The sequence below is a fragment of the Onychostruthus taczanowskii genome, unplaced genomic scaffold (assembly GCF_017590055.1).
Source record: "Onychostruthus taczanowskii isolate IOZ18803 unplaced genomic scaffold, ASM1759005v1 scaffold3, whole genome shotgun sequence".
Classification (NCBI taxonomy): domain Eukaryota; kingdom Metazoa; phylum Chordata; class Aves; order Passeriformes; family Passeridae; genus Onychostruthus; species Onychostruthus taczanowskii.
The window spans coordinates 24,718,407-24,840,302 of NW_024500349.1; the positions used below are offsets into that span (position 1 = coordinate 24,718,407).

General features: G+C 48.8%; 1 protein-coding gene across 1 annotated transcript; it reads left to right on the forward strand.

Annotated features, from left to right (window-relative positions):
• The first annotated feature begins 20,544 nt into the window (after positions 1 to 20,544).
• Positions 20,545 to 106,494, forward strand: PTH1R (parathyroid hormone 1 receptor). The gene is made up of 13 exons (XM_041408623.1): positions 20,545 to 21,013; positions 58,654 to 58,759; positions 70,143 to 70,253; positions 74,377 to 74,495; positions 84,334 to 84,428; positions 86,849 to 87,035; positions 90,269 to 90,422; positions 96,907 to 96,967; positions 98,915 to 98,981; positions 102,252 to 102,346; positions 104,169 to 104,310; positions 104,756 to 104,797; positions 105,923 to 106,494. Exons 1-13 carry the CDS (start codon positions 20,939 to 20,941, stop codon positions 106,283 to 106,285), a joined length of 1,617 nt encoding a protein of 538 aa, XP_041264557.1. The 5' UTR covers positions 20,545 to 20,938; the 3' UTR covers positions 106,286 to 106,494.
• Positions 106,495 to 121,896: the final 15,402 nt, after the last annotated feature.

The window sequence follows — 121,896 nt, forward strand, 5'->3', positions numbered from 1 at the left end:
AGCATGGAGCAGGAAGAGAAATCCGTGGAAGAATTCCCAGCGGGAAAGGAGTTACTCATTTATCCTGAAGGTCATTGTTGGCACTGGAAGAGGAGTTAAAGATTGACCCAGCCCAAGCTGAGGCTGGAAAACAGGAGGGGAATCCGGGATTGGAGTCTGATCCCAAACCACTGAAAAATGGTTAATCCCAAAAAGTGGGCACGAGCGGGAGCCAAGGACACGAGAGCAAAACAAAGGTTGTGCCAACAGATCCAGCAAAACGAGCATGGAGCAGGAAGAGAAATCCGTGGAAGAATTCCCAGCGGGAAAGGAGTTACTCATTTATCCTGAAGGTCATTGTTGGCACTGGAAGAGGAGTTAAAGATTGACCCAGCCCAAGCTGAGGCTGGAAAACAGGAGGGGAATCCGGGATTGGAGTCTGATCCCAGCCAGGTGATCCCAAACCACCAGAATAACTTCCTACATTTTCAACACGATCCTGGGAGCGCTTGGATAACACCTGGAGCAGGGACAGGCATTCCCAAAGAATCTGGAGAGCAGCAGCCTGCATGCAGCTCCCTGGTGATTCTGGAATCCTGGATTCCCAGAATCCCAGAATCCCAATATCCCAGAATCCTAGAATCCCAATATCCCAGAAGCTTGCAATCCTAGAATCACAGAATCCCAGGATCCCCATATACCAGAATCACAGAACCACAGACTCCCAGAAGCTTGCAGTCCTAGAATGACGGAATTCCAGAATCCAAATACCTCAGAATTCCAGAATCCCAGAATCCCAATATCCCAGAATGCCAATATCCCAGAATCCCAGAATCCCAATATCCCAGAATCACAGAATTCCAGAATCCCAGAATCCCAGAACCACAGAATCCACCATGGGTAGAGCTGGATAGAACCCAAACTCTGATCCAAGCTCCCTGATCCAGCAGGACGGGATTTTTCCAGTCCCTCCCAGCTTTTCCAGCTGTAATTCCTCATATCTCACTTCCAAGAGGATCAACTGGGATCAGCTCCAGATCCATGTCCCATATTCAGGGCTCTCTGTCCCATATTTCCTTGGCAGGAGTGGGAATTGTCCCAGAATTATTAAAAAAAAAAATTGTCCCAAAAATATCAAAATGTGATGGACCTGGGAGTGCTGGTTTATGGCTGGACTCAGTCCTAGAGGGCTTTTCCTTAATAATTTCTTTAATAATTTCCTTATTAATTTACTTAATAATTTCCTAACTCTACAATTTTTTTATCTAATTTATGGGATAAAGATACAGAAATGAAACCACTTCAAACCCTCACAGGACTCATGTGGGGATGGCAGTATTCCCAAAAAACGGCCAAGAAAAGGGGCAAACATTGGGAATGCTCTGCTTGGAAAATTCTCTCCTCAGTAATCCATTCTAAAATTATGGAATTTTGAATTGTGAGGATGAGGAATTGGAGGAAGGGAAGAACTTGAACCCCCCCACCCACAGGAATTTGGGCTGCATTTCATGTTCCTGCCAGGAATGGGCAGGATTGGGATCATGTGGCTGCTTCCATAGGAATTCCTGACTGGGATTTCCCTTTTCTGGATATCCCTTAAAAGCCCATTTATAGTTCAATTTGAAAAATTGAAATTCTGGCTGCTTCCCACTCCCCCAAATCCTTTCCAACAAGATTTTTATTTTGAAAGCTGTAAGGAGAGTTAAAGTTGAGCTGGGCAAGAGAACTGAGCCCAGCTCAGCTGTGAAAAGCCCGGCCTAAAATTAAACTCAGGCAATAAATTCCTTTTTTAAGCTGGAGTTTGAGCTGAGGTCAGGCAAATCCCAGGAAGGGCTTTTAATAGGAATTTTTTGAGTGGCTTAGAGGGTTTTGATCCATTTCTGTTATGCTTTATGCCGGAATTCCCTGATTTTGGAAAAGTGCTTTTTCCTGAGGTTTCTGAATATCCAGCAGCAGGGACTGGAATTCTGTCCCAAGGACTGAGGGCATGGATCACACCCAGAATCACCTGGATATGAACCCCAGCACCTCCACAGCCTCCCTGCCCTTTCCTGATGATGTAAACACTCCCATTCCAACAAATATTTCCAGGGATTCGAGTACAGGGATCCTAAAGCACTTCCCAGAATTCTGGGATGAGGACACGGCTGTAGGATTGCAAATTCCCTTTAAGCCAGGCCCAGGCACACCTGGTCTTGGGAAAGGCTGCAGCAGTAAAAGTAGCTGGTGTTGACCTGGAAAATCCTGATTTATCTCCTTATCCAGAGGGGATAAAGGTGGGATTTGTTGGACCTTCCTGTCCGAACAGAATGTTCCGCATCCCGTTATCCGCGAACTTTGTGCTCATCTCAGCCCCACCAAGTTTTTCCACTGAATTTTCCTCCTTGACTAAAAAAAATGGTAATCTCTGTTTCTGGGATTTTCCATGGTTTTTATTTTGTTTTGAAATGGGAATATCCAGGTCTGAGCTACTCCAGGGATGATATTCCCTGATACTCCCTCTGTTTCCCAGCCCTTGCTGAACTGTGAATTCCCAGATTTGTAGTTCCTGCGTGGAAATCTTCACCTGAGAAGGTTTTCCTGGAGCTTTTCCTATCCAAAATTGAGTTTCAGTCCTAGCCAGGATCATTTAAATAGAAATTCCCCCATTTCAGTTCCTTTCCATTCGATTTCCCCACTTCTGTAAAAGCTTGAATGCTTCCAATTTCTTGGACTGCTTCTTTATTCCCATTTTTGCAAATCAAAAGGCAAACCCAATGTTCCAGGATGTACTTAAATGTCTTCAATTCTTCTTTATTTCCATTTTTTGCAAATCAAAAGGCAAATCCAACACTGCGGGATGAACCTAAATGTTTATAATTCTTCTTTATTCCCATTTTTTGCAATCAGAAGGAAAATCCAATATTCCAGGATCTATTTAAGGCTCCCCACTGCTGCTGATGGAACTTTAAGAAGTTTTAACATTTTCAGTGACTTTCTCAGAGCACGACTTTCATCCAAGACCTGCCAGGGATTGTGCAGGACCCTGAATTCCACATGGATTTGCTCATCTCAGAAGGAAAACTCAGATATCACAGACAGCTGGAATTCCATCTTCAGCCTCAACAGATCTGGAGATTTTTCTTCTAAACATCAATTTTTAAACTCAGTTTTACTTCATTATCAATTTCTAAGCTGTTTTAACCAAAACTTATCCCTTAATTCCCAATTTAATCTCCTCCATGTGCTTTGGGCTGTCCCAGCACCTCTTGGAGCTTCCCCATCCCAAGCCCCCAGATCAAAAGCTGCTGTTCCCAGCCCTAGGGAATAATTCTTGGAGTTGGTTGGGAGAGCCAAATACTCAGGAAAAAAATGGAATTTTTCAAACTTCCAACATACTGAAGGAGGAGTTGCACTTTTATTGTCCTTGTGGCTCCCTTCCAAACCTGGATATTCTATGGGTCTATGATTCCACATATTTGGAATCTCAGTTTTCCCAAAATTTTTCACTTTTCCTGCTTCCCAACAGCTTCCATTGCCTTTCAGGGAAAGTTTGGAATCCATGGATGCAATGAGCTGCAGATGAACCCAGGAACTCCTTTCTCCCTTCTCCATCTCTCTCCATATTCTCTGAGTAATTCCTAAAAAAATCCCAACTTTACAATAGTTAAAATTAATTTAATTAATCCCATCCTTGCTTCCCAAGCCCAGAGCAATTCCATGAAGTTAAAGCAACGAAGATTGCCAGCAATTCCCTCAGATTCCAACTTAAACTTCCATGAAAACAGAGGAGCCACATCTGGTGGCAAGAAGAATAAAAGCTGTTGATGAAGCAAATCCTTGATTATCCTGGAAAAAGCAAGGTCTGGGACAAGGCTGGAGTAAATCAAATCAGCACATCCTGCCTGGAAAAAGCAAAAGCTGGGATACATAAGGTCTGATGCTGAGCTGGATTAGCATTCCCTGGAAAAATGGGAAAAGAGATGGAGCTTAAATCTTCTTCAAATGGGGCTTCAAACTGATAAATGCAAAAGCTAAAACCTGAGGCATCATCAGTGCTGACATCACATCACATCATTCCCTGGATCATCATCCCAACCTAGGCAGTGTTTGTGTTTTCCTGCTTTGATTCCTGATCCTAGGATCATTCTGCTGACTCCAGTTTTGTGTGTGGCCGAGAACAGACCCAGGCTAAAGCCTTTGGTAAAACTTCAGAGGGTTCTGCTCTGGTTCTGCTTCCAAAAAAACTGGGGAAATTCATCCCCAGGGAATAGGAAAGGTTCAATTCTAGGCAAGAGCAGCGGAGCACTTTAGCTTGGACTACTCAGGCCTGGTCTGAGCTTCTCAGGTCTGGATCGGGCTACTCAGGTCTGGTCTGGAATTCTCAGGTGTCGTTTGGGCTACTCAAGCCTCTTTCGGGCTACTCAGGTCTGGTTTGGGCTTCTCAGGGCTGGTCTGGGCTACTCAGGCCTGTTTTGGGCTACTCAAGTTTGATCTGGAATTCTCAGGTCTGCTTTGGGGTACTCCAGCCTATTTTGGGCTGCTCAGGGTTGGTCTGGGCTACTCAGGTGTGGTCTGGTCTACCCAGGCGTGTTTTGGGCTACTCAGGCTTGGTCTGGGCTACTCAGGCCTGGTCTGGACTACTCAGGCCTGTTTTGGGGCTACTCAGGCATGTTTTGGGTTACTCAAGTTTGATATGGGCTGCTCAGGCCTGGTCTGGTCTACTCAGGCGTGTTTTGGGCTACTCAGGGTTGGTCTGGGCTACTCAGGCCTGGTCTGGACTACTCAGGCCTGTTTTGGGGCTACTCAGGCATGTTTTGGGTTACTCAAGTTTGATATGGGCTGCTCAGGCCTGGTCTGGTCTACTCAGGCGTGTTTTGGGCTACTCAGGGTTGGTCTGGGCTGCTCAGGGTGCTCTGGCCGTCTCTGGAGCCCAGCAGAAGTTTCCCTCTCTCTCCCCGTGCCCCCAGACCGTTCCCGGCTATTTTGCTGAGCTCGCAGCTCCGCCGGGTCTGGCTGACCCTGGGCTGGCCCGTCCCCAAGGAAGTGGAAAATTCTCCTTCTCAGGTGTTCATTACCCACCCCGGGTGAGCGCTGGGTAAATCATCAATTTCCAGCTGGATTTTAGCCTCAAGTTTGCTGAGGTTTGTGTTGGTGGGGGTTGATTCTTAAAGAAACCGTTGAACAGGCAGGGAAGAGGAAATCATGGAATTATGGAATGGTTTGGGATGGATGGATGGAGCCTTAAATCCCATCCCAGGGTGCTCCAAGCCCCAGTGTCCAACCTGGCCTTGGACACTTCCAAGGATCTAGCGGAAGACACAGCTGCTCTGGGAATTCAGTGCCAGTGACCAATCTGGAAATACTTTTTAGGGTAATCCTCCAAAAAGTGTTATTCATAAAATTCTGGAAAGGAATGCATAAAAATATTAATATAAAAATAAAATATAGGAACATTAATACATAAAATAATAAATAGCCACAGCTGCTCTGGGAATTCAGTGCCAGTCTGGAAATATTTTTTAGGGTAATCCTCCAAAAAGTGTTATTCATAAATTTCTGGAAACAAATGCATAAAAATATGAATATAAAAATAAAATATAGAAACATTAATACATAAAATAATAAAGATATAAAGCAAGAAATACATAAACTATTACATGTATCAATTATTAATATAAAGATAATAAATATATTGAATAATAATATATATTGTAATAATATAATCAGTGATAAATATATAATTTAATGAATGTAAAAATAATTAACATATAAGAACAAACATGAAGATGAATAATCTATAACAGAATTAATAAGAATAGATAGATAAATAGATAAATATTTTTTTACAACATTGAAAAATAAATATAGAAAAGGAGCCCTTAGCAGAACCGTGACTTGGAGGGAAGGAACCCACACAATTAATTGTGGGAAAAGGAATAAACAGTAGGAGCTTTTTATATAATAATGGGATTTTATTTGCTCTATAAATGGGAATTAAGAGCAATCAGAATTTTGGCTGTGCCAGGATCATTGGAACAGCACAAAATCCTTGTTTGTGTTTTGATAAAGCTGGAAAAACTCGGAAGGGATCAACAATAACTTAATTTTTTGAGCCACCCTTGTTTTGGCAGCCAGTTCCCAAACTTTGCCCATGGCAAAGTGCAACAGGACACCAGGAGCAGCGGGATGGCTTCTAATGAAGCCTGGATTAATTAAACTCAGCCTTTGCAGAATGACCAAAGAGCAGCTGAGCTCAGACATTCTCAGAATCCAAACAGAGGCACAATCCTTGTTTTTCCACAGCGTCTTCCACTGCTTTGGTCCTTGACTTCATTCTGCAGCTGATTTTATTGATTAGGCTGTAATTACCATGATTAATTAATGCAATTAATGCAATTAATTCAAGCAGCGCAGGAGGAGCTGCTGAGGTTTGCAGGAACAAAACCCTGCAGGTTTGGCTGACAATACAAGATATTTCCCTTGGGTGCTGTGGGAACGAGGAGCTGAACCTTTCCTTCTTCACCTTCCTGGGTTTGGCACCTCCAGAACTGACAGGAAAATCCCCAAATTGTGCTATCCCAATTCCAATAGTTTTTTTGGGATGTTAATCACGAGGATAAAGATGGATAATCCCAAAGGTGATCAGAGGTTTTCTTGCCCTCTGTGTGTCCCAAACACTGAGATTATTTTTAGTCCAGCCGGAAATTTGCATTAAAAAAACCCGAAGCCCTCAAAAATGAGGAATGTTGGTGACTCTGGCTGGGAAAACACATCCCAGCCTGGCCCATCCTGCTGGATGAGAGGCTGGATGTGACCCAGCTGCATGTGGCAGCAGCCCACAGATCCAATCGTGTCCTGGGCTCATCCAAAGGAATGTGGGGAGAAGGCCCAGAGAGGGAATCCTGCCCCTGTGCTCAGGTGAGGCCCCACCTGCAGAGCTGCCCCAGCCCTGGATCCAGCACGGGAAGGAGCTGGAGCTGCTGGAGAGAGCCCAGAGGAGGCCCCAGGGTGATCCCAGGGATGGAGCACCTGTGCTGGGAGCCAGGCTGGGAGAGCTGGGAATGTTCAGCTGGAGAGGAGAAGCTTTGGGGTGAGCTCACTGTGACCTTCCAGGATCTGGAGGACCTGCAGGAAAGATGGAGAGAGACAATTTCCAAGGGCTGGAGGGACAGGACACAGGGAATGGCTTCCCACTGCCAGAGGGCAGGGATGGATAGGATATTGGGAAGAAATTCCTCCCTGGGAGGGTGGGGAGGGGCTGGGATGGAATTCCCAGAGCAGCTGTGGCTGCCCCTGGCTCCCTGGAAGTGTCCAAGGCGAAGCTGGACACTTGGAGCACCCTGGGATGGTGGGAGATCCTGCCATGGAATGGAGTGGGAATGGATGATCCGATCCACAGTGAGGTCACCCCAAAGCTTCTCTTCTCCAAGATGAGCATTCCCATCCTTCCCAGCCTTTTAACATCCCTGAATATTACACATAAATAAACTCTCCCCTTCATCTCATGCCAAGGAAATCTGGGATTCCATTTGAGATCCGGAATCTCTGGGCTCTGACCAGGGCTCCCGACCCACCTGAGATGTTTTGGGCCTCGATGTTGCTGAGGACTCAGCGTTTCCCAAATTATCCCAGGCTGACAAATCCTGGGACTTCTCCTGCTGGTGCTGCTATTCCCACAGCACTCTGGAATTGCAGGGCTCTGGGAACTGTTTTCAAATTACCTTCCCAGTAAAGATTCCTGGAAAGCCAGCTCCAGACAGGTTTGTCTGGGACCTCTGCCACCCTTGAACTCCGCGAACTGAGGTGGCGGAGGAGCAGGTTCTTCTTATCACCTTCCCGTGTTTGTCCTCCTTAACTCCTGGAATTCCATCGGAATTGCAGGGGAGGCAGGAATGGGGTGAGAAGGGCCAAGGATTACTGCCATAAAGTCATCTGGGAATTCTGCTCCTGCATTCCAGAAAAAGAACAAAACAAATCCAAAGGAAAATCACGCTGCAAGGTCTAAACCAGCCCTGTGTTGAGATATCCCAGGAATATTCCACATTTTTTCCCCCCAGGTTTTTCTTTCCTCTCTTTCCAGCAACCATGGATGAGGTTTTGGTGTTTTCCCGGGTTTCTTGGGATTTTTCCACCTGGAAAGTCACCAAACAATTCATCCCCACTGCCTCTAAGTCAGCAAAAATTCCTTACGTTAATAAAGTCTCCGTTAACAAAGAACAGTTGAAAATTCCAAAGGGAAATCCTTCCCCAGGGGAGATATTTGGGACAAAGTGGTGAAATCACCTTCCCTGGAATTTAAAAAAAAAAAAAAAAACAGTGGATGTGGCACATTGGGACATGGTTTAGTGGGAATTTGGTTGAAGGTTGGAATTGATGCTCCTGGAAGTCTTCCCCAACCTTCATGATTCCATGATTGGCCTAAGCCTAGAAAAATCCTACAGGAGAGAACTTCCCACAGGGAAAATAATCCAAATATTTCCCTCCAGTTAAGGAGTGTTGACTTTGGAATCATGATCTCAGGAATAATTGGATTTAGGGAATAATTATGGCGGTGAAGAAGTGGGACAGACTCCCTGCAGCTCCAGGAAAAGAATGGAAGCTCTTCCCTTCCCAATTCCTGGATTTTCACAGGGAGGAGGGTGGGATGAAGGAAGAAGAAGAAGATTCCTTTTACAGGTTTTTGTGTTTGTTCTTGGGTTAAACATTTCCACACGATCCAAATATTTGCACTTGGGTCCAACACAAGGCTGAAACTCCTCTCCCAGTTGGATCACGGGCACGGATATTTTATTGGCATTGCTCCCCAGCCTGTGGAAGTGGGAATTTCCTGCTCATTCCTGAATTCCTATAGAAATTTCCTCCACACTGGATGGATCAAGGAATTTCTGGAGCTAAAATTCCGAATCAATGGAATTAGTTTTATTCTGGATGAGTTTTCCTGCTGGTCCAGTAGGATTGTGGTGGTCCAAACATGGATTGGAGGGAGCAGGAATTCAGAATTAATAGGGAATATTCAACATATATTTATTAATTTTATATAATTTATGTATTTAAATTTATTTATTTATTTATTTTATTGATTTTACTCACATATGTATTTATATATTTAATATCTATTTATTATCTATATTTCCCACATGTATTTATTTAACATCTATTTCTTAATTTAAAATATATTTATTTAAATAATTTATATTTATTTAATTTATTTAATTAAGATTTGTTATATTAATTATGAGGGATCTCATCCTAGGATACCAAGTAGGAAATTAATAATTCAGCTGGATTTAAACTGGAAATTTGGCTTTCCATAAAATGTCCATCATGGAATTATTTATAAAAAGGCTCATGCTGGGGCTGGAAATCCCTTCAAGGCAAATTTCCATGTTCCTTTTCCCATTGTCCAAATCCTTATTTCCAGTCACTGGAGAGGGATCACTCCAAGTTGGGGATTCCCACCTGAGGATGGATGTGAAACAAAACCTCTGGAGCTCCAACTGCTCCTTGATTCGGGAGAAAGGAATCCAGGTCACGGATTTCACCTGGACACTCCCCTTCCATCAGGAGAAAAATCGTGCACAGCCTCATTTGAAGTCACCAGGCAAGGATTTATGGGATTTTGGATCAACTCCCAGCTCTGTAATTCCAGTTTTTATGATCCCATGCCATCACTCCATTCTTGGGTGACTCTGTTCACCATCTGGGAAAGAGACATTTTTCCTTGACTCATCCATAATATTCTTGGAGTAGGAGCCATAAATCTTCCAATAAATGCATCACTGAGCCAAACACATTGTCCTGGCTGAGGAGTGCTGGGATTCCTGCTCAGCTTTCCTGGGATTTTCTCTATTCTTTGGGAATTGTTCTTCTTCTTCTCCTTCTCCTTCTCCTTCTCCTTCTCCTTCTCCTTCTCCTTCTCCTCCTCACTCTCTCTCCTTCCTCTTCTCCTTTTCTTCTTCCTCTTTTCCTTTTCTTCCTCCTTTCCCTTTCCCATTCCTTTTCCCTTTTCCTTTCCCTTTTCCAGAACTTACAAACCTCTTTATCCCTGCATCTCCACCCAATAATTTTGGTGACTGATTTTCCATTGCAGCCTCTCGTTTAGGAGTTGGTGGTTTTTTTCTCCTGGAATTTTCCCTCCACTCTCACAATCGATTTTGACGGAATTTACACAAAATATTTACGTGACTTTCATCCTTCTGGGAAATTTATTTAAAATTGAGCAACGGGGTCGAAAGTTCCTGGGACAGGGACTGGGAGGCCTGGGTATCCCAGGGATAAAATATATGGAGTAAAATAATTCAATTTCATATTAAAAATAACTGGGATTAACTTGATGGTGTTGATGAGGGAGCTGGGAATGTTCATCCTGGAAAAAAGGAGCTCCAAGGGGACCTTCTGGGACAGGAGAGGGCAGCCAGAGGGAATTGGGATCTGCTCCCAGGGAACAGGGACAGGAGGAGAGGGAATGGCCTGAGGTTGTTCCAGGGAAGGGTTAAATTACATATTTGGGATCATTTCCCCATGGAAAGCGTGGTGAGGCATTGAAACTGCCCTGGGAGGTTTGGAGTTCCCACCCCTGGAGGTGTCCAAGGAATTCCTGGATGTGGTACTCAGGGCTCTGGTGGGATCAGGCACAGCTTGGACTCGATGATCCCGGAGATCTTTCCCAGCCTCAGTGGTTTTAGGATTCTCTGGATGCAAAAGCTGCTTTTCCCAGCTCCGTTCCTCCTCCACACCCTCCAGCCCCTCCCTCAGCCCTGCCAAAACTCTCCAGGTGAATTTAGGAACTCCAGGAGAGGATTTTCCTGGGGTTTAATCCCGAACTCCTCAGGATTTTTGGGAAGCAATTAACTCTCAGTTCCAGCATATCTGAGGGAGGCTCAGGGTGGACACCAGGAGGAATTTCCCCATGGAAAATGTGGTCAGGCTTTGGCAGGGGCTGCCCAGGGAGGCCTAGAGTCCCCATCCCTGGAAGTCTCCAAGGAATTCCTGGATGTGGCACTCAGAGCTTTGGTGGGGATTGGGCACAGCTCGGACTCGATGACCCCAGAGATCTTTCCAGCCTCAGTGATCCTGGAATTCTGTCATTCCAGCCCCACATGCATCTCTCCTAATCCTCAACATGAAGCTTGATCCATCCAATTTAATCCATGTATTTATTATTTTCCCAGAATTTTCCCAGAATACTCTTTTCCCATGGATTTATTCTTCTCCTACACATGGAGAGGGATCCCAAAGTCATCCAAAGTCATCCCTGCAAAAGGACATTTTGGATGCAAAGATCCAAATTTTTCCCTAGATAAGACCTTTCTGGCTACCTGGATGCTGAAATAAAAATTCCTGAGTTGGGAATTTTATTATCATCCCAAATTTTCTCTGTCACCCATTCCTGCTAAAGCAGCACCATTTAAAACTAAGGATTTTACTGGACAAGTTGGAAAACATTCCTGCAGTGAAAATTCCTGAAATCCTGGCAAGAAGCAAATCTTCCAAAGGTTGGAGTGGATTTTTTTTTTCTTCCTTTCTCCTTTTTTTTTATTCCCATTCTGCTCCTTTATCCTTATGCTTGGCTGAGTTGTTGGAACTTGCAGGAGCCAACTTCCAGCTTTTCCTTAGGCAGCAAAAAATTTTATGGAGTGAAACCATTGTGGATCCTGGCGTATTTTATGGATGGCGTTTCCACAGTTCATGGAAGGAAGTGTGGAAGCACAGGGTTCCCTTAAATTCCATTTGGAGTTTAAGGAAAATCCCAATTCTCAGCTACCTGGTGTGGAAAAAAAATAATATATACATATATATATATATATATACATATATTTATATATAAAATATATAAAAAGGAAATATCAGGACAATTTAAAATTATTTAAAAATATTTCCATCCCTGTAAAAAGAAGGAAAAATCCATGATTTTCTACTAAAGCCTGTTTTCATCCAAAAAAAAATTTAGGATTACTGGTTCTTTTTCATACAAATTCTTAAAAGAGTGGGAAATGTAAAAATGGGAATATAAGAGCAACAGGGAATGCTGAATAATTTAATTCCATTTTAGTAGAAATTTTAATAGGAATTTTCTCTCCCAACTCTTGACTTGGAAAAGTTGGAAAGTGACAGATTCTTGGAACCTCTGAGGCTCCTAAATTTCTACAAATCCATGAGAGGAGTTGGTTTGGAGCTTTCCTAAAAATTCTGTGGAATTTCTTAATTAAAAATAGAATTTCAAGTGATAAATGGGAGAATTCCGTTCAAATAAATCAGTTTGGAGGAGCTGGAAGTTGGATGGAGAAGACATTTAAACTGGAATCATGGATTTTATCCCTAATAAAATGAATTGTGGGATGCTCAGGTTCAAACCTCTGTTGAAGGAAAAATCATGGATTGAAGCCATGGCTCTCCCTGGGCTGGAATTTACTGTGGGAATGGAGTTTTCCTTGATTTTCCCCAGCTCATCCTTGGTTCTGTGTATGGACAATGAGATTCACGCCCATGGACACACAGCCGGATATTCCCACTGTGTTAGTTGGGTGTCTGAACTTCCATGGATCTAGGAAAAGGAGAGCAGAATGGCATGAAGGATCCAGGGAATGTCTTCCCACTGCCAGAGGGATGGATGGGATCTTGGGAAGGAATTCCTGGCTGGGATGGAATTCCCAGAGCAGCTGTGGCTGCCCTTGGATCCCTGGAAGTGTCAAAGGCCAAGTTGGACAGACTTGAAGAAATTTGGGATAGTGGGAGGTGTCCCTGCCCATTCCAGAGGGACTGGATGGGATGACCTTCAAATTGCTCTGTCCCACCCCAAGAGGGAAATCTGGGGAAATCAGGAGATCCTCCAGCAAAACTGGCTACGTGAATCCCAGAACACCTGGAAAAACCATCCCAAGGATTTTTGGGAGAATTTAATGCTGAGATTCCCAGAGCCAGGTTCAGACTGATCCCACCAAAACACTGGGAGAGAAAAGAGGGATGAGCCTGATATTTTAGTATTTCCAGGATATTCCACCTCTGGGAGGCCTGAATTCCCAGAAGAGCAGCCAGTGGGACCCAGAGGGACTCTGGGCTTGGAAAATCAGGAGCATTCCCTGCTCGCAGTTCTGGAATTTCAGAGAGGAGTGAACTTGGCCAGGGAGGAGTTTTCTACCTGGAAAATCCCTTTTTTCCTAATTTTTTTTTTTGTTTTACCCCAGAACTGCTGATCCGCCTCAGATGGAAATTCCACCCTCTGGAATCTCCTGTCTCCAGCAGCCTTGGTGATGGATAACGAGGGAACAACAGGCTGGTAACTCCTGGGAGTAAAATTCCTCATGACCATGAGAACAGTGGGAACATCCAATGGTTTTCCATGAAATTCCCCAGCCTCCAACACCTCTAAACTCAGGGACCTCTCAGGGCACAGACATTTCACCAGGTTTTAAAAGCCTGGAATGTTTTTTTCCTTATCTAATCCCCGCTGGAATCCACACAAACAGAATCCTGCGCAAGGATTTCCTCATCTCCAGCACCCACCTGGGAGGAGCCACTTCCTTTTTTTTGCTTCACACTCCAGGAATTTTCAGTTCTGTGTTCCAACCCTTTATTAGGAAAAGCCCCAAATCCCCATTTCCCTGTGGCATTTTCCATGATTTTCCCAGATCCTTTTCCAGCTTGAAAAGCTTTCCCCAAACCAGGATGGAACCCAACAACCTAAAAACGCCCAGGGCTGGACATCCCTTCTCCAGGGCTGATTTTTCCAGGATGGAGAAGCAGATCTGCTGGGACAAAGGCTGTGGATCCTCCCGGAATGTTTGGGAACGAGATGAAGGTGCCATTCCATGCTCCAGCTCCCACAGCAGCCCCACAAAAGGACCTTGTTGCCCCCAGCAGGTTTGGGGCCGGCACCTTTGAACGTTTATCGGAGCTCCGGCGGACTGTGAACTCCAGGGAAAACCGCCCCGGAGGCTGCTCGGGACAGGCCTCACGTGCTCCCACAGGCTCAGCCCAACGGATAAGCCCGGCTTTATGAGGGCCAGGCGGTAAATCCCAGTTTATGATCCCAGGGAACTGGTTCCAAGATCAAACGGTAAAAAATAATCCCATCCCTGGTCGTCCCCTTATCGGAGTCAGCAGCTGGGGTGGGGGTGATTCCAGCTGCTGTCATCCTGCTTTTTCCTCCTGGATCGGAGCATTCCCAGCCTCTGGGAGCTCATCCTTGTGTCTGGGATTTTAAAAAATCGGGATTGCTCATCAAAAAATTGGGATTCATCAGCAAAACAATGGGATTCATAATGAAAAAATTTGGATTCATCATCAAAAAATTGGGATTGCTCATCAAAAAATTGGGATCACTCATCAAAAAATTGGGATTGCTCACAAAGGAGCAACTGAACATAACTAAAGTTTACAAGGTCCCAGCAGCTCCCAAGGCTATGTTTGGTGCTGTTGGAGTGGGAAAAACCAGCCCATCCCAGAGAATCCCCATTCCCAGATTTCCAGAGAAGTCTGGAGTCAGATTCCCAGCTCTCTCCAGTCTTCTCCAGCTGTTTGAGATCCAGGATGATCCAGCAAAGCTGCTGAGGCTCTATCCCACTTTTTTCCATGCCTGATTCCCTGGCAGCCGGGAAAGAGCTCCTTGGCTGGGATCAACCTCACTCCAGAGATAATCCTCGAATCAGAGCTTCTCCCACTGGAAAAACACTCCCATTCCTTCATCCCGGGCTGGCACTTGGGTCCTGAGGAGTTTTCCTGAATTGTTTTGGTTCCTGACCATTCCCAAGATGTTTTCCAGCTCGCTTCTGGAGTTTTTCTGTGGATTCTGGCCAGAGTTTGGGAAAAGGGAAAGAAGAATTTAAGTGAGGACAGGGACATCGAGGCAGGGGAGGGGGAAAGGGAAAATAATTCTAAAAAGGTGGAATAAAAAACTTTTTCAATCTGGAGAAAAATGTGGAGGCTCCAGATGCTCCTTTTTGTATTAGGGTATGGAGAAATCCCTGGAATGGAGAAACTGGGATGAGCAGCAGGGACAGCAACAAAAAGAAAACCTCGCAGCTCACGGTGCTGCTTTGGGGCAGCAAATTCCCAAGAAATTGGATAAATTATTCCAATGAATGGATAAATTCCAACTGTTTTGGAAGATGGAGCCGGAAAATCAAAGAAGGAAGGAAGCAAGGAAGGAAGGAAAGATCCACTGGAAGAAAAATTGGAAGTGTCCAAGGCCAGGTTGGACAGGGCTGGGAGCAACCTGGGATAGTGGGAGGTGTCCCTGCCCATGGAATGGGATCATCCTTAGGGTCCTTTCCCACCCAAACCATTCCATGATTCCAGAAAGTGATCCATGACCTCAAACCCCCCTCAACCCTCGTTCCTCACGTTTCTCTTCTCCCAGTCCAGACAACAAAATTGCTGGAAAGCAAATACAACTCTGGGAAGAGTTTTAGGAGCTCAGATTCTCGCTCCAGCTCTCCAGTAGAATTCACTGGAAGTTCTTCCAGGCTGGATGAGAAACACGCAGGAATTTTACTCATCCTGCCCCACTTTTGCATGGAATTCCTGTTCCCAGAGCGCGGAATGCTGCTGGAGAAAGCCAGAGCAAGGACCAGCAAGGAAATTGCAACTGAACAAAAATAGGGGAAGTTTTTCCCATATTTCAGGTAATTTCCCAATGGTTGGAGCTCTGAGCCAAGGGAAGGAGAGCTGGGATGGAATTTTTTCATCCTTGGATCTCATCTCCACCAAGATGAGGTGGTTCTGTTTGCCATGGAATTCCAGAAAGTTTGGGATGGAAGGGAACTTAAGGATGATCCTGATCCACCCCTGCCATGAGCATCTTCCACTATCCCAGGGTGCTCCAAGCCCCATCCAATCTTTCCTTGGACCCTTCCAGGGATCCAGAGGCAGCCACAGCTTCTCTGGGAATTCCATCCCAGTCCTTTTCCAGGAATTCCTTCCCAATATTCTCTCCCAGCCAGGAATTCCTTCCCAATATTCCCAACCAACCCTGCCCTTTGTCACTTTAGTGACCAGGAGAGAGAGGACAGAAGAGATTTTTTTCCAGAATGGGAATTTCAACTCCCAGAGGAAGGAAATATTCCCCCAGCTGAAAATCAATTAAAAATCCAGGGAAAGGATAATTTGATCCTCAAACTGCATAGAAATTCCCTCCAATACAGAGTTGATCCCTAAAAGTGACCATTTCTGGCCCAAACTGCAGCAGTTTAAATGGACGATCCCTTTTTTCTTTTTTTTTTTTTTTTCAGGATGCTGATTTCCAACAGTGGAAGCATCCAAACATTTGTAAAGGTTCATTTGAAGCTGTTGGAGAAACATTCCAAGCCCTGCCATTCCCAAGGGGCTCCATAAAACAACAACGTTACAAACGCTCCTTTTATCCCACATTCCTTCCCGCTTCCTTAAATCCCTGCTTGTGGATACAATCGGAAAGGGAAGGAAAACAAAAGTGTCCGAATTCCCTCTGGGAGGGATGCAAGGCTGGGACAGAGAATGAAGTTCTCCAGTGGGAAGAATTCCGAGGAAAGACCTCCCACACTTGGCTGCATCATCCCGAACAAAACCAGGACGCACTGAAGAATTCCCCTTGTCCTCCAAAGGTTGCAGAGAGGGAAAAATTCCTCTTGGAAGCAGCTTTGGGATGATGGGATATTCCAGAATCCTTGGAGCATCCCAAATTCCAGCAGTGAGGCTGGGGCTGCTCCTGGAATAAATCTGAGTTTCCAAGGAAAAGCTTCCAGGCAGAGGGCCGGAATTCCTGCACCTCGTGATCCTTTGATGTGGGGAAAAGCTGGAGAGGCTCTTTGGGATCATGTGGATGTGGAGACGCTCACATGGCCCCTCCGTAACTGGGATGGGATTCCCTGGGATTATAGGGAAGCTCTCCTCCCCTCCCCAGGGTCTGCATTCCCGCTGTTCCCAAAGCACAGGGAACGGGATGAGCAGGGTGGATCCTTCCTCAGGATCTGAGCTCAGCCCCAGCAGTGGAATTCCCCAGAAATCCACAGGAATGATGCAGATCTGGGAATCAAACCCTAATTCCCAAGGATCCAAGAGAAGAGTGGGAATTGTCCACCCCACCTTGCTCTGGGTGTTTGGGGAAAGGATTCCCTGGAAAAATCCATTTGGCTGGATTGGCCACTTGGCCCACTTTGGTGGGATTTGAAGCCCATCCCACCAAAGAATCGCTCCAGGCCCTGCAATTCCCATTTTTCCAGGAGGAAATGGGGGAGTTAATCATTCCCTGGCTGTTGGATCTGGCAGGGGGGGATTTTGGATCTAAGGAGCCTGAGGATTGAGTTTGGATTTTTGTGGATAAAAGGGATCCAGAATTTCTCAGTCTTGGAGTCAGGGGCAGATATCCCAGGAGAGCTTCTGGTGCCAGAGTTAAACTGGGAAAAATTCCCTTTTTTGCCAGGGTTAAACTGGGAAAAATTCCCTTTTTTGCCAGGGTTAAACTGGGAAAAATTCCCTTCTTGTGCAAGGGTTAAACTGGGAAAATTCCCAGTTTTATCAAAGGGTTAAACTGGGAAAATGTCCAGTTTTATCAAAGAGTTAAACTGGGAAAATGTCCAGTTTTATGCCAGGGTTAAACTGGAAAAATTCCCAGTTTTATGTCAGGGTTAAACTGGGGGAAATTCCCTCCTCCTACCAGGGTTAAACTGGGAAAATCTCCCAGTTTTATGCCAGGGTTAAACTGAGAAAATTTCCCTCCTTGTGGAAGGGTTAAACTGGGAAAATTCCCAGTCTTGTGGAAGGGTTAAATTGGGAATAATTTCCTTGTGCATCTCCAGCAGTTCAGGGTTATCTCCCTTTAATCCCTTGAATTTGGGGTAGTAATAAAAAAAAAATGTAAATATGGAAATAATAAAGGAAGTTTAAATAAATAAATTCAAAAGAAATAACTTCTAAAGAAATAAATTCAAAACAGATAAATTACCAACAAAAAAATAAAAAAATAAATAAATTATAAGTAAGCAAACAAACAAATAATAAAATGTCTGTAAATAATGAACTGTCTTTAAATTATAAAATATGTAGAAAACCAAACAGGATCAGAGGCATCCCTGGATCAACTCCTGGACACAAGGGACTGGACACAGATAGAACAATAAAAACCTGGATGTGGCCATTCCCAAACCATCTCAGATCCCAGTTTATTCCCGTCCCTTCCTGGCACTGGGATCTCTGGACAAGGCCCCTATAAAATCCTCATTTTTAATACCTATAAACTTAGGAATTAGATTTTCCCAGCTTCCCCCTCTCTCCAAGGAAAAATCCACCACGGAGCCCATGGAATTCTGCAGGGAAGTTTTCCCCCCCTTTTCCCAAGGCCTGTGGATCCCTGAGCCCTGGGAATCCCTGGGAAGGATTTCCCCAATCCCAGGCCTCCCTCAGTGGGAAAAGCAGCCAAATCCCACAAAAACCCCAGCAGAGGTGGGAATAACTGCCCCAGAAATTCCCAAATTCCCCTCAACTTTCCCTGCTCTCCCTAATGAATAACTTTGGAATCGCTGCTGGAAAAGCAGATTTGGGATCCAGCTGGAATGGGGTGGGAGGAGAGTGGGGGCCCTGCTCTGGAATCCCTCAGCACCCTCCAGCCCAATCCCACTCCCTGGGATGGGATGGGATGGGATGGGATGGATGCAATGGGATGCAATGGGATGCAGTAGGATGAGATGGGATGCAATGGGATGCAGTAGGATGGGACCCATGGCATGGGATCCATGGGATGCAATGGGATCCATGGGATGGGATACATGGGATGGGATGCAATGGGATAGGACCCCCCCCCCCCCCCCTTCATTCCCAACCCTTCCTTCCCGGGTCCTCTGCAATCCCCATCGGGAGTGGGGGGCTCATCCCCGTGCGATCCCCCCGCAGCCGGGGCGATCCTTGGGGATTCCAGGCGAGGGGAAGGCGGAGAAGGAGGCGGAGGAAGAGGAGGAGGCAGGGATCGCACCGAGAGCGGCCCTTTTTTTATCCCTTCCCCTCTCTCCCTCTCACAGGAAGCCCAACTCTACCTTCGCTTGGAAAGAGCCTTTCATAAACCCAGCTCAAGGCTCCCATTCACGGCCATGGAGCTGGGAAAAAAAACGGGAATTTAAAAAAAAAAAAAAAAAAAAAAAAAAAAAAAAACCAACCCGAGCAAGCGAAGGGTTTGGGGTTTCTTTTTTTTTTTTTTTTTTTGACTTGGCTAACTTGGCTGTTTTTCACACAAGAGGTAACTGGAAGTTCAGCCTCTTTTTTTTTTTTTTTTTTTTTTTTTTTTTCTTTCGCTCTCCCTCTCGCTCTTCTTTTTTTTCTTTTTCTTTTTCTTTTTTTTTTTTTCGGCCCTCCAAAAAATAACCCAGAAATGCTCGCAGCGAAAATTTGATGTTTTTACCGTCTGCTCCCCGAGAGAGGAGAGACTGGAATTCTTCGCTGCTCAACTCCTAAATATCCGCAAGAAAACCGGGAAATAAAGGGGGGAAAAAGGGGGGAAAAAGACCCAAAAAATCCCTCAGAGTTTGATTTTTAAAGTCGAGTGAGTCAGCCCCGAGCCCGGCGCCTCTCTGTGTTTGCCCGCGTGGTGCATCCCTGGCAGGGTTTGTAACCCTTTCCCAGCCTCGCTTCTCTTCCCACCATGGAAAAACGAGCAGGGAATGCTGGATCCCGCCGCAATTCCCAAAAAATGTCCCCCACGGCTCGCTCTGGGGGAAGATGCAGCGGAGTTTTATGAATGAAAGCTCCCGGCTGAGCTAGGAGGGATATCCCAGCCCTGGAAGTTGGGAATGCTGGAGAAATCCAGGCTGGGAGAAGCGGGGAGCAGCGGGATGGGCTCGGGGGGGGCTCAGCTTGGGCTCCAAACCCTTCTCCCGGTTTTCAGAGATCCTGGGATCTCCCGGAGAACTCTGCGCCCATGTGGGTGGAAAATAAATTAATTCCCAAAATCAACATAACCCCAAATCCCGAGGATTTCAGGGAATTTCGGAGTGAGGGCAAAGCGCTTTTGCTACGGGGGGATAAATTTTTTAAAAAACCTCCAAAACCCCTAAAATAAAGGACGGGAAAGGGGTGGAAGGAGGGGAAGGGAATTTTTCAGCCCCACGTTTGCAATCGGCTTTTCCAAGCTGCAGCTCCGTGGAGGCAGAGAGGGAGAGAGAAGCCCAAAATTCCCGATTTTTTCCCTAAAACCAGAGAATTCCCTGGCTGGCAGAACCAACTCCTTGGCACAGCAAAACCCCCCCAGTGCCGCCGCTGCCCCAAAGGCAACCGCGGAGCGAAAGCATTCCCAACTTTTGGGGCTTTTGGGAAATTTGGGATTTGTTTGCGTGCGGCAGAGAGGAGGAGAGGCAAAAAAAAAAAAATAAAATAAAATAAAAATAAAAGCAAAACCCCAAAAATAAAAGGGACGGAGGGCGGGCGGCATGGAGGAGTTTGGGGTTTTTTGTCCCCTCGGCGAGCGAAAAGATAAAATTACTGCGGCTAAAAATAAAGCGGTGGTTAAAGGTTCCCCCTCCCTCTGGCATCTCCCACCCCTTCCAGCCCTCTCCCTGCTCCCTCCCTCCTTCCCTCCCTCCTTCCCTCCCTCCTTCCCTCCCTCTCCCGCTGCCTCTCCGTGTTTGCGTTTGACAAAGAAATGATTTGAACTTCCCGGAGCCGCAGAAAATCGGGATCCCGAGGCGCACCCGGGCCCATATGGATGTGATTTCCCAGCCCTCTCCCAGATGATCCAGCGGCACCGGGAGCCGCGGCGCTGAGCGCCTCCGCTGCCTCTCCCCATGGGCTCCGCGGCGGAATTTTGGGAGCTGCCCGCCACTCCAGCCATGAGAAAACGAGGAAAAGCCCCGGGATCTCTCGTCATGTGCCTCTCTGGCTGAAAACTGGGGAGGCGAAGGAAGAAAAATCCCGCGGATCCGGGGGGGACGAGGAGAAATCCGCGCCGCTGGAATTGCGAGCTCGCCTCGTCCCGCTTCCCTGCGCGAGGCTGGATGCTGGAAGCAGCCCCTTGGATATGGGATCATATCTGGTGTATCCCAGCCTGGGTTTGATCCTCTGCTGCTCCGTGCTCAGCTCCGTCTACGCGCTGGTGAGTCCCCGCTTTTTTATATATATTTTTTTTTAATATATATATTTTTTTTTTCCCCAGTGTTTTTTTTTTTCCCGGAGGATCCGCGTGGATCCTGCCGCCAGGAGGGATAAACGAGGGGATGAAGGATTAAAAAGCTGTTTGGGGTTGTTGGGATCCGCTGGCGCTGCAGTGAAAATGTCTGTGCTTCCCGGGAGTTGGGATCGCTTGGAAAGCTCTGGGCAGGACGTGTGAGGTTTGACAGGGATCTGGGGCAGCGTTTGGGGCACAATTTCGGGATCTGCCTTTGGAGAAAGGACGACTTTGCTTCCTTTTTCATATTTTTATTTCTTTTTCTTCTTGTTTTAATTTATTTATTCTGCTTTTATTTTTTTAACTTTCTCTTTCATTTTTTCTCTTTTTCTTCTCTTTTTTTCCTCTTTATTCCTTTTCCTTTCATTTTTTCCTTTTCACTTCTTCCTTTTCCTTTCCCTTCACTTTTTTCCTCCCTTTCCCTTCCTCTTTCTCTTCCCTTTTCCCCTCTCCTCCACCTTTCCCTTTTGTTTCCCTTCCTCTTTTCCTTCTTCCTTTCCCTTTCCCTTCCCCTTCTCCTTCTTCCTCCTCCCTTTCCCTTCCCTTCCTCTCCACCCCCTCCGAGCCAATTTCATTCCCAGTTCTCCTTTCCCTGCAAATCCCAATGAAACCGAGCCTCTCCTTTGGAATTAAATTCAGGGAAAACAGGGAAGTTGTAGGAACCCTTTGCTCCTTGTCATTTTCCACCCCTTCCTGCACACACCGGGATTTCCAAGGCTGGAAAACCGGGATAAATCCATCCAAACTGGGAAATGGTGTGAGACCTGCAGCTCCAAAACCTCCAGGAAGCAGGGATGGGACATTTTCCTCAGGAATCAGCCCCTGGATGTGGAGCCAGTGCTGGAATTCCCTGTGACAGGAGCTCTCCTGGCTTTCCCCATTCCTGGGATTCTCCCTCCTGCTCCCATTTCCCAGCGTTTTCCAGGATGCAGCCGGGACAGCCATGGGAAGTGGGATCTGCTCTCCAGGAGGGATGGGAATGGGATTTGGGATCGGGATCATTCCGGCTCCTGTCAGATCCTTCCTGACCCTCCAGGATCCACCAGCCTGGGCCTTATCCCTGGATTTGGTACTTTGGAATCTTGTGCAGAGCTGGGGGGGTTTTCCAGCTTTTCCAGCGGGAAATTTCTCCTCACTAAATAAGAAGGAACAGCCCCTTGGAAAAAATCCCTCTCTGAGCCCATCCCTGTTCAATGTGCAGAGAAACCTCCCAAAACCCAAAGAAAATTGAACAAATTTTGCTGGGATTTCAGGGATGGATGAGGCTTTTCCCAGATTCCAGGGCTAGATCGGCATCTCCTGACTTTGGGGCTGTGTCCAGATCCTGCAGCACCTGCTGCCCCCTGCTCCAGAATTCCTGCAATTCCTGCTGCCTTGGGACTGGGAAAACCAAGACTGGGAACCAGAGGCTGGAGCTGGGGAAATTTCAGGACACAAAAAACCGGGCAAGGCTGCATCTCCCATTCCCATTATTCCCATTATTCCCATTCCTATTATTCCCATTCCCATTCCCAGCTCGCTCCCCTCTCCCAGTATCTCCCAGTATCAGGAATTCACAGTGGGATTTCTTTGGGATCGCCCATCCCAAGAGATCCTTTCCATCCCAAGGGATGAGCTGGGAGGTGCCCCCATGTCCCCAGTGTCGGCTCAGGGCGAGCTGGACCTGGCAAAAACTGGGAATGAGCTCTTCCCGAATCCCAGAGGGCTGGGAAATCCATGGGATTTTCTGGGGAAGCACAGGAGTTTCCCTAAAACCCCTCCCAGACCTGGATTTGCTGATCCCACGGATCCTTCCCAGCTCGGAGCTTTCAGGTCCTGCTGCTCCAAACCCTGCTTGGTTTAGTTAGGCCAGGCTTAAATTCCTGCTTTAGATGCTTCCCTTGCTTTTCCAACTGCTCTTGACAGCCGAAGGAATTCCCGGAAGGTTCCTAAATCCATCCTGCCGATCCAGGAGCTGCAGGGATCCCAAGTGTCCCTCTCAGGCAGGATAATGTCACCCCTTGTCACCCCCCGTCCAGGAATTGCCTTGAGCCCAGCTTTTCCTGGAGTTGCTGCTTCTTTTTCCAGCTAATTGGATTTTTAAAGGGACTTTGGAAAGAGGGAATGGGATCCAGGGTGGTCAGCAGGGAGAGATTGTATGGATTTACTCTAAAATGTGTTATTATTATTATTCATTATGAAATGTGTTATTAATATTTATTGTAAATGTTGCTGCTGTTATGATTATTTATTCCAAAATGCGCTGTTGTTATTTATGGAAGGGTCATAAATATATCCGATATTTGGCTCTGAGGGAGTTGCTGCCATAAATTTTCCCTTTCCTAGGAGTAACAAGTGAAAATCCATGGATGGATGGGGATGCAGGGATTTAATTCAGGCTCTGGGCTGAGCTTAAAGTGCTCCCGAGCTTTTCCCCCGGGCTCAGCAGAGCCAGGCTCAGCTGTGGGCCGGGATCAGGAGATTCCCGCAGCCAGAGGCATCTCCAGGGCACAATTCCCGGCTGAGCCTTGGGAATGCGGGCCCAGACTGCAGGGATCTCTGCACTCCGTGATGCCGGGATGGGGCAGAGCCCGGAGTGTCCCAAAGCCGGTGCTGACATTCCCGGAATTCCCCTTGGAGCCACCAAGGATCGCGCCCAGGGCGCTTTTTGAGGGAATCGTGCTGGAGCAGGGCTGGGAAATCATTTCTGGGACATCCCAGGACTGGGATCTGGGTCTGGTCCCTGGGATATCCCAGGACTGGGAGCTAGATCCGTGGGATATCCCAGGATTGGGAGCTGGATCTCATCTCTGCGATATCCCAGGATTGGGAGCTGGATCTGATCCCAGGGATATCCCAGGATTGAGATCTGTATCTGTGGGATATCCCAGGACTGGTAGCTGGATCTGATCCCAGGGATATCCCAGGATTGAGATCTGTATCTGTGGGATATCCCAGGACTGGGAGCTGGATCTCATCCCTGGGATATCCCAGAACTGGGAGCTGGATCTGATCCCTGGGATATCCCAGGATTGGGATCTGTATCTGTGGGATATCCCAGGACTGGGAGCTGGATCTGGATCTGCAGCAGCCTTGGCTGTCCCTGCATTCCAAGCAGGGAGGGAAATCCAGCACTGGGAAAAATCTTGGAAGGAGAGAAAAGCCTGGAAATCAGGGCCCTCTTCCCTGAAGCTCAGATCCCTGCAGCATCAGCTTCCCAATCCTGGGATTTTAGAGACAGACTTGGGCAAGGCTCGGCTCTGTTCCAGCTCTCCCGACAATCCAGAGAAATCTTCCCAACATTTCCCTGGAACAGCCCAATAACACTTGCCTGGGCAATGGGGGGAATTCCACCTGGATGGAGTGCCTGAAATCCGGCAGGCTGAGGGTGGGAATCTGGGACAATTCTGCTCCTTAGCCCCAGGATTAAGGAATTAAGACTGGCCTAAGGAGGAGAGCTCGGTGAGGTCGGGCTTGAGGAGGATTTGTGGCAAAAGGAGCTTTGGAAGCTGGGTCTGACACCAGCGGAGCTCAGGAGAAGGGAAAATGTGGGAATGGTTTTTATTTGGGAGGTGCTGGTAGAGGGAAAATCTCCCCATGTCCTTAAACGTTGGATTTTAGGATCTGAAAGATCTTTCCAAGCTAATCCTGGGATCCACGGAGCCAAAATCTCCAAGGTTTTGCTCTTCCAACCCCTTTTATTTTCCCTTTATTTCCTCGTTTTGCTCAGCCTGGGAGATCCCAGCCCCGCTGTCGCTGGGGCAGGGATTCTGATTAATGAATCCATTAATTAATTATTAATAATTATAATCCTGCAGCCTCCTGCAGGGCTTGGGACCAGAATATCCCAGTTTTGGGAAGCAGCTGCCAGGCTGCAGTGAGCTAAGCTCAGGGAAGCAAATCCATGTGGGAAAGGGGTGGGAAAAGGGACCATTCCCACTTTTTCTTGGATGCAATCCCAGCCCCGGCCTGCTCAGGGTGTTCAGGTGATGTTGAACTTCCCTCTGCTTTTGGGATGATCCCAAAAATTCCAGTCCTGATCTTTGGGGGATTGGGAATCTTTTCTGGCACATCTGGAGAGAATTCCCCATTCCACGTCCATCCCTGATCCCTGGAAGTGTCCTGGGAAAGGCTGGATGGGGCTCGGAGCAGCCTGTGATGGGGGAAGGTGTCAGGGTTGGAATGGGATCATCCTCGGGGTCCTTTCCAAGGCAAAGCACTCTGGAATTCTGTGCTGATGAGGAAGGTTTGGATTAAGGAGGTGCTGGATGGGGTTTTCCTCTTGGACTCGTTCCTTGTTGTGCAGATCAATCCCACAGATCTCCAGAAATCAGGAAAAGGGAATGGTTTGATGTTGGATGGAAGGAAGGAATGATAATGCTCGTCCTCGGAATTCGACTCATAATAATTTTTTTTAATTTAATTTTTTTTTTCAATTTAAAAAACTTTTAAAATTTAAAAATAATAAAAATAACAATAAAAATTTAAAATAAAACTAACAATAAAAAGAAGAAAAATTAAAAAGATAAGAAAACGAATAAAAATAAGAAAATAAGAAAATAAAAAATAAAAATAAAATAATAAGAATAATAAAATAATAACAATAATAAAATTAAAATAATAAATAGTCCTGTATAAAATCACACTAATCCCAATTTTATCAAGCCAAGACAGGCCCCCAACAATGGGAAATGTCCTTTGCCAAGCACATTCTTGGGAAGGAGCCCATCCCTGCTCCCGGATTTCCGAGGGATTCTCCCGCTGTTTCTCAGGATCACCCAAAATCCCTGGATCTGAACATCTGATATCCCTGGATCTGAACCTCTCCAGCAGCAAAGGCAAAACTAACAAACCCCTGGGAAGGGCAAAGCCCGGCCTGGCAGCTCGGCCTTCACCAGCCAAGAAAATTCCGGCAAATCCGCGCTGGATTTGTGGGAGCTGCTGGCCCTGGGAAGAGGAGGAGCAGGAGCAGAGCTGAGCCCACGGCGGGGTCGCGGCTGCGGGAGATGAAAGCCAAGGGTGGCCCCGGCTCCCGGCAGTTGTTGTTTGGTTTGTGTTGTCCCAAAATAGCCCCGAGCGGTTTTTTGGGATCAGTGGGATTATCCTGGCTGGAGTGTGGCGGTGTCTGCAGGGATCCCCTGGGCAGGGACAGCTGGAGCCACCAGGGCCATCCTTGTCCCTTCCTGGGAGGAACATCCCAGAGCTCTTCCCAGGATAAGGGGTTGTCCTGCTGGAGGATTCCCATCCTTCCGAGAATTCCCTCCATCCAACCCAGCTGGAATCAGGCTCCGTTTGCAGAGGGATTTGGGACACAAAGGTCACTTTGGTCACCCTGAAATCCCGGCTTTTACGGCTGTGGGGTGAGGGGGAAAACTGTCCTGGCACTGACACCACATCTCATCCCATCCCATCCCATCCCATCCCATCCCATCCCATCCCATCCCATTCCCTCCCATCCCATTCCATCCCATCCTATTGATCCCATCCCATTGATCCCATCCCATTGATCCCATCCCATCCCATCCCATCCCATCCCATCCCATCCCATGGATCCCGTCCCACCTCCCTGACCCCTCTCCAAGTGCAAACCATCCCCCAAATTCCAAGGTTTGGAGCCTTTCCACCGCAACAATCCCGAGGGTTCAAACTTCTCCCAGAAAAACACATCCAAAGGAATCTTGGCCTCTGGAAAACGATCCCAGGATCCATGGCTGGGGCAGGGAAGGGGTCAGGAGCTGCTGACTCAGCAGCTCAGGCTCCTTATCTGGTTTTCCACACGGCTGCGCCAGTGCTGATCCGGGCTCCCGATGTTATCTCGGCTCCAGCCACCCTCCCCCTCTCTCCAAGAATTCCCAGGGGTTTCTCCAGCCCCAACTGGATCTGGAAGGGCAGGATTGGATGCTTGAATGTCCTTAGGAAACCTTCCCTGCATTTTGGTTGGGGATTGAAATAGGATTTGGGATTTCAGGGGTTTTGGGGGTTTTTTAAATTTAATTTTTTTCCATGTGTTAACAAAATACCCAAAACTCAGCTCCTGCTTTGCATGGATTTGGGGATGAGCGCTTTGTGGGGATTCCCACCTAGAGGAGGACAAATGAAAAATGAACTGCTATTTGTGGGATTTTGGGAATCTCTGCCACTTTTAGGTGATTTTCCTGCTCATTCCACAGGGGATGGATAAAGTGGCCTTTAAAAATCTTTTCCAACCCAGATTATTCCACAATTCCATGATTTAATCACTTTATTGCCTGGATTTATCCACCTGGCTGTGAGGATTGCAGCATTCCATGAGATCCCTGGGCCCATCCCCTGCAGGAAACATGGGAATGGGGCTGGGAGCAGAGCTGGAGTGGGATATACCTTAGCTCTGCGTGGAAAGGCTGGGATTGCTGGATCTGGGAACTCACTTTGAGCATGGATTTGTGCCATTCCCTTCACCATTCCCGTCGGGATCAGACCCTGCTCCAGCAGTTCTTTCCATGGATTTGGCCCTTTTGTCACAATTCTGGGGACAAAGAATCAACGTTTCTGCCCTGGAAGGGCCATGGAGCTGAATTCCATGTGGGCACATGGAGCTTCCCCAAAGGAAAAGCTGGCCCTGGCTCATCCTCAGCCTCACCCACACCCAGCCCCATTACTTCTTTTTTCCATAACCCCAAAACCTGGGAATGGTCTGGAACGCAGTTTAGGGTTACAGTGTGACCTGGAGCTCCCAGGAATGCTCATCTGCAGGAAACAATGGCGTCATTAATTGATTAATTAATTGATCTGCTGAATTAAAGCACCTTAAAAGAGCTGAGGACTAATTAGCTGTCACAGAATCCCAGAATTCCAGGAGGGAGTGGCTTGGAAGGGACCTTAAAGCTCATCCCACTATTCAGGTGTGTCTTATTTTTCAAAGACGTGGTACAAAACTGGGATGTGTCTGTGAATCCAAGAGAGTGCAAGGGTGTCCCTGCAGGGCTCGGGATGGGAAGGAGAGATCTGGGTCGGATGGGAAGGAAAGGAATTCTGCAAATGGAGAGATCACAGCTGGATGGGAAGGGAGAGAAATTTCCCAGTGGAGAGAGGGTGGTGGGAAGGGAGAGGATTCTCCCAAAGGAGAGATCCCAGTTGGATGGGAATTGAGAGGATTCTCCCAAAGGAGAAATCCCAACTGAATGGGAATCGAGAGGATTCTCCCACAGGAAAGAGGGTGGTGGGGAGAGGATTCTCCGAATAGAGAGAGGGTGATGGGAAGGGAGAGGATTCTCCAGATGGAGAGATCCCAGTTGGATGGGAAGGGAAAGGATTCTCCCAGTGAAGAGATCCCAGCTGGATGGGAATTGAGAGGATTCTCCCAATGGAGAGAACTCAGTTGGACGGGAAGGGAGAGGATTCTCCAGATGGAGAGATCCAAGCTGGATGGAAAAGGAGAGGATTCTCCCAAAGGAGAGAGGGTGATGGGAATAGAGAGGATTCTCCAGATAGAGAGATCCCAGTTGGATTGGAAGGGAGAGGATTCTCCAAATGGAGAGATCCAAGCTGAATGGGAATTGAGAGGATTCTCCACATGGAGAGATCCAAGCTGAATGGGAACTGAGAAGATTCTCCCAATGGAGAGACCTCAGTTGGATGGGAAGGGAGAGGATTCTCCTGATGGACAGATCCCAATTTTCCAGCAGCATCTTCAAGCCCTGGTGATCTCCAGCAGCTCCTGTGGCTCCTCCCTGCCCTGGGCAATGAAACTTCCCCGAAATGATTCCAAGCAGAACCATGTGGGGGCCCAGCAAGGCTGGAATGTCCCTCCTGATCCTGGGAAGGAGGATGGACACCCTGGAATTGTGGATTTTCCAAACCACAGGACAGGGCTGGATCCTGTTGTGGATTTGGAGCTGTTTTTAAGGGCTGCCAAATCATCTTGGAAATTCGGGTAAAGTGAGTTTCAGTATTTAAAGCTGATTGGTCAGGAAGTTGTTTTTTTCTTCTCTGCTCCCCAAATTTTGTCCTGATTTTGCCTCGGTGTCATCAGCAAAGTGATCAATGCATGGAATTTTAATTGTCTTTCCATGGATTTTGGAGGTTTGGATGCATGAGCTCAGCACCCTGTGCTGTGCATTCCCAATTTTCTGTGCCACCAGCCAGAGGTGCCTCAGGCTGCTGGAAAAGAGGAGGGGCTGGAGCTCAGGTGCTGGAAAAGCAGCAGAGGTCCCGTGTCTGGGATCCAGGGGAGGAGCTGGGGCTGTGCCAGGGAATGGGATGGCAGGAGAATCTCCATGTGGGACAATGCAGGCTCCCACAGCTCCCCTGACTCAGCACCCCGGGTGATAAGGGCTCTGATAAGGACAACAGAGCCCCAGGGTGACCCGTCTGTCACCCCCTGCGTGGCTGAGGAGAGGCCACAGCAGGGACATTCCCGTGTCCTTCTGCTTCCCAGGTTTCCTATTCCTGCTCCCACAGAGGTGAATCCCCATTCTCCCATCCCTCCTGTCACTCCAGCAGATATCGGGAATTCCCACCTAGAAGAGGACAAAAGATCAATGAACTACTATTTGTGGGATTTGGGGAATCTCTGCCACTTTTAGGTGATTTTCCTGCTCATTCCACAGGGGATGGATAAAGTGGCCTTTAAAAATCTTTTCCAACCCAGATTATTCCACAATTCCATGATTTAATCACTTTATTGCCTGGATTTATCCTCCTGACTGTGAGGATTGCAGCATCCCAGGAGATCCCTGGGCCCATCCCTTGCAGGAAACCTGGCAGTGGGGCTGGGAGCAGACCTGGAGTGGGATATTCCTTAGCTCTGCCCAGAAAGGCCAGGATTGCTGGATCTGGGAATTCAGTTTGAGCCTATATCTTCCCTTCCCTTCCCTTCCCTTCCCTTCCCTTCCCTTCCCTTCCCTTCCCTTTCCCTTTCCCTTCCCCTTCCCCTTTCCCTTTCCCTTTCCCTTTCCCTTTCCCTTCCCCTTCCCCTTCCCCTTCCCCTTTCCCTTTCCCTTTCCCTTTCCCTTCCCTGGATTTGGGTTTTCTCTCTCCAGGGATTTTCCTTCTCCATCCAATAATCTCCTGTGGAAAAACCAATCCATCTTTTCTCCTCTCCTGCCTTATCCCGGGGCTTCCCTCAGCTCCAGGAGCAGCATCTCCACTTCTTTCCCAGAAAAAGGAGGAGAGGAGGGAATTCCGGATCTGCCTAGATGGAGGAGGAGATGAGGGAGTGCTGGAATTGAGCAGCTGGAGTGAGGAGATGAGGGAATCCCGGAGCTGGTCAGCTGGATTTGGGAAAGGAGGGAATGCTGGAGCTGCCTGGCTGGATTCAGGAGAAGAGGGAGATCCTGGAGCTGATGGTCTAGAGCTGGGATATGAGGGATGTCCTGGAGCTAGACGTGAGGGATGTCCTGGAGCTGGGATATAGGGATGTCCTGGAGCTGGGACGTGAGGGATGTCCTGGATGTGCCTCTGGAGCAGGAGCACGTGGAGCATTCCCTGCGGGCTCCGGTGCCCCACACAGAGCCGCCCTTGTTGTCCCGAACATCCCATCCCATTCCATGCTCCGCTCCCGGCACCGCTGGCAGCTCCCGCCTGGTTTTTTTTTTGGGAACAGAACTGCCTATTCAGGAGAAGAGGGAGATCCTGGAGCTGATGGTCTGGAGCTGGGATATAGGGATGTCCTGGAGCTGGGACGTGAGGGATGTCCTGGATGTGCCTCTGGAGCAGGAGCACGTGGAGCATTCCCTGCGGGCTCCGGTGCCCCACACAGAGCCGCCCTTGTTGTCCCGAACATCCCATCCCATTCCATGCTCCGCTCCCGGCACCGCTGGCAGCTCCCGCCTGTTTTTTTTTGGGAACAGAACGGCCCTTCCCAAGAAAAGGGAGAGAGAGGGGTCTGCAGGGAGCAGAGGGAGAGGGGAGGGGGGTGTCCCAGCTCTGCCGTGGGGCTGTGAATCGGGACATTAAGCAGCATTCCAGGGATCGGGATGGGGTTGGATACCTGTGGTTTGAGGCCTTGCTGGAGCCAGAACACCAAACACAGCTCCCGGAGCGGGAGCTGCGGCATTCCGGCAGGAATCCAGCTGGGAAAGGGTTAAAGAGGGGAAAAAAACAAAACAAAGTGAGAGGGAAAGGAAAGAGGAAAGGAAAGGGAAAGGGGAAAGGGAAATTTTCCGTGGATTTCCCAGCTCAGCTCCAGGATTCCAGGAGTATTTCCCAGTTTTTAACCTGCCTGCTGAGCCTTGATTTCTTTTCCTTTCTGTCCCCTTATTCTGGCACTCTGGAATTCATCTCCAGCTTCTTCCTGTTGCCAGGACAGGTAAATTTTAGCTGGGAATTTTGTATCTCTCCATAAATAACTCCCAAAGCTGAGGCTGGAGGAAAACTGCTCCTAAAACACGGCAGAGAAAGGAGTGAGAACCCACAATCCTGACATTCCCCATGTCCTTAAAGGGGAAAAGGAGTGAGGAAATCCCGTTATCTCCTTCCTGTGCATCCTTCAGCAATTCCCCCTCTCAAAGCAGTTCACAAAGGAGATATCCAAAGATTGGGAGGGGGGGAGGAATTCCTGGAATTAAAAGCTCTTTTGCTGGTTAGGTTTTCGGGTTTTTTTTCCCTTATCCAGTTGGTCGCTGTGGGATAGAAGGAAGTGTCAGGGCAAATTAGAGAGATCCCAAAAATCCACATTTTAATTCCTGTGGGGATTTGCATGTACAGGAGCTGGGATCCTCCTGGAATGAGTTGGATTTGTTCGGTGTTGTGGGCACGGTTTGGGATTTTGTTGCATTTGTGGTGCTGACAGTGGGAGGATTTGGATGTCAGAGTTTTTGTGGGAGTTTTTGTGGGCTTTTTCCCAAATGCCCTTGGATTTGGGAAATGCACCTTTGGAAAGAGCAAGAGCTGCAGTTTGGGCGTGAATTAAATTTCAGAAGACTCCAAAAATGGGTCCTGAAGGGAATGAAGGGGACGGTCCCGTTCAGAACTCCAGAGCCGAAAGGAATCGGAAAATCTTGGAATGATTTGGGTTGGAAGGTCCTTGAAGCTCATCCCATTCCCAAGGGTATGGACACCTCCCACTGTCCTGGGCTGCTCCAAGCCCCAGTGTCCACCTGGCCTTGGGCACTTCCAGGGATCCAGGAACAGCCACAGCTTCTCTGGGAATTCCCTCCCACCCTCCCAGCCCGGAATTCTTTGTCTGGATATGACAAATTGGGAGAATCTTCCCAGAAAAGCCCCAGCAGCTCCCCAGGCTTTGGTTCACCTTTTGTCTTACAGATATTTCCATGGAACTCTGGAATTTCAGAGCCTCTCCTTCCTGGTTTGGGAATGTGCCCCAGTGGGACATTTTAAAGGGTAGAATTGCCGAGGAATCATGAAATGGTTTCGGCTGGAAAAGATTCTAAAGCCCATCCAGTGCCACTCCTGCCATGGCAGGGACACCTCCCACTGTCCCAGGCTGCTCCAGCCTGGCCTGGGCACTGCCAGGGATCCAGGGGCAGCCACAGCTGCTCTGGGAATTCCATCCCAGCCCCTCCCCACCCTCCCAGCCAGGAATTCCTTCCCAAATCCCACCTCTCCTTGCTGCCTCTCAGAGCTTTTTTAGGGATTGCAGAGACCATCCTGGCCTAAGTGAGCCCAGATATTCCAAGGAGCTGTGTGAGCATCTCCCAGCAGGACAATTAGGATAATTAGGGCAATTGGGATAATTAGGAAGCTGCTTTCTCCTCCAGATGCTCCTGGTTCCTCTTGGCTGGAATTTTTTCCAGGCAGAGACTCCCTCATGCCCTGCTCCCAGTTCACCCCCCGGGAAGGAGATTCCCTGGAGTGTCCGAGTGTCTCCTGGGCTCTGCAGTGGGAATTTGTCCACGGAGCTCCTGGGGAAGGATCCAGCTCTTTCCATGGAGGCACTGAAGGCTCCATTCATTCCTTGGCCTTCCTGGAGTCATCCAGAGGCACCCAGGGTGTCCAAGAAACCTTCCCAGGGAAGGCAGAGCTGGCTGGGGACCAGCGGGAAGCCATGGAGCATCAAGTAGCACTCGACACCTCGCTCCCACCAGCCTCTGGAAAAGCAGGAGCCGGGATTTTCCCGCCTGCGGCCGGGGAGCAGGGCAGCCCCTGGAAAGGGAGCAGCGCCCTCACAAGCAGGGTCTGTCTCTCTCTGTTGACTGAGCTGGGCCTAGCCCGGGACAACTCCGGATTTGGTGGAATTTTGCTCCAAGATTTCCAGACAGTTCCAGTTCCCGCTCCAAATGTGCAGTAATTCCGGTTTTATCCCAATAAAAATCCCTCCGAGACTGCAGCAAGGGTGGGAATTTTATCCTTTCTTTCTCTCCCAAATACTGGACTCCAGATTTAAGGGGGTCTTTTCCAGCCTTGGTGATTCCATGAGATCAAATGTCCAAAATGCTTTTGGTGGGAAAAAAAACCATCCGGAATCCAGGGATTTATCTGGTTCTAAATGAAATTCAAAGAGCAGAAGGAACACACCCAGTTGAGGCAGAAAATCATGGCACATCCCTGTCATCCTCGTGAATTTTCATGGAATGCTGGAGAGTGGTTGCTCCAATCCCAGCGTGAACTTCAGGAATATTCTCAGAAACACATGGAAGCACAAATAAAACCTGCTGCCTCCCTGGGTTTGAGCTCGGCTCCATTGGCCACGGAGAGATTGGAGAAAGATGGATAGAAATTCCCAAATCCATCATTAATAGACACAGGTTATGAGAGAAGGTCCACATCTCCCAAAAAAGATGGATAAAGCCTGAAAGACTCCACTCAGTCCACAGATAATCCCCAATATTCCCTTCAGACCACCGGGATCTGAAACCTCCAACCTTTAGCTCCAAATCCCAGTGGTTACTCCGGTTCTGGGGGGAAATTTGGGATCAGTTGTGGATCGTGGCATGGGAGCAGCAGGAGGTGACCCGCAGGAGAACAGGGATGAGAATATTTCATCTCATTTGATCCAACTTTTATAAATCATGGAGGTTTTTCCTATGGCTTTCCAGAGTTCTCATCCCATGGAATTTCATGTGTCCTGCTGCTCGTTCCTGCTTTTCTCTGAGATCCATGGAAACACCCTGGGCTGGATGTTCAACCTCTGGATGGCTCCACCCCTGCTCATCACTTCAGGCCCTGGGGTGACTTTGAGAACCTACTTCCCTTTTTTTTTTGCCTCTTCCTTCCTTCCTCCAACTTCCTTCTTTCAGCTTGGCTTTGGAAGCGTCCAGGTTCTCCCTGAGATCTGAGGGAATTCCCCCCAAAACAACTTCCCAGCCAATTGCTGGCCCCTGGGCCTGGAGTTCCTCCCAGGACAGAGATGATTTGTGTGGATTTGTGGGAATTCAGTGGCTCAGAGCAGGGCAGGAATGATTTCCAATCGGGAAAGATCCTCTGTGGATCCAGAGGCGTGGAATTCAGGGGCACTCTGAGATCCAGCTGCAAAATCCTCCTCACTTCCTACAATTCCCTAAAATCATCTGTGGGTCAGGTGGGGCTTGGTCCTTTCTTCCAAGAAATCAGTGGAGGAAGAAGAGGAAAAGCCTCCAGGTGTGCCAGGTTGGATATTGGGAATATTCCTCATGGAAAGGCTTGTCCAGCCCTGGCACAGAGCAGTGGTGGAGCCCCCATTCCCAGGGGGATTTAACATCCACATGGATGTGCACCTGGGAATGCCAGTCTTGGTCCAAGGGCTTTGACAGCAGCAGAGACACAGCGGGAATCCGAGGGAAAAACAAGGATAGGGCTGGAATTCCCTGGGGAGAGCTCCGTGTCCCTGGGCTGGATGGAGCCTGGCCAGGGAAGCTTTCTGCTCCTTCCTCGTCTCGGCTGCAAATGAGCCAGGATGGGAAGGAGGGGGAGAAAGGAATCCCAGCTAATGGATTTGAGGGATCATTAGGACAGGAACCGGGCCCGGCAGCGCCGTGGCTTCCGCAGCCGCTCGAAAATTCCCATTTTCCCTTTCCCCCTGCACCAGAGTGCTCCTGGATATTGTTTCAGGCTGAGCAGGAAAAGCTGGGTTTGGGGTTGTTTCTCTCCTGGTTCTCCTTATTTCCCATGGAAAACCTGTGAACCTGTGGGATATTGAGGAGGGCCAGGTCCCAGTTCCTTTTGGATCCAATATCCCTCCCTCCAGCAGCCTTTGGATCGAATATCCCTCCCAAAAATCCCCATTTTCCTTCTCCACCTGCACCAGAGTGCTCCTGGATACTGTTTCACACTCCTGGTCAGCTGAGCAGGGAACGCCGGGTCTGGGTTTTGTTTTATCCCAAATTCTCTCCTGGTTCTCCTTATTGCCCATGGAAAACCTGTGAACTTGGGGAATATTTAGGAGAGGCAGCTCCTTTGGATCCAACATCCCCCCTCTCAGGTCATGGATGAACATGGATGAACATTCCATCCCTGGATTTCTTTCCCATAAATCCCTTTATGACCAGAGGTAGGGAAGAATTTTTGGAAAAACCCCTCCAGAAGTTACCTTTAAACCTCCCTGAGAACGTGGAGGCATCCAAGGCTGGAAAATCCCAGATCCTTTGGGTTCTCCACCTGGATTCCAAGGTGAGGGAAGTGCCAGGAGTTCTTGCTCCTTCCCTTCCACCCAGAGCATCAGGGAAATTTTTACTGTTGGTGCAGACTTGGAGAATCCCGGGATTCTTTGGCTGCCATCAATTCTTTGTGGCCCAGGTCAGCCGGCTGTGTCCTGAGGTAGCCCTGGAGCCCCCGGATCTTGTGATCCATGATCCGGGAGAGAGGAGACGGGGAGACGTCTGGGCTGGAGGAGATCAAGGGGACACATGATCCCAATTCCCAACACATGAAAGGAGAGGGAAAAACCCTCCCTCAATCCCTGCGGGACTGGCTGGGATGACCTCGGATTGCTGGGAAGGAAATTGGGTGAAAAGCCAGAAGATTCCTGGGAGGATGGTGGGGCTGGAATATTGGGAAGGGAGAGATTGGTTCTCACAGGGGGTCTCAGCTCCAGAACCTCATCAAAATAATTAAAGCAGAGCTGATCCTGGTTTAATTAGGAAAACAGGCTCAGTGCTTCCCACAGATTCGTGTTTCCAACAGCTCAGCAGTGCCAGGATTATCCCAACCCCCCCAGCCCAGTTTTACCTCCTGCCCAAAGGGAAGTTCCCAGAAAAGGAGGATGAAGAATGTTCCTGGAGAAAAGGAGCTCGGGAAGGACCTTCTGGATCTGCCCAGCTCCATGACAGGAGGGGACACACGGGGGGAATCGGGATCTGCTCCCAGGGAACAGGGACAGGAGGACAGGGAACAGCCTCAGGGGAAGGTCCAGGTGGAAGACTGGGAAAATTCCTTCCTGGAATTGGCTGTCCAGCCCTGGCCCAGCTGCCCAGGGCAGTGCTGGAGTCCCCATTCCTGCAGGGACTTAAAAGCCATGGATGTGGCACCTGGGGACAGGGGTGGCCTTGGCAGAGCTGGGCTCGATCAAGGGGCTTTTCCCACCCCAATAATTCTGGGATTTGAATTAAAAGCAGTCAGGATCTCCCAAACAATTCCCTCCACTCCGAGGAAGGAGAGCAGGGCACAATCCTGGATAAACCACGGGATGCTTTCCAGAGGCTGGGAATGATGGGGGGTGGGATGAGCTGATGCCTCCATCCCAGAAGGACAACCCTCGAGGAGAGGGAAGCGCCAGATAAAGGATCTCCTGGAATGAGACGTTTTGTGGGATTCTCTGAGCGTTCCTGGCTGGAAGGAGATCCCGGGGCTGTCAACAAATCCTCCCTTTCCCAAGTGGAACAAAAGCGCTTCCCCTGCAGCCGGGCTGCTTTTCCTTTGTTTTGTAACTCCCGGAGTTTTAACCATGGAATTGCATTCTCCAGAGCTGCCTCAGCTCCTCAGGATTGCAAATTCCCAGCCCGGAGCTGCCAGGCACTTCCAGCATTCCAAGGATGCAGAGGACACCCCTCAGTGACCCGAGGAGGGTGCAATCCCTGGAGCACATTCCCGATATTCCCGGCCCCACGTGTGAGGCTTGGCTCATCCCAGATGGTTTTTCATGGGAATGACCGAGCTCCAGCTGCTTTGCATCACCAGAGCCCTGCAAAGCACTTAATGCAGGCCAGGCAAAGCTTTCCTTGGAATATTCCCGGACTTTTCCATACTTCTGGGATTTTAGGGACCTTTAGATCTGCTTCACCTTCTGGTTTTTCAGGTAGGAACGTTCAGGCTCTGCTCCCAAGGAATGGGGGCAGGATAACAGGGAACATCCTCAAGTTGCGCCGGGACAGGGGGAGATTGGACAGCAGGGAAAAGTTTTCCTAAAAGGAATGTCCAGGCCTGGCACAGGCTGTCCATGGAAGTGGTGGCATCCTGGTCCCAGCAGGATTTAAATGTGTGGATGTGGGATTTGCGGACACAGGGTGGTGGCCTTGGTAGTGCTGGACTCCATGATCCTACGGGATCATCCAACAGAAATGATCCTGGAATTCCATAATGTCACAGAGAGCACGGGAATGTGGGAGTGTGGGAGTGTGGGAACGTGCGAATGTGGGAATGTGGGAATGTGGGAACATGGGAATGTGGGAACGTGGGAATGTTGGAGCAGGGACATGGCTCCGCCTCTGTTGGTGATCATTTTCCATGAGGAAATCTGGGAATTCCATGAGGAAATCTGGGAATTCCATGAGGAAATCTGTGTTCTCTGAGTCAAGAGCTGATTTGCAGGTGGTTGATCCATATTTTCCAGACATCCACATGGATGTGCAGACTGGATTCCATAATGTCCCAGCAGAGCACAGGAATGTGGGAATTGGGAGCATGGACAGAGCTGGCACTGGGCTCAGCCTCTGGTTCTGCTCATTTTCCATGAGGAATTCTGGGAATTTCATGAGAAATTCTGGAAATTCCAAGAGGAATTCTGTGTCCTCTGGCTCTGGACCTGATTTCCAGGTGATTGATCCATATTTTCCAGACATCTCCGTGGATGTGCAGGCCCCCTGAAGGTGCTGCAATTCCAGAGCCCCAAAAGCCAGGTTTTCCTGACAACTCTGGGCCTTTTCCACTGGAATAAACCTGGAATCTCCTGAATGGAAGTCTCCAGAGGGAGAACCAAGCCTGCCTAAACTGGTGCCAGTTCTGCTCCCTCGGCCACCAGCATTTTTTTGGGAATATCCCCAGTTATGGATCAGGATAATCCTGTGCTCCATCTCTCCAAAATAAACTCATGGAAAGTGCAACCAAGGGATTTTACCCACCCAATTCAGGCTCCCACTCCTCCTTCCCTCTTTTTAATGGATATTAGTCCTCCTTCCTGCTGTTCTGTCCAGGAAATGTTGGGATGCTGCTTCTCCTGGAATTCCCAGGAGCCAAAGCTGATCCATATTTAATTCCATTTCCTCCCCTTCTGTGGCAGATTTCTCTCGTAGTGCAAAGCACCTAAAAGAGGCAAAAGGCTGGAAAGAGGCAGGTGGGAATTCTAATTCCCGGAACTGTGGGAATAAAGGAAGGCCAAACTGTAGATTCCTGTTAAATTTGGGCAAAAATAAAAAAGGAGGATCCTTTTCCTATAAAAGGTTGGGGAATGGGATAGGCCTCGGAAAAGGGAAGTTTTTTGCGCTGCACTTCTTAAAACCCAGATCCACCCCAGCTCCTCAGGAATTCCTGCAGCTGGAATTCTTGAAGGAGCAGGGAATTCAATCCCTCACAAATACAAAATATTCCAGTCTGAAGTTCCCACAGAGCTTCACCAGCCCCAGGATCCAAACATTCCGTGCTGGGCTCGGTCGGATGAGATTCATCCTCCTCATCCCAAGGCTTGTTCCAAAGGCAGGGAATGACTCTCCTGAACCTTTGGAATGGAGGCTGAGAGAGTCTCTTGGAACTGAGGTCTGGAACTGGTGGAAAATCCAGTGTTTATCCCGGGGGGAGATCTGCGCTGGCTCCCATGGATCAGGAACAGAAGGAATTCCATCGGTGGAGATGGGATTCAAGGCAGGAAGGATCCCTCCCTCTCCCACACGGGATGGGAATGGAGCAAGGACAGGGAATGTTCAGACCGTGGATGCAGAACCTTGAGCAGAATATCCCTGGATAAACAGAATCCTTCCCATCCCAAAATCTGCTCCTGCCTGTTTTGGGTGGTTTTGTGTAACAGGATAAAAAAGTCCCCATTGCGGCCATGGGTGGTTGGTTATTGGGTTAAAAGTGAAAATAATTGAGGTGTCATTTGTTAATTGGACAGTTGATCCTTCAAAGGCCTTGCAGAGAGAGATGGGCTCCATTTTTAGTTTGTCAGAGTGCAGTGCTGCAGAACTCAGGGTTTGTGAGACTGTGACAGAGATAAGAACTGATAAACATCTGAGTCCCAACAAGAAATTCCATCCTGAGAGCTTCAATCCCAACCCAAAGAAGGAAAAGGAGATAAAGAACCGACACTTTCCTTCTCCATCTGCTCGTGCCAGGCAGGGCAAGTCCAGGATTCCCAAAGGCAGCAGCTGGAGAAGGGATGGAGAGAGGGAGGAGGGATGGAGGACACACAGCAGGCACGGCTGGAATTCCCTCTCTGTGGGCTCTCCTGCTATTCCCTATGCACAGAAAAAATCCGGGATAAATATCCCGAGGAAAAAAACCTCCTCCAATGCATCCCTTTTTCCAGCAATGCCCTCTCCAGAGACACAGAGTCCCTCCCTTGGGAATGCTGAGTCCTGGGGGCTTTGTTGGGGAATCTGGGATATCCCAGCAGCATTTTCTGATCCCAGCAGCGGCAGGATTCTGTGGCTTGGAGTGTCTCTGGTGCATTTTTAGGGAGCTGATGGGATATTTATTTTTAGGGAATTTAGGAGGTATTTATTTTTAGGGAATTTGTGAGATATTTCTTTTAAGGGAATTTGTGAGATATTTATTTTTAGGGAATGATGAGGTATTTATTTTTTGGGAATTTGTGAGACATTTATTTTTACGGAAATTAAGAAATATTTATTTTTAGGGAATTTAGGAGATATTTCTTTTTAGGGAATTATGAGGCATTTATTTTTAGGGAATTATGAGGTATTTATTTTTAGGGAATTTAGGAGATATTCATTTTTAGGGAATTTGTGAGATATTTATAAGGAGCATTGATCAGCCCCGTGGGTATTCCAAGGGCAGGAAGGAGAGGGAAGTGGAGGGAATGCCACAATTCCAGGAGGCTGCTCCAGTTCCCTGCTGAAATCCCCATCCCAACCCTCCAGGAAAAGTTTTCCTTGAACAGAAACCTTCCCACAGGAACCTTATCCCACAAATCCACTGGCCAAATCCCTGGAAGTGTCCTAGGAAAGGCTGGAGCACCTGGGATAGGGGAAGGAATTAAATGATTATTTAATAATATAATTAATGCTGGAATTAAATGATTTTTAAGCTCCCTTCCCATCCCAACCACTCCATGATTCCATGAATATTCAGCTTTATTGAACGCTTCCAGGGACAGTCATTCCATCATTTCCCTGGGCAGCTTTTCCAATGTTTTGCTCTCTCACGGAAGAAGGAAATCCCACAGTTTTCAGAGCAGCAGCCCCCAGAACACCCGAAAAATGCCACAATTCCCAGCCCTGCTCCATGAAATATTCCAAATATTTCTGCTCCTCTCTGTAGGTGGCCAAGAGCTTTGGAAACAAATCCTGGGTCAAGGATAATGGAAAACTTCCTTTCCAAATCCAAAACAAAGTTCAGGGATTTCCTGACCAAGGCTTTATTTTCCCACGGAATTCAGGACCTGAGTGGGATTTTTTGGTGGTTTGTTCCTGAATCTGTTCCCATAAAATTTTAGCATCCACAGGGTTTTACACCCAGAAGTTTTCCAGCTTTCCCAGAATCCCTGCAGAGCTGGAATTACGGCGGCAGGCTGGTGGGATGAGCAGGAGGAAGCGGATTCCTGGATTTCCCAGGGGAGTCTAGGGCATCCCAATTCCTTTCCCAAAGGAATTGCTGAGTTCAGAATTCCGTGTGGGATCCGGACACATCCTGGTGGATCAGGGACGATCCTTCAGAGCTCTGGCTTTTCCCCTGCAGTGCCGGAGCTCCGTTTCACTTCCCGGACTCAATATCCCAAATTTTTTTCCCCTTGGAATAAAGAGCTGAGCCGAGTTAAAAACCTGGATACCTCGGGATAACTCTGGAGCAGGGAACACACAAACCTTCCTTTGGTTCCTTTAGGATTTGTACAGAGGGAAACATCGCAGGGGTGTTTGGGGCTGGACGTGCCAAGATCACCACGGCAGGAGCGGGAATGTGCGGGAATTTTCCGTGGGAATTTTCCATGGGAAGGGGGCTCAAGGATCAGCTGTGGAGGAGCCGGTCTCTCCCTAGAGCTGATCCCTGATCCAGCCTTTTCCAGGGAAGCTGGAGGGATGGGACATTTCCCCGGGGCTCTGAGCTCATCCTGCCGATCAATCCCATTCCCATTTCCCGGATTTCTGGGATTCCACAGAGCAATCCCACACCAGAGTGTCCCTGCTGGAGCTGGAGCTCAGCTCTGGGTTCCCCGCAGGATTCTCCCAGCTATCAGGGGACCTGGATTTGGAGAGGGAAAAGGGAGGGAAAGGGACCGGCCCGGAGTCCTTTGCTGTCCCCAAAGCTGTCCCAGCCCTGCTGGGCTTTCCCAGGATCCCAAATCCCTTTTCCTCGCCTTCTCCTGGAAAGGTTCAGGATTCCCCGGGAAGGAGTTCCCGCCTCCCCGGGAAGGCGGCTCCGGGAGCATCCAGAGGGGGATCCCCGATCCCGAACTCGGGAAGCGCAGCCTGGCAGGGAAGCGGCTCCGCGGCCTCGGGACCCTGCCAGGACAAACAGCGGCGCTCGGGATTCCCGGGAATTCCACACCGGGAATGCGCTCCTGCCTCGCCGGGAGAGAGGGAGGGGAGCAGGAAGGGAAGCGCCGCCCGCTCCCTGCGCCGATCCCAAATCCCCGGTGTTCCCATCCCAAATCCCGGTGCTCCCATCCCAAATCTCCAGTGCTCATATCCCAAATCCCGGTGTTCGCATCCCAGATCCCGCTGATCCCATCCCAAATCCCGGTGCTCATATCCCAAATCCCAGATGCTCCCATCCCAAATTCCACTGCTTACATTCCAAATCCCCGGTGTTCCCATCCCAAATCTCCAGTGCTCCCATCCCAAATCCCGATGCTCCCATCCCAAATCCAGCTGCTCCCATCCCAAATCCCCGGTGTTCCCCTCCCAAATCCCGGTGCTCACGCAGCACCTGTTCCCAGAATTTCGGTCAGGATGGGGGAGTGCAAATTCCCAGGGAAATGCTGGTGAAACACCATCAGGACTGGAAGTTTTCCAGGCATCTGCTCAGGAGAAACAGGGGAAAAGGGAACGAGAAGGAAGGAAAAGGGCAGGAATGTTTTCCAAAGCCTTTCAGCTGTGTCCCCTCTGGAGCAGCTTTGCAGCATCATTCCCAACCCCAGATTATCCCTGGAAATTCCTCTCCCATCTTTATGCCCGTTCCTGGTGGGATGTGTGGATCCCGGGATGGAAGTTTTCCATGGAAAAGTATTCCTAGGAATTCCTTTGCAGCCGGCTCCTCCCTGCTCCCCCATTCCCCGTTCCCAGCCTCCTCCAAGCATCTCAGTGCCCAGGAAAATCCAGCCTGGGGCCGGCCAGGTCTCTCCCGGCTTTTGCACTATTTGGGATTGGCCGTAGATGGCAGCAAATGTCTCGGAGCTTCCCGCTGAGCTGGCTGCAGCCGGGAAAATTCCCGCATCCCGGAAAATTCCTGCATCCCTCTGCCGTGTGGGAATGGTCTCTTCTCCAAAGGGATAGGGAGCACGGGTGGGATCAGAGCTGCTCCCATCCCGGGATCTCCAGTGGAGAAGCTCTGGCACCACTGGCAGTGCCTCCAGGCTCCTCAGCTCCTGGATACTGGGATGAACTGGGGGAACTGGAAGGAGCCAAGCCTGGAGAGATCCTTGGGAATGGTCCTGGAGCTGATCCAGGAGGGATCGTCCTGCAGGGACAGCACAAGGAGCAGCAGCTTCAGCCTGGGAAAGGGGAGATTTATGTGGGATATTGGGAAGGAATTCCTGGCTGGGGAGGGGCTGGGATGGAATTCCCAGGGAAGCTGTGGCTGTTCCTGGATCCCTGGAAGTGTCCAAGGCCAGGCTGGACATCAGGGCTTGGAGCAGCCTGGGACAGTGGAAGAATCCCTGGAACAAGATGAGCTTTGAGGTCTCTACCAACCCAAAGCAGTCTCAGATTCTGTGATTCCATGAAAAGTCTGCCCAGCCCGAGGCCCTAATTCCACAAAGGATATTCCCAAGTGCTTGGGAAGAGGAATAATAGAATTGTTGGGAGTGATCCTTCCCCTTCTCCTGCCCCTGCTGCCATTTCAGGGCCCTGTCTCCAAGGATTTCGGGAAGGCTCAGAGTGTTTCCCAGCCATCCGTCTGTTCTGGGATCATTTACCAGGAGCTCCCTGGATCCTGTTTCCAGACTGGAGCCTTGTTCCAAGTTCCATGGAATCCTGGAATGGTTTGGGATGGAAGCACTTTAAAACCCATCCCATTCCAGCCCCGTGCCATGTGCAGGGACAGCTCCCACCATCCCAGACTGCTCCAAACCCCATCCAAGAAGGGAATCCAACACCTTCCCGATCCCCTCTCCACCGAGGAGAGCCAGCCCTGCTGCTCCTCACTTTGCCTTGACTTTTCCCAAATCCCTGGATTCTCCCCCTCCAGCTCTTTGTTGTGCATTCCCTTAGCCAGGCTCAGCCCCTGGCTCTTCTCCAGAGCCTGGAATGCTGATTCTGGCCTGGTCCCTTCTCCTTTCATTTTCCTTTCAGGAGCAGAACCACCCAGGGAGGGGAGAGATGGGATGAGCAGGAGTGTGGATTGCCCCAAACAATTCCCTCTGGAATTCCAGAGCAGGAATGCTGTGGTTACATAGGTTTTGTCCCACAATTAGCAGGGTCTCTGTAATTAGCCCAGAGCAGGAATGCTGTGGTTCCATAGGTTTTATCCCAAAATTAGCTTAATTTTCCCATAATTTTCTCTCTGTAATTAGCCCAAGATAGACAGGGCTGGCAAGGAAACTCCTCATCAGCCTAATTCCAAACTGTTGTAAAACCAGGGAATGGAAAAGGTCCATTTGTTTCCAATTGGGAAAAGTGCAGGGTTGGGATCCTTTGCCTTCCCAGGACACTGGGATACTCCGGAGTCAGGGTGTGGGGTCAAACCCAGTCCTGAATTTTCCTTGTTTATTTGGCTGCTCCCTTTCTTTATTTACCTCTTTCCCCATTCCACATCTCACCCTGATTTGGATTCCCAAATCTCCATTCCAGCCACCGGGCTGGTTTTATTCCAGGGAGTTTGCCGCTGGAAAATGCTCACGTTCATCCCATGAATCTGTGCCAGAGGAGAGATTCCGGTTCCTAAATGTTCCTAAATTTTCTCCTGAGCTGCAAAGGATCCACTGAACTTTGACTTCATCCCTTTCCCAGTTTATGGCTCTGCTCCCTTCTCCCAGTTTTCTTTGTCCCCTGCTCTCCTCTCCCACTAAAACTTTCCTTCCCACCCTGTTTCCTGTCTCCAGCCATGGAGACATTCCCGTGTCTCAGGGACTGGACAATCCCTTCCACTGCCTGGGGCTGCTCATGGGGATGGGATGGGATGGGATGGGATGGGATGGGATGGGATGGGATGGGACCAGGGAGGTCACTCTGCCCCTGTGCTCAGCTCTGCTGGGGTCACACCTGGAGTGCTGTGCCCAGCTCTGGCCCCTCAGTTTGGGAAGGACCTTGGGACAATGAGCACGGCCAGAGGGGACAACGAGGCTGGAGAGGGGCTGGGAACACAAACCCTGAGAGGAACCCCTGAGGGAGCTGGGGGTGCTCCCCTGCAGAAAAGGAGACTCAGGGGTGCCCTCCTCACTCTGCACAGCTCCTGAAAGGTGCCTGTGCTCAGCTGGGGCTGGGCTCTTTCTCCAGCAGCACTGACACAACCAGAGCACACAGCCTCCAGCTGCACCAAGGGAAATACAGGCTGGATAGCAGGAAAAAGTTTTTCCCAGAAAGAGTGATAAAGTTGTGGAATGGCTGCCCGGGGAGGTGGTGCAGTCACCATCCCTGGGCGTGTTTAACAAAGCCTGGATGTGGCACTGGGGGCCAGGGTTCAGTTGAGCTGTTGGGGCTGGGTTGGACTCGATGGTCTTGAAGGTCTCTTCCAACCTGAACATTCTGGGAATTCTGGGATGGTCACCTCTGGGATCACTGTCTGGGGATGGAATTGCGGCTCCCAAACATGGATTCTCCCTCTTTCCTGAGAAAACCACTCCAAGACTGTCTCAGCCTGGGATTTTTTGCTCCAGGGTAGCTCTGAGCACCCTGTCCTGCCCAAGCCTTGGGCAAAGCTCCCAAGTTCTGCAGCTCCAGGAGACGTTGTCCCTCAAAGCTCAGGGATCAGCTTTGGGCTGGAATTCCTCTGGCTCCACAGGAAATATTCCCAGATTCCAGCGAGACCCTCACTGTTCTGTCCCAGCACAGGGGAACCAAAGGCAGCCTTTGGAGTAAAATCCCACCAGGGCACCTCAATCCTCGTGTTCCAAGCTCCAAATCCCTGCCAGGTCCAACATTCCGACTTCTCTGAATCTTTGGAGGTCCCCAGGAGATGCTGTGGGGGAATGTGTGCATTCCAAAGAGCACGTGGGGATCCTCTCCTTCTGAAACCTCTGGAAAAGGTGTGGAAAAGCAGGATCTCCCCCTGGCAGAGGTGTAGAGGGAGCAGTCAGATTTATTTGGGACACAAAGGAGGCTGGGAAGTTGTTTTGGTTTATTCCTGTCACGAGAAAAGCCAAACCCAAAATGTGTGGATGCCTCCAGAGTATCCTTGAGGATTCCTCCCTAATCCAGGCAGGAATTCCAGGCTGAACTGGCCAGGGATGATTTTGTCGGTGTTTTTCTAGAAATTCTGGATTTTGACCCCAGATTCCAGCAGAAAGATGAAGAGGAAAGTTGACACCTGCCCTTAGGGAGAAATCCATCAGGATTTGTAGAACCCCATAAAGATTTGGGTTGGAAGGGACCTTAATGAAATAAATCCAATTTCTTTAGGGAATCAAATTTAAAAATGCCAATTTTGGACTGATTAAAGACTCCTGCGGGTTCTGTTTTTTATTCAGGAATTCCACCCCATTCCAAGGGCAGGGACACCTCCCACTGTCCCAGGCTGCTCCAAACCCCGTCCATCCTGGCTTTGATCAATCCCAGGGATGAGACAGCCACAACTTCTCAAGTTCAGCTCAAATCCAGCTTTTCCCAGCAGCCAGTGTGGGCCTTCCCAAGAGGAGCCGTGGCTTGGGCTGGGCTGACTCACCCTCCGTGGTGAGCAGGGGCTGCCACAAACCCTGCTCCCGATTCCGTGCCGTGGGAGGCGAGGTGAGATCAGAGCAGTCGGAGCTGTGGCCGTGGTGTTTTGGAAAGGAAACCAAACCCCTGGATCTCCATGGCTTGGAATTAAAGTCCAGATCCCAATTTACTCCAGAATATTGTGTTCCCAACCAGGAAATGCTGCCTGGCTCTTCAGGGTGTTGCAGCACATACGTCTCCACCTCCTGTGGATGTGCTGCACACCGTGATCCAAAATTCCCCCACACCTGCAGAACTCCAGAATTGCTTTTCTGCCATTTCCAAATGTCCAGAAACTATTCCCAAGTGCCTCAGGATTTCTCCCAGCACAGGGAGCTGCTCCTTAGCCATAGGAATTCCCCCCAGATGGGCTGAAGCCATGAGGAGCCGTGATCTCCTGGCTGTGAACCTCCAAGAGAAGCCCAAATCCATCAGCACGGATTGAATCCCATCACACTTGGTGAGTGCTCTTGGATCTGTGCCTAGAGGGAATGCTGCGATCCGTTTTCCACTGCTTTTCTGCCATTTCCAAATGTCCAGAAACTATTCCCAAGTGCCTCAGGATTTCTCCCAGCACAGGGAGCTGCTCCTTAGCCATAGGAATTCCCCCCAGATGGGCTGAAGCCATGAGGAGCCGTGATCTCCTGGCTGTGAACCTCCAAGAGAAGCCCAAATCCATCAGCACGGATTGAATCCCATCACACTTGGTATGGGGAAGCAAAGTGCTCTTGGATCCGTGCCTAGAGGGAATGCTGCGATCCATTTTCCATCTGAATTCCCATTGGAAGGGATCCGTTTGTGCTCGGGCCTTCCCTCAGGTCTGCTGCAAACCCACCAAGACCCTGAGCCAGCTTCTGTGTCCCGGGAAACCTGAGCTCCATCCCCTCCTGCCTTTTCCTTTCATCCCTCCTCCATCTGCTTCCCTAAGCCTGGCTTAGAGGAAGGCTCAGGACTAAAGCCCTTTGGATGCTCTCTGGGGCTGTGTTAACAGAAGTGGTTTCCCGTTGCAGCTCTTTGTTTCGGGGTCACCGACTCCAGGTGCCAGAGGCCACATTTCCCCTTCTCCTTTCCAAGCCCTCTTTCCGTGTTCATTGCTTCCAGTCGGGATTCGTCACCCGCTGGGAACAGCTGCCGTGGGAGTCGGGAGGCCACCACTGCAGGGCCCAGTGTCCCATGGTGGTGACAGGGGTCAGCAGTGGGAATTCTCCCAAGGAAAACAGGCCCAGGCTCAGCTAAACCCAGCTGGGCTTTTCCAACCCCATTCCCGGCTCCAAAGGGGCCAAAATAATTTTAGGAGGTATGGAAGAAATTCCATCTTAAAATTGTGTGGTGTAGCATCCTTCCCTCTCCCTGTGTTTATTTTCCAATCCTCTGACTCCTGAATAAAAACCAGGATCCTGAGGAGTATTTAATCAGTTCAAAATTGGAGATTTTAAAATTGAACTCTCTAGAGAAATTGGATTTATTTCATTTTGTGTCCGTGCACATCTGGGGGTGGACACGGATCATCTGCAGAGTCCCTTCCAACCCTGACCTTGCCATGATCATCCCTTGCAACTCTAGCTTTCCAAAAGCTTGGAATACATTGGTGAACTTGGAATCAATCTGATTTTTAGCTGAGCTATTGAAGCCGCTCAGAGTCTGGAAAATCCCCCAGGAGTGAGGGGAGAGAAATTGGTGACCTTGAGAGCCTAAAGTTCAAACTTGCCCTGGGTTTTATTACCCAGTGAGGCATCCAGAGTCCAGGCTGGGATAAACTGGAATTCCCTGCATCCATTGTTTACTCACGGATTTGCTGGCATGAACTATTCCTAGATACAAAACTCCAGACTGAATTCCCGCCGTTATTCCAGAACAAAGCCCATTTCTCACGGATGAGATCCCCATCTCTTTTTTGGGAGGCATCCAATCTATTTTTTTTTTTTTTTTTTCGGATGGAGAGGAGTCTGTGCTAAATTTAAAGCCCAGACAGGAGTAAATTCATCATCTCAAAGTCACGGGCCTGGGTGTGCCCCGAAATTCCCGGTGCCGCTCCGAGCGTTTCTAACCGCGGCACCAGTAACGCGATATCCGCACGTGCTGAGAGCCGGCTCCATCGGGATATTCCTGGATACAAACCCCGGATTGTGGCTGTGGGATTCTCGGCTGGGGTCTCAGTAAGGGATCCTTCCCCAGCTGACGTCAGCGGGGCGGCTCGATTTCCACAGGCCAAAATTCCAGGTCTTTTTGCCGTGTCTCGGAGGGGCTGGGGATGCTGGGAGAATTTGCACCATTCCCGCTGTGATAGGGATTGGAAAATAGCACTGAGGGCTGGGAAAAAAATGCATCCCTGCATTTCCCAGCTCCGGGATGAGGAGCACAAAGGGAAATGCCAATGGATGTTGGGTTTTTGTGAGACCCAGACTTGCTTGGCTTTGGATAACTCCAAAACAGACCTGGGAATGTGAGGCTTAAACATCCTTTTTCCCTTGGTTTTAAGGTGGAGGAGAGTGCACTGAGACTGGATTTGGGGAAGGAATTTCTGGCTGGGAGGATGGGAAGGGGCTGGGATTGAATTCCCAGAGAAGATGTGGCTGCCCCTGGATCCATGGAAGTGTCCAAGGCCAGGTTGGACACTGGGATTTGGATCACCCTGGGAGAGTGGGAGGTGTCTCTGCCCATGGAATGGGATGGGATGGGAATGGGCAATCCTTACATTCCGTTCCATCCCAAACCATTCCCTGATTGATTCCCTGATGTGGGACAGCCAGGTCAAGTTCAGCTAGGTGACTAAATCAGGCTCAGCTTGTTCTGGGAATGACCAGTGGATTGTGGGACACCCCCAGATCTGCAGTGGGAAGTGGATGGAAGGATTCTCCTCCCAGTGACGGGACGACCCTGGGGAGAAATCCCATTGTCAGGGTATCCCTGATGTCTGAGAAAAGCGGGATGAGCCAAGCTCAGCGGTGACCAGGAAAGGCCAGCAGGACCAGGTGGCTCAGCTTTGGTGTCGGAGCTGGGATAGTCTGGCCTAAAGTCCAAATAACACGGACAGAGGTGGAAAGTTGGGATCACAGGATGTTGTGGATGGGCAGTGCAGGGTGGGGAACAAGGTGACCCCAAAATTGTGGGATGGCCACCTGGGGCTGGCTGGGAAGGCTCAGCTCAGGAATTGGCACTTAAGCCAGACCCAGGGAGAACAAGGCCTTAGGCTGGTGAGGACAACTTAAATGCATCTTGTTTTCCAAAAGAAAAAAATAGGGAATGGCCTTTTCCAGCACACACCCAGAGCTCCTGGCAGCATCTTTACAGCTGTGTCCAAAAATCCCAATCAGGAATAGTCACAATTAAAAACATTCCCTGATGGCAGAACTGGGAGATTTCCAGAGCCATAAAAACTCATTCCTTTCGCCTCTGATTTCCAGAGTTTTCCTCCTCTTTTCTTCAGATGGAAAATCCTGGTTCACCTGCAGGGAAAAAGTGCAGGAGGTACCTGCCTGGGTCAGGTTTCCTTTCCCAGTATTTCCATGTCATCCTGATCCCAGAGTCACAAAATTCCAGACTGGTTTGAGTCGGAAGGAACCTTGAACACCATCTCCAACCCCATGGGCAGGGAAACTTCCACTATGCCAAGCTGATCCAAGCCTTATCCTTGGACACTTCCAGGGATGGGGCATCCCTTGAGTCCTGCTCCAGTCTCACCTTCTCACAGTTCCCCCACATCCCCGTGATTCCAATGGAATTTTTTTCCCCTCTGTTTCTTGTTGACAGCCAGGTGGAGCCTCCAAAGCAGGATGTGAGCACTGTTTGTTGGAATCCCTGCACCAACCTCATCCCAAAAAATCTGTTTTCATCCAGACAAAAACTCATTACTTGTTTTACGGGCTTGTGGATGGGCACTGGCCTTGTTTTGGAATCCAGAGGGAATTTCTGGAAAAGCTTCCAGCTGGGAGGGTGAAATGCAGGGAGATATTTTTAGTGTGGGGTTGTTGGGCTTTTTTTCCTTCCCATAAATCATGAGGATCTGCCTCTGTCCGTGCTGAAAAGGTCACGGGTAGCCGTGAATTTTGGCTGTGCTGGAGGGATCAGCACATCCTTCGTCCTGGAAAAGGTGATGGAATCTCAAGTGGGGGGTCCCCACCATTTGCAGGAGAAGCTGGTGATTAATAAGTGGCTTTTTTAGGGAAAGCAGCAGCAGCAGGAAATAAATCCCAGCCCCAGCCAGGTGATCCATGATTCCCCACCACAAAGCTCTGGCTCCGGCAGGGAGCACTTGGAATGAAAACTCAAAGTTGCAACACTTTTAAGGAGGCTGCGGCTTATCAGGAACATCTGTCCCTGCCTAAGCCGGGCTGTTGACTTTATAAAGCCCGAGTTAACAGGGCAAAGCCAGGGATTGGCATCGGGAACAGCAGTTCTGGGAAAGGCCCGTGGAGAGGAGGGCGCAGAGGAGCGGGAGGAAGGCTCGAGCCCCTTTGGGTGGCGGAGCCGCTCCCTGTGAGCTCATCCCAGGCTCCCTTTACGGCCTCCCAGGGAAAAGAGGCACTTTTAGGGAATGATTTAAGGAATGATTCATGGCCCTGTTTACGTGTCTGGGTTAGGAGGAGATAAATCACTCCTGGCACTGCAGGCACCGCCGGCTCCAACAAACCAAACACCGCCTGGATCCGCTCGGGATTTCACTCGGGATCAAACTGCTCTGGCCTCCTGCGGCGCGTGGCCCCGGCCCAGCAGGGAGCAGGGATGGGGCTTATGCTGTGCCCAGGAATAATCTGGGATGAAGGAATGGGGCAGCCCACGGGTGTGGGTGCTGCTCCAGAGCCAGAGGGGTTCCCCAGCCATAACTCACCCCCTCAGGAATATAAATCCCAGATATTTTGAGCAGATCAGAGCTGGCACAGACACGGCTCCAGGTGCCCAGTTCCAGTGGGATCTGCACGGATCAGCCAGATCCTGCCAAAATGGGATTCCAAAAAGGCTTTGGGCCATGTGGACTTGTCTATTTTATATGGTTCCAAACATAGTTGCAAATGGGAAGGCAAGTGTGGAGGGAATAAAGGAAGGGTTAGGTGGGATTTTGGGAAGGAATTCCTGTCTGGGAGGGTGGAGAGGAGCTGGGATGGAATTCCCAGAGAAACTGTGGCTGCCCCTGGATCCCTGGAAGTGTCCAAGGTTGGATATAGGGGCCTGGGGCAACCTGGGATAGTGGAAGGTATCCCTGCCCATGGAGGGGTGGCCTGGGATCATCCTGAAGGTCCTTTCCAACCCAAACCATTCCCTGATTCCATGATTAAGCAGTAGGATGTGTTATTTCCTCTGATAATCAGCCTCACCCCACTCGTTTGTTCCGTGTTTTTCATGGAGATGTGTCTGAGCCTGGTTTTCCCTGTGTTTATGGACAGTCTGGGCCAGCAGTGTCCCCCGGAGTTTGGGTCACTGGTGGATCGGGGGCGCGCTGACTCACAGCGCAAAGGCATCACCACCTGCAGCCTCGTGCCTCACAGGGACACATCCGGGGGATTTTCCACGCAAATCCAACAGGGAGGCAAAAATAAGAAACCTTCAGGGACTGACCAGACAGAGGAATTTGTTATTCCAAGAGAGGGATGGAAACCAGAAGCTGGAGTCAGAGGGGGAATCTGGAGAGATGGGAAGTGTCTGAGGCCAGGTCGGACACTGGGGCTTGGAGCAGCCTGGGACAGTGGGAATTGTCCCTGCCATGGCAGGAGTGGCACTGGATGATCCTTGAGGTCCCTTCCACCCCAAACCATCCCATGCTGGTGCCGGATGTTTGGATTCCCCGATGCAAACCCACAGCCCCTCTCCCAAATGTGATTCCCGGGATTCTTGCCCTGGATAAAATCCAGACCCGGGATCCTTCCCATGGCTGCAGCGATGCTCCAGCCTCGGCCAGGGAAGAGCCTCTGTGACATCAGCCTTGGGGGTGACATCCAGGACAGGAGGGGCCCCCTCCCACTCTGGAAATCCTCCTTTTCCTGCCCTGACCTCCAGATTTCTGGGATATGGAGCTCAGTGGTGGAAATGGACGGGCACAGCCCCACCCCACCACGGCAGCTGAGGGACAATTCCCTGCCCAATCCTTGCTGGATAGTGTCCCTGCTGTCCCTGGTGTCTCCTGGGACGTGCCCTCAGCCCTGGAGGTGCTGCCCACGCGGATGATGATCCCGAGGGAGCAGCTGCTGGCACCGGGAGCTCTCCGAGGTTTCCCTGCTCCAGCTGTGGCTCCTGGCACACGCAGAGCAGCGGGAACGTGGCCCGGAGCTGCCCCATGGAATTGGCACAGCGTTCCCAGGGCACGGATTCCGCGTCTCCCCGCGGTCCAATCCCACCGGCAGACGTGACCTGGCAGGAGTCAATCCCAAATCCCTGCAGGGGCAGCGGGGAGGGATGTGGGATTGACCATTCCGGCAGAAATATCTTGGGATCATCCCCCAAGCCCCTTTAGGGACATCAAGGATGGCAAAGGGAGGGTTTTTCTTCCAGCTCAATTTCTCTGGATAGGAGGGAAGCAGGGAGGGCTGCTGCAGCTCTGCGCCTCTGGAAAAGGGAATTGCTGGGATTAGGATGCAGCTGGATGTCTGAACAAATGCTCCAGGGAAAGGAGCAGGTTATCCTGACCTGAAGGATTTGTGCTATCCCAGGTTTTCAAGCTGCAGCAGGGAAGTCATGCCAAGATTTTGCCTCTCTCCCAAAATTCCTGGGCTGCCGGAGGCCACGGAGTGATCCTGTGTTGATTCCCAGTCAGGGCTGCTGGAAGGTGTGGGGTTGGTGTTTTGGAAAGAGGAAAAACCAGGAAAAACCAGGAAAAAAAAAAAAAAAAAAAAAGGAAAAAAAGGAATCAATCCCAGCAAAAAAAAAAAAAAAAAAAAAAAAAAAAAAAAAGGGAAAAAGGAATCAATCCCAGCATGGGCTGGAGCAGCTGCATTGGGATTTCAGTCAGACCTTTGTATAACTCATCCATGGGAAGGCTGGAATTTGGGAGCAGGAGATCTTTTCCTATTCCTGGTGCAGGCAGGGGAAGAGAAATTCCCCCAATCCCAGGGGAAGAGAAATTTCTGCGTTTCCAGCTCATTGCTCCCAAATCCCTGCTCCCAAATCCATCTTTTCCTCCCCTTCTTCTGAGGAAGATGGACCAAAATCTTTGGGATAGTTCAAAGGGATAAGGCAGGGAAAGGGGAGAAGCTTTGCTGGGCCTGTGGGAAACTGAGGCAGGATCTGCTTTTCACATTCCCAGAGGAATTCCTTAGGGAGCTTGGGGTCACCGAGGTGTGCAGGATCTGAATGTCTGGAGTTCAGTAAGACAAGGTCACTCAGAATTCCCAGGTGAATCCTGAGGATGTTTTGCCTCTTGAGGGCTATTCCAGGTTTTTACCTGGAGCAGAACCATGGAGGGGCCACAGGTGATCCCAAATCCTGGCTCTGCTTCTTCAGGAGACTTGGAGTCACCTCCACAGGTTGCTTTTGGCTTGAAAGGTTGGTCTTGAGGAGGATGAGGACTTCTCCGGGATGACCAGGATGGGATTCCTGGGAATATCGGAGACATTTCGGTTGGGATCAATCATTCCTGAAGTGTGGAATGCCATGGGTGTTGATGATCCAGGAATAGAATTCCAGCCCCTGCTGATCCCTCTGCACCAGCTCCATGCTCCAATCTCAGGCAGCCTGTGAGGAAATTATGCGAACTTTCTCCTTGCTTGGAAGTTGATTTTTCCATAGCTCAGCCTCTCGGGTCCCACCTTGTCTGCTCCAGGGGTGGAAAACAGGAAATCCTTTGGGATTGACAAATGTTGTCCCCAAATTCCTGTTCCTGGAAAGGCACCACAAATCTCAGTTCTCCTGGATAAATGGCATGTGCTGACTGCAAATCGTGGATTCCCAATCCCTGGAAGTGCCCAAGTCCAGGTTGGATGGGGCTTGGAGTACCCTGGGATAGTGGAAAATGTCCCTGCCCGGGGAATGGGATGATCCTTAACGTCCCTTCCAACCCAAACCATTCCAGAACTGCAATGTTTTCCCTTTTCCCTTCTTTCTCCTGCACTCCTTTTCCCCTTCCCAGCAATTCCCTGGTGCTCTCCCAGCAGATCCCAGCATTCCTTGTCCTAAATCCCAACAAATCTCTTTTCCTGGAGCTGCTTTTTGAGCTGCTGCCAGGCAAGTGGCACAGAAAGGACCCCGTGATTCCCCAAAATGATTTCCATAAGCGAGGATGACCGGAACGTCCCCGGGGTCATTTGGGGTTTGCTTTCATGACAGGGACATCAACCAGGGAATGGAAATTCCAGAGGACACCCTCATCCTACCCCGGGGCTCCAGAAGAGCAGGGAGAGGGGGGAAATGGGATCCAAATGGATTTTACAGCCTCAGGATAAAGCTGTTGTGTCCCCTTTCCCTTTGGCATTTCTGCTTTCTCCGGATAAGGAGGGAAAAGCGACATTCCCACATCTTTTCCCCATTAGGAACTTTTATTTTCCAGCAAAATCCAGCACTGGGAAGAGAGACGGGGGTGATTGAGCAAGTAGGATTTGATTGGAAAACCGGGAAGCCCGCACATCTTTTCCCCATTAGGAACTTTTATTTTCCAGCAAAATCCAACACTGGGAAGAGAGAAGGTGGTGATTGAGCAAGTGGAGCAGGTGGGATTTGATTGGAAAACCGGGAAGCCCAGGGAGGAGCCTCCATCCCTTCCAGGTGCTCCAGGGATTTCAGGAACAAAGGGAAAAACATCCCTCGGGATAAAACTGTTCCTTGGATAAGCTGAACGCCAAGGAACTCAGTGCAGGAATTTCTGCTGAGGATATTTAGGGAAAGCTGATTTAAAGGGATTTGCTGGCAGCTTTTAAAGGGATTAAGTCTGCAGGGACAGGATAACCTCGACCTCTTCCTCCAAAACAGCTGGATTTGGGAGCTGGACCCGTCTGGGACAATTTCTGCCTTCCCTTGGATGCTCCTCTTGCTCCCAGAATTCCAATCAGCAAAAATTCCTCCTCAAAAATCTTCTCAGTGTTCCTGAGTGGCCAATTAATGGGAAAAATGGGGTGGGGGAAAAGAAATCCCAAAAAAAAAGGCTGATCCAATTTATTTCAGGTGCTGGAATAAATTCCAGCTGCTCTGGGCAGGAAAATACTACAGGAGGAGTCCTGAGGGAATAGCTCAGGTTGGTAAATCTCATCCTGGATATTCCCAATTTTTCATCAGGGCAGCGATTATTGGGAAAAATATATCCTGTATTTATTCCTTTCTGTTGGATAAAGGGTTTTACCAGGATGAGGGATTTTTGGGGGGGATAAAAAGGTGAAGGCGTGTGAGAATTTGATAAAAGAGGAGGGAATTGTTGAATATGGGAATTTTGAGGAGGTTTTGGCCCTGGAATTCACTGGGATAAAAAATTCCCAGTACCTTTTATCTCCTTTTTCATTGTTCTGAGCAGAATGTGCAGGGAGTTCATGGAATAAACAGTGCTGGACTGGAACAAATTCTGGATATTAATGTGGATTTTGGGATTCTCAGCATGGCACAGGCAGCCTTAAAAGAGAGGAAATCCTTGGATATTGATGAAAATATCCCTTTTTTGGCCAATTTTCCATCCTAGCCCAGTTCCAGGAGGTGCCAGTTTAGGAAAAGAGGTGACACTTGAGGGCCATCACCTCCCAGCTTTGGGGCAGTTTAGGACATTCCTGCTGCCAGAATTTGCATTCAGGCTCTGGATTTTTCCCAGTTCCTGCTGGATGTGGGCTTTGCTCATTTGTCTGATCCTGGTTAGGATTTGTTGGGAGTTTTCAGTCCTCGCTCTCTTCATCTGACTCTCAAATCCTGCAAATCAGGGATTCATTTCCCTTCTCTCTCCGTATCCTACAGACATCTCATCCTGGGACCTCCATCCCTGTTTTTCTCCCATCCAAAGGGATCCAAATCCTCTCCAAAGCAGTGGCTGCTTCATTCCCAGCACTTCCCACCCATTCCCAAATCCTAAAGCCCCACCTGGGCACTCCTGGAAGTGAAGCCGCTTCTTTTGCTGCCTCGGAATCTCCAGATTCCCAAAAATTGGCACAAATGGTTTAAGCAAGGCTGTGTCCTGGAATTTGTTTGGATCAGGTGTTGGGATTGCTTTTCCAAGGGAAAGCTTGGCCCAGCCAGAGCCAAACGTGCCTTGGATCAGGAAGTTTTCACAAGGAAAATATTCCCATGGATTCCTTTCACCTTGCACAGCCAGGCTGGGAGGAGGAACAGGGGATTTAATTTTGCCTTAAAATCAGGAGATCCAGGGAAGGAAAACCCAAGGAAAATCAGGAAAACATGCAGTCCAGGAGGTGGAATTCCTCCAGCAGCTGGAAGATCCAAAGGTGCTCCAGGTTTTTGAGCTCCAGGTGCTTGTGCTGTCCCACCTGCTCTCCCTTGATCCCAAATCTGAGGATTCCAGGCTTGGATAATCCCCGATCCCTGGGGATATTTCAGCCCCATGGAGGCACTGAAATGTCCCACAAGGGTTGGGACGGAGGGAATGCCAAGTTCCCAACTCCCAGCTCCCAGCCTGGTTTTCCCTGGGTGTTTAATGGGATTTATCCAGCACCATTGCACAGTTTTCCCAAAATCTTTTGAGAACTGATGTCTTCAAACACCAGGATTCAGTGAAAATCTCTGTTTTAATCCATAAATTTATTTACATTCACATTTCCACCCCTTTGACCAAGGGGAAACCCACAAAGTCAGGTCTTAAATAGATTTTTTAATTATTTATACCATTTTTGGGAGGAGAGGAGGGAATGTGTGGTCAGTTATGGTGGATTTTTTTAAGGATAGGGCAGGTTTGGGAAATTAAACCTGAGCTGAGCTCGGAGCTCCCTCTCTGCCCAGCTCCAGGCCCAGCCCTCGGAGATTTTCCCCTTTTATTTCTGGGAATGAAAATGTGTTTTCTGTGCATCCCTCCAAGCACAGCCAGAGCAGCCGAGCACTGAGCGTGCTTGGGATGAATCCCTTGGAATTCCTGAGGTCCCATCCCTCTAAATCCAGCCTAACTCCAGCTTTGGCGGAATCGCTCCGGCTTTGTACGGATCCGAGCGCCAGCGGGAGCTGACCCCGCGCTTTTCTGTTCCCAGTCCAAGCTGAAATGAGGGATGGTGCCTTAAATGTGGACAGGCCAAACATCTGGGAAGGGCTGGAACCGTTCCCATTAACGTGGACGCGGTTTGGAAGCGACTCCCGCTTGTGAAGGGTTTTCAGCCTGGATTCGTTCCAAGGACACGAAAACCCAACTCCCGTTTTACTCCCGGCCCCTTATCAGATTTAACTCCACAGCTGCGTGTCTGCTGCCCCCGTTCCTCTCCCTGGGAGCCCACTGGGAAATTGAATCCCGGCTTATTTGGGAGCTGGGATTCATTAACCCTCGTTATGTCATTTGGAGGGAGTTTGTGTCAGGAGTTAATTGGCGCTCAGCTGGTTCCTGTTACTGGCTTGGCAAAGGGGATGGACTGGAAAGGAGGGAGGAAACCTGGATTTGGGATGGGGATGGCTTGGGGAGTGCAGGGAATCATGTAATTGGTTGGGAGGGAGGGATCTTAAGGATTATCCCAATCCCATCCCCTCCCTCCCACTGCCCCCAGGTGCTCCAACCTGGCCTTGGATACTCCCAGGGATCCAGGGGCAGCCACAACTGCTCTGGGAATTCCATCCCAGCCAGGAATTCCCAATTCCCAATCTCCCATCCATCCCTGCCCTCTGGCAGTGGGAGCCATTCCCTGTGTCCTGTCCCTCCATGCCTGTCCCCAGTCCCTCTCCAGCTCTCCTGAAGCCCTTTTAGGCTCTGGAAGGGGCTCCAAGGTCTCCTGGAGCAGAGGGTGGGGAGATGCTGTCAGCTCCCAGCTCTCCCTGGGACACATCCCTCCACACATTCCTGGGATTCAGGAAGGATTTTATGGAGCCTGACATGAAATCTCTGGGCAGAGGAGGAAGCAGCACAGGAGGTTGTAATTCCTAAGAGGAGAGGGGTGCTTGGCATCAAATTATTTACTAGGAATGTTTTCCTCCTGGAGAGCAGCCCCATCCCTGCAGTCTGGGATGCTCCATCCCAAAGTTGATGCTTCCACGTGTGAATGTGCACGATGGGATCAGCCCTGGCCTGCGGCTCCTCTGCCACCTCCAGGGATGATAATTCCACGGAGGAGCTGCTCCTTGGGACACAGCTGCGGAGCAAACCGGGGTTCTCAGGGCGAGGCTGAGGAAATTATGGATGCGGAGGAGGGTTGGAAAGTGGAGTTTGACCTCTCTGTGCCCTCCCTGCAGGTGGATGCCGACGATGTCATCACCAAGGAGGAGCAGATCTTCCTCCTGCTGAAGGCCAAGGCCAAGTGCGAGCGCCACCTGAAAGCCAAGGTGCCCAAGGTGCACGGTGAGTGCTCCCGAATCCTGGGGCTGGATCCAGCCCTGCTCCTCCCAGCCCTTCCCCTCAGCCCCACGTGCTGGGAGCAGCGAGGGAAGGAGGCACTTGGAGCATCCCAGCGAATTGGTTTTTCAGGATAGTCCATGGGGAGGAGGTTTGGGAATCATAGTTGTCCCAGACTTGTTCTGCTCTAGAATTCCAGAGGCCGAGGATCCAGGAGGATGCAGAAGTTGTGGAATTATAGCCCTGGTTGTTATACTCAGTTCACAGGAGAGAGCGCCAATCACCAGCTCTGCTGGGATCACAGAATTCCAGAATGGGTTGGGTTGGGGGGAACCTTAAAGATCCCATTCCACCCCTCTGGAATGGGCAGGGACACTTCCCACTGTCCCAGAGTCAGACCACCAGGTTATCCACTGTCCCAACCTGGCTGCTCCAACCTGGCCTTGGATACTCCCAGGGATCCAGGGGCAGCCACAGCTGCTCTGGGAATTCCATCCCAGCCCCTCCCCACCCTCCCAGCCAGGAATTCCCAATTCCCAATCTCCCATCCATCCCTGCCCTCTGGCAGTGGGAGCCATTCCCTGTGTCCTGTCCCTCCATCCCCTGTCCCAGTCCCTCTCCAGCTCTCCTGGAGCCCCTTCAGGCCCTGGCAGGGCTCTGAGCTCTCCCTGGAGCCTTCTCCTCTCCAGGTGAACATTCCCAGCTTTCCCAGCCTGGCTCCAGCCCTGGAGCAGCACTGGGGCCTCCTCTGGACTTGTTCCAGAGGAGAGCCACTATTCCAAATCCCAAAAATCCTTTGCAACCAGTGAGAGGGAAAACAAAACATCGCTCCAAGACCTTTCTCCTTCCCCACTCTCCCTCCTCAGAAGGGTCTGAGCTCAGCTGAGCCTCTTCCTTCCTCTTCCTTTCTATTTTGGGCTGGAAAATCATTCCCAGATGTGGGGTTGGGGGTAGGAGGAAGGAGAGAACTCTCTGATGTGGGGAGCAAAGCCCTCACCCCCCGCTGGCTCCTTCCCTCACATTCCCAAGTGTTAATTCCTGAGGGACCCTTCAGTCCCTGGGATGGGTGTCCTGTCCCACTTCCATGCAATTCCCAGGAAAATGGGACAAGCCTTGCAATTCCCAGGAAAATGGGACAAGCCACAATGCTCCTGCACCTCGGCTCTCCCTTCCCTAAGGGAATGCTGTGAGAAAGGTCCCCAACTCCAACTTCAACACCTGCCCTCCCGGTGCCTTTGGAAAGGCCAGCGAGGGGCCATAAAATCCCAGCTTTCCTTTGATTCCAAGCCTCCTGTTTTCCATCAGGAAACCTCAAGCCACATCCTCTGCTGCTCCTTTGTCCCCTCACCCCGTGCCCAATTAACACCTCGTTAATGAGCACATGTGTGAAGGCATTTCCTGCTGGTGTCTCGCTGCCCACCTGGTCCTGCTCCCGAGCCCCTTTTCCGGCTTTCCTGAGGCAGCATTTGGGATGGACCCCCCTTCACTGGGGTCAGGGATGGGGATATGATTGACAGCTGGATTCTGGGCTCTTTCCCAACGGCAGGGCAAAGGAAGCAGATTCCAAGGATTTGGAGATCCCGTGGTTTTGGTACCTGGGAGAGTTTGAGACCTGGGTCTGGGACTGGAAAGGAAAACTTCCAATATCCAGTGGTTTAATTCCATGGACCAAATCCTGCCCCTGGAAAAAGCTGTCCTGAGCTCCTCAGACCCCCTGCTCCATCCTCCACAGCAAATCCAATCCCAAATAGTCCAAGAGGAGGAATCACCTGCATCGCAAGGCTTTGGAGACTTCACTCATTAGCAGAGGAGAATTAGATCCAATTAATCTGCACTAATCCAAAGGCAGAATGTACTCCCTCTCAGCCTTTTGCAAGGAATGGTTTTTTGGGATTTAGCACCCCAGAAATTCCCTCTGGGAGTTCCCAAACAAGGCAGGGATTTGCCAGACTTCCCCTGAGATGGCTTAAGGAGTTTGTGGTCACAACAAAGAGCTTTCCAAATTGGAAAAGCTCTTCCCACTTTTCAAAGGAGCTGCCATCCACAGATTTTGGGATTTCAGATGCTCTTGGACACAAGGAAAGCAGCTAGGCCCAGTGCATTTCTCCTTGGATGATCCAGAATTTGGGATGTGGTGTCTGTTTTGGGACATCCACACCTGTGCCCTCCTCATCCAGAGGGAGGATCTCATCCCCTTACCTCTTCCCTCACTGCAGATCCCAAAGAAAAATCTGGGAAGGGCAGCAATCTTCAGTTATGATGCTCCAGCTCCTATTCGCAGACAGGATTTAAAAGGAAAAATTTCTGAGGAAAAGTAGGGTTGGTTTGGAGACAAATAAATCCTGGATGTGGTTTCCAGTTGACCCATGGTCAAATCCATGCTGGGTTTGTCGTTCCAAAGGGAAAAGGACAGGCCCATAAAGAGGCAGCAGTTTTGGGGAGACCCTCAGGAAAACACATCCCACAGTTATCCAAGGATGGGATTTCTCCAGCCTCTCTTGTTTGTGGTGAGGGGTAAGATCCACGTTCAGCTCTGCTGGAAGGGATCTTCCTTTCCTGCTGGAAAGGATTCTTCCTGATCCCAGAATCCCTCTGGGATCATCCTGGAGCAACTCCAGTCCAGGGCCAACCCTGCCGACAGCCCAGCAGTGTCGGATGTTTGGGAGAGGAGAAAGTCTCCACTTAAAATTCCTGACCCAACTTGAGGGAGATCTCTCCTGGGAAACTCCTCACCACAGGGGTCGTAGGAAAAGAGTCCTTGACCCCATTCTAGAAAATGGGAACATGTCCTGGCCAAAGAAATTCCAAATATTCCAAATAAAAATCTTAGGGAACAAAAAGGTTAAAACCCTCTAAAACTTCAGACTTTCTTCAGCCACTGTTTATGTGTAAAAACTCCGAATTCCCTTTTTTTCACCCCATAAAAAGGTTAAAATTCTGTTTCATGGGAGGATGAGGTCCCTCCTCTCCTCCTGGAGGGCTCACAGGGATCCTCTGGCTCCTGGCCACCTCCCAGGTGTCTCTGAGCCCTGGCTCCTGATCCATGTGGCTCCCACGTGGATCTGTGCCATGAGGAGCTGAAGCTGAGCTGCTCCAGGAGCTTCCAAAGAGCCCCGGCAGGATTCGTGCGTCATCTCCACCTTTGGCTGAGGCACTGAGGGCTGGAGACCCAAAATACGAAACCAAAAAAACCCCAAAACCCTTCCCCCACAAGCATTTGGTTTCCTCCTTTTCTCTTTTTTTTTTTCCCCCTCCCCCTTTTTTCCCTTAAATTTAGTCTCCAGATGAAAGCCTTTGGGAAAGAACAGGAAACCCAAAAATTTCTCTTCTCCCGACACAAATATTCCATCCCAGCCCTGGTGGGCAGCTGATGCCACCCCAAAGTTAAACCTGGAAGGGGATGAAGTGAAATTCCCAGCCCTGAGCCATCAGACCTGACTCTTTTTTTTTAATCCATGAATTAAAAGCTTGTCTTTCCCTGGTTTGGAAGAGGAGATGGGACATTTTGTGGGGAAAGAAGAGGGAGTTTTGCACAACCCTGTCATTAGCAAAGGCCATGGCCAACCCTTTCTCTGAGCCTGAGGTGTTGCAGCTCCAAACCGGGTTGTTTTTTTAATAAATAAACCTATTTTCCCAGGAAAGGTGTTATTTTTAGTTGGGGATCTGGGTCTATTTACCTGCATCCCAGTTTGGTTTCACTGTCCCTAAAGGACCTAGAGCTGATTCCAGGCTCTCACTGGGCTTGAGGAACCCCAAAATCTGCTCCTGGTGTCCTCTCCAGAGGGTCCAGCACCATTCCCTGATGCCAGGAGCTCCCAAAGGCTGGGAGAAGCCTCAGGTGCATCAGAAATTAAGGGAGACAGAGGCAGCCTAAGCCCTAAACACCCCAGCCCTCTATAAATCCATAATTTCTCCAGCTATTTCCATCTTCTCCCAGTTTCTGTTCTCAGTCCTTGCATATGTGGCCCAAATTCCATTAAAAACCTAAATCATTCATTGTGAACATATTCCCAGCACGGTTTTGGCTTGGAAAAGCTGTCACTACCCCAGTGGACACCAGCTGGGGGGTCAACATGGACCAGGAGACTTTTTAGGATGGAATTATGGACCGGGAGAGCTTCTAGGATGGAATTATGGACCAGGAGAGCTTCTAGGATGGAATTATGGACTGAGAGATCTTTGAGGATGGAATCACAGACCAGACTGTTCTTCTGGAGTGTGAGGAAGTTCAGAGTCATGGATATGAGCCGTGATGGACTTGAAGGAGCTGAACCTGGGATGTGGCCTCTACCTGCAAAGTTTTATGGGCCTGGAACTCCCAGTCCTGTTGAGGAATGTCCACAGAGCAGCTAAATAGGGTTTGGAACACATGGGAGGGATGGATCTTGGGAATTACGAGAGCCGTGAGTGGTCTGTGGTTTAGATTTGTAAAGGAACATGGAGAAAGGGTGGAAAACATTCCAAAGGGTGGCTGAACTAGCTCTAATGCTACTTACCGATCTTATTTTAATGATTGAGATGGTATTTTGGATGGTATTTTTCCCTCTCAGAGGGAGGCTGGAGGGGTTTGGAAGGACTGGATGTGCTGGAATGAGGAAAGAATGGAATGTGCCAGCAATGACAGGTCGGGAGTTCCCGATGGGATGTTGGAGATTGAGTTTCTGCTCCTGGGATGGGAAGTTGGGGGGTGGATGGGCAGTGTCCAGAACTGGCTGGTGAGGTCAGGAAGGTGTCTCCAGGGCTGGGTCATGGAATTGTCTGGTACCGTTGGGCCTGGGGTGAGCCAAGACATGTTGTGACCTGAAACAGCTCCTGGCCCCTGTGTCCATCCCCTCCAATGTCCCTTTCCTCCAGGGCTGAGCATGGAAAGGGTGTTCTGTCCATGAGACACTGGGTGAAGAGCACAAAAGGTCTTTGAGCAGTGACAGACAGAAGCTGCATCCACCTATGGCCATGGAACTTCTGGAGTGGGTCCAGTGGAGCTGAGCAAGGGCCTGGAGCATCTCAGTGCCCAGGAGAGGCTGAGGGAGCTGGGGCTGCTCAGCCTGGAGAGGAGCCCCAGTGAGAGGGGAACCAGCCCTGGGTGTCCCTGTGTCCCCGTGTGTCCCTGTGCCCCCGTGTGTCCCTGGGTGTCTCCGTGCAGGGAGGTCAGAGCAGTCCCAGGCTCTGCTCCGGGCACCCAGTGATGGCACCAGAGGAATGGGCAGGGACTGATCCCAGGAATTCCCCCGGCTCAGGAGGCAGAACTTCTGCCCTGGGCATTGCCCAGCCCTGAGCAGAGCCCAGAGAGGCTGTGGGATCTCCCTCACCGGGGACATTCCAGAGCTGTCAGGATGTAATCCTGAGCCCTGTGCTCTGGGATGGCCCTGCTGGAGCAGCTGATCCACTGTGGTCCCTTCCAGCCTGATTCTGTTGCATCAGTGAGGATCCCAGAGGCTGAGGGAGCTGGGGCTGCTCAGCCTGGAGAGGAGCCCCAGTGAGAGGGGAACCAGCCCTGGGTGTCCCTGTGCCCCCGTGTGTCCCTGTGTGTCCCTGGGTGTCCCTGGGTGTCCCCATGTGTCACTGGGTGTCCCTGTGTCCCTGTATGTCCCTGAGTGTCTCTGTGCAGGGAGGTCAGAGCAGTCCCAGGCTCTGCTCCGGGCACCCAGTGATGGCACCAGAGGAATGGGCAGGGACTGATCCCAGGAATTCCCCCGGCTCAGGAGGCAGAACTTCTGCCCTGGGCATTGCCCAGCCCTGAGCAGAGCCCAGAGAGGCTGTGGGATCTCCCTCACCGGGGACATTCCAGAGCTGTCAGGATGTAATCCTGAGCCCTGTGCTCTGGGATGGCCCTGCTGGAGCAGCTGATCCACTGTGGTCCCTTCCAGCCTGATTCTGTTGCATCAGTGAGGATCCCACTCCTCACATCCTTCCATTCTGTCCAAACAATGGGATCCACACACAACTGGATCACACAGCTGGGTCACACCCCCTCTTCCTCCAGCCACAGCCCCTATAGACCAAGATGGCCCCAAAAGCAGCCCCTCATCCCCCCTGCCCTCACAGCCGGGTTTGAAATCCATCTGCAAACCCCCAGACTTAATTCCTGCCCCTCCAAGCCCCCATTCCTTCCTTGTCCTAGCCCAAAATTATTTCTTCCCTGTTCCTAGCCCAAAACAATTCCTCCCCACTTCCTGTCCCAAACCAATTCCTTCCCCTTCCTATCCCCAAATGATTTCTTCCCCTTCCTTTCCCCAAAGGATTTTTCCCCCTTCCTGTCCCAAATGTTTCCTCCCCTTTCCTGTACCCAAATTACTTTCCCCCTTCCAATCCCAAAACAATTCCTTCCCCTTCCTATCCCCAAATTATTTTCCCCCTTCCTATCCCCAAACAATTCTCCCCCTTCCAATCCCAAAACAATTCCTTCCCCTTCCTATCCCCAAATGGTTTTTCCCGCTTTCTATCCCCAAATTATTTTCCCCCTTCCTATCCCAAAACAATTCCTCCCCCTTCCAATCCCAAAATGATTTCTCCCCTTTCCTATCCCAAAGCGCTGCCTCATTTTTTTTGGTCACTCCTCCCCGCCTGCTTCCAATGCCCCAAATGTCCTTCCCGTAATGGAGTGACCACAATCACACAGCGTATTCCAACTGTGGTCTCCCGGGTGCCGGAATGAGCCGGGCTGATTTATATTCCGTGCCCCTGGATAAACACCTCGAGCCCGTGTTTGCATTTGTGCAGCTGCCAAGGAGCCTCACAGATGGCTGGAATGCCTTCTCCACATGCAAAGTGTCCCGTTCCGCCTGGAACGGGGATTGAGGCTGGGGGAAAGGGAAGGAGCAGGAAGGGAAGGGAAAGGGGAGTGGGATAGGAACAGGAATGAGGGAATAACTCTCCATGCACCCTGGGCAGGGATGGACCAAAGCTGCTCCCACTTTTCTCTCTCCTACCAAAGCAGCCTCTGGGATTCTGGGATTCTGACTTGGCTCAGGTAGGGGAGCAAAGTCAGGGAGCAAAATGAGGGATACATTTGAGACAGCCCCTTCCCAAAGTGTTCTGGGATTGGCCTTCCTGCCTTCCAGAGGGAAATCCTGCAGCAATGACATCCGAGAGGGTTTTTGCTTCTTCCCATCTGGAATGACTTCAGCTTCCATGCCCTGAGATTCCAACCTTCAACGGGAAAGGATTGATCCAGGACATGTCTTGGTGGACAAGAGCCAGTGGGATCCTGGAGGGATCCCATGCTTCCCTTCAGGTCTCATTTCTTCAGGAATGTCATCCAAGAGAGTTTTTGTTTGTTCCCATCTTGGAATGACCGCAACTTCCATGTGCTTCAAGGGGGAGGGAGAGATCCAAAAGATGTCCTGGTGGACAAGAGCCGATGGGATCCTGGAGGGATCCCATGCTTCCCTTCAGGACTCATTTCTCCAGCACTGAAGTGGTCAGTGATGTCCTCAAATCACAAGGAATTCCAGTGCCATTCCCACCTTCCGTGTCCACATCCATGAGAGACACAGCTCTGGATTCGGAAGAGGCAAATCCCTGAGGGATAGCCAGGATCGTCCCTTCAGCATTGCCTGGATTATGGATACACACCCAAAACACTCCGGGATGTGGGATTTGTGTAAGATTTCCTTGTTTTCTTAACAGTTTATGAATTCCTTTGGATTTCCATCATCCGTGAATCCTCCTATTTCTTCCAAGGAAAGAAATGTTTGATTTTTCCAGTTCCATGTCCTGAACTTCCTGGACTGATCCGAACAGCACAGTGGAAGCCTCAAACTCATTTTTACCAAAATTCCAAGAGGTTTTCAATAAGCTTTTCCAACGGGATCCTTTGGAATTCTCTGTGCTTTGGAATACTGTTACCAGTGTCTCAGAAAGGACAGATTAACAGGCCAAACTTCCCCAGTTTTCTGCTTTCTTCTTGGAATTCAGCCTGGATCTCCTTGGAGAAATGGCCGGGAGAAAAGGAAAACAAAGGGAGAAGCCAAGTTGTTGATACTGTGAATGTTTTTATAAATTCAGGGAAAAAATGTTTGGAGGAGCTCTTTGGGCAAACAAACAGAAGGGAATGGCTTGTTTGGATTCCAGCACAATGGGAAATACGGGATTTTCCCTTCCTGTTTTATCAGAGATTCATGGAATGGTTTGGGTTTGGGAGGGGCCATAAAGATTATCCCATTCTGCCCCCTGCCATGGGCAGGGATGGCTCCCACTATCCCAGGTGATCCAAGCCCTGTCCAACCTGGCCTTGGATACTTCCAGGGATCATGGGCATCCACTAATTCTCTGGAAAGGCTGCTCCAGTGTTCCACCATTATATAAAAATTATTTAAAATTACAATTTAAATTTTATAATTTTTAAATTATTAAAATTACAATTTTAATAATAATAAAAATATTTTTAAATTCATTATTAAAATTATTAAAATTATAAATTTTTATAATTGTCATTATAAAAATTGCTTCCTTGTAATTAGTGGGAATGAACCCTCCTGTGGTTTAAATCCATCCCTCCTTGTGCTCCCAGGAGGCCTCCTTAGATGGGAGGATTGGAGGGATTTGGGATAGGAGGCTCCTCTCCAGGACACAGAGGGGGCAAACAGCTTTTGGCTGTGTTAAACCCCAGGAATGTGGATCCAACAATCCCAAAGTGTGGCCACTCCTGATATCAGTCCATGTTTCCATTTGAGAAAAGTTTTCCAAAAGTTTCAGTCAATGTAGGAGCTCCTCAAATCATTCCAGGAGCTCCAGAGGCACCTGCAGATGCTCCTCACCAGGTTCCCCTACCTGCAATCCCTGTTCCTGACCCAAATCCTCTCTCCTTCCCCCATGGCTCCCGGGATTTTCAGGGAACATGAACTGAACTGTGTTATCCTGAATTTTAGGGGAGTGTGCAGGTAGCAGCTCCCAAATGTCCACCCGCCCTTCCCTTAACTCGTCATCCATCACCGGGGAATTCCAGGAAGGAAACGATCACTGAGATGTTTTGTCCCTCCTCCATATTTTCCTGGAATGGCTTTTCCAAGCAAGGAATGGGGAGAGAGGCCAGAGATGATGGAGAGGAGGGGGAAGAGATTTCTCTGGGGGGGTTCAAGTCTTGATAACAGTGATGGATCCTTCTGTTGGGAACCTCAGACGCTTCCTGAATTTTGAGTCCCACTGGATTCTTATCAGGACTTAATACTCAGGATGACTCAGAATAATCCTTTGATGACTCAGGATTAAATCATTTAAGGAATCATTTCCACGCAGAGGTCAAAATTTTAAATGCAACAATCATCTTTTTAAATATTTCTGGGACAGCTCTTGGCTTTCCCAAATTGTCCCCCCATAAAGCAGCATTCCAGAGGTGTCCCACCACCTTTCCCTTCAGCTTTTGGAGAGGATTTCGGGGGCTCAAAGTACCAAAAAAATCAATGATTGTGTGGTTTGTTACCAGTTTTCCATGTTTCCAGCACAAGGAGGATGCACCCACCACAAAATTTAGCACTTTCATCTTTTCTGGCCACACATTTCGGTGGGGTGGAAAATGAAACCTCTTAAAAGTGAAATTGCCCTTTGCAATTTGTGAAGATTTTGGAAAAGTGGGAGATTTTCCCTCTCATTTCAGAGCACTTTCGGAGGACTGTTTTCTCTCAGAGTTGTTTCTCCAGTGTGTTTGTTTCTTTTAATGTTTACTCAAATTGATTTATTTCGTCATAGGAACTGATTTTATTTCAGGCAAGAGCACTTTGAGGGCTCCATTAAATCTTTATTTACTTTCTTGTCTGCAGAAAAGACGTCAAGGACATCAACATTTTGTCCTGAGCCAAATTTTGTGGGGCCCTGTGTTGTTCTTTGGTTTTTTCCTTTGTCTTTTGTACCTTCCAGAGAACTGAGAAATAAATAAACTCTTTTTCCCAGTGTAAATTATCCTGCAAATAATGAGCCAGAGGGAAGGATTTTCCCAGTTTTCATGAATAGGAAATGTATTTTTCTTCTCCTAAGAAGCAGAGAAAATGCAATAAATTATTTCCCTCTTTTTTATCACGTGGCTGTTGAGGAATTTTTGCTCCTGACCCTCACTCCCAGTTGATGCTTTAGAAGAAAGCCTGTGATTTGTCTGGTCCTTTTCATCCACACTAAATTAGAGATAAGAAATCAGCTGCTAAACAAGGAGATTTTCAGTGTTTTTCATGTCCTGAAAAACCACCAAACTGAATTAATCCGTGTCGGCTCTGAGCCTAGACCAGCCAAAGGGCTTCGAAGCAATCCTGGCTTTCCTTTAATCTTGGGGAATCACGTTGGTGAGGAAGGATGAATTCCTGGGTGGTGGGAAGTTTTGATATCCATGGAACACACTGAGATCCACATTTGGATTCAGTTCCGCGAGGAGATTTTTGTGGATTAGTTGGCCCTGTTTGGATTTAGTTCCGTGAGGAGTTTTTCATGGATAAGGGCAGGTGGTTCCTGTTCTTTTGATTCCCAGGTGACTCCTGTGTCCAGAACTCGATGACCTCATGCCTGAGGGCAGACACAGCTCTGGGAGCAGATTTGGGGCAGATCTGCCACTTTTAGTGTTCCATTCTCAATATTGCACTGCGGCTGGAATTCCGTGGGTGGGTGCAGTTATCCAGCCCAAAGCAGAGGAGTTCCCTGAGGACACGGAGCTGGGAGTGGGAAATGCCTTGGGAGGTTGTGGAGCCCTGCAGAGGGACCTGGACAGGCTGGGGACCTGGACAAGTTTCCAGGCAGGAAATTTCTGGAATTCAGCAAGGGCAAGAGCAGTTCCTGGACCTGGGAACATCATCCCTTTCCATCCCTGCCATAGCATGGACACCTCACTGTCCCAGACTGCTCCAACCTGGCCTTGGACACTGCCAGGGATCCACAGCTGCTCTGGAAATTCCATCCCAGCCCCTCTCCACCCTCCCAGCCAGGAATTCCTTCCCCGTATCCCATCTAAATTGACTTCTTTCAGCTAAAGCCATTCCCTTTGTCCTGTCCCTCCATCCCTTGTCCCCAGTCCCTCTCCAGCTCTCCTGGAGCCCCTTCAGGCCCTGCCAGGGCTTTGAGCTCTCCCTGGAGCTTTGTCCCCTCCAGGGAACATTCCCAGCTCTCCCAGCCTGGCTCCAGAGCAGAGGGCTCCAGCCCTTCTCTGGAGTTTCCTCCTCTGGACTCTCCAGCAGTGCCACATCATTCTGATCCTGGCAACCCCAGGGCTGAACACACTTTGTACTTGTGGAATAAAACTTGGGATAATTCGCACCTTCTAGAGCCACACTCTAAGAAGGAATTGGCAATATTCCTAGGACAGGTTTCCCAATGGAATGCCAGCACTGGTTCTTCAGGGAAGAAGCAGGGGGGCACCGGTGTCACCTCGGCAGGTGCAGTGACTCCTCTTTGTCCCCGTTCTCTCCCACAGATGGCTTCTGCCTTCCGGAGTGGGACGGCATCGTGTGCTGGCCCGAGGGCGTGCCCGGCAAGGTGGTGGCCATGCCCTGCCCCGAGTACATCTACGACTTCAACCACAAAGGTGGGTCTGCTCCCCGCGCAGCACGGGCCCTTCCTGGCAGCCGGGACATTCCAAATCCCCCTCGTCATCCCTTTTTTCTCACATGGTGCCTCCTTCCGAGCAGGAGTAAAGCCAGGGAAAAGGAAGGAAGGAAGGAAGGAAGGAAGGAAGGAAGGAAGGAAGGAAGGAAGGAAGGAAGGAAGGAAGGAAGGAAGGAAGGAAGGAAGGAAGGAAGGAAGGAAGGAAGGAGCCATTGTTTATTAGTAAACATTGATAAACATAAATTATTGGAAGAAAATCTCAGTTAGAACTGAAATAATGACAAATTTGCCACCTGCCCCTCACAGACTGTGACATTCTAAGCAACAATTACCTGCTCACTGCTCCCGCCTGTAAATCCTGGCAATTTCCAAACCTGAATTTGTTTGACCCTACGAACTCTGTGTAGCAATAAAACCCCAAAATATCCTTCCAGCTTTTAATCTCCGCCTCATGCTTTGTTAATCCTGTGTCCATAGCCCTGGTGGGTGTCTGGGAGCAGAATGTGGGAATTCCTCCCTGTCAGTACCAGCAGAGCTTGGGGGATGCACAAAGCACATCCCTGACAGACAGGAAATACAAAATTCCCTTCATCATCCCTTTTTTCTCACATGGTGCCTTCCTTCCAAGCAGGAGTAAAGCCAGGGGAAAGGAAGGAAGGAAATAAGAGTTCGTTGTCTATTGATAATGGAAGAAAAACTCAGTTTGAACTGAAATAATGACAAATTTCCCACACAGATTGAAACTTTCTCAGCACCAATTACTGCTCACAGCTCCCGTCTGTAAATCCTGGCGATTTCCAAGCCTGGATTTCTTTGTCCCCACAAACTCTGTGTAGCAATAGAACCCAAAATATTCTTCCAACTTTTGATCTCCGCCTTGGCCTTTGTTAATCCTGTGTCCAGAGCCCTGGTGGGTGTCTGGGAGCAGAATGTGGGAATTCCTCCTTATCTCCCTTTCCCTCAGGCTCCACATTTCTTGGCTCGCTGGCGGTGCCGGGAAGTCTGAGGGTGTTTTTAGAAGTGATCAGAGCACACTTGGCCCCTCAGTGAATGTTCCAAGCACCCAAGGAGGGAAAAAGGAGGGAATTCAGACTCTCTGCTCGGAGCAGAGCACTGCTGGGGCTTTCAGAAAGCAAGGAAGGATATTCCTAGGCGTCCTGGTTTCCCACAGTCTGCCCTGGCTATCCCATAATGGACTGAGAGCTGGGATTGACTCCTGGCTGGTGGCCTCTCACTCTTCACCTCAGAGGCCAGGAGGAACAAGGAGCCAGAGAACCATGGAATTATTTAGGCTGGAAAAGCCCTCCAAGGTCAGTCCATCGATCCCCCAGCACTGCCAAGGCCACCCCTGACCCTGTCCCCAAGTGCCACATCCACATGGATGTCACATCCCTCCAGGGATGGGGACTCTACCCCTGTCCTGGACAGCTGTGCCAGGGCTGAACAGACCTTTCCAGGAGGAACATTCCCAATATCCCACCTAGACCTGCCTTAGTGCAATCCTTCCCTTTTTTCTCAGTGTTCCAACATGGCTTGGATTTCTCATTTCACTGATAATTGCTGGATATCAGGGAGTGTGGGAGCCCGATGGAGACCCTTAAGTGATGGATTCAGAGGATCCTGGAATGGTTTGGGATGGAAAGGACCATAAAGATCATCCCATTGCACCCCTGCCATGGCAGGGACACCTCCCACTGTCCCAGGCTGCTCCAAGCCCCATCCATACTGGCCTGGGACATTGCCAAGGATCCAGGGGCAGCCTCAGCCACTCTGGGAATTCCATCCCAGCCCCTCCCCACCCTCCCAGCCAGGAATTTCTTCCCAATCTCCCATCCATCTCTGCCCTCTGGCAGTGGGAAGCCATTCCCTGTGTCCTGTCCCTCCATCCCTTGTCAAAATCCCTTTCCATCTTTCCTTAGGCTCCCTGCTCTCCCTCTGTAGTGCCAGGATCTGTAGGATTAATCCCTGTTTTCTGTGAGGAGATTTTAACACGCTCCTGATGCCACAATTCCCACACAGACATCTGAACACGGATATTCTCCTCTGCCAGCCGAACCCAAGGATGGGACCTGGCATTCCTTTCCTTCTGGCATTCCCACGAGGAGGGCAGTGGTAACAAAATACCCTTGACATGATCTGAACTTGGAAACAAAGAGCAAAATACTACAAATCACCTTTTTTTTTATTATTTATTATTATTTATTTCATAGGGAGAGATTAATCCCTGTTTTCTGTGAGGGGATTTTAACACGCTCCTGATGCCACAATTCCCACACAGACATCTCAACACGGATATTCTCCTCTGCCAGCCGAACCCAAGGATGGGACCTGGCATTCCTTTCCTTGGAATTCCTCAAAATACCCTTGACATGATCTGAACTTGCAAACAAAGAGCAAAATACTACAAATCACCTTTTTTTTTAATTATTTATTATTATTTATTTCATAGGGAGAGATGCAAGGAATTCTGAGGGTAATTCTGGGGTTTGTGGTTTTCCAGGTCTTCTCTCCTTGATTTTCAGATCCAGCATCTGAACTTCACTGAGGGCAACTTAAAGGTGGCTCCGTGGTGTTTCTCCGCTAAAAAAATGATAAAATTGATAAATTGAGGTGGAGATGGAAGTTGGTTTTTGCAGCTGAGCTTCCAAGCAGGCATGGGGCTCAGCATGGATGGGCTTGTGAAAAACACATTCACTCTGCTGTGAAAATTTTAAAAGTTTGATAAAGGACAATAGGAGACAAGGACCATAGAGCAAAGGTTATTATGGCTGGGTGCATGTTGGCTCTCATCCAGGAGCACCCTGTTATTTTCAGGGATACCCTTAATAACCTTTTAATTACATCAGCCTGTTGCATAACCATAGACCCTTAGGCATGGTAAATTTTTCCCAAACTAGTTTACGTGTTCCAAGAATTGTTTAGCATGGCTCCTCCTTGGATCTGCCTTTTTAGAGGATGCACATTCCTTGGTTGTGCCTTTCATCCTTTTTTATCATCCAGTTTTTGCGCTTTGGTCCACTCTGCTTTCAGAGGCTGGCAGATCTGCACAGGTGTGCTCATCCTGCGTCCATTGGGTGTGATCCCATCCCAGCAGGCATTTTAACACAAGCACACTGGCATCAGCTATTGCACTGAGCTTAATTAACAGCAGAAATAAAAACTATATCTCTATAACAAAGTTACTTTAGCACCACACATATAAAATCCATTTCAATATTTGCAAAAAGCCAATATTATAATATGTGTCTATAACAGGCTCCACCTGGGGATGAATTTCCTGCATTTTTCCTGCTCATTCCGTGTCTCCTGTCTTGGCAGGGATGAATTTCGGATGAATTTGGGATTAATTTCTTGCCATTTTCCTTCTCATTCTGTGTCTTCTCTCTCAGCAGGGATGAGTTTGGCATGAATTTCCTGCCGTTTTCCCCGCTCATTCCATGTCTCCTCTCTCTCGGCAGGGATGAATTTGGGGGGGAATTTGGGATGAATTTAGGATGAATTTGGAAAGCATTTCCTGCCATTTTCCCACTCATTCCATGTCTCCTCTCTCTTGCCAGGGATGAATTTGGGATGAATTTGGGATGTGGTTGGGATGAATTTCCTGCCATTTTCCCGCTGATTTCATGTCTCCTCTCTCTCGGCAGGGATGAATTTGGGGGGGAATTTGGGATGAATTTAGGATGAATTTGGAAAGCATTTCCTGCCATTTTCCCACTCATTCCATGTCTCCTCTCTCTTGCCAGGGATGAATTTGGGATGAATTTGGGATGTGGTTGGGATGAATTTCCTGCCATTTTCCCGCTGATTTCATGTCTCCTCTCTCTCGGCAGGGATGAATTTGGGGGGGAATTTGGGATGAATTTAGGATGAATTTGGAAAGCATTTCCTGCCATTTTCCCACTCATTCCATGTCTCCTCTCTCTTGCCAGGGATGAATTTGGGATGAATTTGGGATGTGGTTGGGATGAATTTCCTGCCATTTTCCCGCTGATTTCATGTCTCCTCTCTCTCGGCAGTGATTAATTTGGGATGAATTTGGGATGTGTTTGGGATGAATTTCCTGCCATTTTCCCGCTGATTCCGTGTCTCCTCTCTCTCGGCAGGCCACGCTTATCGCCGGTGTGACCTGAACGGGAGCTGGGAGCTGGTCCCGGGCAACAACCGCACCTGGGCCAACTACAGCGAGTGCGCCAAGTTCCTCACCAACGAGACGAGGGAAAGGGTAGGCATTCCCATTCCTGCACGCAGCAGGAATTTCTGGCCTCATGCCGGGCTAACCGGCGGACCTCTGTCTCATTTAAAACCCCGGATGAGCTCCAGCTCATCTTCCTCCTCTTGGAAACCCTTCCTGAGCTTGCCAAAGCCACATCGTGCTTTGATGGGCAATGATTTGATTGGAAAATTGTCCTCAAAGGCAAAAAAGTTTCCTGCAGCTGCCATGATCCCATTCCTGAAGAGATCTTGGGGAAAATTGGAGCGGTTTCGGGGACGCTCAGAAGTGGTTGGAGGTTGTTCCATGGCATTGAGGCTCCCTCTGCCACAGCAGGAAATCGTTTTGCTGCCAGGTTGTTATCAAAAATTCCAATGGTTATGTGGCTGTCTCTGGGAGGGGATGTCCAAACAGATGAGGAATCAAACCCGGAGTAACTGGTTGGGAGGGCTAGGAGTGTCCAGCCTGGAGAAGGGAAGGCTCCAGGGAGAGCTCAGAGCCCCTTCCAGGGACTAAAGAGGATCCATGAGAGCTGGAGAGGGACTGGGGACAAGGGATGGAGGGACAGGACACAGGGAATGGTTTTGAGCTGAAGGAAGTAGATTTAGATGGGATATTGGGAAGGAATTCCTGGCTGAGGGGGTGGGCAGGCCCTGGCACAGGGTGTCCAGAGAAGCTGTGGCTGCCCCTGGATCCCTGGCAGTGTCCGAGGCCAGGTTTGAGCAGCCTGGGATAGTGGGAGGTGTCCCTACCCATGGCAGTGGGAGTGGGACGATCCTTAAGATTCCCTTTCCACCCAAACTTAACTGGTATTCCATGATCTTGAATTAATTCTGGTGTAGTCACAAATTGGAAACAGTGACACCAGTCCAAAGTTGGAAAAGGGTTTTAAATATGGAGAAGGTCTGTGTGCTCCTGAAAAAAAAAAAAAAAAATCATAAATCCATGAGCCATAAATTTACAGAAATTCAGAAAATGATAAAATAGTAGCTGCTAGAAATTTCCTTCCTCCCCATGAGCCAGCCTGGAGCTCTGTAATGCTGGAAGTCTGGAAGGAATTCTGTGCTAAGGTGACAGCAAAGCTGTCCCTGGTGTCCCTTGGGAGGATGTGACCTCCTTGTCCCACAGAGAATGACGTTCCCACCCACATGCACCTGTAATTCCCAAAGAATTTACCCAAACCCTCTGGTTTTCCAGTGGTTCTTGGAAGAGTCCCCTTGGGTACAGGGCATGGCATCAGGGACTGTACGGGAGGATGTGACCTCCTTGTCCCACAGAGAATGACGTTCCCACCCACATGCACCTGTAATTCCCAAAGAATTTACCCAAACCCTCTGGTTTTCCAGTGGCTCTTGGAAGAGTCCCCTTGGGTACAGGGCATGGCATCAGGGACTGATCAGCTGCAGGGAGGATTATCCCAGACAGCTGAAGATAAGGATCTAACCACAGCTTCCTTGAGGAAGATCCAGGGGCCCTTCGGGACAATGTTCTCAATTTTAAATTTAACCACAGAGTAGGGTTTTTTGGAGTTGGGGGTTTTTGTTTGGTTTTTTTTTTTTTTTTTGGGGGGGGGGGGCCCTGGCAGTGCCCAAGGCCAGGCTGGAGCAGCCTGGGATAGTGGGAGGTGTCCCTACCCATGGCAGTGGGAGTGGGACGATCCTTAAGATTCCCTTTCCACCCAAACTTAACTGGTATTCCATGATCTTGAATTAATTCTGGTGTAGTCACAAATTGGAAACAGTGACACCAGTCCAAAGTTGGAAAAGGGTTTTAAATATGGAGAAGGTCTGTGTGCTCCTGAAAAAAAAAAAAAAAAATCATAAATCCATGAGCCATAAATTTACAGAAATTCAGAAAATGATAAAATAGTAGCTGCTAGAAATTTCCTTCCTCCCCATGAGCCAGCCTGGAGCTCTGTAATGCTGGAAGTCTGGAAGGAATTCTGTGCTAAGGTGACAGCAAAGCTGTCCCTGGTGTCCCTTGGGAGGATGTGACCTCCTTGTCCCACAGAGAATGACGTTCCCACCCACATGCACCTGTAATTCCCAAAGAATTTACCCAAACCCTCTGGTTTTCCAGTGGTTCTTGGAAGAGTCCCCTTGGGTACAGGGCATGGCATCAGGGACTGTACTGCAGGGAGGATTATCCCAGACAGCTGAAGATAAGGATCTAACCACAGCTTCCTTGAGGAAGATCCAGGGGCCCTTCGGGACAATGTTCTCAATTTTAAATTTAACCACAGAGTAGGGTTTTTTGGGGGGGGGGGGGGTTGTTTGTTTTTTTGGATTTTTTGGTTTTCGCTTGGGTTTTTTTAGTTGGTTGGTTGGTTTTTGTTTTGGTTTTGGTTTTTTTTTGTTGTTGTTGTTGCTTTTTTCTCCTTAAGAGTGAAGTGATTCATGAATGAAATTATTTTAAAAAATAAGGAAATGAGGGAAAGGAGGAGATGCATTCTTTGAGCTGCTGAATGTTTTCTCTCGTGTGGACAAGGAGCAGAAGGTTGGTGCCCTGGGTGCTGCTCCAGCCACTCCAGCAAAGGCCTGGATGACATTCCCTTCCAGAACCAGTTTGGTGGGCCTTTTCCCAGTTCATAGTGGAAAGAACTCTTTTAGCCCCGGAGTTTTCCGGGAAGGTCCTCGAGCAAGTGTTGGGGTCATGGAGCACCTTGATCAATGCACAAACTTCTCACCTCTCTGAAATCTTCTCCCCTGTCCCACTACCCTCAGCTGCACCCTGGGTGGGAATTGTCCAGCTGATTTCCAAGATTTCCCCCAGGGAAAGGACATCCTTCCTTTTTAACCTCCAACTGGCAGGACTTGTCAGGGTGACTTTCTATAGGAAGGGCATAAAGAACAAGAGTTGCCCTTTTTTTTTTTTTTTTTTTTTCATCACAAGGAAGAAATAGAGACTTTCCACCTCCAAGGTGATTTAAAGGGCTGAGAGTGATTTAAAACCTGTGGTGGGTTTGATGTGCCTGACTTTGTCCGTGTCCCCTGAGTGGTCACAGGGTGAGGAGTCTTTGCTTCTTTTTCACCAGGGTCGGGATTAAATGTGTGAGTCGGTATTTCTTTTTGGGAATCAAATGTTTATCAGTTCTGATCCCTGTCACAGCCTCACAAACCCTGAATTCTGCAGCACTGCACTCTGACAAACTAAAAATGGAGCCAATCCCTCTCTCTGCAAGGCCTTTGAAGGATCGCCTCAGGTCAGTGCAGTGTTCTCTTGGGGGTCAGTGCCTGGCAGCACAGAAAGGCTGGAATTCTCAGCAGCCAAGGTTCCAACAACAGGGGGGTCACAGCACAGGGAACTCAGGCTGTCCTTCCCAGCAGAGACATTTACGGGAGGTGTCACCTCGTTTTTATTCTCAGCCTCTTGGAAAATTACTGCTCCTCATGAGCTCTCCCTTAAGGAACTGTTTTAATAACCCATCCCAAAATCCTCATCCTCATTATCCTGTAGCCAAAGCTGAGCCATCTTTTGCCAGGAATTTTCTGTCATAGCTACCAAGGTGAATGGAATAATATTCCATATTAAGATAAATTAAACCATCATCACTGTTCAGATTAAACGACCAGGCTGTTCTTATTTAAGTGGTGCCTACCCAGGGCAAAGAATGCAGAAAAAAATTGATATTTCTGCCAGCTTTGAAATCATATCTTGATCAAAAAATGCTTTTTAATGACATCTATTTATCAATTTTTATTCTTATTATAATTGTTAACTTTATATTTGCAAGAGGTCTGCTCCTCAGGCCTGGCCTCACCTCAGCGATTCTGTGCCTTGTCACAGAGTTCCCTGATTTTATCACAGAGGCTGAGTTATTGTGGCAAGTAAAGCACATCCACTCAGGTCTGTTGGGCCTTGGGGTATGAAAACCACTCTGGAAATAAAAGAGGAGGAAAAAAATGCACTTTTTCCCTCAGTGTGCTGATGCCTTTCCTCACAGGGATCACCAAGGTCTCTTGTCACATTAAATGTGGCACTGCAGCCCTGGGATTAATAAACCTTCCTTTGATTTCTTTTTTTCATGGAGTAGATTTTCAACAATATCTCTTTATTGATTTCAATATTGTTATTATTACTATTATTATTATTAACCTTCTATTTGCAAGAGGTCTTTTCCTCAGCCCTGCCCTGCCCTCAGCAATTTTGTGCCTTGTCATGGAATTCCCAGATTTTATCACAGAGGTGGCTGAATTCTGGTGACGGATGAAGCACTATCTGTGCATTCTCTGCAGGTCTCTTGGGCCTTGGGGTATGAAAATCACTCTGGAAATAAAAGAGGAGGAAAAAAATGCACTTTTTCCCTCAGTGTGCTGATGCCTTTCCTCACGGAGAGCACACAAGGCCTCTTGTCACATTAAATGTGGCACTGCAGCCCTGGGATTAATAAACCTTCCTTTGATATCTCTTTTTCATGGAGTAAATATGTCCAGAGATGTCAGAACAGGGGAATTTGGCCACATTGAGCCGTTGTCTTGAGCGAGAAATGGTTTTCTATTATTATTTCCCTCCCTGGGGAGCAGCATCTTTGCGTCACCACCAACAGCTGCATTTACCCAAGGTTTTGCCAGGAGATCGTGGCTGACTCCGAGCAGATGCAACCAGAGGGAATTTTAAGAAACTGGGCTTTTAGAAAAAAAAAAAATAAACCAACACCAAAACTAACTGTCTGTGGCTATAAATATATGGATTTGCTAGCTATCTCTGGAAATAGGCCTGAACCTATAGATAGATGGAGATATCCACACCTAAATAAACACCATGTGTGTGTGCACATCTCCAGCCAGGGATGTTTGTTTAGGTGGGGAGTTTTCCCATTTTAGCCATGCTGGGATAATTTTAAGACTGGCCAAAGCAGCAACCAGAGGGCCCCAGAGCAAGCTGGTGTCCTGCCCCAAATAAATGGGAATTATTTCACACAGAGCAGCTCGGAAACCGCTCTCTGCAAAGAGCAAAGTGTGTTAAAGCCATCAGAGCCTGCAGAATTAACAGCTCGTAACTGCCAGGGGAGCAACTGCTCCTGGGCTGCTTCCTTGGGGAAAATTACCACTGGAGGGTGGGAACTGACAGCCCTGGAGGTTGGTTCCTCCTTTAGACAGGTAGGATGAAGCAATCCAGGGAAGTGTTCCCCCAAATTCCTTCCAGATAACATTAAGGGTGGAGTGAACAGTCAGCTGGAAGTGTCCAAGGCCAGGCTGGATGGGGTTTGGAGCAGCCTGGGACAGTGGGAAGTGACCCTGCCATGGCAGGGGTGGCACTGGGTGGTCTTGTCCCTCATGACAGGGACATCCCCCCACTGTCCCAGGCTGCTCCAAGCCCCATCCAGCCTGGCCTTGGGCACTTCCAGGGATCCAGGAGCAGCCAGAGCTGATCTGGGAATTCCATTCCCATGCCTCCCCACCCTCCCAGCCAGGAATTCCTTCCCAGTATCCCATCTAAATCGACTCTCTTTCAGTTTGAACCCAATCCCCTCATCCTGTCCCTCCATCCCTTGTCCCCAGTCCCTCTCCAGCTCTCCTGGAGCCCCTTCAGGCCCTGCCAGGGCTCTGAGCTCTCCCTGGAGCCTTCTCCTCTCCAGGTGAACATTCCCAGCTTTTCCAGCCTGGCTCCAGAGCAGAGGGCTCCAGCCCTGGAGCAGCTCTGTGACCTCTGCTGGATTTGCTTCAGCAGCTCATATTTATTGTGGATTTGTTCTGTTCCCACACTCTTCCCTAAGCACCCTTTCCTGGCCATGAAGGAGACAGGGAGCAGAGTTAAAAGGACCTTTGTCCTGACCCTTCTTCTTTGTTCCCCGAATTCCCTTAAAACCAGGAAGGAGGGTGTTGTATTCCTGGAGCTGCTCAGTCTCTGGATAAAATGCAGCACAAATGATGAGTGATAAACCTCAGGCAGCTTTTTAGCCCATTTCTCCCCAAATTCCATACAACCACTGACTGTGGATCCCTTACCTTCCGCACATCCAGCCAATAGCAGCAGGATCATTTTTCTGGTCACTTCTTCCAACAGTGGCAGCAGCAATGGGATGTTTGGGTCAAAAACCAGGAATTTCCCTCACTCCCATCTCCCCCAAAAGAACAGGGATGCCAAACACAGCCGGTTTGAAAGCAGGTCAAGCCCATCCTCTTTCCAAGGGTGAGCTGAAGGGTGAATGGGGTCTCCACCTCCCAAAATCCCAGGGAAGGGGAGTCAGAGCCAGCAACTTGGGAGGTTGGCTCAGCTTGGGAACCACCACCAGCAGGATGGGCCATCCTCAGATCCAACCCCAGTCCTGTCTTCATCTGCTCCTGCTTGTTTGTGAGCGTAAGGGTTTTACGGCTTCCCGGGAATTCGGAGGGGCCTGGAGAATCCGTCCCCTTCCAAACACAATGGGAAGGGCCCAGCGTGTTGCAGGGCTGCTTTATCTAAACCCCATTGTTCCGAGCAGCAGTCCTGGAGCTCTCTGGGGTCCTGGGAAAAGCAAACAACTTTGTGGAGCCTCAAAGTGACGGCACAGGAACGGGTTTGGATTGTTTTATCCCGAATTTCCACAAAGGGATGTCAGCAAAGTGTCAGGCATTTGCAGCAGGACACGGGCAGAGGTTTTAAAGTCCGTGGAGGAATAAAAAAAAAAAAATTATCTGGGAGATGTTTTGTTCATAATTTCAATTAACCCTGAGGTGCCATCCTCATTCCATGCCTATGGATTTGGTCTGGTGCATCCCTGGAAATAGAATCTGGGAATCCTGGAATGGTTTGGGTTGGAAAGGAGCTTAAAGATTATATTTATGGGCATGCGTGTCTAAATTGGGGTGTCTGAGAGTAAATTGGAGTGTCTGAGGCTAAACTGGGGGTCTTTTGTGAGAGCTGATCCCAATCACTCTCCAGACTGGGAGGATTTAAGAGCTTGGAATCTCTGTGGATGAGGAGAACAGACTCCTGCAGGAACAGGGTCATCAACACTCAAAGTTTTCCCTGAGGCTTTGGAAATCAGTGCCTGTTCTGTGCCTTTTGCAAATAAACCGTTTTGTGAATATCCCATTTAGCTTTTTATTTAGTCCCATTTTCCTGTTAAAAAAAAATACAAGAAAAGCAAGGACAGAGATTTTCTGGCTTTATCACTGAAAGCAGCAAACCTCCGATTCCAAACATGTCCTTAACGACATCTGAATCAGCAGCTCAGAGAAACTTTGCAGAAATTCCATCTGGAAAATCCTTATTTATGCTTCCAGCCCCCTGTCCTGCTGATCCCACCCTTCACAGCATTCCCATTCCTCAAAAAACACTGGATCCCTCCCAGCTTCACAGCCCGAGTGCTGCTGGTGTCTTGCTAAAGGGGAATAAAAAGGATGAAAGGAAAACTTTGGATACAGGACACAGCTCCACAAAACTCAAGATAGGGTTTGCCACCAGAAAATTCCTGCTTTGTCTGGTTTTCCTTTTTCTTTTTCACACGTGGCAACAGTTGAAAGAGTGGAGGGTTCCTGCAGCAATCTAGTTCATGGAATCCTGGAATCCTGAACTGATTGGGGTTGGAAGAGACCTTGAATTCCAGCCAGTTCCAACTCTGTGTCATGGGCAGTGACAGTTCCACCAGCCCAGGTTGCTCAAAGCCCTGAATATTCCGATTAAATTATAATTAAATGGAATCACATTGGTTTAGTTATCACACTTTATAGACCAGGATCTTGTGGCAAGGGCAGATTTGGCCTCTTCCAAAAAGGGATGACCAGGGATGGTCAGTCTCTCCTCAGGGTGGACTTCCAGGAGACTTCCAGGGAACTTCCTGGAGTGATGGATCTCCAGGTTGTGTCCATGGCTCGGCCACCACGGCCTTTGTGGTTTTCTGGGAATTATTTAACTTCCCACCCATCTCAGCTCCCTAAGGATGCTCCTCAGACCATGGAGATCGTCATTGCAGCTTGCAGATCATTCAGTATTTTCCTACCTGGAGGATCTTTCCTGGTTGTGGTTTTCATGGAGCCGGGACCTCCCTTGGGAGACAAGGAACTCCTTTGGAGATTTTGTCCCCTCATGGGTAAATCCAGGGAGGAAAGGCTCCTGGGAACTACCAGCCCTGAGCTCCAAGTGAGGGAGAAGTGGAAGTGGAGAAGCTCAATTTTTTGCTCCAAAGGGTTTCCCCAAAGATCTGAGTACCCCCTCCAAGAAATCACTTTTCCCAGGGGCTTTCCAGAGTGACTCCAGGTAGGATTTGGGGCACCTCCTCCTCCAAGGAGGGCTCCAGGATAAACTTTCTGTGTCTTGGCTCTTGGTGCTCAACCTCCTTTCAAAGAGAGGCCCTGTGGTCAATCAGAGCACTAAACTTTCCAAAACCTCCTGCCAATCCAGAGGCTCTTCCCAAGGACATTCCCGCCCATAGGAACGTGGATCTTCACAATGAAATTTCTGAATGGGACTCAGGGTTGTTTTGTTAAGGTCTCACAACTTTTTTTTTTACTGAAAATTCTAACCTTGGAGTGAGATTATTATTAATATTATTATTAATTATTATTATTATTTCATTTTTTACTATGGACGCAAACGTCTTCCAGCTCCAGGAGGATTCCAGCTTGGCAGCAGGAAAATCACACCAGGATATTTTTCCCTGAAAGCTTTGAAATCTCTTCTTCTTGGCTTTCCAGGGCCTGCTGCCTGCACAGACAGATCTATAAAAATCTATAAAAATATCCCATAAATACGCACAGACACACTCAGTAAATTAATATTGGCAAGGGCTTCGCTCCTCCAGTGCAAACCGCAGAGAAACATTCCCAAATCTGCGGATTCTGATGTAATAGGGCTGAGGTTTGGCATTCCAGTACAGCGTTCCAAGCCTCAAATCCCAATCAGAGCTGTCATTCAGAGCCCAGCATTCCTGACGTTATTGCAGTCCCGTGGGCAGGGCGAGGGAAAGGAGGGAATGAGGAGAAAGATGCTGAATTGGTTGGGCTTTTTTGGGATTTTTTGCTGAAATCAGTCTGGGAAAGGCAGGACAGGCTGGAATGGGGGCAGGCATTTTAACCCTTTCCAGGAATCCCTGAGTTCAGCTGCAGGATCAAGGAAAATATCCCGATATTTAATGGAAACCTCAGGGTTTCAAGGCCAGCTTTGGAAAATAGCAACCTAAAACTTGCTAAACGATTAATTATTAAGAACTCTTCTGTGACAGAGCCTTTTCCAATGGGATTTTGGCTAGCTCAGGTTGTGTCTGGATGGGATAACCACAGGCAGAGGTTGCTTGGGATTTAAAAAAGGGAAAAATAAACGCAGGTGATTTTTTTCCTCATATCCCATAGCCAAAGTATTTCCTTCCTGTGTTTTCTGGTGTGGGTTATGCTCCCCCAGGCTGGACATCAGTCATCCAGCAACAGCTAAATTGTGCAATTCCAGCAAAATTCCCAGCTCTGCAGGCATTTTTGTCCAGGTGAAAATTCCCAAGTGATCCCTGGACTGGGCCGAGAGTTTGTAAAGTGCTTTGGGTCCCTTTGGGATGAAAATGCTGTGAAATTCCCAGGCATGGGATTAACCCCACTCCATCATTAATCCCATGCCAAATTCTCAGCTCAGTAGGCATTTTGTCCAGATGAAAATTCCCAAGTGACCCCTGAACTGGGCCAGGAGTTTGTAAAGCGCTTTGGGCTCCTTTGGGATGAAAATGCCACGAAACTCCCAGGTATAGGAGGAACCCAACTCCACCATAAATCCCTTGGGAAAATAAAACTTCCCCACCTCAGGGAACACAAGCCCCGCTTCCCAAGCTGCCAAAAAGATGGGATTCCCGAAGGATCTGGGCTCTGCGTGCTGCCAGGGTTGTGTGGTGCAGTAGGGCCGCGTTCCCCATGTGACGCTGTTTTCTCCATCATTTCTGCTGCAGGAGGTCTTTGATCGCCTCTATTTGATTTATACTGTTGGATACTCCATCTCCCTGGGATCCCTCACAGTTGCTGTCCTTATCCTGGGATACTTCAGGTAGGCGGCTCTGTTTTTACCTAAGCGACGCTGGAAAAGCCGTGGGTTTTTCCGGAAGGATAAAATTCGGGTGGCGCAGTTCAGGAAGCCACCAGTGGTGGTGGCATCTGTGATTTGGGCTGTGTTAGGGTATCCCAGGGCAAACTTCCTGGGGGATGGTGGGTGGGATGTTGGAACTCCTTCCGTTCCCTCAGGTGGAGTTTTCCAGGCCCTCTTTGTAGCAAATGGGAAGAGAGGCGTCTCCAGGAATTCCTTGGAAGACTCTCCAGGATTTTCTGTCCCTATTATCCCTGCAGGCGACTGGCTTAGCTTTAGATGGCTGATTTGCAGAGAAATAAGATTCCCTGAGGGAAATCCCACTCTAAGTCCGAGTGTTCATGAAGGATAAACCAGTTGAAAGGGATGGAAAACTCCCAGGCTGATTCCTCCAATCCCCCCACACTGCTGCTCTTCCCAGGGATCCAAAAATGACCCTCCTGACTCCATTGTGTCCCCTCTCTTCCCACCATCCCTGCCAAGGGATTTAGACCCCTAAATGCCACTTTGAGCCCTCCTTATCCATTCCTCAATCCAGTGTTGCAGCTTCCATCCCTGGAAGTGTCCAAGGCCAGGCTGGACAGGGCTTGGAGCAGCCTGGGATAATGGAAGGAGTCAGGGTTGGAATGGGATGATATTTAAGGTCCCTTCCAGCCCAAACCATTCTGGGATTCTGGGATTCTTGCTGGCACAGACAGCATGGGATGGGAGGGATGAAAGGTGTCACCCATATCCAGGGATTTGTCCTTTGGGAATGTTCTATCTGGTGACCCCATAGAGCAGGGTGACCCCAAATCCTGAGCCCCAGATTTGCTTCCCTTCTATGTCTGCTTGTGTCTTCTCCTAAAAAACCAGCAAGACCTGGACAAGAGCTGGTGGGACCCAAAACAGCCACGTGGTGTCTGCAGAGGGATTTGGGAAGCTTGAGTCGAGCCCTGCACATGGAACACTGGGAATGAAATGTGTGGCTTTGGGCTCTGAAAGTGCTCAGAGCTCTCAGCAGACAGCAAAAGGTGTCAGGGGGGTTTGCTTGGACAGCAAATCCCAAATCCATGACAGACCCAATCCAAAGGGCACTGCAGACCCCATCCCTCCACCACACTCCTGTTCTCCCGACCTTTTCCCTCCACTTCATTTCCCACTGAACACTGGCAAGGTTGTAAAATATTCCATGTCCACGTGTGCAAGAGAATTCCTGGTTTTTCTTTATCCATATCTTTATCCCACTTCATTTCCAGCCCAGACCACCCGGGCAACTGTGCTGGAGCGTCTTTATCCCAAGGATCAGAGCAGCAGCAGGGATCAAGCCAGATTTTATCCTCGATAATCCAGAGATTAATTGACTCCCTTTCAAATGCAGGAGACAAAGCCAATCCTCATTTAATAAACCTCATCAGTTCCACTTGGAGTAATTTGGATTATAGAAGCGCAGAGAACAACTGGTGTTGTTATCATAACGTCCTGCAGAAGGGATAAAAACACAGCCTTTAATTAGTGCAGATTATTGGGATTTAAGAGGAATATAAACCCATTCATAAATGCAGGCATGGCACCAGAGGACAGAGGGGACCCCAAGAGGTTGGTTCCTTTTTCCCAAAATCCTGATTCCAAAATACACCTCTTCTTCCTGGTTCTGACCCATGAACATCTCACCATCACCAAAAAAGCTTTTCCTCCAAAAAGGACCTTAAAGCGCTTTACAACTGGGATTTGTGGGGTCACTGCTGCCATTGCTGGGATGGAGCCCACAAACTGCTCCAAAGGATGACATTTACAGCAGGAAATCAGGGACAACAGCCCAGCACACCCAAGTTACTGCTGGAGTTGCTCTTAAACTGAGCTGGGAAAAAAAATTAATGGTTTACAGGAAATTCTGAGAGGTTTCTGGCAGCCCCAAGTTCTGGAGCCTCTGGAATCGAAGGGCAGGAGTGGATAGGAGAGTGGGAATGGGTTCCCACTGCCAGGGGACAAGGTTAGAGAAGATTTTAGGAAGGAATTCCTGGCTGGCAGGGTTGGGAGGCCATGGCACAGGGTGCCCAGAGATGCTGTGGCTGCCCCATCCCTGGAAGTGCCCAAGGCCAGGTTGGATGGGGCTTGGAGCACCCTGGGATAGTGGGAGGGGTTCCTGCCCATGGCAGGGGGTGGGATTGGATGGGCTTGAAGTCCCATCCATCCCAAACCATTCAATGATTCCCTGAAGCCCCTGAAGAAGGTATTATTCCATTTCCCAACCCCATGGGAGAGCAGGGAGCCATGACCCTCACTCTGCTCCCTGTAGGGGCACGGTGCCAGAGGGAGGAGCTGGGGCTCTCCAGAGCCAGAAGTGGCCCTGGCTCCATCCAACGGCCGGACTAAACTTCCCAATCCTTCTTCTCCTCTTCCAGACGTTTGCACTGCACTAGGAACTACATCCACATGCACCTGTTTGTGTCCTTCATGCTGAGGGCCGTCAGCATCTTCGTGAAGGACGCAGTCCTGTACTCCGGGTCAGCCCTGGAGGAGATGGAGCGGATCTCCGAGGAGGACTTGAAATCCATCACGGAAGCACCTCCAGCAGATAAATCACAGTTTGTGAGTATTCCCAGAGCAGTGGTTTTCCAGGATTCATGTCTTTGTCCTCTCCGTTCAACACTTACATTCTTTTGGGGAATTTTCCACGCTGCTCATCTTTCACAGCCTCTTCCTGTCCTTTCCCATCCTCAGTCCATTGGTTCAGAGGGATTCCCAATTCCTGAGCTAAGGAAAAGCTGCTCCCATGGCAGTAAATGTTGATGGTTTGATTCCCATCTACGTTCCCCTGATACCCCCTGGAATTTCTGGCTGTGGAAGCATTCCTGACCATCCCAGCACAAGGCACATCCAGCTTGGCTCACAAGACTTCCATGGATGGGGAATGCACAACTTTTCTCCCTCCCATATGGAGAAAAAGACATTTTGGAAGGGAAAATGGGGGGAGGATGTGCTGTCATAGGAAATGGTAGGGCACATCTGAAAAAAGGAGGTGGCGTCTATGAGAGGGACCTCGGACAGAATCATTGAGTTGAAAAAGAATTCCGAGGTCGTCCAATCTTGGAATTAATGGTGGGTCCCCAATCCCAGCCTTGTCCCCAGCCCAGAGCACTGAGTGCCACATCCAGGAATTCCTTGGACACCTCCAGGGATGGGCACTCCAGACCTCCCTGGCAGCTTCTTCCAAGGCCTGAGCACCCTTTCCATAGGGAAATTCCTGCTGATGTCCACCCTGAACCTCAGTCTCCATTTATGGGTGGGTTGAGTCAATGCAGTCAACCCAGGCAGACAAGTCAACATCCCAAAATAAAAATGAAAGTGAGGTCAGTTGGACTCTTCCCCAAAATTCCATGGGGATTTCACTGTATAGAAATCTCTGATGGCAATATCTGCACTGTCCATGTGCTTGGGCAGGATGAAGCCCATCCTCACATTTCCCACACCCCAAAGCTCTCAGCTCTTCTTGTGATTGGTCCCATCCCGGATTTCCCATGGAAATCCAGGAGGTTGTAAAGCGCTTTGGGCTCCTTTGGGATGAAAATGCTGCAAAACTCCCGGGTATGGGATGAACCCAAATCCACCATAAATCCCTTGGGAAAATCCCACCTCCCCACCTCAGGGAACACAAGCCCCACTTCCCAAGCTGACAAAAAGATGGGATTCCCAAAGGATCTGGGCTCTGCGTGCTGCCCAGATCCTTCTCACCTTCTCACTTACCACAGTTCCCTGAAGGGAAGGGACAGCCGGAGGGTCGGGATCTGCTCCCAGGGAACAGGGACAGGAGGAGAGGGAACGGCCTCAGGCTGGGCCAGGGCAGGCTCAGCATGGACACCAGCAGGAATTTCCCCATGGAAAGGGTGCTCAAGCCTTGGAACTGCCCAGGGAGGTTCGGAGTACCCACCCCTGGAGATATCCAAGGAATTCCTGGATGTGGCACTTGGTGCTCTGGTGGGGATCAGGCACAGCTTGGACTCGATGGGCATGGAGGTCTTTTCCAACCTCAAGGATTCTGGGATCAACTTCCTGCTGTGGATTTGCTTGGCTTCTCAAATCTTGCCCAGCTTGTGCTACAACCAGGGACCAGCAACACCCTGTGAAAAATCAGAGGTTTTGGGAATATCCCACTGTGCATCCAAGTGTCCCAACTGGAACTTTGTCATTGTGTTCCTTTTCCATCATGGAGATCCGTGTCATTAATTTACAGAGTCTCACTCAACACGCTCCAAAACTCTCTTTTTTTTCTGGAAAGAACACAAAATGTTTCACTGCATTGTTTGGTGTTTCTCCTCTTGCTGGGCTCATTATAAGGAATAATTAGAATAATCTATGACATTCTTTGGATATTAACATTTAATGGCATTTCCCACTCTTCGGAATTGCAAGGCAAACAAGCGATGAAGGCGACAATTAATGGATTTCATTTGTTTTCAAATGAAATGGGAACTTAGCAATTAGTGCCTCACATTCCCTGCATGAGGCAATAAATATAAAAAATAAATATAGAAAATATTATCAAACCTAGATGGGGATTTTTTATAAATACAAAAAATATTTATTAATTTAGGGAGATTTTTAATTAATCTATTTTAACTCCCTCTCTCTCTGAAAGAAAAAGAATGTAATGTGAGCATATCTTATCAATATGCAAATATATGTATAGATGTATATATTGATGGACAAAAAACTAGCAAAAGATCTGCGCCAGGATAAAAAAAAATTGGCTTTTTATTTCCAAGGTATTATTATTACTGGCATTTTCTGTCAGTCATTTGTATTCCTCTTAAAGGAAGGGACAGCACAAAGATGGAGCAAGGGATGTGGCAGCCACAGAATTCCTGGGAAATCCAACTTCCCAGACTCCAAGGATATCCACACTGACAAGAGCTGGCTTTGTACTGATTAATCCCTAAGTGGCACCAATATTTTGCAGTTTTCCCTACTGGAGCTGAGAAATTGGGAAGAAAGGTGGCTTCATCCCACTCTGTCCCAAGGGAGTGTTGGGTCACAGCCAGGGTTTTGCTCCCAAAAAATTAAAGGATTTCAGCTCAACATGGAATGAGAGCTCAGCTTTAACTCCATGTCCTAGAAGTCTCCCCCAGATCTCCCATCTTGCAGCTCAGGTGGGACACCTTGGGATTTCCAGGGAAAATCCTCCAGGTCCTGTTTGCCCTTGGAACATCTGGCTCCAAAGGCAGCTGGAGCCATCTGCAATGGTTCTCAATTGTTGAGGACAGACAAACAACCCTGGAGGGTCCAGTGGACATCCATGACGGAATGGGGTGACTCCATCCCACCTTGGTCTCTCCATGAGCTGAGGAAGGAGTTGTAATTCCAAGCGCTGTGACTTCAGCAGGACACCCAGAGACCTGGACAGCTTGGCCAAGGCCCTTTGGCCTCCAACATGGACAAGGAACACAGGGAAAAGATGAAACACAGGGAAAAGATGAAATACAGGAAAAGATGAAATAAGGGAAAGATGAACTCCAACTGCTCCAGAGAGTGTGTGAGCCCCTCATCCCTGGGTTGGGAGAGAGCAGGATCAGGCCATCGTATCTTTTTCTCTACTTCCCAACTCACCTGCTGTAGGAAAAATCATCTTTGGCTCAGGGGTTTTTTCCCAACAGTTCATCTTTCCTGCTCTTCCACAGGTTTTCCCCCTCATTAAAAAAACCCTGAAACAGAATTTTCTGATTTAATTCCTTTCTCCACCTCGTTCCCCACCCCTCCTCAATGTGTTTGCACAGCACAAGAATCTCACCCCGTGCTCCTTCTCTGTCCTTCTGTGGTCGCTGCAGGTGGGCTGTAAAGTAGCTGTCACCTTCTTCCTCTACTTCCTGGCTACCAATTACTACTGGATCCTGGTGGAAGGGCTCTATCTCCACAGCCTCATCTTCATGGCATTTTTCTCAGAGAAGAAATATCTCTGGGGATTCACATTATTTGGCTGGGGTAAGTCATGGCTGCTCCTGGAAAAGCCTCCTGGAGGTGGTTCTTGAGGGAAACTCTGGATGTGCAGAAATACGGGAGAGGGGATGGAGGCAGGATGAGCAGCTCTTGCAAGGACAGGCTTTCCATCCTGGGATGTGATAATTCTTTTGTGGGGAGTTTTGAGTAAGTTAGAGATGGGACTTTTGAGTTTTAAAAAATGTGACTTTTAAAAAAAAAATACAAGGCCTTTAATTATAAGACTTTTTAAGGAGTTATTGATTAATAAAACACTAATAATAAAAATATTTCTATTTTTAACCTAATCTTTAAATATTTTTACTTATATTACAGTATAAACTTTCTTAGCTAATTATATTATAATACACAAACTTATAATACTATACTCTAATATTTTTGTTTACTTTTATAACTACTTTTATTTTTTCTATATCTTAAACTCTAAAACTCTAAACTTTCTTTTACTTTGTTTAGCTGAGGTTTAGTTTAGTTTAGTTGAGGTAAAGTAAATGTCTTTACTTTAAACTATAAATCTACATTTTCATGTCTAATACCTAAATTTAAAAGCTTTTTCCAAAGTCTTAAATCAAATCCCGTGTTTAACTCTAAACTTTGACTTACAAATTCAAAATTCTAAGAATTCCTTATATTTCGAATTCCAGCACTGGGAAGCCTTTATCATTCCGGCATTGTGGTGTTATCCTTCCGGAATTGTGGTGTTTTCACTGTGGCTCTTCCAGGCTCTCCAGAAGGATCAGCCCAGGCTTGGAGAGGCAGCACAAAGAGACAGAGAATCCCAGGATGGGTTGGGGTTGGGAGGGACCTCAAATCCCATCCAGCCCCACCCCTGCCATGGCCAGGGACACCTCCCATTATCCCAGGCTGCTCCAAGCCCTGTCCAACCTGACCTTGGACACTTCCAGGGATCCAGGGGCAGCCACAAATCTCTGGCGGTGCCTCACCACTCCCCCTATTTTGCCACCCTTCCAGGGTAGGAAATATGAGGGCTAAATTTGGGATGAGACAGCAAATTTCAGGGATTTATCCCCACCTCTTCCCAGGATCTCCTGCTGGGAAACCAGTGCTGAGCTGGAGGGGCAGAAATCTGCGGGAGGTTTTGAGCATCTGCTCCCAATGAGAGCTCCAGGCTCTGATTTCCTCCCTCAAACCTCAGCTGGTTCAAATCCTTGAGGTCTCCTGAGCCTTGGAACACCACTGGAAACCTGCAATTTGTGGGGAAGAGTTTTTTATTTTCCTTTTCTTTCAACTTGGGCATCTTTTCCCTGAGTAACGAGAAAGGGGCGGGATGTGGGTGCAGGGAAGGGGCTCATTAGGAGAAGACGTTCTGGGCACGCACATTTCGGAGGAGAATGGGATTTCTGTTCTCTCCTGGCTTTAATTTTGGCTTCCCAGGAGTTACGAGGTGCTGGGACAATAAAACAACTGCCCACAGTTGTCTCGGAGTCTGGAGGTTGGGAGGAGAACAGGGAATGTTTCCGATGATCCTTGAGGACGTAAGGAAGGATAATGGGGTGTGGGTTTAAACAGGAATGAGCAGGAAAACCTGTCCGGGGGGTTGTGGTTACCTGGCACAGCCCCACTTCCCAAATTCCATATCCCAAATCCACCTGGCCACATCCTGAGTGCATTTTTAGGACAAGGTTCAGGCGTGCACCACCCCCACCCCTGTTCCAGAATGAGATTTTTATGGAAAAAAGTTGGTGGCTGTCCTTAACAGTGGAGCTCAGAGCAAGGCAGGGAACCCAGAACCGAGTTGATGAAGGATTGCAGATTTTTGGGATTCAATACTCCAGGGCAGGGCTCTCTCCAGCCTTTCTCCTTCCCAAATGGGATACAGAGAAGGAGCTGCTCCCAAAACTCCTGTTCAGCTGCTCCATATGTCAGAAACTGCTGGTGATGACAGATGATAACCATGGGAAGTGTAAATATAGAAATATTCCAAAGTGGGAATCCATCTCTCAGGAAAAGCCTGGTCCTGGATGGCTGGAAAAATTTTGGGAAAATTAACAAATTAAGAGATATTTGATGGGACTTGGAGCAACCTGGGACAGTGGAAATTGTCCCTGCCCTTGGCAGGGGGTGGAATGAGATGGGATTTAAGGTCCCTTATCACCTAGATCGTTCTGGGATTCTATTTTGGGGATTTGGCATTTCTTATCTCAGCTGCTGAGGGCCAGAGAGGGCTTTGGATGGCACCTCTTTGCTAAAGCAAATGAACAAAACCCCAACCAAATTAAATTAGAAAAGAGAAACAAACTCATCTTCCTCCAAACCTTCAGGCTCTGTAAAAACTCCCTCTCAAAAAACAACATTAAACTGCAAAGAGCAGACTTAAAGAAGCAATTCCCCTGCGGGAATTTGGGAGGAGAGGGAAGCAGCTGGAAAATAATGCCATGTGTTTAACAAGCAAAACCAAAGGAAAAAGTTGGGACAGGCAGCGATTGCTCTCGTTAGCTCTCCCAAGTTCTGCCAGGGAATAATCATTTTATCGGAGCGACCACAGGGCTGGAGTCACACCTGTCACAACAGCCAGCATCCCTGGGCTTCCAGAAGCCTGAGGCTGCCCCGTGGAAATTCCTCTGGAATGAGAACACACGAACCCTCCGGTGGCAGTGGGGATTGCTTTGTTTGGATTGGGATGATAATGTCCGCACAGGCACCCGCTCTGGCGGATTGTTTGGATAATTTTTGGGCACTGGAAAGGGCAAACCAGTCCAGGAGCCACTGGAGACAGTGGAAAAATTCCAGTTCCCTGCAGCGGGCACTGGATCCTGCCCACACCGCAGCAATGAGTGACAGGGAATCAGGGATGAATAGTTATTCCACAGAAAAGACAGACTTGCCCCCAAAACTGGAATATTCTGGGAATAATCAGCATTGAATTTGTCCTGCCTGGAAATCTCCAAGGTGGAAACAGGGAGCAAAAATCACCCTGAAACATCTTATTTCTTGGAAAAGCGGGACAAAGAGCAATACTTTGATGTCATCTCCATAGATTTTTGTCCGGTATTTTCAATCCACATCCTCACTGGCACAAGCTCCATCAAAGTCCTCAATTCCCTTCTTCCAAGGGAGACCCTGCTGATGGAAAGGAATTCGTTCCATGCCAGCACCCACCCAAAATAAATAAATAATGACATTATGGGCAACAATAAATCCCTTGGGAGACTCCCAGCTCCGTGCAGCTGTTTTTTTGAAGGAAGTTTAGGAACCATGACCAATAGCCAGGAAACCCAAGCTGATTCCATTGGCGTTTCTCCTTCACACTGCGTTAATTCCCACACACATGCCTGGGCTGCCCTGGATTTCATCAAACTGGGGATTGCAGGGACACCTGGAAAAGATAAAGGATGGTGGGAGGTGCCCCAAAAATCCATGATGATGAGCCCTGCGTGTTTATCCAAGCAGGAATAATCCTGCCCTGAAAAATGTGTACCAAGCAGGACCAGAGGCCTTAAAAGTATTATTGTTATTCCCATTAAACATAAGGAAAAAGGGACACAGAGGGACTCATAAAACACAGGCATTGTTCCTCAGAGAAGCTCTTAAAACCCAGGGAATTGAGACCAGAATCCTAGACCTACACAAGTTCTTTATTCCTAAACTCCATTCCAGCAGTCACACCCTCACTCCACATGCATGAAATCCATTTTTCCAGCTGCTGGGAGACATGGACACAGGAAAAGCCCTCGAGATGAAGGGGTGGCCAGCAGATCTTTCCCATTTTCTAGCTGCTGGGGAGATTCCTGACTTTATAGCACCTGCATTGTACACACTGTGTGTGTGGCTGGAAATGCACAGCGCATACAATGTGGATTCTGTACAAGTCGCTCACGGCACGGTGGGGGCTGGGCTGGAGTCAGGAAGAGCATCCATCCATCCATGCATCCATCCATCCATGTATCCATGGATCCATCCATCATCCATCCATCCATCCATGTATCCATGTATCCATCCATCTATCCATGTATCCATCCATGTATCCATGTATCCATGGATCCATCCATCCATCCATCCATCCATCCATTCATGTATCCATCCATCCATCCATGTATCCATCCATGTATCCATCCATCCATCCCTCATCCATCATCCATCCATCATCCATCCATCATCCATCCATCCATCCATCCATCCATCCATCCCTCCCTCCATCCATCCCTCCATCCATCCCTCCATGCACGTTGGGATTTTTAGGGATAACTCTTTTCTCCTGGGTATTTTATGGTTGGTTGGCAGCATGAAGTCGGCACAGGATTAGTAGGAATGGGAATTGCGTCTCTTCTGAAGCTCAGGACAGGCAAGAGAGGAACAGATTCCTGTCAAGTATATCCAAATCTCCCAAAAAAATCCATCCCTCAGACTTAGAGCTTCGCTGCTGTGGGAATATCCAATATCCCATGGACAGCCTTTCAACATGGCAGCTCCTCAGTGGATATAAACTGAAAGAGCACCAAAAAATTCAATCCATTTAAACCTTGGGTGATTTTCCAGAGCCTGGAATGGGTGGATGACAGGGAGGAGGAAAGAGCTGGTGCCTGTCACCTTCCCCGAGCCCTCACTTCCCTCGCTCCAAGTTCCCAGTGCAACAGGTCAAGGATTTTCTTCCCAGTGCCAGCAGCACAGGGAATTGTGGAGCGGGATGAATTCCTTATAAATGTGGCTTTGTAGGAGCGCTGGGCCTGAGTGAGGCTCTGTGTTTAATTATTTATGCTTTCTTATATTACCTCGGCATTCCCAGCTCCCAGCCTGGATAAGGGCCCCGTTGTCCCTGGGTTTGGGACACAGCCGTCCCTGCTCCACACCCCGTGGTCAGGAAAACCTTTAAGCACCCTAATGAGACTTAAGTGCATGCTGAAAGTTAAGCCTGGGCTTATCCCCGAGCCCCAGTGAGCTTAGACTGGGAACAGCCTCTTCACAGTCCCCACTGATAAATGTCGCCTTTATTTATTTTTTAATATTTTTTTTTTCCACCTGAAAGGGGTCATTCTTCCCAAATTTGTGGAAGCTACTGTGGATTGGATCCTGCTTTTTAAGGGAAGCCAGTAGGGGACTCAGTTGTACAAATAACTGGACCCTAAAAAAAAATAAATACAAGGTTGCATTTGGATATTGGGGATTTTTTTTCCTCGTTTCATAGGGAAAAGATGATGGCCTGGGGTAGCTGTGCTGAAATCAGGATGGTTCCTTTGGGAATGAACCTTTGGCTGGATATTTTGGAAGCACAATCCAGAATTTTAGCATTTCTCTGCTTCGTGCAGCAGCTCTCTTGTATTTAACAGAGCTTCCAACCCATCCAGTGAAAAACTGTCAGAGCCTGACTCTTGCTTTACCCTCTCCTTGATGTGAAGGAAGGGAGGAAATATCTTGGAGAAGGTGTGCTGCATAAAACCATTGGAATCATGGAATCATGGAATAGTTTGGGTTGGATGGGGTCTTGAGGATAATCCCATTCCACCTTCTGCCATGGGCAGGGACAATTTCCACTATCCCAAGCCTCATCCAACCTGGCCTGGGACACTGCCAGGGATCCAGGGGCAGCCACAGCTGCTCTGGGAATTCCATCCCAGCCCCTCCCCACCCTCCCAGCCAGGAATTCCCAATTCCCAATCTCCCATCCATCCATGCCCTCTGCACTGGGAGCCATTCCCTGTGTCCTGTCCCTCCATGCCTTGTCCCCAGACTCTCTCCAGCTCTCCTGGAGCCCCTTCAGACACTGGAAGGGCTCTGAGCTGTCCCTGGATCCCTCTCTTCTTCAGGGGAACATTCCCAGCTCTCCCAGCCTGGCTCCAGAGCAGAGTTCTCTGCTTCCCATGGGATGAGTTGGCCAAAGCCAGTTTCAGTCTCTCAGGTTCCAGCACTCCCAGACCTCAGAGATCATCGAGTCCAACCATTCCCAGCACTGCCAAGGTCACCCCTGACCATGTCCCCAAGTGCCACATCCACAGGGATTTAAATCCCTCCAGGGATGGGGACTCCCCCTGCCCTGGGCAGTCCCAATGTGTAACAGCCCCTTCTGGGGAAGGAATTTTCCCAATTTCCAACCCAAACCTCCTCTGGCCCAGCCTGAGGCCGTTCCCTCTCCTCCTGTCCCTGTTCCCTGGGAGCAGACCCCAATCCCCCGGCTGTCCCCTCCTGTCAGGAGCTGTGCAGAGCCACAAGGTCCCCCCTGAGCCTCCTTTTCTCCAGGCTTAGCCACTTTCCAGCTCCCTCAGGAGTTTTCCAGATCTTTCCCAACTCCTTTTCCTTCCTGGACACGTTCCAGCCCCTCAATGTCTTTGTTGTGAGCACCCCAAACTGAACCAGTTCAGCTCTCAGATGTGAAAGCTCAGCCTTTCCCAGGCTCACTTATGCCTGAATAATTAAAAGCTGCTCCTTCCCCCTTCCCCTAACCCACTCCACCTGGAATTTTGGTGCCGGAGCCCTCGGTCCCCACTGACCTCGTGTCACCTGTGTTCTTTTGCAGGACTCCCTGCTGTGTTTGTCACAGTGTGGGCCAGCGTCAGAGCCACTCTGGCCGACACAGAGTAAGTCCCACTGGGTTTCCTTCTCTCCCTTTTATGCGCAGAGTTTTGTGGGATTTACGGGTGAATCCAAAAGGAAAAAGAAGCAGATAAAGTTGGAATTCTATTGCGACATCATTAACTTTTGATGGAGAGTGGTGGATGGAAGGGAAGGATAATATTTCCTTTTGTTTTGCAGGACCCAATAAATGGGAATACCTGCAGTTGTTATCCCTGGAGATAAGGGGACTGTGTCACAGCTGGGCAGGGACAAGACAGGGATCCTTAAAATCCTGAACGAACAGGAATGAGTTTGAGACACAGCAGCTGCAGTACAGCTAGAGAATTTGGTGGTGGTGGGGTGGTAGAACTGTAACTCCTCCATGGATTTTGCAATCCCAGCATGGTTTGGGTTGGAAGAGACCTTAAAGCTCATCCCATCCCACCCCTGCCATGGGCAGGGACTCCTTCCACTGTCCCAGGTTGGGATATCCAAGCCCCATACAACCTGGCCTTTCTCCCAAAACTCACAGGCCTGACCACGCAAGCGCTTCCATGTCCCCAGGATCCTCCATCTGAGGGCCCCTGGGCATTCCCAAATGCCTCTGCATGGGAAGACACTGCTTTCCAAAGGCAATTTCAGCTCCAGGCTTGGGCGGGTGGATCAGCAGAGCCTCTGAAGGGTGACACATCCATGACACTGAAGGGTGACACACCCGTGACACCCGCTCATCCTCACAGAGGTTCCAGGGAGCACTGGAGGCTTTCCGGCCTCGCCTTCCCTGAGGAGCTGGCCTGGGAAAACTGCCAATGCCATGTGGGGGCTACCTGGGTCAGATAAGGAAAAGCTGTGGCATCCCTGCCTCCAGAGCTGGAGAGAATTCCAACAGAATAATTAGCGCCGAGTCAGCTTTTCCAATGGCTGCTGAAGCTCCTGGGAGAAAATAGAGCCTGTCCCTTCTTGGCAGATGGAGGATTGCATCCCAACATCCCAACATCATCACTAATTGGCCCTCCCAGTCCTCACTGGGATAAGGACTGACGGTGGATGGAGATAAAAGATTTCGGGGGATTTTGGCTGCAAGGGCAGGGTTGAAGGAAACCCCCAGGAAGCGAATGTGGAACCCCAGCACTGTCCCCATCACCACCTGTCCCCATGGGAAGCTGTGCAGGTTTATTCCAAGGGGGAATCATGGAATGGTTGGGTTGGAAAAGACCTTTAAAGGTCATCTAATCCAAGCCCCTGCCATGAGCAGGGACATATCCAGGATTGAAGAGGCCTACAGGGAAACTGAAGGGATTATCCGTCAGGAACTGGAGGGACAGGACACAGGGAATGGCTTCCCACTGCCAGAGGGCAGGGATGGAGGGGATATTGGGAAAATTTCTTCCCTTTGAGGGTGGGAAAGCCCTGGCACAGGTCACCCAGAGAAGCTGTGGCTGCCTCATCCTTGGAATGTCCAAGGCCAGGTTGGACAGGGCTTGGAGCAACCTCTCTCCCATGGCAGGGATTGGGAATTAAATAATCTTTAAGGTCCCTTCCAACCCAACCCATTCCAGGATTCTGTGATCGCACATCAGTTCAGCCTCCCCTGTGTTCATAAAACCTGGGTTACTTTTAATGTAGGGATTTTTGTTTTTTCTGGTGAGGAAGTGAAGAAGTGGAAAAGGATCTGTTGATCTGTTCCTGCCCAGAAGGGACAAGTCTGGATGGGTGTGGAAAGAGCTGGAAAGAACTTCACCCTCTGGAGAGCAGAACCATCCCAACCGTAGCAATATTCTCATTTTTTTAGTAGCATAACAGTAGGAAAAGGGATATTCCCAAGTCTCACTGAGTGCAGGCAGGGTCAGAGCAGGGTCCTTCCACCAGGCTTTGGAGGAGCTCATCCTTCCAGAGGGATTTTTCCAACGGAACTCTTGAGTCGATTGCTCTTCCAGTGCTTTCCTGACAGGATGTCCATCTCTCCTCAGGTGTTGGGACTTGAGTGCTGGCAATTTAAAGTGGATTATTCAGGTGCCCATCCTGGCAGCTATCGTGGTGAGTATGGGATGAGTGAGGGGCTGGGAGGCCTTTTGGTCCTTGTGAAGTGCTGATCCAGGATTTCCTACTCTAATCACTCTGTTATCAAAAATCCTGCCTTATAATAATCCTTCCATGTCCACTTTGAGGGGTTCATGTTTGTCCTGCCTGGAATTTTGGCGGCTGACTATGGCAGAACGGTTTGTGAGTGACTTCAAGGAGAGAAAAATCCCACATTTTCAGGGCTAAGACCCAAAAATGATCAATGAAACCAACACTCAAGGCAATATTTCCAACCCAGATGATCTTGGAAACTCTCAGGGATCATAACATGTTCTTACCAGCCATCTCCAGTCAGAACAGATGGAATGTGGGGTCTGTAGCTGGACCAAAGTTTTCCCAGGCGTGTTTCAGGGCCAACCCATTATTTCTGAGCTGGTAAAAGTTTGAGAAGTCTGAGGTGGGAAGGGGAGTGAAACCATCCCAGCTTTGACTGGATCTTTATTCTCTGAGGGTGGATTATTCCAACCCACTCCCAGGAGCCAGAGGGGAAAGGAAGGATCCAAGTGGCATTAACCCAACACAAGAGGAGCTCTCCAAAGCTGGAGAGGGCGTTATAGGATTTAATTATCTGCACCAGGTGAATTCAATTATGTTCTAATTAAAGAGCTCATTAATTACCCTCTCCCCCCCTCTCTTTACTTGGGGTTCTCCATTGCTCAGTCTCCTGGTGGAATCCATGTCAAAGAAGGAGACTCCAAAACAGAGGAGAATCCATGTCAAAGAGCTCATGCACTCCCCCAAATCCCATCTCTCTTTCCACTCATCCATGAATGGAACTGGCAGGAATCTCTCCACAGTCCGGAGGGTTTGGAATCAAGCTGTTCCTCCTGCCTCCCAAATCAGGAGGCCTTGGAAGGTGCCCAGTGTGGGTGAGAAGAGCAGCAGACACACAAAGAGCAGGAAATTTTCCCAGGTGGATGTGCTCATCTGTGCCATTAGGTGAGATCTTTGGGGTTTGTGGGGGGGGGGCTGGATTTCATCCTTTTGGTGGAAATTCTCCACCTGGCTCCAGCAATTCATTGGAAGAAAGGCATCACCGAGACCACATCTTTGGAAATGGAACAGCAGAGGCTGGAGAAGAACATTCAGATGGTTCAATTAAATTAATTCCAGCAACCCCATTGCATTTCATTTGAAGGCCAATTAGCAGAGGAGAAAGAGCCCAATTGAGGCTCATCCTTGGAAAAATAAGGTTTCTCCAGGAGGTTGTGCCTGTGCCCTGGCAATTTGCAAATCCAGCTGTTTATTATGCAAAAATATTCTGTGGGTTGTGTCTGTTTAATTTCTGTGGGTTCGTATTGTTCACTTGGCTGGTTCTGCCGTTCCCACGTTGCTGGACTAAGCCCTGCATTTTCTGGATGAGATTTTGGCGGCTGAGGGATTTAAAATCTCTCCGCTTTCTGCTAATTTGTATGTGATTCCTTTGTCTGGATTTCTTTTCAAATTTAGCACATTTGGGGAAATCAGAGGAGTTTCCCTTCTGGGTGTGATAGGGTTGGGCATCTTTAATTTTGATGACAAATGCAGAACAATATCCCACTTTGGAGTCTTTAAAGCTGGAATAGCTCCTGTAGAGACATAAATCCTGCTTGCTTTTTCCCTTTCAGATGGTTTCCAAGGAATTAAATGCCCCCAGACTCTGTCCTTCCCTGCCTGTCAGTCTGTCCATTCCTCCTTTTTTAATTCCTGTGTCAGTCAGGAAATTTCAGCCAAATGGAGCTCAGGGAATGGGGTTGCAGGGATGTAAAATTCCCACAAACCTCATGAAAACAAGGAAAGGGATATGGGAGAGAATTTTCACTCATGCCCCAGTGATGGAAAGAGTGTGGCACGACCTTCCCTGCTTTTTTCATGGAGAACAGTTCCAAACGAGCTTGCACCTCCTCAGAGGAGGAGGAATCCAACCACAGGTGACAAAGCCATGGCAAACCAAGCCCTGCTGGCTCAGCAGCTCAGGGAATTCCTGGTTTTCCCAGGGAGGATAATTGACTGTGAGAACAACTCTTCAATGGTTGTGGTGGAGAAGTCTCTGTCATGGAAATGCCAGAACATGGATCTGCTCTGGCTCCAGCCAAAATGAATCCAAGGAGGTCTCCTGGATCACCCAGCTTGAGGTTCACAATGGTCCCTCCCAAAAACTCCGAGCTGGTGTGTGGTGTGGTAGTTTGGTGTCTCTGAAGGCTCCAGAGGAATCATAGGCATTATCCAACAACATGGATCTGATCCCTGAGGTTACAGGATGTTCCTGCCTGGACCCTCTCCATAGTCCCAGGGAAGGGTTTGGCTGGGCCAGCAGCTGGTGGAATCCAGGGAAACCAAGCTCTGAAGAGCTCTACGAAGATGGGAATCTCCCCAGTGCTGAACCGTCTTTCCTCTCCATGAGGTGTTGCCATTAAATTTTCCTCAGTGCGTTCCTGTAGGACAAGACTGGAATTGTGGAATCACGAAGGTTGGAAATGCTCTCCCAGGTCAAGTCCAACTATTCCCCCAGCACCACCATGGTGACCTTGTCCCCAAGTGCCACATCCACACAGGATTCCACCACTTCCCAGGATGAGAATTCCACCACTTTCCCAGGATGGGGATTCCACTTCTTCCTGGGGCAGCCTGTTCCAAGGCACCACTGGAATTATCTTGAGCAGCTGGCTACGAGTTGGGTTCACAGATGTGTCTCCTGAAAGGCAGTAGATGATATTCCCTGACTGTCCTCGCCTGCTCCATCCTAAACACTTCCCAGAGGAAGTGGGAATATGGGAGAAATCCAACAGTTTCATTGTCCTTCTGCATTCTTGAGCTGTCATCTCCACTTAGGTCCACTTTGTGTCTTCACCATGGTGCCTTGGGCTTGTTCCTCTTTCCTTTTGCACATGGAAATGTGGGAAGACATCCTACGAGTGCTTCTGTATCCCAAGGGGGTCTTAATCCTAGCTGGGCTGTAAAGACAAATAAAACCTCTTTTTGGCCTCCTCCAGGTGCCTGCTGTGCTGGCTGGCTCAGATGTTTCCATGTGAGATGTCCACACCTCGTGAGCCATTCCATATTCTCCCCGAAGGTTAAAAACCCCGGGATCATTCCTGAAACGCTCATCCCTTCCACAGGAGGAGCTTCCCCCCAGTCCCATCCTCTGCCTCACCTGGGGAAACACCAACTGAACAACTCCACCATTCTCATCAATTTTTTTTAACAGCTCTCATTTCTTTGTTGTTTGTTTTCTTTTCCCTGCAGGTAAATTTTATTCTCTTTATCAATATTATCAGAGTCCTCGCAACCAAGCTCCGAGAGACGAATGCAGGGAGGTGTGACTCGAGACAACAGTACAGGTGAGTGTCACCTGCCCTGTCCCCTTTCTGGGATGGGACAAAGTCCTTGGTCCACCCCCTTGGCTGTGGAGAAAGCCCAGGGTGACACTGATGCCACCCAAAATAACTCAAAAAATTTGTTTTCTTCCAAGTGTGGTAATGAAGAATGAACCAGAGCAATTTAAAACTCTCCTAAACCTTTCAAATCCAGCCTGCTGGAGGTTAGGGAGGAATTCCAGCTCTTCAGCCAGTTTTTGAACCCAAAGTACAAAAATAAAACATTGTTGTGCTGTTGAAGGCCATAAAACTTGTATCGGTGTATTTGCTTATTTTTATTTCCCTCCTGTGCTTTGTTAAGCTTGGCCTATTGGTTAAACCTGCCCTTGAGCGGGTGTTTCAGTGCCTTGCCTGAACTGAAAAAAAGATTCCAATTTAGTTTCGTTTTTTGTTTGGTTTTCCTTTGTTCTGCCAGCTGGTCTCCCTTGATAATTCAGGTTATTTGTAGCATGGTCAAAAATCAGATGGAAAAATCGGATTGCTGGGACACCACGGCTGCTTGAGAGCTCCCAACGCTTCTTGGGATCTCCTGGACTGCCCAACAGAACACTTGGGAAGGGGGGAGAGCGGAATGGTTTGGAATGTAAACCATGAGCTCATCGCTCCCACCTCCCTCTCCAAACACACATTGGAGGCAGGAGGGAGATTTGGCAGGAAAACACCTCCCAGTTTTCCTTGCTGCCCTGTCAGGGCTCTGATTTATCCATTTATTTACTTCTCCCTGGCTGAAGCTTTGCCATTAATTATGGTTTGGATGTGGCCTGCTCCTTTTAAAGTGTTAAATTCCCTCGGTGGTTTGCAGGCGCTGGACAGAGGCGGTGCCGGGCCTTGCTGGGAGCGATTCCCGCCCTTCCCGATCCCTGCTGCACTCGGGCACTTGCTGGAACTCTTGGCACGAGGTCTAATCCCTCAATTAATGTCACTTCCAGGCAAAGCTGGTTCCCTCCGGAGCCAGCCCAGCCAAATACTCCGGGTTGTGGTGCCTCCGTGGAGTCCCCAGCACTGATCCTGTGCTGAGGCGGAGCTGCTCCCTGGAAAAAGGAGCTTTTCCAAGTGATGCTGAAGCCCAAAGCACCTCCTCAGAGTGTTCACCTCTGCTCTGTCCTCTTCCCCTGGAGATTTGGAGTAATCCCAAACCTAACCCATTCCCTCTGCTCCAGGTCTGCTCGTTGCACAGGAGCAATCCAGGTGGATTTTCCTGTCTTGCCTCAAGGGAGTGGTTGAGGCTGGAAAAGACCTCTGGAAGTCGATTCTCCACCCTCCTGCCCAAGCAGTGGCAGCCACTGCGGGCCGTGTAGGACCACGGGAAGATGGAGAACCATCCTGTAGGGATAAGGGGATTTGGTGGATTTTAGTTGGAGCCTAAGGGCTGGAATTGCAGCACAAATTCCTTTCGTTCCTTTCCACCTTCTCCGCCATGATCCTGACCCAAACCTGGAGTTGGTCTGAGGCTGGAAAAGCCACCTCAGCGTTGTCACCTCCAGCATCACACGAGGCCATGTCGAGGGTTGGACTGGCACATGCTGGAGCATGAACCAACAGCTTGGAATTCCAGGTGGAATTCCACAGCACCTGTGCAAACATCCCATATCCAAGGGAACAAGGAGAAAACCACGAGCAGCTCATGCCCAGTGACAAACCTGGCTGGGCTGGTAATGCCAGGGATGTTTATCCATGCACTAATTCCTTTTTTTTTTCCTTTTTTTCCCCTTTTTTTTCTCCCCTTTTTTCCCCCTTTTTTTCCCCTTCTTTTCCCATTCTTTCCTTTTTTTTTTTTTCCCTGCAGGAAGCTGCTGAAATCTACCCTCGTCCTTATGCCTCTGTTTGGCGTTCACTATATTGTTTTCATGGCTATGCCATACACAGACGTGTCAGGGATTCTTTGGCAAGTTCAAATGCACTATGAAATGCTGTTCAACTCTTTCCAGGTATTGGAACTCCAGGAAAACATGGGAATTTCAGTGGGGAGAGGAGGGGAACGTGCGTGCAAGGCTGCCTTTGGAAGCAGGGCTGGGTTTACAGTACACTAGAATTAATTCATGAGGGGATTTGAAAACATTTGAGCCTCAGATCTTTTCTACTTGCAAAATGCAGCAAGAAAATGGGAAATTTGTCCAGCAAAAAATGTTCTTCCCAATTCTTCCCAGTTCTCCCCAGGATCCCGTTGGCCTCTTGTCCCCCAGGACACTCTGCTGGATCCTTGTCCATCTGTTTCCCTCTCCTGCCCCACTGAACAATCCCACATTTCTTGCACTCATTTTCCACAGAAGGTTTTGAACATCTCTAGTCTCAGAGAAGTCTGGGGGTGCTGGGCAGAAAAGAGACCCAAATTTCCCTAAATTCCCATTAATTTGTTGTTTCTTCTCCTTTCAGGGATTTTTTGTTGCCATCATATACTGTTTTTGCAATGGAGAGGTGAGTCATGAACGTCTTAATTCCCTCCCTTCTTGGGTTAATTCCACACCCAGGTGGATGCACATCAGCACATCCTCATTTTTCTATAATAAACAAACTTCTCTTGCAGTCCAAGGTCTCTCAGTTCCCATAAAAAATTAAAATCCTCATTTTTTTTCTGGTGGAAAACCCCCAGGTCAGCATGGCACCGGTAAATGAGCTACTGGAAGCAGCTAATGGAGAAAAAAATGTGGAATTTTTAATTTCCTAGCACAAGTGCTGCTTAGTGCTGCTTTATTTCAAATTAGGAAGAAAAATTGATTGATAGAGTCACTGATTAACAAAAAAACAAAAAAAAAATCTGGATTTTTCCAGGCTCTTTTGACTTTTTTATCTATTTCCAGAATAATATACTTTATTTTCTGCATTTCCATTAATTCCCTGTATTACTGCTAATTAAGAAAGTGGATGGTCAGTGGCTGCACCCCAGGGCGAAACTTCCATGGACTGGCATAAAATGAGATTTATGGATTTTAAAGGGAATTTGTGACCTAAACTTATGTATTTTAAGGGGAATTTATAACCTAAATTTATGGATTTTAAGGGGAAATAAACCTTTAAAAATCACTGTTTATTTTCTGCAGATAAAATGAGGATAAAATCTAAGGGGAATTGATCTCACCCTAAATTTAGCAACCTACTTTAGACCCAGTCTAAAATTCCCATTCTAGGGAATTTTCTCAGGATTCAGGTGCCTCTCAAGGTGGTTTTCCCACTGACACCTGATTTTTATGAGACATTGAGAAAATTCCCTCCTGGATGTGCTGCCCTCCATCCCTCAATCCTTGGGCAGAGCTATCTCACCTTTCTGGCCAGATGTTTTCAGCCATTCAGTCTTCCCAGTGTCCAGTATTTCATTTGGAAAGGGCAGATTTAATGTGAATTTATTATTTATTTAATGTGAATTTATTCCGATTTCATGGACTCACAGAATCTCCTGAGTTGGAAGGGACCCATAAAGACCATGAAATTCCAAGTCCCCACAGAATTTCCCGCCCATTCCATCTCTGAACACCACATTTTCCTGGCATTTTTCTTCTCCCACTCATGGGGGTTTTTTTTCCCTTCCTTTTTGTCCCCCCTCAGGTCCAAGCAGAAATAAAGAAGTCATGGAGCAGGTGGACTTTAGCACTTGACTTTAAAAGGAAAGCCCGGAGTGGGAGCACAACCTACAGCTATGGACCAATGGTTTCCCACACCAGCATCACAAATGTAGCCACCAGAGGGGCGCTTGCCCTCCACCTCAACACGAGACTTATTCCAGGGACCCTCAACGGCCACCGGAATTTGCCAGGTTATGTGAAAAATGGCTCCATTTCAGAGAATTCCATGCCTTCCTCCGGCCCGGAGCAGTACAACAAAGATGAGGAATACCTGAATGGCTCCGGGCTTTACGATGGAGACAGACCCATGGTCCTTGTGGAAGAGGAGAGAGAGACAGTGATGTAAGGACAGGAGGAGGAAAGAAAAAAAAAAATCAGCCAAAGGATGAAAAAAGGTTCCTGGAGAGCATTTAGTGGGAAAAGACCATCAGGCCATGCAGTGGATTCCAAGGGTTTCCATGCAGCTCCTCTGTTCTGTGGAATGAGAGATTAAGTTATTTGGGGGGGGAAAAAACAAAATAAGTGAGCCACCAGCGTGGCCAGTGGGTGATGCCATCCATGAATGCCGTGATCCATGTTCTCCTGGTGATAACAGAGCTCTCCAGACCTGCTGGACACCGGAAGAGCATTTAGTGGGAAAAGACCATCAGGCCATGCAGTGGATTCCAAGGGTTTCCATGCAGCTCCTCTGTTCTGTGGAATGAGAGATTAAGTTATTTGGGGGGGGAAAAAACAAAATAAGTGAGCCACCAGCGTGGCCAGTGGGTGATGCCATCCATGAATTCCGTGATCCACGTTCTCCTGGTGATAACCAGGAGATAGAGCTCTCCAGACCTGCTGGACACCAGAGATCCTGGGAGCTCACCCAGGAGGGCTGCAGAGCCCTGCGTGGTCCTCGGATCCCTCGGAGAGCGTGGGCGGCCAAGGAGGACGGGAGCGTCCCCCAGGAAAGCAGGAGGCGTGCAGGGAGGGTGCAGTGCCATCATCCTGGGAGGGGACAGGCCACCCTGGGGGGCAGCAGCTTGGGTTTGGTTTGTTCTCTGCCTGTGGATCTGCCTGGTGACACACACAGGGTCGGGAAAGGCCCCGCCACCCGTCGGTCAAAGGTCGTGTTGGGTACCACCAGCCCCATGATCTTCTTCCCTTGGGAATTCTCACTCTGTGGCAAAAAGGTTCTCACACCTCTGGGGCGGGAAGGGTTAACAGCTCACGGAGGCAGGCAGGGATTGTCCTCTCCTTCCCCTGAGTCCTGGGAGCAAGGCAGGAACCAGTGCAATTTTAGGGTTGGATGTGGTTATCGGAATGTGTGGCATTCCTGCCCTTCCAGAGGGGCAGGTGGAGAGGGAACCACCAAGGTGCACGTCCCAGAGGGGTGACTGTGGCTAAAATCAGCCAGGGTGGATAACTCAGCCCTCCCTTTTTGTGGGTGCTCCTGGAAAGCAACTTCAGTCCTTTCTTAAAACTCGGGATTGTTCCTCGCTCTGCCCTCTGAATGTCCTGTTCCACAGGGACACGGAATTCCGGAATGGTTTGGGTTGGAAGGGACCTTAAAGGTCACCTTGTCCCACCCCCTGCCATGGCAGGGACACCTCCCACTATCCCAGGTTGCTCCAAGCCCTTTCCAAGCCTTCCCAACACTTCCTGGGATGGAGTACCCACAGTTTCTCTGGACAATTAATCCAAACCCTCATGAGAGAAAAGACTCCGCCAGCTGTTATTCTGAGGGCTAATTAAGGATCGATTTCCCCAGACTCTGAAGGAAGTCAGGAAGAGCAGGTGGGATCCTGACTTAGTGTCCCACATCTTTACCAGCCTCTCAGATCAGGGCCTGACCAAAGCCTGGTGGAATCCAGAGGAAATTCTCCTCCCTCTGACATCTCCAAGGTTTGGATTCAGACCTGGAGAGGGATGTGGTGGCTGTGAGGTTCTGACAGGAGCTGGAGCTCCTCTCCATCTATTACAGAATCCCAGAATCCCTGAGGCTGGAAAAGCCCCCCAAGGTCATCGAGTCCGAGCTGTGCCCAATCCCCACCACAGCTCTGAGTGCCACATCCAGGAATTCCTTGGACACTTCCAGGGATGGGGCTCCAGACCTCCCTGGGCAGCTCCTTCTGAGGCTGACCACCCTTTCCATGGGGAAATTCCTGCTGGTGTCCACCCTGAGCCTGCCCTGGCACAGCCTGAGGCCGTTCCCTTTTGTCCTGAACAGAAATCTTTGACAGCCAATATTTATTTGTGATGTTCTTTTCTTGTTTCACCTCATCAAAAGAAGTCAAACCTCATCAAAACACTTTCCCACCAAATAAGAGTTATCAAAATATCAGCTTTTCAAAAATTAATCCATTTTCCTGCTCTCTTCTTCTACCCCTCCTGATTTTCTGGCTCAAAAACATTTTAAATTATTGTTTCACTGCTGGAACAAAGCAAAAATACCAAAAAACCCCAACCAGTGACTCACTCTTTGCTTGTGTTCATTACTCAAGATTGAGAACATTTGACAATCCCTCAGAAATTCAAGGAATCAGCAAAAGCCATACATTTATTTATAAACAAACATAACCCCCCTCCTAAAATGCAGGCTCTCACCAAAATGAATTCAACACTGGATTATTTAGGATTAAAATAAATCAAACCTGTTTTTAAATGTAGATGAAAATTACAGGCACTAGGGTTGTGCAGGGGAAAGAAATATTTTTTAAAATCTTTTGAATTGCAAATCATAAATAGATTTTTCTTTCCTGGATGTTTGTGTTCATGAGCAACATCCATGAAAAATTGGGATAATGCTGACACCAAAACAGAGGGAAAACTGCCACTAAGGCCCAGCAGGACCTGTTTGTCACAGTGTGTTCCCATCATTCCTGGGCTGATCCCAAACTCTTGTTGGAGTGTATAGATCAGGATTATCTGGAGATCCAGGGTCATCCCTCCTGGATTTTAGTGAGGAAGAATCAGAGCTGGGATGTCTGGAAAGAGAGAAGAAGCCCCAATTTCGGGCTGGGATTTGCCTTGGAAGGACAAATGGAATGATCCTGTTGGAACTTAGCCAGAGCCTTTGGATCCAGAGCAGGCTTCTCTTCCCTTCCCCCGTCACCAGGAGCTGAGGACGTTTCCCAAGGAGTTGTCCCCATCCAAAGCTCTGGGATGACAGTTCCCCCCTGTGGGGTTTTCCTGTGGAAACACAGCCCCAAAGACCATGGGAAACAGAAACCTTGGAGGGGAGGATTCATTAGTTCAGGATTCACCCACTGCCCTCCACAAATCCTGCAGGAATGACAGGGCTTGTGCCCGTCCTGGTTCAGAACCAACGTGGGATCGTGGAGTGGAGAGAGCAGATTGGAGCTGGGGTGCAGCAAACGTGGCATGGAATCATTGTCATGGAATCGTTGTCATGGAATCATCCCAGAATGAGTTGGGCTGGAAAGGACCTTAAAGCCCATCTCATTCCATGGGCAGGGACACCTTCCACTATCCCAGGTTGCTCCAAGCCCTGTCCACCTTGGAAAACAGTGGAAGAAATTTTCCCAAGTTCACTTCAAGGAGGAGGAAAAGATCCAAAAGAGCTGTTCCCTGTTTTTCCCTTGTTTTCCCTCCTCCTTTGTGTCAGATCTGTGCCCGTTTTCCTCTCATCCTAGAAAACATCTGGCAATGCTCCGTGGAGTATTTCCATGGAGCCTCTCACTTCCCCAAGCCAAGCTGTGCATTGCAGCGTCCCGGCTGACTGGCTCACATGGAATCTCCCTGGAATCTTTTGGATCATCATCCTCTTCTCCAGAGCCACATGTTGGGCTTGGACAGGGAATCTCACCCCCACCAGGTTCCTCTATTGTTCCTCTTCTATTCCCATCCACAGCAGCAGAGTTCTCCTCGGGATTCCTTGCTCCATGGTCCCACTCTTCTTTGGGATTTGACAGCTGTTTAATCTTCCTTTTATTTCTTTGGGATGACTTTTGGCAGCAGTTTCGCCATTCCTGTTCCTCCTGGATAAGGGCAGACAATTGTTTTTCTGCCTCCCCCATTCCCCTTGGTCCAGGTTCAGATGAGATCATGTCTTGTCCTACCCCTCATCATTCCTCATCTCTTGACTTGTTCTGGAGCCAAATAAGTTCACAAAGATCTCCCAAAATTGAATTTTTTAGCCAGGGATTGGCTTTGTTTATCTGTTTATGGGCAATCAGCTGGAGGTCAGGGAACATCCACAGCGCTGGGAAGAATTTTCCGCTTTTTAAACCATGAAAATCCACAGAGAAGGAAGATCTCCAAAGTTTTTATTCCTCTTGGTTGTCTCGACAAACTCAGTGGCCAAAAGGGTTTTTAATTTCAGGTTTTGATGTTTCAAAATTTAGGAAACCTCATTTATAGATTGGATTCTTTTTCTCACATTCCTCCTTGGTGATTCCATATTCTCCTTGAGGTTCTCGTGTCCTCCTTGATGATTCCATGTTCTCCTTGAGGTTCTCATGTCCTCCTTGATGTTTCCAGGTCCTCCTTGGTGATTCCATGTCCTCCTTGGTATTTTCATGTCCTCCTCGGTGTTTCCAATTCTTCCTTGGTGTTTCCAGGTTCTCCTTGGTGATTCCAGTTCCTCCTTGGCCATTTAAAGAGACACCAAGCAGAGACAGCAAACAAACTTTGCTGAGGCACAAATCCCTCGGATCTGCTTCAGTCAGTGATTAACTCCAAACTAATTTGCTGTCAAGGCTTTTAATGGCCCTTGATAAATCTCCTGGTCCTGGTTTTCCTTCCCTCAGTGCTGACAGGATTCCTCACTGGCTGCTCTTTGCTCTGTAGGAGGTTTGGAGCCTGGATTTTCCTCTGGGAGTCTTTTCCCACACTTCAATTCTTTTTTTTCCAAACTGTCCCTCCAAAACAACCCCAAAATCTTATTTAAATAACTTAATTCAGCATTTAATGTCCCCTTTTAACTGGGTGCAAATTTGGCTGGAGGAAAGGATTTATTGTTCAAAGCCAATCTCTGCTGGCAGTTCCCAGACCAATCCAGAGTTCTGGGATGGGAATGTGATTTCCTTGGATCACCTTGGATCACTCACTGTACTCATTCTGGGGCAGAGTTCAGGTATGCAAATAGTCCTAAATCTTGGTGGATTTATGGGAAAAGGGCGCAGAGAGCAGTGAAAACACTCATTGTGTTTGTGCCCCATTCCAGGAGGACTTCAAACAACAAAACAGAGATCTTAAGCTATTTTTGTTTATTTTCTGGGATCCTGCTGAGTGCTCTGCTGGGCTCTGGACAGTGTCTGGAATTCTGGCTTCTCCCAGTTCTCTTTGCTGGATAAAACCTCTCCAGTGAGTGGGCAGAGACGTTCTGAGCTGGACTCCAGGGCAGGACATCTGGAAGCAGCTCCAGTGTGGATTTGATATTCCTTGGCATGAGGCTGAAGGGAGTTGGGGGAACTTAGAGCAGGGAAAAGGCAGAACAGCTCTGGAGCTAAAGCACAGCTCAGGACTCATTTCCAATTTGCAGAATGGATTTCAAATCCAGTTTCCAACTGCAGCTCCAGAAATGCTCTGCTGAGAATTACAGACCAGGCTCAGTGTTGGGATTAAATCCAAGGACACCCAGTGATCAGCTGGACATAAAACAATCCCATTTATCAGTTCCTTTCCTTTCCTTTCCTTTCCTTTCCTTTCCTTTCCTTTCCTTTCCTTTCCTTTCCTTTCCTTTCCTTTCCTTTCCTTTCCTTTCCTTTCTTTTCCTTTCCTTTCCTTTTTCTTCCCATCCTTGCATGTGAACTCAGATCCTCCAACTTTTCCCACTGATTTCCAGGTTTCCAGTAGCCCCAGAGCACACAAAGTTCCCAAAAATATTAGCATTTTGCCAGGATTTGGGAGTCAAGTGGAGGAAAGATGATCCTGGGGGAGCATTAAAAGAAAGATTAACTCAGGTTCCTCTGGAATCTTTCCCACAGAGCAGGGAAGGGTTTCCAGCCCAGCATTTCACCCTCCAAGTGAACAACTGTTTCCCTCAAGGATTTCAGTGTTCCAGAGTTCCCAGGAATCTTTCCAGCATGTCCAGGGGTTTGGGATGAGAGCTGATACAACGTTAAATATTCCTGTTTAACTTGAGTTTCACCCTCTCATCTGCTCCTGTGGTTTCTGCACCCAGCTGTGGGTCGGTGACTCTGGCTGGAGTTGATGATCCAAGGGAGCTTTTCCAATCCCAGCAATTCCCTGATCCTCTGATATTTCTCCTTTAGGAGCACTTGTCCCTTGAGGTGCCTTTGCACCCGTGGCGCATCCCAAAATCTGCCCCCAGAGAGGCATTTCCAGGGCTGGAAATCAGCTGAGGGATTGGCAGGGGCCAGGAATGAATGGAAAAGTTCTGGAAAGCTCACCCAGTTAATCAGGAGTAACTCAAATAAATCTGACTTCTTTCCATGCAGACAGGTCTGATAGAGATAAATTAGTTCCTAATTAGGATTTCTCCTAACTGGAGGAATATTAAGAGAGCAAAGGGGGGAAGGTGGGGTGTGACAAAGTCAGTACAACTTCCTTTTCATCCTCACTGCCACTTTTCCTTCTTTTTTTCACTGGAAAAAGAGGTAAATTAGGACAAACCCAGCTTGAGAACACGGAATTCCGACCCATTTCTCCTGGGTCCCACAGAGAAACTTTTCCCTTCGACTGGAGCAATGGTTTTCCTGGCCCATTAACTAAGGAATTCAAGGGAATTTAATTATTTCCTCAGACTAGGGGTCAGTGATTCTGGGCTAATGATGGGGTGTGCAAAATCAGAGGTGCTGGCATATTTTGGGATGAAATCCTGATCCCAAGAAAATCAGCACTGAGGTGTCCGTTGATTTCCATGGAGTGGCCTTCACCCATAAATTCTGAAAAGGGCAATTATTCAAATAAATTCCCTGTTCCCAAAACCTTAATTGGCACTGGGATTTCAGGGTGTCTTTATCCTTTAGATCCAGAATCCAGCAGGATCCCTGACATCCAGAGGTAGGAGAAGGTCTGAGGGGAAGCTTCCTCTCCTAAAATTCTTCATTTTCTCTTGGTATCAGCTTCCCCGTGTGGAGATTTAGGATGTGGGAGACACTTGGCTGGAAATACCTGGAATTAAAATGTTTGGGATGGAGGGATCGGCGTGTGCCTGGTTTCCAAAACGCCCAGGGCTGCATCCTCTGAAACAGGGATAAAAAATCCACTGGAAAGGCAGCTTAAGCCCAGCTTAACTGAAGGATGGCCCAAGCAGGCAGGCTCAGGTGCCTGAAGAGGAGACAAAACCATGAGAAGCAGCGATTTAAAGCAGAGCTTTATGAGACGTGAGCCAGCCTAAAGATAGAGCTGAGCTCTTCTTGCCAGGCCAGTGTTTTACCTCATCCTCCATCTAAACGAATCCTTCTTCCTTGAGAGCTGCAGGAAAGGAGAAATCAGGGAATCCCAGGATGGGTTTAGGCTGGAAAGGAGCTTTAAAACTGCCCAGTTCTGGTTCCATGGAACTATCCCAGGTTCTCCGAGCCCTGTCCAACGTGGCCTTGGACAAGAAGCCATTTGTTGGGATCTTTGGAAGGCCAGGTTGGATGAGGTGGAGCTGGTGGGACAGGAGTGGTGGCGCTGGGGGAAGAGGAAGGACAGGCACAGCCGAGCACCAAACCCATCCCACATTCCAAATCCTTCGCGGAGCTCTTCCCATTAGGATCCATGAGGAGACAAACCTGCTGCTGAACCCCTTCTCTTCATCTCAGCAGCTTCAGGGTGACCCAGCCCTGGTGGTCACGACAAATCACAGGGTCTGGGCTTTGGGAAAAGGGGTTTTTCCAGGATATTGGCTCCTTTTTCCACTCGGAGCAGGAGGGAGGGGAGCAGGGGGGCGTTTGTCCCTCTGCAACACTGAAGTGGGTTTCAAGACCTTGTTCCCCTCCAGAAGAGGGACAAACCCCAAAAAACTACAGGATAAAGGTGTGATTCCAGGGGCATTGCCGTGTGTGTGTGTCTCCAGGCAGGAATTTGGTTTACATTCCTCCACTTCTGCTTTCTGCATGGACCAAAGTAACGAGCGGGAAAAGGCAAACCACAGGTGTATGTAAAAGGGAATTCCAATAAAAAAGAAACCTTTATTGATTCTCATGGAATCTTTCTGCCGTGTCTTTTCTTGTCTCTTGGACTCAGAACCTCAAAAATCCTGTCGGGAACGCTTGGATGGGTGTGGGTTAATTATTCCTCTGGGCTCATGAGGAAGGAGCTCCATGGGATCCTCCCGTTCATTAAGGACACAGAAAGATCGGAACGAGTTTCTCTGGGAATCCTGCAGGAAAATCTCTCAGTGGGTGGCTTCGAAACCTCCTTAGGCTTGTGATTTTCAGGAGCACTGGGAGCAACCCTGGTCAGCTCCCATCCGTGCTTCCAGGATTTCTGGAGATGTAATTCCACTGCTGACATCCTTATCGTCATGCCTGGTTTGGCTCCTTCAGTCAGAGAATCCCAGGATGTTTTGGGTTAGAAGGGAGGATCCAGTGCCACCCCCTGCCATGGACAGGGACACCTCCCTCTATCCCAGGCTGCTCCCAGCCCTGTCCAACCTGGATGTAGAAGGGCCCCAGTCTCACCTAAATAAAATTCCTCTCTAAACTGGGCCTGGTGAAGTTGTGGATTCTGGAGCCACTTTGTTTTGGGATGACTAATCCAGGAGGGAAGAGCTGCAAGAGGAGTGAATTCCAGGGAGGGTTTGATGGTACTGAGCAGCCAAAGCAGTGGGAATGACATTCCATGAAGGACTGCCTCAGTTTCCCTGGGATTGTATTTCACATTTACAGGAGGAGCAGCCTCTGCTCCTGCCCTGTTCCAGCCTCCTCCCCGTGCAGAGCAGAGCTCCAGGGATCCACGAGGTGCCACCAATCCCAGAGGGGATCTGGGAGCTTCCTTCAAAATGCAGGGCTCCGTGCTGAGGGAGGGACAAAAGGGACATTTGGCCAGTTCAGCTTTTCCCACTGTTTTCTGTTTATTCCTCAATTTCTCCTGAATTCTCCAGCTGGGATTTAGGGCCACTCTCAAAGAGATACTGTGCAGCCTTTTATCCCAGGGAAACTTAAGGAAAACAATGTGGGAAAGGCTCAGTCTTAACGTGAGGTGGAGGAAAGGCTCAGATTTACTGAACTGAGTCTTCCAAGAAATTGTTTTCCCCAGGGTTGGTTCATGGAAGTGGGTCTGGAGTGATCCCACTGTGATCCAATACAGGATCTCCAGGACTGGGAGAAGGGTTTTAACTAAATAAGGGAAGATTCAGACTGGATAAAAGGCAGATGAAGGTGGGGAAGGGCTGGGATGGAATTCCCAGAGAAGCTGTGGCTGCCCATGGATCCCAGGTAGTGTCCAAGGCCTGGTTGGACATAAACCATGGATAGTTTTCTCCCTGAGAAATAGGAATTTCAGTTTGAAACAGGGGTTTCAGATTTTCAGCAGCTCCACATCTCTGCAGCTCTCTCTCGAAGAACAAAACCTTTGGAAAACATTTTCCATTTCTCTTCGCTCCAGGGAATGCCGCAAGGATTAACAAGTAATATCAGTTCTGCTGAAGGGCCTTCATCTGCTCCTGGAAAAGAGGGAACATCCAGGCAGCCCCTGGAAAAGAGGGAACATCCAGGCAGCCAAACTTAGAGCGAGAAAATGAAATTTAATCCAAACGAAGTCTGTTTGGAATCAACAGCCCTCGGAGAGGGGCAGGGCCGAGGTGTGCCAAAGTGCTGACAAACAGCTGGATTCCACATGCAGCACTGCACAGGCTTTCTGCAGGAATTCTGCTGGATGCAGGGATGGGGAATGGTTTCCCTGGAGCAGCAAGTGGATCACACAGCACCTTCCGAGCTGGTTTGTGTGGGAGGGATGAGGGGCTTCAGCCAGGGGTAAATTGAGGCCGTGGATGCAGCCAACCAGGCCATTCCATGAGTCCATCCGGAGTCTATCCCAGAGTTCCAGCACCCAAACAGCTCGTGCAATATTCCTTGGATATATTTGATCCTGTTTGGGAGATGGCAAAGCAAGTGAAATCACCCTGGTAAAGGAGGAACCTGGAATTCTGATTTTGGGAGGCTCTGTTTGACCTGGAGCTCTCTTTTGAAAAGTTTCTCTTTCCCAGTGGATGTAGTTTCTGTGAGTTTGGGGAGGATATGAGAGGGATGGAGAACTTTTTCTGTGAGGAAAGGCTGGGAGAATTGGGAATGTTCAGCTGGAGAGGAGAACCTTTGGGGTGACCTCACTGTACCCTTCAGGACCTGAAGGAGCCTCCAGAAAGATGGAGAGGGGAAATTTCCAAGGGATGGAGGGACAGGACACAGGGAATGGCTTCAGACTGAAAGGGAGTAGCTTTAATGATCTTGGGAAAGAATCTTGGGATCTTGGGAAGGAATCCTTCCCTGGGAATGTGGGGAGGCCCTGGCCCAGGTTCCCAGAGAAGCTGCAGCTGCCCCTTGAGGACTGGAAATTTCATTTGCATTTTGAGGGAAATCCGCCCTCCCTGGGAACAACCGCAGGACTCCAGAAGCAGAATCCTGAATTTTCCAAAATCCCCTTGGAAAAGCTGCAGTAAATTCAGAGGAACCAGCAAGGCCTGAAGGGCAGTGAGAGTTATTTGAGGGAGTATCTGGCGGGGAAAAGCCGAAGGGAAAGAAGACACGAGACCAATCCCGAGGGATCCATCCGATCCAAAACAATTCTTGTTGTTTGTTATTGTGCACATTCCCTTTGTCAGCTCCTATCTGCCAGCAGGGTCCAAAGGAAAAACAACTTTGGTGCATTCTGAATCATTTTCCTTGACAAAAACAGCTGAGGGATGTGGGGAACGGAGTCTTGAGTTTCAGGCAAAAAAAAATCCAATGTTAAAACAGCTGGAATGCTGCCAAGGGAATGCTGAAAATCCTTCTTTCCCCCAGTCACACTGTTAATTCCAGTGATGTTTGGAGGTTTTGGCTTCTCTTGGATTTGGCTCTGTCCTGCCTTGTCCGTTCATCCTCCCTCCAACACCTTCCCTGACCTTGGTGTGGGATTGGGGTAAAGGCAATTCCATAAATCTCCCTGTGCATCCAAGATCTTGAGAAGTGGGAATCTTGGGGAGGGTCCCGAGACACAAGGGGGTTTTATGAGATGGAAAAATTGCAAAAAAAGGATTTGTTCAGAGAAAAGGACTTGGGATTTTAGAATGTGCTGAAAATTCAGGATAATTCCCAATAAAGGTTTGTTTCCAATAATTTCATGGAGCACTATAAAAATCAGGATGATTATAATAATAATTATTATTATTCTTGTTATTGTTATTGTTATTATTATTCCTTTAATTTTGACATCAAGGTCTCCATGCCTTTAAATCACTGAAATTCTGGGAATGTCATCTCTGGAATTGACTCCCAAATTTAATCACACTGGATTCTCTTATTGTCCCCAAGCCCAACTCAATGGAGACATGAGAGGACAGTGAGGGACAGTGACGTCACTGAGGTCAAATTTGGGGATTAAATTATCCCATTTCTTTTGAATCCAACAAATCCATATGAGGATGTTTGGAGAATTTTATTACAGAGACAAAACTGGGTTTTATTCTCTGCCCAGACAACTCTTTTACAACAGGTAATAAACAACTTTATTTTTATCCTTTGATTGGATTATCTTCTGGATCAGATCCAATTCCATGGGCAGCTCCCGTCTCCAAACATCTCTGATTAGTTTATGCTGTCTGAAATTATTCATTTCCTCAATAAAATGCTTTTCCCTAGTAAATTCTCTCTATTTAATACATCTCCAGCTTCATTGCCCTGTACAGGGCAGAAGAAGCTTTTCCATCCCCGAGATTTCAGGAGATTCCATGAAATCTCTCTCTGGAGCAGAGTGAGGAGGTTTTGTCCTCATTCTCAGTGCTTTGGACACCCAAAAAATTCCAGCCAGCTCCAAACATTTCCCTTTGTGCTTTTCCCTGTCCTTGCCGTGTTTATATCCAGCCCAATCCATAGGGGAGATTTCCAAGAACCTGGAAGACATTAAAGGCCTAAATCTATATAAAATCCTAGAGAAACTGATGCTTTGCACTCCTGAATTTTCCCTGGAAAATGTTACTGATGGCATTTTCCAAATTCCCTTTCTCCTCATCACACCAACTTCCCAAGGTATTTATGGGAGCACCAACTGCACTTATTCTCACCTGGATACCTTTAACAGATAAATTTAACCCAATCCATGTTTATCTTGTTCTCTCTTCCCAGGCAGGAACTGAATCATTCCCTTGAATTAGAGGGAATTAGAAGTTAAAGATCCTTTGTTTCCTGAAAATCTGGGAGATTCCTGGCTCCTCCACCAAGAGAAGAACCCCAGCTGAGAGACCAGGAGCCAACCTGGCCACAGCAGAAAGGTGGGAATCACCACATCTCCAGAATGGGAAAGATATGGATCTGTTGGAACAGGTCCAGAGGAGGCCACGGATTGCTCTGAGGGTGGGAGCTGCACTGGAGCCAGGCTGGGAGAGATGGGAAAGTTCACCTGGAGAGGAGAAGGCTCCAGGGAGAGCTCAGAGCCCTGCCAGGGCCTGGAGGGGCTCCAGGAGAGCTGCAGAGGGACTACGGACAAGGGATGGAGGGACAAGACACAGGGAATGGCTCCCAGTGCCAGAGGGCATGGATGGATGGGAGATTGGGAATTGGGAATTCCTGGCTGGGAGGGTGGGGAAGGGCTGGGCTGAAATTACCAGAGCAGCTGTGGCTGCCCCTGGATCCCTGGAAGCATCCAAGGAACACCCTGGGATAGTGGGAAGTGTCCCCACTCATGGACTGATTATTATGAGCCCTTCCAACACAAATTATTCTGGGATGTTGAGATATTCCCTTCATATTCTGGATGTTGCAATATTCAGTGTGTGACCACTCTTTTAATCCAAAATTTCTGATTTTCATGGCAAAACTCTCCAGAACCAGCCCATGGAAAAGCTCTGGAAGAGCAGAGCAGGTTCAGCGCTCCTGCAGGAAGCTCATCAACTTCCCAGCTGATCCCAGCCAGGAATAACACTCTGATGTGTCCCAAAAGAGGGAAAATTCTAGTTCCCACTCCATTCTAAAATATTTCCTGGCCAAAACAAAGAGAAGGAATTCCAGGACTCTGCACAGTTGGGGAGCTGTCAAAAAACGAGAAAGAAAAATATTCCAAGCCAATTAAAAGCCAATTAATGGTAATTTGCTTGTATCATTAAGCAAACCCTGCTGAGCTCCGGGGATAATATTCCAAGAGAAGCCAGGGAGTGGGGATGTGAAGAGATTCCCTTTCCTTTGTCTGAAGCTCCTGAATTTTTCATTACTCTGCAGGAGGAGAGATCCCAGGGACGCGTCCCTGACTTCACCTCGCCTGACACCATTCCTTCCTCAGGATACAAAGGAAAAGGGGATGTTTCTCCAAGGTGGTCTGTATCCCACTGGGATACATCCTGGGCTTGAGTTTTACCCTCAGAGAGACCCTCAGAGAGTTCCAGGAAGGAGGAAGTTCTGCCTTCCTTGGAGCCAGAGGGTCCCAGGTATAGCTGGGATCTCCATCCCTCTCCATCCTCTCTCTGAGTGTGTCATATCTGTATCCTTGGATTGCTATCCCTGGGTTGATATCCCTGGGTTGATATCCCTGGATTGATATGTATGGATTTATATCCATGGGTTGATATGTATGGATTGATATGTATGGATTGATATCCATGGATTGATATGTATGGATTGATACCCCTGGGTTGATATCCATGGATTGATATGTATGGATTGATATCCATGGATTGATATCCATGTATCAATTCTTTTGCTTCTTTTTTCTGCCAGGGTCAGGATTGAAGCTCTCAGGACGGTATCTCCCATTGGGACTCAGATGTTTATCAGTTCTTATCCCTGTCACAGTCTCACAAACCCTGAGTTCTGCAGCACTGCACTCTGACAAACTAAAAATGGAGCCCATCTCTCTCTGCAAGGCCTTTGAAGGATCAACTGTCCAATTAACAAATGACACCTCAATTATTTTCACTTTTAACCCAATAACCAACCACCCGTGGCTGCAATGGGGACTTTTTTATCCAATTACACAAAACCACCCAAACCCATGGAGGAGAAGGAGAAGGAGAAGGAGAAGGACCAGTCCTTACCCCAAAACTTCCATCTTGCTTTATCTATATTACTGTACTCTAAACCCTTAAACTCTGAGTTTCCCACCCTGTGATATCTCACGTTTCTATTCAAACTCCACACCCACAATCCCAGATCTGTCATTCCATTTTGGAAGCTTCTCCACGGCCTCAGGTCAGTGCAGTGTTCTCTTGGGGGTCAGTGCCTGGCAGCACAGAAAGTCTGGAATTCTCAGCAGCCAGGGTTCCTACATCCATGGATTGATATCCCAGCTCCAGGACAGCCCTTCTGCCTGAGGCCATCAGTTCCCCCCACAGTTTGTTCTTCCCAACAGGAAAAGGTTACTTTTCAGTGGATAAATTGTCCTTTTTTTCCTGTCCCGAGGCTCCGGGCAGAGTCAGGATCCTCCACGAGCTGTGAAACCAGGGAAAAAAGACATCCCTGTTCCCAAGGAATGCTGAGCTCCTGCAGCACTGGTGACAATCCAAGGATTTTAATTAGGAATGGGATCATTAATAACCACCAGTTTTTCTGCTGACAAGCCTTTACTCCAACAACTCCTGCCTCTTCAAATCCATTAATTTCCACTCCTCCTAAATTTGGCTTTCTGGGGTCCCTTCCACGGTGACAAATTCCATGAAGCCTCCCCAGGCACATTCCCTGATTTAATCAGGAGATTAACTAGACTCAGCCCCTGCCTGAGCTCAAGTTTAATCCCACTCAGCTCTTGGTGTGCAGCTTTCCTGACAGTTCCCTCTGGAGGCGCTGCCACAGGCTGGAAAAGCAGCAGCGCTTCCTAAAAAACATTTGTTCCACCCCCGGCACAGAGAGCCCAGCGGGAATCTTGGGAATGTAAGACCAGCAGCCAGCTCTGCATCCTCCCTCTCCATGGAAAAACAGCATCCAGACAAAAGGGAATGACTCCCAAGGAAGAGCAGGGCTCTAATGCACTCACCGAGTAATTACAGTGACAAAATCGTGCCCCAAGCTGGGAATTCTCTTCCCTGGAATAAGGAGGAGAGAGGATCTGGGGCCTTTTTGTGGATCTTCACTGCTCCCTCTCCATGTGGGCTTTGGGAACTGCCCAGAGCTCCCCATGGGAAAGAAACCACTTCCAGGAAAATCTTTCCCACCTCTTCATGCAGATCCCAAAAAGCCCAACCTCCAGGACAGGGAAAAAGGGCACAGAGGGAATTGTGAGGGCCCCTTTGGAATTTCACCTCCACAGTCATCACCTCCCTCAGTCTTCCATTTTTTTCCTTTGCAAATCTTACCCTCACGGATGAATTTCCTCTCCTTGGGTGATGCTCTAAGCATCCCTCTGGACTGATGATCTCGATTTGGGAAGCAGAGTGTTGCTAATCCAGGGAGAATAATTCCTCTCCCTTAAATCCCCTCTGGACTGACTGACCATCCCTGGGGATTGCCATTTCCCATGGAATGCAAAAATAACATTTAAGTGAAGAGATCTTGTGACATTGTTGTAAAACCTCTCCAGAGAATAATTTAGGGTGGGAATCAGAGAATCCTGGAATTTTTCAGTTGGAAAGGACCCCAAAGCCAATCCCTTAAATCCCCTCTGGACTGACCATCCCTGGGGATTGCCATTTCCCATGGAATGCTAAAATAACATTTAGGTGAAGAGATCTTGTGACATTGTGGTAAAACCTCTCCAGAGAATAATTCAGGGTGGGAGCCAGTAGGGTCCCAGCTGCTCCCTCAGCCCTGCCATTCATGGAATTCCATCCCATGTCCATTTTTAGGGTGCCAGCCATGGATCACTGGCTCTGGATCCACAGTTTGTGTTGTGAGGGTCAGGTCAGCCAGCACCAGGAATCTTCATTCCTGGGAAAGGGGGAAA

Bases quoted from the DNA above. Each gene is read 5' to 3' on its own strand.
- PTH1R (XM_041408623.1), top strand. From the start codon at position 20,939: ATGGGATCATATCTGGTGTATCCCAGCCTGGGTTTGATCCTCTGCTGC. The intron at 87,036-90,268 runs GTGAGTATTCCC...TGGTCGCTGCAG, and splicing joins CAGCAGATAAATCACAGTTT to GTGGGCTGTAAAGTAGCTGT. The intron at 104,798-105,922 runs GTGAGTCATGAA...GTCCCCCCTCAG, and splicing joins ACTGTTTTTGCAATGGAGAG to GTCCAAGCAGAAATAAAGAA.